The sequence below is a fragment of the Corvus moneduloides genome, chromosome Z (assembly GCF_009650955.1).
Source record: "Corvus moneduloides isolate bCorMon1 chromosome Z, bCorMon1.pri, whole genome shotgun sequence".
In the NCBI taxonomy this organism is placed as follows: domain Eukaryota; kingdom Metazoa; phylum Chordata; class Aves; order Passeriformes; family Corvidae; genus Corvus; species Corvus moneduloides.
In genome coordinates, this window is record NC_045511.1 from 76498423 (window position 1) to 76630287 (window position 131865).

The 131865-nt window shown below is 42.6% G+C and overlaps 1 protein-coding gene and 1 long non-coding RNA gene across 4 annotated transcripts; one reads left to right on the forward strand and one right to left on the reverse strand.

Moving 5' to 3' along the window:
* Positions 1–326: 326 nt before the first annotated feature.
* HAPLN1 (hyaluronan and proteoglycan link protein 1) lies at positions 327–60568 on the reverse strand. 3 transcript variants are annotated; one of them, XM_032097286.1, is made up of 5 exons: positions 60375–60568; positions 33314–33439; positions 21049–21420; positions 11596–11898; positions 327–4632 (listed from the first exon to the last, which is right to left on the reverse strand). In XM_032097286.1, exons 2-5 carry the CDS (start codon positions 33411–33413, stop codon positions 4343–4345), a joined length of 1065 nt encoding a protein of 354 aa, XP_031953177.1. In that variant the 5' UTR covers positions 33414–33439; positions 60375–60568; the 3' UTR covers positions 327–4342. The 3 variants fall into 3 exon arrangements, with proteins under 3 accessions (XP_031953177.1, XP_031953176.1, XP_031953178.1); XM_032097285.1 differs by having other exon boundaries at positions 60276–60568; XM_032097287.1 differs by lacking the exon at positions 60375–60568 and adding an exon at positions 44803–44981.
* Positions 60569–63045: 2477 nt separating this feature from the next.
* On the forward strand, positions 63046–75562 carry LOC116438475. Its single transcript, XR_004237766.1, has 3 exons — positions 63046–65330; positions 66310–71656; positions 72344–75562. It is a non-coding gene; the product is annotated as an uncharacterized LOC116438475 (long non-coding RNA).
* Positions 75563–131865: the final 56303 nt, after the last annotated feature.

A 131865-nucleotide genomic window follows, 5' to 3' on the forward strand; every position in this document is an offset into this window, starting at 1 on the left:
GAATAATTAATTCTTGCTTGATGCTGGAAATTTTTCTTGTTTCGATTTACAAAGAGAGATTTTTGTTGGGTTTTAATTTCTAAAGCTGGAGGATTGTATAAATAATTTAATAAATGTCCTCCTACATGAAACACTGTTCTACATCCAGTTTCTGGAGATAGATGTGCAGTGTAACATCAGCCATATCTATAAAAATAATTTTAAAAGCACCTCCCTTACTTATGCTTTATTTTATTTTATTTTAGAAAGTGGCAGAGAACACAAAGAAGAAATTGGTACTTGCATTTCTACTTTGAAAATGCTTCAAAGAAGCATAAAACAAAGGATTTGGAGTACAGTTCTCTTTATTTTCTTTGTAAATCATATTCACAGAGTAGTCTTTCTCCTTTCACCCCTTAGTTTTGTAATCATGTTGTTTACTATGGCAAAGTAAGTATTTTCATATGTTGATCTATTCCTTTCCTTATCTGTGTTTTCTGGGACAGAAGTAGAAAAACGTCCAGTCAATAAGGAGAAGTCATCGTTTTGGAAAGAACAACATGATTTAATCGTTAATTCATGGGCCTTAAAATTCTGATACAGTGTGAAATAGATAATGACAGAGAACACGACGCTAACAATATTCTCTCATCAACAGAAAATAGCACAGGCTTTAATCCAGTTATTAAGCTGCTTTTTGAAGTTTTTATTCAAGCACCTAGCTAGCATAGTTGAAAATAAGAAAACATCCTGACATTTGACATTACAAAAGGAAATGGAGTCATTAGCTGTAAAAATAAATATAATTCGTGTCTTTTTGTCTATTTGTGCCCACTCCTCAGGTAATCATACACATTTTTTATGGTTTTTATACCTGCTTACATTAGAACTAATTGTTTTTTTACATTTTTTTTTTTCCATACAAACATATTTTCTCCAGGCTATCCAATTAGCTGTTATAATAGCACATAATGTCGTATATCAATACACAGACCTAAATCTAGCCTGATCATAAATTAGACTAACGAGCTCCTCGTGAGCAACACAGCGGGTGTGAGCCCACACCCCGTGACTCCATACATGAAATTATGATCCCTACCAAGCGACATCTCCAACGCGAACTTACAGGCGACAAAACCCAGCGGTAAAATTCGGCCATCTATGATCACACACCAGCTCGGCGTCCCTCTGGACACACTGACTCCTTGTTGCCCTCCTCGTGCTGCCAAGCTGGGGGAGTACCCTGGGTGGGTGGTGCAGAGCCTGCTCAGCCACCTTGCCGGGGTTGTGCTGGGGTTTGGGGGATGCTGGAAGCAGGGGAGGGTCAGGGGATGCTACGCCCGGGCCGTGGTGGCGGCAGCCAGCCCGGAAGAGGAGGAGGTGAGGACACAGAAGGCATAAACTAGTGCAAGCCAGAGATTGCTGAGATTTAGGACCTGACCAGCCATCTCCAGAGCATTGCAAAGTTGGTGAAAGGCTGAACTTGCCTTTCCCGCAGTGCCTTTGGTCTAGCAGTGAGGGCACTTCAGCCAGCCCCACGAGTGGGTTGGATGTGTACATCTATTTTTTTTTTTATGCAGGCAAAATATCATCCCCATTCCTGCAAAAAAAAAAAAAAAAAAAAAAAAAAAAATTAAAATAAAAAAGAAAAAAGAAAAAAAAAAGATGTGTCTGGGTGAAACCCTGTGAGGGGTTTCTTTGGAGAGGTAAAAAAAAAAAAAATTTAATGAGGGTTTCTTCACCTCTGTGCAATAAGAAAACCATGCAGCCTCCTCCAGATGTAGCAGATCTTTGGGGAGGGTAGAGCCAGCTGCATAGGGCTCCCCTCTTTACAGCAACTCTGGATCTAGCTGTGGTAATTACTTGGATATTCTCTACAGCTTTTCCTATCCCGCAACCTCCCTGTCCAAACTTCAGAAGAAAAACTGTAGAATAGTCTGCACTTTTTCAAATTTTCTGAAGTTTGGATGGAGGACTGACATGTATTCCTCCTGATCATGGTCCACTCTTGCATACCCCAATCCTTATCCTGCTTGGATATTTAACATTTCTATTTCCATTTCCATTTTTTTTCTCCAAAGGTTTCAGAGAAGGTTCTGAACAGCCTGAGAAAATGTGTGAAATGGGCACCTATGTAAAAAATGGCTGTTCAAAAAAAGGTTGCATGATTTTAGGGACTTGACCTAGAGTAAGTCTCTACTTATAGCTAAGGGTTACCATTTCAAGAAAATCCAATTCCTAGTGGATTAAAAAAAGAGGGGTTTGGCACTGAGATTGCTCCATCTGTAAAGTATGAACAGATATCCACAGAGGATGCAAATATCCCCAGAAGGATGGAAATTTGCTTCTGAGTTCAATGGGAATGAACTCCAATAAAATACTCTATGGCCCCTTTCCACGTATTGTTCCTGGTTTGCTCACAGAGTCTTAAAACAGGACCACAACCACTCCAGGAAAGATATTTATTTACTCATGTCCATGGAAAAATAGCTACACCAAACCGTTCATGAAAGCATACAGGTTGTATCCTAGCTGGATAAATACCACTACACCTCATTTAAGTTATGGAAACAGTGGGCAGCTATAAAATTTTGTGTAAATGCAAACGTTGGTCCTCTGAGTTCTTCGTAGTCAGCAAGCGTAGAGTAGGAAAAAGAGTTCTCCATTTTTAAGTGTTAGAACCAATACTGAATAGAGAACATCAAAAACCACTTAAGAGATTACCCGAGACCAAGATATTTTTAATCCGTGGCCTCTCTGCCTTTTTTTTGGATATCCAGCTTTGAGACACCATAAGTGGAGTAAATTTTCAGAAAGCCTTGAGCACCTGCTCTCTGAAAAACTGGTTGCATTAAGGTATCTGAAGATGAGCACCAAGAATTGCTGCATCCAAAGTGAGTTTGCATTAGAAATCCCAAATTCCCTCGAACTGGTACTTAGGGAGGACCTAGTGCTTTAGGCAGCTCTGAAAATCCTAGGCACCATGCACAGTGTGTGTTTTTCTCTGACACTGGCAGATTTAGGTAAACATCTTCCACCTAGACCACTGCAGATTTAGTGAAAAGAAGTATTTCAATAGCTTTATTTTCTAAAGGAGGACTAACTAAATAATTCAGGGCTAGCAATATGTATTATTCCTTTGATAGTTTAAAAAACAGATGTACTTTTTAGATACAAATAAAATGCAAGGAAACGAAGAGTTGTTTTTCTTTTTCTCTTCTAAAACTTAATGGCTGGTTTCAAATTTTGTCTAATAGTCTTGGTTTAAGACTTCATTATTTCGAATTTTCTTTTTCCTAATTTTTATTTCTTGTGATGTGTAAGTAGCTAAGAAATATTAAATATTGTAATGTTCTTTAATTAAGACAATAACATTTCAAAGGCTAATGTAAAATCAAGCTGCTAAAGTTTACAATTTCTCTGTCCAGCAGTTCATTTATACAACTGCCCTGAGTAGATGCTATTATGCTGCTTAGCAAACGGCCTTTAAGGGTTTAAAAATAGCTCAGTAAAGCTACTCAAAGGTAATACAACACTTCTCAGGCATCTCTAATTGGAGTTATGAAGAAAACAGAGTTTTCTCACTACTTAATTATTCACTCAATGACTTATACACAACAAAAATACAATTGAAATGTCCAGGAGAACTAATTGTGCTTCTTCCTATGTCTGGGACCATGAGCTTATTTTTCAGAAAGGCAAGATTTGAGATTGTAAAACTAGTCCTATTTTTGTGGACTGTTTCAGCTGCTTTTATTAAACTCTCTGTTGTTCCCATGTGAACCAGTGAAAACAGTTATTTGCTAACATATATTGTTGTGAGGTTTCTTTGCGAAACCCCACTGATCCCCTTTAACAAAAAGATTGCTTTATTGTAAAATTCCTGATATCATCAATTTGCAATGTTTCTCAAACTGGTGCAAATATGTAAAATCTGTGCTTTTAAAAGCTTCTGCTTTGAGTAGCCTTACACTCCATAATTGTGCCCTAGCAATTGTCAAGCTCTATTGCATGCCTCATTCATGAAAATTATAAGTTTTTTGGGATGACATAGCTTAAAGAATTTGAATCTAAAAGTTCCTTACCTAGAGCTCCCATTAAATTATATTAATTTAAAATATCTATGGAATGATATTTTCACAAAAAAACCACTAAAACAAAACAAAACCAAAAAAACAAACCAATGGGTTGGGGGGGGGGGGGGGTCTACGAAAATGACTCTTTACAGTAAGTAAAAGAGGTTTATCACAGTTTTGGTAGATTGCATGAGTTCATACCGAGAAAAAAAAAAAAAAAAAAGAAATCTTTCACACGTTCTCAATGACTTTTTAAAGGAAAACTTTCATGCTGTAGGTACACTCTCTCAGTTGTAGGCTCTGAAGCAGTAGACACCATACAGCTTGTGCTTCTTGTCAGGGAAGCCAACGAAGCGCACGGCGGCCTCGCTGGGGCTGCAGCGCTTCCGCGGCCGGGAGATGGGGTAGCGCACGCTGCCGTCCGCCAGCCAGCCCGCGTCGCAGCGGTCGTAGCCCAGCAGCTTCCAGGCGGCGAAGATCTGCCCCACCTTGGCGATCTGGGACCCGTCCTTCAGGCACGCCTGCACGGCCTCGTCGTAGGTCAGCTTGGTGGGGTGGATCAGGTAGTAGAAGCGACCTGGAGGGAAGAAGGCAGGAAGGACGAGCCGTTAGCGGCGCGGAGGTTGAACTCGATGATGCTGGAGGTCTTTCCCAACCTTAAATCCTGTGATTCTATGACCTCAATGGTGTTGCCTAAAGATTTTTAGTTTTTATGTACTTTTCATCTATTCACAGCTCTGTATACTAGTTGTGTAGCTCCTACCCTTTCTCCTTTTCCTACCCTCTCTCTTAGACTTTAGAGTAATAAGCTGACCTTCTAACACGCTCCTGAAATTCTGTTTAGTCTTATTTTCAATTAGAGGACCTACAAGAAGGCATAACAGGAATTGGGGCATAGAAGCCCTTGGACCAACCCAGGGGTGGGTTGCTGGGGCAACTGAATCTCCAATGGGATGTACCTGTTAGATAGCCTAATTAATTAACCTTATAAAAATTGTAGAAATTCGACATCCAGTGTGCCCATAGTCCATGACTATGGATGCACCTGGAAGCTTCTAACAAAGTACTGCTTTTTCATCTTACCATTTTAGTACTGTGACAAGGCTTTTTTCTCTTTTGATTTCAGATAACAATACTGTAACGCTGACTTTTGAGGAGAAATGGAGACATCCCACTGAAGGATCACATCAAACCATGGTTCTTTTAGGGCTCTGGCAGCTGGAGTTTGTGTTGTTAAAAATATTGTGATTTTTTAATAAACTGAGTTGATAAATATCAGGAGGAAAGAAAAAACTAACCCAAAAAAACCCCAGCCATAAAATAGACTATTTGAACAAACAAATAAGAAAAAGGTAATGCTATATTTATTTCTGTTAATATCAAAGTATGGCATCCCCACCTGAATTTATACTCAGTGATAGCATTTAGGGGAGGGCAGCTGGAGGTAACACACGGTCCTTTGCTCTCTGACAGGGTGGTGACCTTGTGTCTGATTAAATACAAACAAAATAATTTTATTTTTTTTGGTGAGAGAGCCAAGGTGCCGAACAGCATCTCGGGAGGAGAGTTTGAGCCTGTGGTAGACCAAAATTATTTCTGTTTTAAGTCTTCACCAGCAGTTCTGCTGCTCTGTTTCTCTTTAGGCATCAAAGGGTATATCCTCAAGGCAACATGGGGCTGAACTGATAGTGCTGCTAAGAAAAATGTGCCCTGTCTCAAGGTAATGAAAATATATGCCAGAAAATAAAGCCCCAAAAGCGAAGTCTCCCCTCCTAATCCATACACAGCAATGATATTAGCATTGATTCCATCTATCAAGGCAATAAACGTTCATTGTAAGCATTTCAGTCATTATACTTGGGGTTATTTATCATCACTGGTTTGACAGCCAAGTGGACTGCAGAGCAAGCACGTTTCTTTGAAGGCATAAGAGTTTCCAAACAAATTCACAACTTTCCATTGTGCTTGCTCCTGAAGAGGAAAGTTAGCTGAAGAAAAGGAAGGCCTTTATTCTTGTGGGCACCTTTTAATTCCAAAGCACGCACTTTACTGCTTAATTAAGAATGTACTCCAGGACAATATCCATTTTCTGACTCATAAAAACCAGGTAAATATGCAGAACTCTGCTCAGTTTGAGATTACTTTCTTGGTGGAAAAAAAGTGGTGAGCAAGCTAAGAGTTATGTCAGCTTCAGATTCCTGAAAAAATCAAACAGGGTTTTTTTTCTAAATGAAGGGAAGTCAGGTCAGATGAAACTATAAAGGTAATTGAATTAACCCTGCCTTAAGGGTTGGAAATTGTATATCAAGACAATTGATATCAAGACAAGAACAGTTAAAAAAAAAGGCATTTACATTGCAGCTGTGGTGGAGAAGAAACTTTTTAAAAATTTCATTGCTGTCAGAGACAATATCTACAGAATTTCCACAGGAAAGTATTAAGAACAGATAATCATCCCTTTGTAGAACACTTTCTTTAACTCCATTTCAGCAAGTTGAGACTATGTACAATTACTATTGACACTAAAGAGAATGCTTATTAAGTGTAAACCTGTTACTGATACACTATTAAGAGGTTTCCCCAAAGCAAACAGGATTTCTGATTTAGGGGAACAGGGGTTTGGACTGATAGTGTGTAAACTTCACCTCGTTTATGAGTTCCTCTTCAAACCATATGTCAATGGAATGTAATTTCCTAGGGATTTGAAGCAAGGTCAGGCTTTTGACATATGACATCAATAATGAAAACTCCCCTATTCTGCTCCTTCCTCAAATAAGAGAAATTTAACAACAAACCCCACAGGGGTGCAATGTGTATCCAGAACGTCTGATTACATAAAATTCCATTAATAAGCTCCCTACAGATTTTCAGTTTTTCAGCTGATAATAGGTGGGAAGGGTTCCTAGCTGTTCAATCTCTGTATTTATTAATTGGTGTAGAAGGAGAGGGAGGCATTTACTGTCTCTCTCTCATTAATGTAGTTGGGTCACTTCTGCAGAGGATGAGCCTGCATGATTTGACTCCTCACACCCAAATCATGGGGCAGACGGTTTGTGCAAACCTGCTCAAACACCATCTATAACAGCTATTTTAAGATTTTTCATGTAACAGAACAGCTTAAAGAGGAAAACTCCAGCCATTGACCTGAATACCCCACACCCTTGTGACTGTGGGTGTTTGAGGGATGAATCACACTTGGAGATTTCTTGAAGCTCAGTGCTAAATAGAGAGGTTTATTAGTAAGTTTTCTTATTTAAAAAAGAAAAAAAAAAAAAAAAAAAAGAAGTTTAAGACCTGGAGACCTGGTAAATATTTTGTTATCCAGTGATCCTCTCAAACAACTCATTTTGAACTAAATATGTGGGAAAAATTTTTTTAAACACACCAATACCAGTAATGATTCTGGTGAGTCAGAAGGAACCACTCCTAATAAAGGGTGTGTAATTTTATTTTGGGTTTATTTCTCTTTTTGGAACAGTAGCTACATGTTCCCAGTGATAAAATACCCTGAAATGGTCAAATGAGCAGTCAGCATTATTCAGACAGGGCTGTCCACACCTTTCTCCCATTTAAATGGCAGGGGTGGTTGGCTTATCACATGTATTGCTGTAATAAACAGGTGGCTCACATCTGTGCTTTTAACATGAATCTCTAAAATTTGTTGTGTTCTTAACTTTGTTAACACGAGATTTTTGCTTGATTCTCCTAGAGCTGATGAAAGATCAATTATGCACTATGGTTCTGTGGACAAAGTATATAACAAAATGAACGTTAATGAGCAGAAAGTGTGATGCAAGCTGTATTTGTACCTAGTTTTATTTTCTTTGGGAATGCTTAATTATAGAGGAGCTGATACATGTATTTACATTTAGCTCTTTTAGCACTTTTCAGTGTGAAAGTTTCTCATGGATTTTCCTTCAAAGTAAGTACAGCTCTCCTTCAGAAGACCTTTGAAAATAGATAAAGAATAACCACTCAGCTCTTCCATTATATATTCCTTGGTCTATAGCTATTAGGCTCTGTGGGGAAGACTGTAATAAAAGGATTCATCTGCATTTATTTGCTCAAATTGAACATCTGGAGGGATTGCATCCTATTCCTTGGGACGAGTCAAGGAGAGAAATTGGGGTGATCTGCAGCCCTGAAAAAACTTTGGATCATGTTGGGTTTTTCCACCACACAGGGCAGGAACCCTCAGCTTTTCTAAAGATGACATGGACTAAAGTGGCTTCTACTGGGCAGGACAAGTGAAGGAGAAGTTGGCTGTGAGAGAGCAAAGCTGAGCCCTCAGACATCAGGAAATTCCAGTGTGGAATTTCCAAGCTTAAGTTAGATACTCCCCACTTGGGTGCATTCATTTTCAACAGCCTTGATCAGCACAAGGAATGCAAAAACAGATTGGGAAACATATTGCCATCCAGTGTAGGCAGACAATATTTTGTTTTTTCGCAATATTTTGATGGATTTCACAGACAGCATTAGGTGTTACTCTTTGCTTTGTTTTATGGAACAGGTCACTGTATAACATTATAAACTGGTAGCTTGCTGGTACTACTAGATATAAAGTGTATGAAATGATTTCATGTTCTTGGACACAATACATGAACAAGCCTTGTATGAACCAACAGAAAGATTTGAGTATAAATCAGCTTCACAGGCGGAACAAAATGTGGAAGTATTACATTTGACTTACTCTAAGAAAAGGGATAATAGAGGGCAATTTCGTAAAGTAACAAGATTATTTGATATTGCAGTTTTGCTCAAACTATTTCCTTGTGCAGGTAACAGAAAAGCATGTAAAATTTTTTACTAATGGCATAACCCCTTCATTTTTACCCATTATCTTTTTGTGTATCCAGGTAATCACAGATGGGATCCAATAATTCCAGAGTAAAAACACTGAACTTGGATTTGAATTCACTGCATTAATGATTGCAGTCTCATTTCTTTTTCGTAATGGCTTAAATGCCATGGGTTTTACCCTTCTTATTCTGGTAAAAATCACAATTTACATGTATTTCAAACCAAGACTTTTTGGTTTGACTGCTGAATTTTTTGAAATTGAGCACCCCTTTTTTTTTTTAATGATGCCTGAGATCATAATATATTTGGGGATTTTCTTTCCCTATAGAGAACCCAGTTAGCAAGTATCTAAACCTCACTCAACCTCTTTTTTCTAGAAGCTCCCACAACTGATATATTTTTTGAGCTGTCCTTATCCTTCCCTGGTCCTGTGGCCATTGGCATTTTCCCATCTCCCCTACACAAAGTTGAAGGCTCTGCTGTTTCCTATCAGGAGACTCCAGCAGCCACTGGGAATGCACGATGTCCTAACCACCTCAGATTTTCCTTGGCTGCTCCTGAGCTGAGAGAATCAATATTGGGTGTTGCAGAAATAGCTTTTTTTTTTTTTTTTGCCTGCAGCCACTATCTTTGGCAGCTGGCAATCCCAGCCTGGTGGCAAAATAGGTCATTATAACCTTTTCCCTCTGCAGCGAGAGAGTTGACATATGCCATTAAACACGCCTATCCAAAATGCTGTGCTGGAAACAGGGAGCTGGCAGAGTGGCTGGGTTAATTGTGGATATGAAGGTGAGCTCGGGACAGGAATAGTGGAGAGCAGAGCAGGGACAGGTGAGGATAACATAATCTGGTGAGTTGAGGAAATGGAAGCTGAGAGAAGCAGAAATCTGGATTTTCAGCTGATGTCTTGAGAGACATTTGACACTGAGTCATGGAGAATATATATCCTATATCTATATATCGATATAAATATACCTCTCTCTCTCTTTCTCTCTCTCTCTCCCCCTCTCCCCCCCACTGCTGTGTAATGTTCTGTCTGCAGACCAGTTTCAAGACTCAAGGCTGAGATTCGTCTGTGTCTTTTCTTTGATTGCTCTCCTACCTGTGCACCTTATCCTCACCTTACCTTTCTCCTTCTCTCTCTTTCTTTCTCCTTGTATTAGTGCACAGACAATATTTATCTGTCAGTAGTTATTATTCTCTCTTTTTCCCTGAAATTATGTTTCTTGTTCCTTAAGAGATGCTATTCAGCTTCTGGTGTGTAAAAGGGTGGTGATCAGTGAGCAGTAGTCACAAGGTTTCACCCTGCAAGCATCACAAAAAGTGCGGCTATCACATTGTAATTATTTTTGTTTGATTATTTAATTCCTTGGTACCCTTCCTATAGTACAGGGTTAAATCTGTACAGAAGAGATGACTACATACAGGATTCCACCTTTGATAAATGAAGCAAGAAAAAATTGAGCCAGCATTTACTGGGATGAAGCAGTATGATAAAAAAATCAGCCAAACTTTTGTTTCAGATCACTTTGAACCTAAAGTAATGTTGTTGGCTCGAGGATTTGTTTGGGTTTTTTTGTTGAGGCTTTTGTGGTGGTTTTCTTTTGTTTGTTTGTTTTGGGTTTTTTGTTAGTTTGTTTTTTTTGTTTTAGTTTTTTCTTTTTCTAGTGTGTATTTTTTTGTTTTGTGGTTGGGGTTTTTTTGTTTTTTTGGGGGGTTTGGTTTTTTTTGTTTGGCTGTTTTTATTTTTTTCTAGGGAGGGTGGTGGAGACTTAGCACTGGAGCACATTTTCTGAAGCCAAGGCTTATGTTTATTTTTTGCTGTGCTGTAGGACGAAACTGCTTCACTGTGGATAAACAATCTGTGCATGAATAAAAAAAGGCCGTGCTCCATGGTCTGAGTGGTCTGCAAGGCAAACATGTGCAAAGTTGTGTAGGAATTATGCACAACTAGGGTGCTGTAGAGGATTGGGCATTCACAGCAATGCTTTCTAAATATCTTCCAGCCTCTAGATAAACCCTGAAATGATAGCAAGCTGAGACTGGGTCATTTAATTTAATTTCACACCTAAAGAAACATCAACTAATAGCAAAAAAAAAACCAGCTTGCAGTTGCTAAAGTAAGGTTTGCATCGGTCCATCCTCAGAGCAAAACTGATGGGAGGCTTGGCAGCATACTAAAATTGGAAATCTAAATTATTAAGGAATAAAGCTAGAAATAGGTTTGCTGATAAGGAGCTATTAGTCATATTAGACCTGGTACATAAGCAGGAGCTGCTTGACACTGCAGAGTAGGTGAAATGATGATCAGAATTTTGTTTTGGTGACATATTTAAGCAATATTAACAGAATTATAATTGAATTCAACAGGAAACCTCAATTAATGAACTTCAGGTATCTTCATCGCTTTAACCGAATTAAACTAGTTACACACCAACATTAAAAGGGTATGTATAAATTTTAGTGGGGTTAAAGGGGAAATATTAGAAAGTACTGCCACTATAAGTCCTGAGTTTTAAAAGCTACCTACATAAGCATATGAGAAAGACGACTTTATTCTGCATGTGTGTCCTTGCAAATTCCACAAAGATTTTAAGTCATTTTTTTCGACTGTTTAATTCCTGGCATTTTCCAGGCCCGACACAAGCTTTTACAAACCCAACATAACTTTCTGCCCTTGGAGTTCCTTGCCTAAGCGCAGTCATTTACGAGGGAGGGGTGAAGAAAACGATCTCACCGTTGAAGTTGGAAGTGAAGCAGAAGACGTCGTATCGGCTCTTGTCCTTGTCCCAGAACCCATAATTCCTGACGCCAGGCACGGTGTTCTTGCCCCCGCAGGGCTCCCTGGGCTTGGTGATGGGGTACTGCACGGAGCCATCGCTGAGCCAGCCGGCGTTGCACCAGTCCAGCCCCGACCTCCAGGCATCGTAGAGCTGGTCAAAGGACGCGATCACCGAGTCCTGCTCCACGCACGCCCGCTGCGCCTCGTGGAAGTTCAGGTTGTACCGCCCCAGCCGCGGGGAGTAGGGGAACACCACACCTGGAGCAGGGGAAGAGGGAGAGTTACGGGGCACTGAAAGAGCAGAGCGAAGGCAAACAGCTTTTTCAGACACCAGAAGGGGAAATAAATGGGAAGTAGAGGTTGGCTCCATGGCGTGTGTCGGACTGTTGGTTTATTTCTGGTGCAACTACATGTTTTTCATGGAAAATTCCCCTTTATCGATTGTAAGATCAATTTCTCATTTAAAAAAAAAGTCAGTTAAACCCCATCTAGCTCTATTTTTGGATTTTTTTTTGTTTGGGGTTATTTTTGTTTGTTTATTTTAATTTTGTTTATTTGGATTTTTTGTTCGTTTGGGGTTTTTTGTGGTGTGTTCGCTTGCTGCTTGGTTGGTTGATTGGTCGGTTTGGTGGGCTGTTTTTAGTGTGGAGTGGGAGTAGGGGAGTTCCTGGCAGTTATTTAGAATGAACAAATTGTTGAATGAATTGCTGAATTTTCTATGAATTATTTTTTTTTACTTGTAGACATTAAGATGAAATGTTTCAATCGACATAATAGACCATTGTGTTCTTTGCATGAACCCTTGCCAAGATTTTCTGAGAGGTTCAAAACAGTTGCTTTTTGTTTGCTTCTTTGCTTTTTTAAAATTTTTTTTAAATTTTTAAATTTTTTTTGTATTTCAAATTATTCCAGGAATGGGAGTGTCTACCTTAACAACAGCATGTCAAGACTAATCTGGTAACAGGCACAATTTTACCATCCTGAGGTCTTAAAGTAGGAACACTGTGGGGAAATGAAATCAGTGATGTTGTGTGGGAGACTTTTCTGCTGCTTTCCACCTGGTTTTGGGCAGTTTGCCACCACTCAGGGAGGGAGAACTCCTCACAGAGGACAGGTTTCCCCCAGTGCAGATGGTGGCACAGCCCTGGTAGGAAACCATGCGTGACACCACCTTCCCTGTCTGCCCCTAGAGCACTGATGGCTTACCCTAAGAGAGGGACACTGTGCAAGGAGCGTGGACCTGCCAAATGCTTCCTTCCCCCCCAGAGGACAAGACACAGCCTGTCCCCAGTCCCTGTCTGGTGCTCATCGCTGCCAAGACGTTGCAGACAGGTACAGCAGAGAGACCTCATGACAAAGGACGTCCAAGTGGGGCTGGGAAACATGGGGGCACCTCCAGAATTGCTTCCAAAGTGATGTCTAATCACAGTCACTGCCCTTATCTGACAGGCTTTATTTTCTCCTGCTTGTTTTATGAAAAAGAACTGAAGTTAAACTTTGTTTCTTGGAGCATGAAAGACGTTTCAGAAAACACTGAAGAACCACCTCCCCATGTGGCTTTGATAAAAGAGAAAAGAGAGACTTGAAACAAAAGTTTGGATCAGACCACCCTAATCTTTGGCAGGGCTTAGAAACTTAACCCAGACGTAAATTTTTTAGGCTTTAGCCTACTCTCATAATAAACTGAAATAAAATGGTATTAGAGAACATCCAGCTCGGAATGTTTATCCTCAGACATCTCTGTAGAACTAAGTGCTGTGGGACACAGGGGACACAGGATAACACATGAGGTGAGCCAAAAACTTTTCACTGGTATAAACATCCATCTTTGTTTTACATTTTTCCTGCTGATGGATCCTCTTGCCTATAACAATTTCATTGTCCTCAGGGCAATGCAGCATAGGATAGAGAAATTACCTGGTGGTCAAGCAAGGCAGTCACCATGTGATGAAGCCATTCTTCCTTGAGAACAATCTAACCCATTTCTGTATCTATTCCACCAGTTTCTTAAAATCCTTTTCCTTCCTCTTGTCTCCCTCACCCTTCTGTCATCCAAGTGTTATTTTTGTTAAACAAAATCTTTGCTATTACCAAATCTCAGTGACTTGGTCCAAGAAAATAAAGCATACAAATGTAAACTTGGCAGGGTAGTAATAAACAATATTTTGCTCTCCTTCATCATTTAACTAGAGAGTCTGCTTCAGTTCTTTCCTTTTGTAAATCCTTTGTTACAGGGCTTTTCTGTTATGTGATGTTCTGAACCGCAGAGTATGAACGTAATTTAACAACATGTGTTAAATTTAACTTCATAAACAAGACGCTGAAGATGTTTCCTATTTTGCTGGATCTCTGCTGTTCCTTCATCATATCTTTGTTATGAAAATACCCATTTTTTGTCAGTGCTAATGGAGAGAAGTATTGCCTGGTATAATAAAAATTTAGCAAATGTTATAGGAGTCCAAGCTTTATTACTTTATTTGAAATCTAACACTTACTATTTTTTCAAAACTACATTTCCCCAGACAAGACTCCTTTTGCAGTACATGTGTCTGATTTGCATATACATTAAAAAAAACCCCTACGATGAGGAAAGATCAAGATATAAACTTACATACTTCTAAAAACTGAGCAACAACTAACTGAGAACTATTTAAACAGATTTGATTCCTTAAGGTTTCCAAAATCACTTTTAAAAGGGGCTAACTATGTATGTAAATGTGTTACAAATCTGAGTTTGACAGTTTGGGACATAATGTTTTTATAACATAAATATGCACTAAACTGTAATATTAGCTTTGGGCTATACTCGAGCAGACTGCATAGAAGCCGATTTTTTGTTGGAGTTCATCTGCAGTACAAGCCTGCAACTGAGTAGCATTAATTTCACCCTGAGGCTGGGGGGGGGCCGGGGGTGGTTTTGCTGAGGAAAACTGACTGGGTATGTGTTTTGTGCACCTTTGCATTACCGTGCAATTTTTTAAACTTTTTTTCCTTCATTTCCTGATCAAACCTTGCTAAAATTCATAGTAAGATGTCACTATTCATATCCACATTCTTAAAATTTAGTGGTGCTGAGATTTAGTTCATTACAGGGTGTCTTCCTCAGTCCTGGATCTTACAAACCCGTCAAAGTCTAATCCATCCCATCTGTTCCTGAATGGACAAAAGCTGTCCTGAGGCTCGTTGCTGTTCCCAAAGCACAGACTGAGCCTCAACTTCTGACTCCAGGCCTGTGTTCTGCCACTAGACAAAACACCCTCTCCCAAACGTTAACAAATTCAGCTTAAAAAAAGGAGGGAGATCAAAACTTCCAGCCTCAGAAGGTTAAAATCCGGTTACTTTGTGTGAAGACAGAGCTAAGGAGCCTTAGCTTGACCTCAGTGATTCCATTCCCTACCCTGAGGAAGCAGCTGAGCCCCGTGTGGTTCCTCAGTGGGGATATTAATTTCCAATATAAGGAATCATGGTGTGGCTGCTCTCTCAAACCCATGGTTCTCTGGAATAGGTTCTGCCCCCAGGGAAGCACCCCCTTGCCCCCCAAAAGAGAGAGGAACAACCTGAGACACATCAGCTTGGCAGAGAATGAATCTTTTAGTGAGAGAGGAGGGGATGTACGCACCTGTGACCAAGCAACTGCAGTCTAGAGAATGAATCCTGTAACGGAAATTGGGATTTCTACCAAATCAGAAGTGGATGTGTTATATAGCCTCCTCACAGGAACACCAGTGTTTCTATGGATTTCTCATTCACGTGTGCAAATGTACAAGTCTTCTCCTGTTACTGTGTTTTTGGGGAATTTATTTGTGTTATTTGTATTTCAGAGTTTTATCTGCAGATAACCCCTAAAATTCAGTGCAGTTACTCAGCGGCTTCATACACACTGTCAGTGCAAGGAGTTGTAGCATTTACCCAACAAGGTGAGGAAACAACTTCAAAAAGCTCAACTCCTGTAATGATTTATGGCTGTTAATTAAGCCAGCACCACCCACAATTAGCAGTTGCAAGAGTATTGACATGTAGGAACAAAATAACATGAGTTTCTGTTGATCCGTATGGGGGGAAAAAAAAAAAGATCTTTTCACAGACAGAGTAAAGAAATAGGCTTCTTCAGTTTTAGCCAAAACTGCAAAGTAAGTTTTCTTGCCACCAGTGTAAACACAGGGCAACAGTAGGGTTTGCTATTTACTGTTCTGTAGGGTACAGTTTTCTGCTGGCATACACTCGATGGCAAAATTTTCCATGCTGGATTCCTAAAATTCCATAAAAACCAGTAAGCCCCTCATTTTCACAGAGTCTCCATCCCCATTTTCCTGCCTGTCAGGACTGCCAGCTGTCTGATCATTCAGCCACTGCCAGCCAGCAGGTATCAAACTCCCCAAAAATGAAACTGAACCTTGAAGTAGCGTTCCTCGACCCCACAGCATCCCATAACCACGTTGTCAGTGGGGTTGCTTACTTCCAACAAATAGAAACACACAAACTAGACTGATCTGGGCTAGGGCAGATTATTCCCTTGTATTTCTACAGCCTTTATAAAAAATTTGGAGACTGTTGTCTTTCTTTGCTCTTCTTAGCCTGACTGCCTCTAAATTTTTTAGCACTTTCCTTTTGGGTTGTCAGTTTCAGATATTTTTTTAAACTTTTTATTTCACCTGCATCTTTCAAGGACCATTCCTCAGAGCATGTACAAACACAGCTCTGTCTGCAATGACCTGTCACAGAAGGAATCGCACTGGTCTGTCATGACTTACTCTTGACAACCCTCTCTTGGGTCTTACAAGACTTTTTGCTCTGTTCTAGGGGCCCACAAAAACTGTATCCTATAAAATGGGTTTTTCACCACAGAGCAGAACAGATTATCACACAAAGAATATTTGAAACAGCTTTTTTTTTTTTGTGTGTGTGTGTGCATGAATGTAACAGCAACACTCAGAGGAAAGAAAAATGACATTTTTAGGCTAAATCTGATTTCTCCTGCTCTTGAGAGCATGGAGTTGACTTCCTATTGGTTTCGTTGCTTATATCCTGCTGAAGACCAAATGAACAGATTAAAAAATGATTGTTTTGACAGTTTGGAAAAATTTGTTTATATGAGGCTGATGGATCTGTTTGAGCTATTTTAAAGTAAAGAGTCTGGTTTTGAAAGGGAGGCCTGGGTTTTTATTTCTGTCTTGGACTTAAAGGCCAACATACCTTGAAGCAAGAACACGAATGCTGGTGGTTTTTGGTTCTTGGGGAGCCACACAAAGAATTAGCTTCTATCTAGAAGCTGCTTTCTACAGAGGTTTTTAATGACTTTAAGCAGATCTTCAAATTCCCACTAGCGTTGGAAGTAAAAAGTAATTATTTTATAGCCTGTATTGCAAACTTTGCATGTTCAGCTCTCACCTCCCTTTGAAGAGAGAAACCATTAAAAAAAAACTCTAATAGTAAAAATCTGCCTTTGGCTGTTTAGCATTGTCCCACTTTCTCTGTCACCTCTCCCACGGTTCTCCTGAAATAAAGGCACACAAAACCTGTGCCTGAGCAGTAGCTGAGGGCTGGAACCTTCACGTGCCTGAGAGGTCAAGCTCACAAACCCGGTGCAGTGAGATTCATTACAGGGCCAGGTATTCATGAGAAAATAAACTAGTAAGGCACAAACATAAAGAAAATTTAGTGTAGGACTGTAAAAAGCTGCCCTAAAGAAAATTTAATGTAAGCTAACAATTCATTCTTTGCTTATGACTAGGACAACAGTATCTGCCTGCTGTTGGAGACCTTTTAATATGTCAGGCTTTTGACTTTCAGAACACTGAACAAAGAGTGTAAAACCCATGATCCATATTTTATGTGCAGGAGGAGAGTAAGGCCAGTTCAGAGAGAGAAAATGGCTTTGGCAATGAGGTTGATTCTCCATAAAGAATGTCCTGCTTTCCTCAGTACTTGACACTTCTTGCAGCTGCTGTGCCCTGCACAACCCTCCCGAGCCCTTAGACTGGTTCTTGTATTTCAGGCTACAAATGGGATGAAAATGAATAGCCTGAACAGATCCTAAGCTGGTGGTTGTGGAAAACCACAAATGAGTTCCAGTTCCGAGCTTTAGCTGGTGCTCAGCACAATCTCTCTAGTCTAGGGCAAAAATATTGTGGTTCTGAATTAAAGAAAAATGAAGAAAACATATCACAAAAATGTAAAGTGTGTAACAAACTCAGACTGAATCTAATTTCAGTGTTTCTTTCAAAGCTAAAAGTGCCCAGCTATTATGAATGCTTTATTTAATGGCAATCCCAGAAGGCCTTTAAGGCTAGTAAGAATAGAATGCTATCACAGTGGGAGAAGAAAAAGGGTCCATCCAGGTGGAGGTCAACAATTTTGATATTGATACACAGCCATGGGTTTTGCACGGGGAGCTCACACGGGAGCCATCAGCTGCTTTGCACCGCTCCTGGGCACTCCTGGGTGTAAATGGCTTTGATGCCAATTAACATCCTTAAGGCCACCACCTCAGGACATCAGGCTACTGATGCAAGTCATTCCCACTGTGAGATTAACCTGATTATTTACACCACATGTAGAATGTTAAAATGGGTTGATGTATTTTAATTTTTGTCTAAACATTGTGGGGGTTTTTTCCCCCCCAATCTGTTCTGCTTTGCTCAAATACATTAAATGGCAATTAATGCCAGAACCACAAAAAGCTGCAGGTGAGCTGAACAAATAAGCACAGGGCCATGCAAGCAGAGGAATGTATTCTATCTGTTCTATACCTCCATTGTAATGTTAGTGTATTTTAATACTTATCTTTTTATTAGGAAACTTCAGTGTGCCATAGACCCAAAATAACTGGATTTGGTTGACACAAGCAGGACTGACACAGACACTCTCACCACTCCTATCTCACTTGGAAGGTTACATTTTACCATGAGGTTTTGAAAGGAAATGTGCCTGCCAGTTTAAGAAACACCACTCCATGTTGTCAGAAATGAACAGTCTTACACCTGTCCCCTGTGTGACAAAAATAATTGAAAAGACATTGTTCCTTATGTCAGCCAGGCACTGATTAAAATATATAAACTTTCCTTCGAGCACAGGTTGGAACACACTTGGCTGAAGAAATATGATTCCTTCTCTACTTATGAATTTCCTTATTTTGGAGGAGAGACCCTGGCCTTGTAGCCAAGGCTGGTGCTATATTACAAAACAGTAACAGTAAAAAAGGTAGAAAATCTCCTTTATTTTAGTCGTGTTACTGCATGCAGTAAAGAAAAGATTTCTCACTGCTTTCTCACTGTAGTATCAATCAAATAATGCCTTTCAAGTGTGGATTTCTGCATGTGCACAAGCATTTGTACCAAGCTTCAGGCAAACCTCTTCTGCCTCCATGTTCATCAGCATCTCCCCTTCCCAGGCACAGCAGGAAACACTCACAGCAGAACCCCCTCGCTTTTAACAGCAGAAAAATAATGAACTTCTGCTGCAGAGGAAGCAAGAGGCTGGGCAGGTGAGGAGAGCCCTGTGTCACTCAGGCAAAGCTGAGCCTGCCAAGAGGAGCTGTTCTCCCTTCAGTGGCTGAGCAGCCCCAGTGGAGGGAAGGCTGATCACACAAGAGCTTTTGGCCAGCAGAGAAGAATAGAGAGTTTTCTCCTCCAGCTCAATTCTGTCTTCACTCATAACTGCTTTACAGAATTTAAATTGAACTTGTAAATGCCCATTTTTCTTTATCTCATAAGTTCGAAAAGAACAGGGTATGTTCTTGCTGAAGACGAGTTCTGTGGGATGGAGCAACCTAAATGCACCACCCTGCTGGCATGGAAACTGGGCAGGGTCTTTCTGCACTTAGAAATAGGAAGTTTCTGTGGCCTCCAGCCAGGAATGGAAGAATAGATAAAGAAGTAAACTAAGCCCATGACATCTGTTTGGTTCCAAGAACCACTCAGACAGTCTTATTGTGCAGGGTAACTGTATATAAATAGCCTTCCCTTCCCTTCCCTTCCCTTCCCTTCCCTTCCCTTCCCTTCCCTTCCCTTCCCTTCCCTTCCCTTCTCTTCCCTTCCCTTCCCTTCCCTTCCCTTCCCTTCCCTTCCCTTCCCTTCCCTTCCCTTCCCTTCCCTTCCCTTCCCTTCCCTTCCCTTCCCTTCCCTTCCCTTCCCTTCCCTTCCCTTCCCTTCCCTTCCCTTCCCTTCCCTTCCCTTCCCTTCCCTTCCCTTCCCTTCCCTTCCCTTCCCTTCCCTTCCCTTCCCTTCCCTTCCCTTCCCTTCCCTTCCCTTCCCTTCCCTTCCCTTCCCTTCCCTTCCCTTCCCTTCCCTTCCCTTCCCTTCCCTTCCCTTCCCTTCCCTTCCCTTCCCTTCCCTTCCCTTCCCTTCCCTTCCCTTCCCTTCCCTTTCCTTCCCTTCTCTTTTTTCTTTCCCCCTTCTTTTCCTTTTCCCCTTTTCCTTTCCCCTTTTTCCTTTTCCTTTCCTTTCTTTCCTTTTCCTTTTCTCTTTTTCCTTTTCTTTTTCTTCTTTTCCTCTTTTCTTCTTTTCCTCCTTTCCTCCTTTCCTTTCCTCCTTTCCTCTACTCTCCCTCTCTCAGGATCCCTCTGGCACACACTTGCTGGTAAGTGTGAGAGTATGTGATAGGTCATCATGAAACTTTTAATTACCTCTGTGTTCAGTGCAGTGCTTTGGGGAAACAAAAAGGGCCAAACACTCTTTTACATGCATGGAAACTCATAAAATGCATCTGAATTGCTCAAGAAGTAAGGAAAGCTGAAATTTTGTCCTCTTTAAATCCGTTTCACTACTTTTCCAATGCTTTTTACTCTGCTGTTTTCAAGAACAATGCTCAAGAAAATGAGTAGACAATACATGTACAAGTTGTCTTGGCAGGCAATATAAAGATCTAATTTATGTAATTATAAGGCTGGAAAAACCCAAACCCACTGTCTCTGGACAACTACTGTAACATTTTTCATCTTTGCAAGAAGATTTGTATTTTCTGGATAATGTAAAATATCCTGAAGTTTTGTAAAGTTACTATTAGGGAGGAATTTAATATAATTTCACCTAGGCAAAAAGATGCAGTGGCTTCCGCAAGACAACAGGAGCAAATTAAAAACATGTGGACCTCTTGATACTGTGTTTGTTCATCCTTTCTTGGCTCCTCTCACACCAGGTCTGGCTGGAACCTGAATATTCCTTAGGCTAGCATAAGTTATAGTAGTCCTAATGCTCTTCCAATTTATGGTTGTTCTCATGGGCTGTCAGGCCAAGATTCCCCAGAGCACAACGAATTCTGCTTCTCAGCTTGCTGTTATCACTGATAACATCAGTGACAATACAATATCACTGATAACACAATAGCAGCAGCTCTAGGAGGTAAAAACAAAGCACATGTTCCTCAACACCACATAAATCTGACTCAAAGTGTAGCTCAGGTGTCACCTACCTTCCAAATTGAGGGTCACCACTGCCGTGTCATCCTCCAGCCCTTCGATCACCTCGCACTTGTACCTCCCGTAGTCCTCCAGCATGATGTTGGTGATGACGAGTGAGGCATCGTTCTCGCTGCTCTCCCTCAGGGACACCCTGCCGTGGTAGCTCCCGTAGCTCTTCCTGTGGTGTCCCATGGCCACAAACACGTCCACTTCCTTGAGGTAATCGTAGGTGAGTTTGGTCCACTTGACGCGGATTTTGTGTGTTCCTGAGCCGGCCGTGGACGTGTGCTCGTGGTAGAATTTGCATGGCAGTGTGACGTTGCCGCCGCGGTGGGAGAAGATTTTAGCTTGCTCTGCTACCACGAGGAGACGGGGCCCGTTTTCTGTAGCATTTAAGGAGAAAAAACATAGGAAAAAACCCCCAAGAATTAGTTTGCAGTCTTCTTTTTAATAAACGGATGTGGTCAATGCTGTAACAACCACAACTACATCTGCAGGATCACTTCCCTGCAGTCATTTTGGACCTGTGCAGTAATAAGGTTTATAAACCAGTTATAAATAATTATTTGCTCAGCTGAAAGTACCTCTGTGCCCCCCACAAAGGCAGAGGCCATCACATATACCCCGTAGTCATGAAGAGGGAGTTGTGTAAATAGATTTACAGAGTTGTACAGCTGGTGAGTGAATGTCATCACCCATAAAAGGCCCCCAAACACATCCCATATTTTTCTGTGGGTTGTTCAAGAGTTGTCTACCAATGCTTTCTTTTTTATTTTCATAATTCAATTTTTCTCGAGGGATTTAGCTTATTCAGGCAGCAGGACACAAAGCTCCTCGAAGTCTGGGATGCAGAGAATCCCACTCACAAAGCAGAAAAACCATTAATGTATCAAACAGCATTACTCATACTGATATTAAAAGTGTCAGCACAGTTCTCAAATAGACATTTCAGGCCTTTTCTATTTGTATTTTATTCTAACTTTTGAGTACGAGTTCCTCTTCTGACCAGAGTAAGGAAGTCCAGTTATCACCAAACAGAAAATCTGATCTTCTGCTGCCCACTCTCTTCATCATCCCAATGTGGTTTTTCCTCATCTCTTCTTCTGATTTCCTTAAAACTTGTCACTATTTTGTCTCTTATGTGTTGGGGAAGATGAAATAGGAAAGCCTTATAAATATGATTGCCTGACAAAAGATTTTGGGAATATGAAAACTACAGGCAACATCGAAATGAAAGCCACTTTTGAAATACCAAGTCTTAGTTACTGAACAACTGGAAAACAATGGTATGGCCGACTGAAGTAATCCCCTCTTGATTGAACAATACCCTCTGCTTGCAGGCAGGTCCAAGGGTCAGAGCAGACCCTACTAGCTCAGCAGAAAGGGTCCAAAGAGTAGTTTTTAGAAGTTAAGATGTAACACTCTATGGTAATATAAGAACTCTTATAGGCTGTATGTAAATGCTATAGGATTTGTATCTTGTATTAGATTGGTTAGTGACAATTAGAATATTCAGTACAGAAGATGATTTATTGTATTGTAACCAGGACTTCAGACACTTCCACTCCTGCTCTTACTTCCACTCTTGCTCTTACACTCTCTCTCTCTCTCTCTCCCGTTTACTCTCTTGCTCTCTTGGGCCTGCTCAGAGCTGAGTCTGGCAGCTCTGAGCAGTGCCCCTATACCCACGCCCTTTGCAATAAACCTCATGTGTCCCAAGACCTGCCTATAGAGATCTCTCGTCCCCGTCACCGACCCGTCTCCGAACTCGTCCGTCTACACTTATGTTCTGATCTCACTTTTCAAGCAAACCTGTATGTGCTGTCTGTCTCCTCTCCTCCTCACCCCAGATTCCTGCTAGCAGGTGAAATCATTTTGCTTAGGACAGTCGGCTGGAGCAGGTGCTTGCTTCCGACCCTGAGTCTCTGGGGCTTTTATGGACCGTGCTGCCTTGGGAAAACCCCGGAAAATGCAGATTTCATGTGGTAGTCAGCAGATGTATCCAAAAGTGAGAATTTTCCCTCCTTTCAGTATCTCTTGCTGGGCATCTCATGTGAAGTTTGCAAAACTGATTGAGCAAGCTCAGCGCTCCTGTTGCGTTTGGTGTCCTTGACCACTGAGACAATAAAACCAAAACCCCCAGTAAATCACCAGCTCTCTGGGAAAGCACCACCAGCCTCACTCTGCACTCACAAGCTGTGAGGAAGGACTTTGCAATCCCCCATGCATGCTCAGCAAGTCGATGTAGCTGCCTAGAAATGTGATTCCCAACTCCGTGGCTCGGTCTGGCTCTCTCTAAATCCAGCAGAAGCTATGGATAAGCTCCCAAAAAGAGAGGCTGTGAGAGGGTGACCCTGTGAAGACAAGCAGCAGTTTTCTGCTGGGGATGAATCTGGGTTGGTTCAGACAAAACTGATGCAAAAATGCCACCAGCCAGGGAGATGTGGATGGCTGAGGCAGGGAAGGACTGGGATGGATGTGGGCTGACAGACAAGGTTTAGGTGATGAGCTCTCCATGCAATGTCTATCCCACCCCTCCAGCTGTCTCTCCACTGCAGGAATCGGTGGTGTGTCCACGCCCATGAGGGGTGTGCAGGAGAGTTTTAGATCATAGGTGTCTCCAGAGAGTCCCAGGCTTCTGAGTCCTGTTGACAGGTCTGTGGTTAAATGAAATATCTGCCTAAACTGCAGCCTCAGCTGGATTTCCCTCTCTGACCACCACTGCACTGAGCTGCACCCCAGGGAATGCAGCATTTTGTGATTATGCAAACACGTCTGGGGCTGGTAATTGCAAAGACAAGCTTGCTGACTGCAAATGTACATCTGCTTGAGGAAAACAGCTGTCTCAAAGGTGCAGTTCTTTGTCAGGAGCTGATGTGTCCAGAGCATAGCTGTTACCTGCACAAGTCAGGGCTCCAGTTTCCTCAGGAATGAACAAATGTGAGCGCTGTGAGGCGTTTCACCTTCCTGCCCAGTGCAAAATCAGTGCTGCAGAGCAGATCACCTGCAGCCCCTTTTAACTGATGTTCTTTTTCACTGCCCTCCTTTCCAGAGGCTCAGGGATGCTCCAATAATCCATCTTCCCCCTTTCAGAGGAGAGCATCCAAGGAAAGAGGTGATCTGAGGCAAGGCACCTTGGAAAGCGTTACCAGCAGTTTCCACCGGGGGAGGAGGAGGAGAAGGAAGAAAGTGAAGACAGCCAGCACAGTTTGTCTGCAAATTTTCCTGTTTCCTTCAGGGACAAAGATGTTCCACAGCCTTCTGTCCACCTTGGGAGGAGAAATGTTATGCTTTGGGGTGGTTATTACCAAGAAATCTGACTCAGAGCTCAGCTATGCTGGGTCTTTAGTACTGAAATAGTCAAGTTAATAAATATTAGCAGAAAGGACTGGGGCAGGAGGGAGAGTCTGACTCAGGCTGTTAATGCTCACTCTTTCTAACAACTGTGCCTGTGCCAGCAAGGCCTGGAGGCTTGCCCAGAGCACTATCACCTCTGACTCCAGCGTCAGCATCCTAATTTGAGGATGTTCCTCCCTGCTGTGTGCCTCCCACCTCCTCCGGCCCTTTGCAGCAGCCATTACCTGAGTCTCTGTAGGTGTAAAGAGCAGAGGGGATGGTTACCTGGGTAAAGGAAAGGGAAACATGGCTTTTCTCATCCTGGAATGTCTCCTTTTTCTCTGGGGGGTCCAAGGGAGACGTGACACTTGAAATGTGCCTCCACCCTCAAGCTTTGTAAAAGGCAGTTCTTTTTTGTAGAAAATGGGATGATGTGCCCTTCTCACTGGAAGGACAGCGAGGCAGAAAATTACATCTCTGCTGGTGCTTCTCCCAGATCTGGGAGAGGTGGAAGGATCTCTGGCTTTCGAGGAAAACCAGATGTCAGATTGGGGAATGAGGCACAATTTGGGCTAGAAGACATGAAGGCAGAAGGGACTTGGGATTAAAAATGAGATGACAGAGGTTTGGCAAGAGGCCTAGAGGTCTTTATTATCCAGTAGCCAGTGAGAGCCAGGGCCAAATCTACCTAAGCTGCACATTTTTGGGAGCGTGGCAAAATGAATGCCCTTGGTCTTCCTGGAGCTGATGAATTAAAAAAAACCCAAACCCACAAGAAACCAAACACAGCGCAGGCCAGAATCTCTTCCTTTACAATATGTAATTGTCTCTGGCTGACTGCTGTGAAACTGAGCTCAAATAAGCAATGAAGTCTGCTTCCTGGGTTGTCTTAGTGAAACAAGGACCGATCTGTTGTGAAACAGTGATCAGGAGATGGGGGAGACACTGATTTAAAGAGTGGTCAGAGTAGCTCCCTCTGGGCATTCTGACAAGGCCAATCCTTCTGAATAAAATTATTTTTGTCTCTAAATGGCAGGAATATCTGAAAGGTGACTGCAAGAAGGAAAAGGATGGGACCCCCAGGTGTGGTCACAGAGCGCAGCGTGTCACTTGAGGAGGATAACACTTCTTCCTCAGAATTGCTTACTTCGGAAGCACCACCAGAGAATTTGTGAGGTGAACAGCCAAACAACTGTAAACTCTGAAACCCCCAGATTAAAGAGGGTTTAACCCTCATTAAGGAGCTGCCCTTACAAAAAGGACAGTTTCGATCCTTGCAGGGGACAAGGCAGCTCACATGTGTCACTCCCGAGCCTCAGATGGTGGATGGGCAGTGCTGGGCATTTTCCAGCTGCTCCTTCTGCTGGGGATAGAGGTGGCAACACCCTTGTGGCTCTGGCTTCAGCTCCAAGGGAAGAATTGGGATAAGAAACATTTCCCAGGTGAGGCTTTTCAGCCTTCCAGGCATATTTTGCATGGTCTCAAAGACAGTAGCTAAAAACAGTCCCTGCTGGTGACTAATTTGCTGTATTTTTTCCACTCTTGCTTCCCTACTATTGATTCTGACAGATTGTGGCCTTTTGTTAATCCTCTTGGTGCACTTAGAGGGATGACAAAATCAGCACAGCGCAGAAGCAGCCAAGCTAGCTGAAGCAGAGCTTGCCCAGGGTGTAGAAGATGCCCAGCTGGGCAGGATGACACACGACTCTGGGAGCTGCTTTCCCCAAGCTGTAGGGAAAGGCTGCCTGACAAAAATGAAAACTCACTTAAAAACTTGTTTTTCAGGCTGGCTTTGCTGTATCTCAGTGCTGCCAAGTCTGGTATGAGCTGCAGGGGAAAGGATATTTTGCTACCTTAAGTAGTAAGACACAGGTGACAGCAGGCTCAGCACCTGTTCTGTCCTCCTCCTGCTCTCTGCCTGCACAGCCTGAAAGCTGCACAGTGAGCACTCCTGTGCTCCTGGTGGTCGTTGGTGTGCTCATCTCTAGTCTTGGTGTAGGTCAGTGTGGTGCCCATTTCAAGGACAGTAAGGAAGACTTGCTCTATTGGAGCTCTCACTTCAGTCTCACCTGCTGCCTTGTTGGTTTAGTTCCAAATTTTACTGCTGGACATGTTTTAAGGTTTGTTTGTCTTTTTAGTCATGGGCTGATTTTTGGTTTGCAGTCTGTTTTGTTGGTTTTTTGTTGGTTTTTATTTTTTTTTCTTTTATTTTTGCTGTGGGGTTTTCTTCTGGGCTCCTTTTTAAATTTTTCTCCCTTAACTGGCGTCTGCACTCCAGAATGATGGCAAGGTTTGGAGGGCCAAGAACACAGTGTGGGGCAGAGAGGATGAGTCACACCACAACCCTCAGCAAACAGCTTTATCTGCTTTCTCCACCAGGAGTATCCACAATCTTATGCTGAGCTGGCCACAAAACTTGATTATTCCAGCATTTTCATGGAATGCCTTGCAAAGCGACAGTGGAGGAAAAGATGTGCATTTTTACAGGCAGAAAAAAAATATCATAATCCAGGGATGACAACACAGAAGTGTTTTGTCAGATAAATTCATGTATTGCCTGAATGTTCCACACTGTTAGCAAGCCCTTAGCTTAATAACACCCTGTGCCATCCTGCTTTAAATAAACAGAATTGTTTCTGGCTTTCCTGCAGTGCTACCAGGGACTTGAGCTCATGATAAGATATCCTCGCTTTTCATACAGCAGTGGCAAGTTTTGTTATCCTCAAATTTTTATTTTTGTTATCGAAAATGTTTACTTAAAAATCATAACTATTTTGTGACAACAACAGTTCCCATTTGCTGTAATATGTAGAGAAGTGAGTTATTTTTGCACTGATCTATGGGGATATTACTCAAAGAATCCTGAGGAAAAACATGAGGGAACATTAGACACGTTTTTTGCACATAATGCAGATTTTTTTTTATCTGTATTTTAACTAAGTAACTTTTTACTTCTCCTTTTGGGAAAAAAAAAATCTGAAATCTTTTATGTATCATCTGCTAAAAGATGCTCTTTTTTGGCTGAAGCACTGAGGCAGTTTTGCTGTGTCATGAGAAAGAGAAGGCAAGGATCCAATTCTGGTGTTCCTGCCTCCAAACAGGCAGGGTAGAACACCCCCAACACATTCCTTCTAAGTTTTGATATAAAATCGGTAGGAGAAATGCTAGATAAATCTCACTTAAAAGCTTCAGCTTCCAAATAATAGTACAGCTAAAAATACCTGTTTTATGTATGGCAGGGAAGAAATCTGTCTTTGTAACGAAGACATTACAAGGCTGAGGAAAAACATTTTTCAGCTGATTCCATCTCCTCAGCTTGAGTAACGTGTTGGAGAGGAATTGTTAAAGAGGACATATTAAGTCAGGTTTAGGTTTCTAGGAGACCTAAGAGCACATAAAACCATCAGGGAAATAACAAACTTCAGCTTTTTCTAAATTATTGCCTTAAATAACTTTTAAGTGTGGTTTGCTTGGGTATAGATAAATCTCATGGAGATCAGAACAGAGCAGAAATCAAGGCAACCTCTCGGCACTCGTTCCTCACAGAAGTAAATCTCCATGGGTGGCATTAGGACTGTTTGACAAAACCAAACTGTTGCACAGAAACATCGAGGAACTCTTCCAGTTCCTTAATCGCCCTTAAATGCTACATATAAAAATGTGGAGTTTCACTGATGTAACCAGCAAAGGCAAATTAATGATTTAAATTTATGTTTCATGTGAATCCTTGTGTTTCTGTAACAATTTTTTTTTTCTTTCCCCAACCCAAATATCCTGGCACCTACCACTTAAGGTCTGCACCAGAACATGCAGCCCAGGGTGCCTTCGATGACAGCACCATCCAACAGGAGATGGGGTTGCTGCTCTCTGCTGACATTTCTACCCCCTGCTGGTGCAAGAGGCCACGATCTGAAGAGGAAAGGAGGTGGTATGGAAATCAAAGAAACAGCTCGATTGCAAGAAGAGACAGCACAGTGCATCGTGGCAGCATCGAAATCGTCCTGAGTGTCAAAACATAAAGGCAAGGAAAAAAACCCGGACATAAAGTAGAGAACAGAAAGGCAAGAAAATGGAGAGAAATGCCAGGCAGCATCATGGAAAATGGAAAGATGCAGAAAGGTGGTAAGAATGAGGGAAGTCAAAAGTAAAGTGGAGTGGCATGAAGATACTCAGGATAAGATTAACTTGAGAAGATAAGATTTAGTGTAAGAGGTCAGAGGAGAAGTTTTTGGCTGGTCCATAAACTCTGTGCAGCTTCTTGTTGGTGCTGGCTTGTTTTGAAGGAAAAGAAGTGTAGATAAAACTCATTATGCAGGAGAATAAGTTGGTCAAAGATTCCCTCTGCTTTTGTTATTGGTTATTTGCTTTAACTTATTTGTGTGTGCTTAGGGGGTTTTTGTTATTATTGTTTGCTTGTTTCAATTGGGCAGCATTAAAAAGTTTTCAGTTCATTCCATGTTGAGATATTTTTTGGTATGCATAAATAAACCTGTGCAGAGATCCTGACAGGCAAAGGGGTGCATTCTTGCACCTCAAACATAATGAAATACTCTACAATATAAATTTCTTACATTCAGAGGAAAGCCAAAATGTGAACTTTGATCCTCCAGGAACCAACCTTTGTGTTCCCATCACTGCCTTTCCTTGTATTTCTACAACCTGAACAAACTGGAATCGTGTTAAAGGCTCTGGGTCCCCTTAGGTAATTAACTCAGCAATTACTGTGGTGGCTTAGCCAACTCTGCTTACTTTGCAGGGCAGCTATGCCCAGGGGAATGCCCTTATCTCTGAGGGGTGCTCTGCCTTTCTTTGGATAATTGGTCAGCGAGCAGCACCACGAGCAGATCAGAGAGATGGGCAAAGTCAGCACTGCAAGGAGTCCTCCTCTCTCGTGAGGGGTCAGAGAGACTTTGCAAATCTTCAGGAAGAAGTGTGAGTCTCTGATTACATGGATATGCTGGGAGCAGTGTTGTTTTCTTGCTGTGGGCCTCGATGTGGAGTGGGTACACTTTAGTCCCATTTTCACCCGCAGCAGATTATTTCATTTATGTATGTGGCTTTTTCTGAAGAGTGAAACTGGTACCCCCTAAGGCACATGGAGTTTCTCTGGGGTGTGGGGCGAGGGGGATGACACGTTTTATTGAAATACAGTTGTCCCTTTTTATTTTTTGTTATCCTAAAAGTGAGACTGGAATGACAAACTACCAGGGGAAGGGGATAGGGTCAAGCAGCCTGGGATAACAAAGCACCCTGACCAAAACCATGAAATCCACCACAGGCTTCAGCAAAGAAAATAAAGCCACAGAAGACATATAATACAGCTTTAGATATTTTATAAATTTTGTGCATTGATATTGGAATAAACCCAAAAGGAAAAAAAATATATAAACAAAGCAATAGGGCTGGAGGAAATAAGATGAAAATACTGTGAAAAGTAGGGAGGTGAAACTGTCTCACAGATGAGAAATTTTGCTCAAGTCCAAATTGAGTGTATTAGCCAGCAAGGAGAGAACCAGGAGCTAGAAGTGACACTGTCAACAGGAACAGGGCTGTTGATGAAAGCAGCAAATAATTTCTGAGAAAAATTGAGGTATTTAAAAGAGAATATAGACACAGAACTGTGTCTACTGCAGTTTTAGAGACTGGAAAAGTGTTTAGCAAAAATAAAGAAAAACGGTTTTCCAGAGAGTGGACATTTGAAAGGCAGAGCTCTCTGTCCATGAAAGCAAAGTATAATTGCAGAACAGCAGAACCTATGAAATGTTGTTTGTTCTGGCTGAGAAATATTGAGTTTGAGAGAGGTGTCAGGAGATTTCACACTGATGGAGGGGCAGCAAACTGGGGTACCCTGACCTACAGGCACTGGGTGTGGCAAACCTGATGGTCGAGGTGCGACCTCATCTGTCACTTTAGGACAGACTACCAGGTGTTCCTGGACAGCAGCAAAATAACACATACAGAAGAAATATAGCAGAAAATAACAAATCAAGAAAGTAATTCAACCATCAACCAGCCAACTAGTCTGACCTCAGCAGCAAACAGGACTTTAGAACAAATTTTTAAGGAAAATTGTTGAGCAGGAATACAGTCAGTACTATAAAGAGGGATAAGATGAAGCAGATACTCACCAAAGAAAGTCAGAGTAATCTGATATCAGATGCATAATAAAACCAAATGTATAAGGCTGAGGAATGTGAAGTATCATTTGCTTGGAGCTTAGGGAATTGAGTGATATGGAAAAATGTATGAAAAAAGTGAACTGCCTTCATTACAATTTCTTCAATATTTCCACTAATTTTACCTTATACATTAATTGTGACTTTTGGATTAATAAAATTTTCACAACGCCTATTAAGCAGCACTGAAGGGAGGAAAGTTAGGATATTTAGAATATTTGAAGAAAGAAGGGCAGAAAAAGTTGGATAACATTTAATGCTGAATGAACAGCCCAGCTTTTTAAGGTCTAGTATTAGGAATTATTAATATGAAGCTTGTAGTTGTTAATTTCAAGTGGCAGTGAGGGAGACTGGCTGCTAAATACCATCTATCACCACAGACTATTGATCATCACTGCAGCACAGCTGGGAACAGCAAATTTGATCCAAGGCCTGAAGAACAAAGCATTGTTAACTGGAAAACAGAAATATTAAGGCCAAATGAGAACTTTATCTGGAATAAAGTCCTGGCTGGGTGCACTCAAGGAGTAAGAATTCGGATGAGAGCCAGTGGAAAGATGAATTCCTGACATTATCAGGTTACAGTACCCAGTTGGTACAGTAATCAGGAGGTTATACACTTAGAGAAGAATTTGAAAAAGTACACTCCAGTGATAGCTGTGGGGATACAGTGTTATCTTAATAATGTTTTAAAGCAAACCTCAAAGAAGAAAAAAAAGGAAGCCAAAGGACAACAGCAGGAGAAGAGTAAGACTATAAAATAAACATGGAGAAGTAGGAGGGCATTTTCCACATCAGAAAAGCAGGGTGCAGAACTCTTTTGCAGGAAGGAGATCTGAAACTCAGCTTTTTAAAAAATTAATCTCAGCCTAGAGGAGATTACATGATGTAAAGAATGGGGAATATAGCACAGTTTCCTTCTCTGCCTCGGGAAATCCCTTTCACCTCTGTGTAAGCACTTACATGCACAACATTCACACACCTTTTGTAATTCCAAGGCATTCCCAGGGATGCAACCCAGGAGGAGTTTAGCTACAGGTCACTTGGATTTCAGCTGTGGAGACGGATGCTGGATTTGTTAATGTGATAAGAAACCAGCTTTTGAATGAGGCTACAACACAGCAGTTCCACAGTGTTCCCTGATCTCCATCCCATCTCCAGGTGTGGGATTTGTATCCGCTTATGTAGCCTTGGGCAGAGAGAGATCCCAGCCCTGGTGGGATTCCACAGTGCAGAGAGTAAGGGCAAAAGTCAGGAACAAAAATGCCAAGTCCCAAGCAGTTTCAGCCTCTTTGATTTGTGGTCTGCCTGTGCATTTCAGAGCCTGAGCCAGCTGGTGTTCAGAGCTCGTGGTAGTGCTCACATTTAAATCTCTATCCAGCTTTCCTTGAGGGAACAAACTTGAGGTACAGGTGAGTTTTCATGGGAAGGCGGAATGGTTCAGCTTGAAACTTCTGCCAGCTCTGAGCCATTTGGGTTAGTAATAATTGACACTTGTGAATTACACTAAAGTGCCGACTATTCCACTAATTTAATTTTCCAAAAAGATAAGGCTCAGAGATAAACAGCTGCATTATAGAAAGAAAAGGCAGAATATATGTTTATTAGACATTGATGTCTGGCTTGAAATTTGCCCTGGGAAACAAGTGTTCATCATCTCAGAGCAGTTCATTTTGACATCACACATTCATTTGACCTTCATCCTGTGAGTCTCCTCAGAGGGAGAGCAGCTATCTGTTACTCCTTGTCTGACCTTGACAATCCATTTTTAATAGGTGCAGGGTGCCTTTAACTTGTGTGGCTTTCCTGTGAACTCCTAAATGTTCAGCCTTCCCTGGTAACCTGCTCTAGTTCGGGAATTAATATTTACACAAACACTCAAACAGCACAATTTGCTGGCTGTTGAGAGAAAGAAACCAAACTTTAAAAAGAGAGAGAGAGAGAAAGGGAGGGAAGGAGGGAGTGGGGACAGTAATTCTGCCTTTCTTAATTTTGCAAAATTAATTTTAGCTAGGCTCAAGGAAGGTAAGAGTGAAAGCAGGAAAATCCCTGTTCATTCTGCCTGTCCTTACTGCATAAACCCCCTGATTCTTCTTATGCAGGATAACCCTCAACGACTGAAGCTGGGACTGAAAAAACAGCTGCATTGTGCTGCAGACTCAAATCCTGCCACAGCTGTAATCTCTGGGACTCAAACATGAACCAAACAGGATTATGCAGAAGGCCAGGATAATATTTAGTGTGAATTAAAGGAATGAGGAAAAGCACATTTCTTTTGGGGTAAGTTACTATATATTTTTTTTCTGATTTACATTGCCCAATTATGATCTCTGATGTGCTCAGCCCTTTAAAATAATACACAGCAATAAATTTCTGTACTGTGGAGGACTATGTATGACAGACCTCTTAAAACCAAATCTATTCCACAATAAACTGAAGTATTTCAGCCCACTGCAGTTGTTTATGGCTTTAGGATGCATGCTTTTTCTCTTTGTCTTAAATCATGGTGTACTTTACTCACTAACCTTTGCAAGGTTGTGACTAAGTGCTATTAAACAGTGCAACTTTCTTTTTTTCACTTTCCTTAGGAGCAATAATAATACAACAGAACCAGAAAAGAAAACATTTGGTCCCCAGTAATACAAGTACTCAAAAACCAGTGTGACAGCATTAAAAAAGAAAAAAAATTAAGGATCATTAAGCACATTATTCTGTTTCCCACAGCAATATGAGGATATTTTTATTTTCTCACTTATTTCCTTACCTTGAATATGAACAATTCTTTCATGCTCCAGACTTGAATTGCCAGGGTGAGGTTCAGCCCAACAGACAGAGATCAGCACCAGAAAAAGTAGACTCTTCATCTTTACGGCCAAAAGAATCTTCTTCACTGTAAGGGCATCACATAGGAAGAGGACTGTGAGTTGTTGGAAACCTTGCACAGTGTTGCACTGCACAACTTGTTAGAGCAGTGATCTTAGGAGGGTTTTTTAATGTATTGAACCCACTCAGCTGAAAGAAGTTGCAACAGCTACTAATTTTTTAGGCATGAATATTGGACCTTTTTATTGTGGACTTTAAATGAAACTGGCAATCCATATTTAACTGCCTATGCAGAAATGCAACCAAAAAAAAAAAAAGAAAAAAGTGCACAGACAAATATTCCTAAACCAAACTCGTTGCAAGACCACACAGTGAGCAGTACCCATGTTTCAAAAGAGGTTCTGGTGTACTTTTGGTTTTCCGGAGGTACTCTAGATGTGGTCTGCAAATACAATTAAAACAATCAAAGCTCTATCACTGTATCTGTATCCAGTGCATGATGCAATCTGCTGGTGATAGGTTTTCAAGATTAAAACAATCTTCTTGTAGGTTTTGGCATTTCAATCAAGTCTGCAGCTTAACTTAGCAGTCAGGGTGGCAAATTTGCTCAAGCTAAGAGGTAAAAATGACAAAACATTTATTAGGCTGACTAGAAAGATCAATCTCACTTCAGATCCACTTACCATTTTAAAAGATGCCTAAACACACAATGAAATATTTGAAACCATACACAAAGTAGGTTAGAGTTGAATATGCTACCACTGCAGTTGCCCTGATTGATTTTTCATTCATTTCCACCTAGAATGCTGACGCACTGAGTGTGCCAGGTAGGGTCTCTGCAGTCAGCAGAGCTCAGCGCTGCAGGGAAAATCTCTGCCAGCCTCTGAGAAGTAATTAGGCAAATGAGGACCTGAAATAGAAAAGGAGGCATAAAATGCAAGAGGTTTTATGTGGAGGGTTTGGGCTGCTGTTGTGTTTTGTAGCTGTAATATTTATGAATCTGATTCCTTGAAATAAAAGGTAGCTGTTTCCCAACTTTGCCTTTCAAGAGACTAGGCTTTTTCCCCTCCCCATCATCAAATAGTGGTGGCATTATTAATATGATTTTTCTCAAATGCAGAGAGATAATTCTTTCCTCGTTTTTTTTCTCTTTCAGAGCTAGAAACACATAAAATTTGCAGAGCACTCAGTCAAAACCTGGGTCAAGGTGTGAGCTTTGAAAGCAGTCCCCTACCCCCAAACAGACACAAGCCCTGAAGTGCTTCAAGCCTAGATCTAAATACTGTAACCTGAACCAACCTCTGCTGCAGACTGAAATGCAGAAACGCTATTGCCGTTTTTCCTTATCAGAACATGCACGTTTACTTGCCTGCCCTTCCATTTCTTCAAAGCCAGTTTGGGTGGGAGTTCAAAGCCAACTCAGCATCCCTTAATCCTTCCTGTGGACTGCCTAGAGGTGGGACAAGTGCTGGCTGCACTCTCTTTCCCAGGTGGTCCACGCTCAGTAACTCAAGCCTCTGCGGCCACTCCCTCTTTTTCCTGGAAAGCTTGGGAAGCTGGTGACCTCCATTGGAGAGAGCAAGGACGGATGTGGCTCCCTCTAGAGCACATCAGCCCTAGCCTGGGCTCGGGGAGGGTCACCCCAGGGCAGCTGGATGCTCCTTCTTGCACGGTGGCACCGCTGGCCTGGCTGCCTGGCAGAGCAGGGCACACTCGTGTGACACCACACTGCTCTGTCCCCCACAAACCCCACGCCAGCCACACCGCGCCTTCCCCCTCAGAGAGGAAAATGTTTCAGGTTTGGGGTCTGGGGTGTGGTTTTTTTTGGCTATTGTCTAACGTGTGATGGTTCTTTTTCGTTAATGATTTTTATTGATTTAGATGCGGTTTGTTTAACAGAGAAGCTTGGATTTGGAAGGCAAGGTCTGTGGGAGTATTCCCACCTCCAACTGTAGCTTGGAGCCTACGCTGGAGGCAAAACCTCCTGGGCTTTCTGAGTGAGGGAAAAAACCCACAGGGCCTCTGCAGACCTGCCCTGGGAGTGCCTTAACAGCTCATCAGCGTTTTGCCTTTATTTATTTCCACAAATCTGCCCTTTACTGGGGCACTAGTGAAAAGAAACAGTCACAGGGCCTTACCTGGGGACAGCAGCCGTGCCTCTGCCGAGCACTATGTGCACAGGGCGTGAGGCTCTGCTGAGGAGAGAGAAAGATTCACCTCCTGGTAACATGGATGGAGAACTCCACACGTGCCTCCCTTCCTTGTCTAAGTCTCCATAAATTGGTGGGGGAGATTCCTCCGTGCAGCACCATCGGGTGATGATTTCCAGAACAAAGAATTTCAGGATGCAGGATATACCTTTTAGGGATAGTTACCTGCACCTCCAGGCAAATATGATCTTACCCTAGAGAGTTTATGTGATAGCATCACACAGGCAGGATGAGAGGCAGGCCAGTGATGATTTGGAGACCTGCTTTTCCTTTTCTTCAGTATCCACCTGAACAAGCCCACATGCCACAGACATGGCAACCTTGTGGCTGCAGACCATCACATTTTTTGGGGTGGGATTTACCCAAGATGGTGGCACTTTAGATTTGTTGATAGGCAGAGACTGTGCCATTGGTAGCAGCAGCTCAGAAAATGTGTGTGCCTGAAGTGAGGAACGAGCTGGTACCACTCTCCTCCTGGGATTCCCCACGATGGGAGAGGAGGCACCAAGCCAAAGCAATGTTACCAGGCCAAGAGTCTGACCCCTGGTACTTTGTAGGTTATCCAAAAAGCAATTAATCAGAGGAATTCACATCCTCAGCCTCTAGCCAAAGCAATAGAAGTCAGACTCCATTTCTGAAGGAGCCTGGGACGACCTCAGGGGAGACATGATAGGTGTGGATGTTTTCATATTAAAATTAATAAAATCTTGGCTGGGAGTGATTTTTTTTTTTTTTTTTTTTTTTTTTTTTTTTTTTTGTAAGAAATGGTAAAGATTAGTCATGCTGAAGAAATTTACACTGGTTTCAATTACTGCAGTTTGTGAATCTACTATCTCCCTGGACAGGGACACAAAGAGGCTGGGAAGCAGTTTTAAAGGGAGAACCTCAAGGCTCAGGGAAACATTCAAGGTCACTGTACATACAGTGTTTAAATTCTCAAGAACTGTTCATTCTCAGATACGATTTGCAGTTCTGACATTAATCACCATTTTTAAATACTTACGTAGCCTTAACTCATCTGCTGCTGGCATATCTAAAAGGTTGTGAAGTGCCAGTGTTTGTCTTTTAACATAATATTCTGACAATTTACAGAATGCTTTCAAGCAATTCGGCTGCATAAGTGGCAAGCATTTCTCTGAAGGGCAGAGCACTGAAAAACAGCATTGCCTGCCAATGTCTGCTCTGAATAGAATGACATATTTCTTATTTACTTCTGCAGCTGCTGTCTAGCCACACAACATGCAAACATCCACCGTGTGAGGACAAGGTCCTCCTACCTCAACATTCTCTCTCTGGCAGTCGTTAAAAGCCTGTGGAAATGGAAAGCTTTTTTGCTCACAGGAGTTAGTCTTTGTCTGGCGTGAAGAGGTGATGATGTCTTATATCAAATGCTTCTTTCCCTGAGATGTAAAAACCCATGGAAGCCTGAACACAAAAGGACACAAAAGAAACCCAAACTCCTTGGGCAGATCCTCCAGAGGACTTCCTAATAAAACTTTCTGCCCTTCTGTGGAGTATTCTAAATCTAGTACAGTGAGGCCCAGCAAGTAAAGGAATCTGTGCTATCTAAATCAGACAACAGAATCAATAAAATCAGTCTTGATAATTTGGGGTTGAAATAACCCCAAATCTGCGGACTAATCACACCCATGCACAAACCTACTGTACAATATCAGCCTTTACAGGCTCCTCTCTGTGGAGCTCAGATCCATCTGGGAGCTGGTGTTAAGCAGGGAGAGATATCTATGAATGGAAAAAAATATGTGTATTGTCAGGGAGACACTGCCAGCAGCAGTAATGAAGGGCCTCTCATCTTTAGACTCTTCTGGAGGGTAATAGAACAGGAGGAAGACCAGTCCAGGCAGTACTCACACATACCCCTCAGCAGCTTTTCTTAAAACTGGAGCTGGAGCTGGAGCAGAACACTTCAGCCCAGCTGATTAAACAGATTTCTGCTCTGTCCAGAGGCTCCTAAAGATCGGATCTTATCTGCCTGTGTAAGCGCCTGGGTTTTGGCAGCTGAGTCAAACCACGACAGTGGAATTCAGCTGCAGATTGTGGACACCTGAGCCCCTGTGTCTGTGGGTAGAATGTTTACATTCCACTCAGAAGCCCAGACTATTGTCACAAGGCAGTTAGTACCTGGTCAGCGTGGTCTGTGCAAGGGAGGTGTGTGCTCGACTGACCCAGGATGCCTTTTGTCCGCTCATTTCTGTTTCTGAATAACCTCCATCTCCTCCAGAAATCATCCGTTCTCCAAAGGCAAAAGTAAACCACTCGTTTCCAGCTGCAGACTTGAGACCTCAGTTCACCAAATTTAATGAAAAACCACTTCCTGCCATGTTTACCCTTACAACACCTGCTCTGGATTCTGCTATTTACTTACTTTGTTAAGAAGACAAGTTTTCTCCTTTAAAAAGTCCTCCAGGGTGATGGAACTAAGGCAGGACAGATGCAGCAGACGGATCCACAAGCTAAGTGCAAAATAGAATTGGCTGGTGCCGTGGTAAAAAGAAAGAACAATTGGTGGCATAGGAATGACAATGTTTATATTCTCTATTAGGATGACTTAAAGATTGCATTCCAAGGCCTCTTTCTTCCATGGTACTTCAGTATTTAAGGCAATTTGTGAGCCTGTGTGAGGTTTGGGGCCATCTAAGGTGGCAGACAGTTGCTGTCTGGAGAACAGGTTGGCATCGTGGCTCTCCAGCCATGGGCAGAACAGCTCAGTGCAAAAGCAGCATGACAACCCAAAGACATCTGGAATCCCCTGCAGTCCATTAATTCCTCAGGAGGAATGCTGATAAATGACTTGCAGAGAGAAAGAAAATGTCCTTACAGTCTTTGAAGTGCCTGCCTTGCGTTAAATATGGAATTTATTCCAGGAACAAGGGGTAGCAGAACTTCTGTCATTATTTATAGGGTACAGTCAAGGACATGTGATCTGGAAAATATGGTACTCTAGGTTTAATACAATCAGGGATAAAGAAAATGTGCTTTACAAAGCACAGAGATCTACCCTGGAAGGAATGCTGATCACTCAGTGCCTCCAGTAGGGTTTTTTGTTTGTTTGTTTGGTTTGTTTTGTTTTTGTTGTTGTTGTTGTTTTTAATAATGGTCTGTATAAATATATTTTTATTTCAGGAATTTGGATGGCTTTCCTTGAAGTATTTGGGGTGGGGTTTTTTTTGATAACACAGAAAGGTAAATCTGCTTTTTGCTTTTAAATTGGACACATTTTTTTGCAGTCCATTCCGTTAGAGAAGATTGCTTTTACTGCAATCTCCACCTATCAGTGGTCTTCAAAAAATTGAGAGCTGTCTCTCCAGACAGATTGTGTTTGTATTCTGACATCTTCCTCAGCAAAAAGCTCTCCTTGAGCATGCAAGCCTGGAGGTCACTGGGAGTCAGTAAGAAAACTTGATCTCTCTCCCTCATTTTATTTGATTATATGGTTATATTACTAAGAATTTTCAGTATGATTGCTGTCTCTGGGAGCTTGAACTCCCTTTCTGTACCTGAACTCCTTGTGCCAGATTTCATGTGTTAAACTGAATGGTTAATCTTGTCCACCCACCTTTTCTAATCAATCAGAACTGTTGAAGTTTTTGTGTGCAATGAAAAGGCAAAGAAGGTACTCAAAGCCCATTAAGCATAGTAGACACTTTTAAAATTTAACTAATTAGGATGAGACTGGGACAGTAGGGAAGCTCTAGGATTTTTAGTTCCCACTAGCAATTTTCAGGTTATTGAGCACCAAAGCAACACCACTCTCTAAACTCTGCCAGGCACAGCACCCAGGATGACAAGAATTAGGATTTCTAACTTGTAGTCCTATTTCATAGTTTTCTGTGGTAGTTGCCCATCCCTCCTACAACCCATGCCACATCTCCCCACAGAGATGTCCCATGCCCTCCCAGGCACTGAAATGATGATGGGGCTTTGAAGCAGACCTAGAAGGTGAATTTACACAATCTAAAGCTTCTCCAGTTCCCATCAAGTGTGTGCATATCCTTGGTGGGAGAACTGTTACTGCACGTGGAAAACAAAATGAGCCTCAAACACCAACATGCCTCAACCGCCCTACAAGGACAGAGAAAGTTTATTTTCTGGAAATATGTCAGAAAGGAATGAATTCAAAAGAAACCAGGAAAACCACCTACTGATATTCTTTGTACGAATTCCATGTCACTGCAGGCAGCTGCTTTCCAAACTTGTTCAGGTTTTTTGATCGCTCAAGGCGAGTGACCTGATCACCACTCACAGTTTGGTCTTAGACTTTTCGCTTAGGAAATACTGTAAAAGTCATGGGAATGTTAAGAAAATGTCCATGTAATGTTAATGCTGTGAGATCTGGAAACAGGCCAGATGCTCTCTGTTTTCTCCAGGGGAGGTGCAGCATCTCCTTTCTGACTGGCCCACGTTTAATTTGGTGGACTCCCCATTCCTCGTCCCCAGCCAAGCTGATGGTATGGGCAATATAAAAATTAAAATTAAAAGCATTAACAGTGCCTTCACATCCTTCAAGGATGCCACTCTGTGAGAGAACAGATGCACTGCCAGACTTCCTGAGAGGGAGCTGGTGCCAGCCTGCTGTAAGGAATTACCAGCAGTAAAACATTTTTGTCATGGATCCTGGTGCAAAGCATAAAACAGGACTCCTTGTCCAGCCAACCATGAGAACTTGGTCCTGTCCTCCTGCCTGTATTTTTTTTTTGTCTTGTGGTCTGAGAATTGCACTGTCTGCAGTCTCAATGTCATTGAGAATGACTTTAAAAAGCCACTCACATTCATAAAGAAATAATAACAGTGATGTAATGCCCTGCATTTTTTCAAATTGCTGCTCCATGTTGCCAATGCAAGTCCCCATTGAATCACTGCTTCTGAGAAGGTAAACACTTTAAGTTTATAACAGCACTGTTTTCATCAAACATCTGCTTCTTGCTGCAAAGATACGTGAGTTTTCCTGGGCTATGTGGTGGTGAAGAGCTGGCTGGCGGTGCAGCCAGATCAAAGCCAGATGGGGATCGCTTGTGAAAGCACAACCCTTTCAGCAATTTATTTAAATTGGATTAATCTGCAATCAATGGCAAAGCATACTTTCTACTGAGATCAGTTGCTCTAAAGAGGGGCGAGGTCTAGGGGTTAGGCCATGGGCTCAGGCTGTGGGGGGACTTGAGTTCAACCCTGCCCTCTCCACCCTTCATGTGGGACCTCGGGGGAAAGGTGCAAGTGATGGGGAGGGTTAATTTTCTGTTTCTGAGCTCCCTAGAGGTGACACCATGATGGTGTTTTTTGTTGCTCAAAGGGTATTGTGGAAATGAAGATTTTTAGAGTTAGAAGGGGCTGTGGCATCACTGCAATGAGATTTTATCAGCGCCTAGAATGGAACTGGATTTCTTCACGAACCCACCACTGAAAACCACCACCCATTTCCACGTTCTGACACCCTGTGTGATAGCTGGCCACATGTTTACACACAGGAAAGCATTCAGATGTCCACTTGTACCATTTCCCCTCCTCCCTGCTTTTCTTAACTATCTTTTCATTGCAGTATCTTAGGCCTGAGAATACTGGAAAAACACATGAGTCATATGATTGTTTAGTTAAAGTCTTGTTAGCTAAATTCTATTGAAAACAAATAATAAACATTTGTAAGACTGCGGATGGTTGTAGGAAAATCTTTCCAAATAAAGGCAACCCTTTCAAACTTTAATAAAAGTAAACAGTGTCACCTCAATATTATGCATACACCTTTCTTTTTTTACCTTTTTTTTTTTTTGGCTTGGTTTACAAAAGAATCAACAATAGCAAGGATACAACAAATTAAAACTATGGTCTGAAAAACCACTTTTTGTTTTGAGTCCAAAAATGCATGACTCATTTATTTAAAAAAAAAAAAAATGTTAAGAGAGGGTTACACAGTCAGCTTTGGTCAGTCAGATCTGAGAAAGATGACAGAAATTAGTATCTTTTTCAAAGGTCCAGACTCTCTATACCTGCAGTTGTAGATACTGACATAGAGAGACTGCAGTTCTGCACTTTGAACTAAGTAAGTTAAAAAGAGCACTAGAAAGAAATAGGAAAAGGATGTATTAGACTCCAGAGGAAAGGAGAATAATTTGAAAACTGAAGCTGCAAACTGGCAGTGCTGCAGAAATACATCTGTGAGGGAGTGGTTGCTCATGACACATGAACAGCAAATGTGCCAGCAGTGGAGAAGAGCTTCATGAGAGGTAGACCACACCAGAAAAGTTCTGTGCCCAGATGAGGACTGCCCACATTCCTGGTCACCTGGGAGGAGGAGGAGGTGGCTTAGAATGGGACACATTCAGGCAAGGGTTTATTGGGGCAAACAGAAGAAAGGAAAACCTGTTCATAAAAGGAGGCCAAAAGAGCTTGTCTTGGTTGGTCTGGCAAAACGCACCTCAGTAAGGATATGATTGCTCTCTATAAATATATCAGAGAGTAAATGCCAGGGAAGCTACAGAATGTTTCAGCTAAGACTTGGGAACAGAGCTAGTGGGGCCGTAAATAAGTTTGAGCTTAAGGAACTATATCCTTTAAGGAAAGGATATAGTTTTAAGCTGTAGAAAAACTTCACAGCCTTCATAAAGACATTTTAGCATGGAGGACAGAAACACAGCTAGTTTTAGATCAGAACTTGCTTGCTCTGTGAAAAACTGCCCAGGAGGAAGGGGAATGTGGATAGAAGAGGACTAGGTTATGACACAGGGGATCCCTTTTTTTTGTTTTTGTATACCTGATTTTTGGCAAAAACCTCAATATAAGTAGGCCAATCAATTCCTATTTCAAGCAGAAATCTTTTTCTTCCCCCTCATGACAGGTCCAAACTCTCCTGGCTGATGCTGTTAATGACACAATGCGGCACACTCAGATGGAGCTTCCTATTGATCCACACAGAGCCACAAACCTGTTCCCAGTAGCACTCAACATTGCCAGCAAAGCACCTTTCTCATCACTGGGACTTCTCTCACGGTATCTGACTCCAGTAATTTCTTAAGTGGACTCTTTGCTTTAAGCAGCAACTGCTGTTCCCCCTGATAAGGATCATTAAATATCTGCAAATGAAATGGAGGCACTTGTGGTTGGCTTGAATGGCTTGGCTGCTGAAGTGCTTGGTCATGCAGGAGGTTTCTCCCTGCCTGCTGCAGTGGTTATGAGCAAAATGTGAGGAAGACAGACCTTACATCCCGAAGGTGTGGCAGAAAGAGAGGAAAATGGCAGTTCCATTTCCACTCCGAACCACTAAGAGTGAGTGTTGTGAAAATAAAGATAATTTCATGACATGTTTTTAAATCAAAGGTGTGATACGGAAAAGAACGCAGGAACTCCCCTGAGCGCTCTGCGCTGGTGTGACACCCTCATCATGGAAAACCACAGTAGTCTGAGCAAATTTCAGAAAATGCAAAGGAGAGAATTAACTGGACCATTTGCAACTTGCTTGATAAAATCATGATGCAGAACGTATCATGGCAAATAAAAGCCTCTTAAGCTGTGTAAGCACAAGGGCTTGCAGAGCAGGCAGTTTAGTGCACCTTGCACAATTACAAAAGTGCATCATATTGTAGGTTCAGATATATTCAGATGCAGGAAGACACGACTGAGGAGTCTATGCCTAGGAAGCACATTCTGCTGCAGAAAAGTGGCATACATCGAGAAAAAGAGTATGTGGAAAACCACAAACAAGAGAGAACTGGGTTTGGTATACAGAGAGACTGAGAGAACCAAAGTCCAAGGATGGGTTTTCATTTGTAGAGTTGTGACAGGAAACAGAAGACATTTTAAAAAAACATTGATGTAATTGGTAAGTGAACTGGCTTGAGACTTAATTTTGTCTGCCAGCAATATCTGCTGGCTCTTGGTCAGTCTTTAAGATAAAGTAAACCTGTGCAGACTTCAGAAAAAACCTCAAGCAAGCCAAACCAAAACATTAACCCAAGAGCAGGTTTTCTTGACAATCTCTGGACTGGGAAACTCAATTAACAAGGAAATTGTATTGATTTGTTTTAAGCCAGACAAGGCCATACACATGCTTAGTCAACAAGAATACCCACGTTAGTAGGCTGAAAATGAGTTGTGTTCCAAAGATTAAATTAATGGCAAATTGATAGGATTCACTTACTTTTTTTTCCAAGTTCCTCCAAAGTTAGTTAATTTCAGGGATCAGCAGTTCTACAGCCATCCAGAATAAACGCCAGGCTTTTGTCTGGGCTTTATGTCCTCAGGACTATGCAGGCTGTTTTTCTGCTTCACAGACATTATTTCCGGCTCTCCAAAAGCACCTGCCAGGGCTTTAAACACTCCCCAGTCCACATACTCACCCCTGAGAGGAAGCTCTGCTCCTGAGGCAGGGCTTGTCACACTGTGGAGGGTGACATCCCTGTGACAGACAGGGATCTCCTACAAAAATACACAAGACAGGAGGTCTGCACTCTTCCTGGCCATTTTTTTGGAATAGATATTCTTTCCTCAAGCAATTACAGGGGATCACTGGACACAGGGCAAGGCTGACTTTTGCCTTGACACAGCCATTCTCTATTTTTTTTTTTTTTCAGTTACCAAGACTTCACTGAGCTTTTACACCAAATTCCTGCCCCAGAGAAAACGAGAGAATTTCCATAATAAGCTCCACTCACTGCAAACAGGGCTGTTAAAACTGCGGCCAGGGGTGAGGAACTGAAATACAGAGGAAACAAAGCATCTCCAAAACTGCCTGAAAGGAGAATCCCTGCCTCAAAGTGTTGCTTTTGGAAAAAGGATTGATTTCCCCTTTGGTGTGCTAATGGCAGGGGTTGTTGCTACTAGCCTGCGTTGCCCCAAAGGAAAGAGGGGAGAACAGGAGGATGTGATGAGGATTTCCCTGAAAAGCTGGTGTTTCTGCTCATTTCTTCTCGGAAAGTCAGCACTATGGAATACTTGTCATTTTTCTCCACGCCCCGTGTAGCATCACCTACCACAAGTACTTGTCAGACCATGAGGGATCTGTGCATCATCAAGGCTTACCATTTCCTTATTGCTTTTAGCAGTTAAGGTTGTGATTTTCTACCAGGACCACAAATTATCAAATAAATTAACGGAGATACCGACTTGTACTTAGGCCAGCTTTCATCTCGGTGACATGTATAAATTTCCCAAGCTACAAAAAAACTGCAGAGCACACGGGGCATGGGACCCTGCTCTAGGATCTCTCACTTACCAGGAGTTAAAATCTTGTGGGGTCAGCTCAGTTGCACTTCTTTCTCAGAGGCCAAAGGCATGGATTCCTTCACATCCAAATGTCAGGGTTTGCACTCTAAATGCTGTTCTCCAGCAGTTCTCTTTTGCTGGGGAAGGGTTTTTAAAGAGTCAAATAGCAGAGGTTAAAAAAAAGAGCCCCAAATGCCCAAACCTATCCCTGTGAAGGCCTCCAAAAACCAACCCCAGCACAGCTCCACCTCCCAGCCTGAGGGCTGCCTAACAGAGCTGGGAGCTGTGCTAATCCCTAATTAAGTTTAATCTACACTAAGAGATGGTTTGTTGATTTAGCTAGATAGGTAGGGAGATGCTGACAGGTCAGCCCTGGTGTGGGCATAGCTGCAAGATGGAACAAACGCCTCCAAGAGCATAATTGGTAGCAGCTGGTGAGCAAAGTGAACACTCATTGCAGAAAGCATGTGTTTATCTGCATGTTACATATGTATGGATGCCCATCACAGTTTTGGTTGTTGATAACACTCTGATAAAGCAAGATATGTTTCTGACTGCGCCAGTAAGAGCTGGAAAGACTGACCAGTGCTCAGGAATTTGTTCATCCTCTCTCTAGAGAAGCCTACCCGTGACAAGGAGAGAAATTATCGGACACAAAAAATAAATAAGAAGAAAATAATTTCCCTCTGTTTTTCAGTCTTCAAACACCAAGATATGTTATTATCTGCCCTGAAGAAAGAATGACTACTCATGCAGTTACTGTGGGTCCCAGGCAGAAAGTGAATACTTATTTATAAACTATTAACTTTCTCTCCTGTGGGACTGGAGTCTCACAGGGTAGGCTTGAGCAGAGCCCAGATGCAACCTCCATGCCCACCCCTCCTTCAAAGTTGTGTGGTGGTTAATCTGTTTCTAAAATGGGTTATCCATGTAGAACAGCTATTTTAACATTCTCACCGGAACAGCACTTCCAAGGGGAGACAAGCTTCTCATTTTAGGGGCCATAGGTGTTAATACAGCAAAAAGTAGTAAACAAAATGTCACTGATAACAGAAAATTAGCAAATCTAGTTCCAGTAGGTGATACATGATGGCAACCATAGCAAATATTCTCGTCTTTAGGTCAATTTGAGGAATGGGTGCTATTTAAAAAGCAGCTTCATAGCACCAAAACGAAACAATCTGAGAAGCACAAATATAATTGATGAGCTTTTTAATAATCCAGTCTCACTGGAAAGGCTGTAGACAGTAGAAATCTCTTCCCAAAAAAATCAGGTCATTGCTCAAATTAGATCTGACACAGACATAAAAGCATGCATATAAACCCTGCATTTAAGGGAGATAAATTTCTCACCTCCAACGTGCCACTAGAAGATTACACCACATAGAATTAATGCCTTTGAACCCTGCTGTTTTAATCTCAAATTTATACGACACATCCTTTGAGGTGCAGTCATGGATCTGTTTTGTATAAATGTGGAGTAAGGACCATTTTCCTTGCGCTTCCAGACTAACTTGGGGCATTTGGCTTTGATCTTTGCTGGTGTCAGGATGGAACAATCCCTGCCTTTAGATACCAGAGGCATTTTGGTCTCAGGGAGTCACAGTGTCTCAGATGTGCTGCAGGGGAAAATCAATTAAAGAAATGTGATACCTTCTCTCCCATGGGAAGGGGACGGCAATTGTGGCAAGAGAACAAGTTTTTTTTTTTTTTTTATTTCAAGATTGTGGGTGAGGAGCTGGGGGGGAGTGGAGAAGAACAATTGTTGAGCATCTGACTGGGACCTCAGTTCTCATTATGGTCCACATGGATTATCCAAGAGAAGACAGCTCCTCCTCAGCTGTCACACAGCTCCAGGTGTATAAATCCCACACTGAGTGAAGCAGACTCCAGCCTAGATTTTGGCAGTGAGGGTAGAAGCACAACTGCAGGTTCCCTGCTGAAACAAGTCAGGGAACAGGGGTGGAGGCTGAGTCAGGCCTGCATTCAAACCCACAGACCAGAATAAAGCAGAGGGTGGCTGCAACAGATCCCATCTCGTGAGAGCAGAACGAGAGCAAAAGGGGAAGCCCAAATCAGAGGAGGAGCTGAGGATGGCAGTGGCTGTGCACCTCCCATCACAGTTACTGTCTGAGTTACTGTGTGACCTCTCTCTCACAGCTGGGGCATCAAAGGCTCTAAAGTCAGATGCTATTTAAAAGCAGAAATTCCCTTCATTATTACTATAAAAGGACTGGCACACATATTTTATGAAGGGTTTCAAGCTGGTCATAAGAAAAGACAAAAATAAAAAGGCTTTTGACACTAGTCCTCCACTCCGAACACCTCTGTTTAAATGTCTCGAATTAGATTTTGTTGGAAAAAAGGTACTGGCACACTCATAACCTGACATACTTTCCATTGTAAACTCATTTCTACTATAAACTCTGAACTTAAAAGCTATAAATAGCACCTTGACTAAAACTCAGATTTTCCTTGCGCACTCTGAATTCAGAGACAATGTTTGGACTTCAGCTGATGTCTTGCTTTGCAATTCTTTGCACGTTCTAACATTTATTTACTACTTATTTACCCTTTAATAAAACTCTGCAAGAAAGTATTTTCTGCCTGGTTATTCTGGGGATAAGAGATGTGTTTGCAGGGAAAGGCCTCTCACTTGCAGCTCAGGGAGGGACACAGAGCAGTTCTCTGCTGTGACACAGCAGAGCAAGCAGTAAATTCCAGCAAGGAAAAACATCCAGGACTGTGGCCCAGCATCCAACTTCCCTGTGTTCACTTCAAACTTCTGCAGCTGTTCAGCACCTACAGTTTCTCCATCAACTGTGTTTTTTAGCCAAAATTATATTTTTTTACCTTTCCTCAGGTTTCATTCCCTTCATGAGAAGTTGTGAATATTTTGCTCTGTCTTCCCGCCTGTGTCTTCCCCTTCTGCTTCAAAATTCTCCTTTCTTGTGCTTGTATGTTAAGGATATAAGAAAGTAAAATCTAACAGCCTAGTAGAACACCTAGAAATGGTTCCTCTAGAGGTCCTGAAACATCTGGCATAATGCTACTACTACAAAAATACACAAAACCCCCCCCCCAACCCTTGCTGAAAAACGAATTAACTAAAAAACCACAAACTAAACAAAACAAACAAAAAAAACCCCACACCCAACAGAAACCCTCCAAACTAAGGAAAATATTTCTGAAGCATGCAAAGATATTTGAGGCCTCTAGGTTTTAATGTTTTACAAGGATAAAGGTGCGCAGGCCCACACTTCCTTTTGCTGGTCATCACAAAAAAAGGAAAAACAACTTAATTTTCTAGCACTGGCAAAAGAGTCCAGTGGGTGCTGTCAGAGATAAATATCTTTTGGTTTTCAGCAGGCAAAAGGAGAGGTTAAACAACACTGTCTACTCCTCTTGGTTACTGAAGAAAAGTTATTAATTTCACAGGAGACATCCAGAGCTGTAAACACAAGAAACATTTTCAGCAGTCACTGAAGGAATACCCCGACCTGAAAATGTTTTCTGGCCAAGTGTTCCTTGCTGGTCTGTTCCTTGAGTCTTGTGGTGGCTCTGTGCAACACCCCAGAGCAGTGCACAGGGTAATCATGGCACAGGCACTGCAGATAGAGCCTGAATATGTATATTTAGGATTCTCTGCATCGTGGATGCGTCCAGGAAAAATTCAGAAGATTTCTCTTTGATTTGAAACTGCTAAACGTGTTTCAGAACACCAGCTTTAATTTAAAAAAAAGAAATAATAATAATAATAATAATAATAAAATATATAATTTTAACTTAGTGTCCACTTAAATGACTTGATTCTAGTTGCCATCTCTCTGTTGGTATTTAAGATGTAGGGATGAAAGGTGATTTGCAAAAACTACGTAATATATTGTGGTTCTGAAGAAGAGCTTCTGGAGGTGAGCTATGGCAAGGTCGCTGGAGGAACCTGCAGTGTTCTGCCATCTCTCAGAGAGTGCCACAGCTCCTATTTGTTTCAAAACCTGAAAGTATAATGTCAGAAGTGTAGCAATTGCTGTTTAAAAACAACACAATTAATGCCTTCATGAGTAACATGTTTTCCAGCTCTATGTCCAAGTTTGTGTTGGCTTTCCTGAAACCCCACGGTCAGAAATGTCCTCTCCCACGTGCTAAAATCTGGAAAACCCCACATTATCTAAACTTCTCATGCAATAAACAAAGGTGAACTTTACTTTGTGACATCTTTTATCAAGCACATACCCACAGAAAAATCAGCAGAGCAAGGGGCCAGCACACGACATCATTTTACTTGCTTTGAATAAAAGTACCTAAAATCTTTCCCACTATGCCTACGAATCTATAAATTAGCAATTTCAGAGGCTATCCACACTTTAACAGGGAAATGAAGTCAGAAAATCAAAAGGAATATTATTGGCCTCCGAGTCAATGAGTCAGAAGACGTTAGCATACACAGCCCTCGCTGTAATTATTCAAGATTTTTCAGGCTGCTGTATTAACCTTTAGAAAAGTAAATAGTGGAAAGCTGCACAACTATTTTCAACAAAGCTTGAGCCAGAACTGCCTTTTTTGTCTTCTGCAGAAAGAACAATAACCTCCTTGCTCAAGGCATTTTGACCAGATTTTTATTTTCCTTTTACTTGTGTAGGCACTCACATCTTGGTAAAGTAAGTGCATGGCAGTTACACACAATATGTCTTAGACACAGTGAATAATGCGGCTTCCCTTGCATTCAAAAAGGCACATAAATTCCCATTTATAATTTCTGTATAGCTTTTTTTTTTTTTTTTTTTTTTTAGTTTTAATTTTGATCACTAATGTGTCATTTGTAAGTGACAAACTGCATGAATTGTATGTAGGTTTCCTTGTTGTTTCCACATCTTCTCTGTGCTGTTGCATTTTTTTTCTAGAAGCAAGTTGGAAAGTTTCTGGGGCAGATAATGACCTTTTTCTTGTCTTTCCTAAATGATTCCCAGTACTCCTAGGCAATCTAGATTCTTTTATTTCACTCAAATTCACTTTCCTGTAGTCTGTAACATTCAGACATCTCTCCAGTACTTGGAATAATGATTATTTGAAGTACTACAGAAGATGGCAGCCCAAATCTATATGAGTGCTGAGAACTACTCCAGCTTCTAAAGGAAGTGTTGTTTTGGGCTCAGTGGCTGTGATTCAGTGTCTCAACAAAGCTCATAAACCCTGCTGGAAGCACGAGTTTGCATAAAAAAATGTGATATGGTACCAACTGAGCAGCAATTGATGATAGAGATGTACTTTCCATTAAGTTCCTCTGGATTCCTTCATTATAATCCCTCCCAAAGCCATTGGAGATGGCCAGGATTAGATTGGCTGGCATGAAGGCCATCCTGAGACAGTGTCACAAGCAGAAATAAATATGGCCTCAAGATGAAAGCAGTAATTGGCCTTGCTTGAACTGGCTGCACAGCCACACTTTATAGGTGACTCTGTGCCACCACCAGATGAACTGCTGAGGCTGCCTGCAGGAATATCTGCATCTTCACATATCCTTGTGAATGGAGGAAGTTTTATCATCCCGTTTTGGTAGGTGGAGGAATGAAGGACTATGAGCCTCCAACTTCTTCAAAGTCACGGAGGGATTTAAGTCAGAGCAGGGGACTGAAGCAATGCTTCAGCAGCAGCAGTGAAATATCCTTACAGCAAAACGCCCTAACTGCTCAGCAATTCTCTCTCTCCTATTAAAAGCAGTATGTAATTAAAAGGCAACAATTAACATTTGCTTTCAGGTGCCTGAGTCTCAGGTGGATATTGTGCTATGTCCTCTACTGGCACGGCAAGGTCTTTCCTTGGAACAGCGAGGAGTCAGGATGGCAATAATGACCCCCTGAAAGTCCTCTGTGGGCTCTCCATTGTGCATTGACAAGTTATTGCCCTGAGTGACAGAGAGATGTAAGCAGCAAGGTGCTGGGCTCCAGCTTTTCCGTAACATTGCCTGACTTGCAGTCACCCCAGAATTCCTGCAGCAGTGGAATGATAAACTGTGCTAGAAGGACGCAGCAAGCACTTATCCATAATGGCCTGCTCTGTGCCTGTGGGCCTCTGGCTATCCTCCGCTGTGATTTTATTTCAGGAGGAGGAAAGCAAAGGTCAGCATCACAGGCGAATCTGTTGGCTCATCCCTCGCTGTCCAAGCAGCGCACTCTGTGGAATATATCCGAGGTCATTTTGGGATGAAATACAGCACTTCCCAAGGCTCTCCCAGCACTGAATCAAGCACAAAGCACCCACAGCTTCCTGAGTCAATCTGGAGATGCTCATCAGCTTAGTGCTGGAGAATTGCATTAAAGGTCAAAGCCAGGAGCAATTAAGTGCTGGATGATAGGAAATGGAAGACTCAGTCGGGAAGCCTCAATCATAAATGAGCCTCGTGTTTTCTGTGCTCTGTCCTGCTTTGTTTCCTTCTCTACATTCAGCTAAACACAGTTCTAAGAAGAATTTTCAACATTTTACAACAGTGCCTACCATGCACAGAAGAACTGAGCTTCCTCCTCACGCCCCTCTGTTCTTTGAGGAAAGGCAATACTGCAATTTTGATAGGTTTCACTCTCTCCTGCTGTTTTTGCCCTTCTTCCTTTTTCCTCAAAAGGCAATACCAAGTGCTGCTGAAATGGACCTTTGGCATCATTTTGTAATCTCTTCTCCTTTTTTATTCTTTGTTCTCCCCAGTTTACTCCAGCAGTTCATACATTCAAGCTTTCCATTGTAAGGACAAAGGCCAAAAGAGTTTTCCTACTGGGAGTCAAGAGACTTATCTGATATTATGGCTTCAAAACTAATGACCTAATAAAACAAACCCACAAAATGTTATGAGAATATTTTTTGTTTTACGCTTTCTAGGCCATTTGCCATATTTAAGCTTCCATGACAGAGGAATATGAACCAAATTTCCCTTGAGGTAAACCCACTTGTGTTTCCTGTGTGTTCTGTTGTCCTTACTAAAGTCTGGAAAGAGCTTATGTACCTGCAGAGAATCAGAATTGCCTTTTTCATGCCCATATTGCGTCCTAAAAACCTGGGAATGGAAAGTTATGGCTGTTGACTAGAAGAATGTTTAGTTCATCCTTTTGCTCATAGTTGTTTGCACATTTTAACTGGACTTGCAAACATTTAATTGCAAAAGAAGAGGAGTATTCTTGCTTCTGGTTTTCCCCCAGGTAACAAATTTCCATGTATAAATTTCCCTGATAATGGGATTGTGACTCCGTGGGCAAAAGAGCCATTCCCCATAGGTGGCACAAGCAGAAAACCAAAATATATTGAATCTAGATCCTGGATTTCTAATGACTTTGGGTCACCGTTAAGGGAACAATCAAGCTTGACACAAAAAATATGTCAAATTGGCTCTTTGGTGTCAAAGGACCTCGAGGATGGTGTGGTCCCACATTAGAGACCTCCACCTCCCTCTGTTTAGATATTTCTCAGGGTGAGCTCTTGCCCTCCACCATGTGGTCACCATTTTTACCTTTGTAAGATTTTGTTTTATTTTACGTGATAAGCTCAATATCAACTGGAAAGTTGCCACAAATATATATGTAATTTAAAGAAAAAAGCATAAGAGTTGCTCATTCACCATTTTGTGGCAGTTTCAGAAGTTATAATAATGAAGAGTTGATGGATATCATTGCATGTGGAAGGAGGTTTGTTTCCTGATATGATTATTTTGCACTCTGAAAGTCACAGGAATAAATATAGATTTGCTGGAACCCCTAACCAGCTGGAAGTAAAGCCACATTTCCCCAGTACAATACCAGGAAAAGGCTGAAGTCCAAACAAACAAATTGCAGTAATTCAGCAATGATGCAGAAATCAACCAATTCTCCTCAGATAAAATAAAAGAATCTCTATCAATCATCAGAGGCAGCAAATATAAGTCACTCTTAAAATATGGCTTGACAGGACCTGGGCGTCCTGGTCTGGAAATGAATGTCTGTGCTTTCTCTTGACACTTAGAATTTTCCCTCAGTGTGGTAGTTTAACTTTTTATAGTTTTATAATTTTATATTATAATGTTATATTATTATATTATAAAATATAATATTATAATTATAATATTCCAGTAATATAAGGACGATATTATATTATATTATATTATATTATATTATATTATTCTTAAATATTTTTTAAATCCTTGGCAAAGTCATATTTAAGGAGCATCTCATAATTCTCTGCATAATTTTTGCTGCTTGATATGTCTTCAGAAACAGTAAATGTGAAGTTTCTGTCAACTTGGTGTGTAAAATGGATCACTCAGCACAGTAATGTTCACAAGTGAGGATGCCTCTTCTGACTCAGATTTGCAGAATATGATTGATTGAAAACAAATAATTTTCAAGTTTGTGAACCCAAATGAGTTTTGAAGTCAGATTGGGCTGAACTGTTTCTGCAAAGATCTTGTATTTGAATTATTTTGTTCAAGAACAGAGTTATGATTTGGGCCACAAAGTGTGAACTCTCATTTTCCTTTTTAGATTTTGTTAAATATTTTTCTGCCTGTTTAGATGCTGAAGTGTCTTTGTATGTTTACCAGTTTACCACACTCTCTTTTGTGAAAACATTACATTCCCTTTTTCTTTTTTCTCCAGTCAGGCAAAACCACTAAAACTTCAAAGCACAGATTCCAAAATAATTCAGTCTCTCCCTACTTTGCATTTTCCGAAAACCTAAGCATATTTTCTATTTCCTTATCCAAGTCACCAATGAAAACCTTGAAGAATACCAATGCTGACCAGCCCTGGCAAAACCCCATTCGAAATGTGCTCCTGTTGTCACAGTGAGCTGTTTATTTCCTATCCAGTTTTGAAAACATGTCACACTAGTTTTGTCCAGAAAATATCTCCCCAGATAGTTTATGAAGATGTTAAACTTGCCACTGCCCTTCTGCCATCCTGCTGGGGAAATGGCCTGGTTGAAAGGTGTTCTGGTTTGATCAGAGTGGAGCTTACATTAAAATGCAGATGGAACCAGCTATGGAGGCTGCTTTGGAAAAGAATGTAGTGGCTGCATGCTTCTCTTAGCCTGCTCTTGGGGGAAAACACATCAAATGCCTGGAAACTGGGAGCAACTACCCATCCATTGGTTACATTTATTGCATCAATGACAGTAGCTGAATTGCTGTTCTCCCTGTCTGCTTTTTCAGCTGGGCAAAAGTCTAGCAAACACTTGGGAGATCGACGTCTTTGCTGTTTTTCCTTGGTTCTTGGCTCACAGAGGTGACCATGAAGTCCCCACAACACATCAAAATGACATCACATTTTAAATGTGACCAGGCACAGCAGCACAGGCACCACCAGACACACAGTCACTGCATTTACACAGCTTTTTAGAATTATCTAGGTTGGAGAAAGAACTTTAGGATCCTCAAGTTTACTTACAGTGCACCAGTGTAAATGATTTCTAATGAAACCAATCAAAGAATAAATACAGCGACTGAAAAAACTCAACCCAAACCAAAAGATCCGTCTGCCTGCCAGACTTGCTGACAAAAGCTGAATCGTGTCTTGTGTACACATTTTAGATCTATATAATGAAAGCTATTAGAAAAACAAGTTACAGAGACTCAGCAAAACGTGACATTTTGCTTCAGATATTTGAAAATCTGGAAATGTAGTTTTTTTGAAAATAAGAGTGTGCACAAAAATATTTCAGGTTAAGCACGAAATTAAAGTCCCAGACTTCCTCTGCTGTGTGTACAGCACCTTGGGTGTTAAAAAAGCTGAGCAAATCACCTCAAGCCATAAGCAGTGTGATCAGAAAATGGTGACACCATCATGGTCTGTTGTAGTTGCACCACTTGTGCATCGCTGCGATTTCAGCAGAACTACCACACAACCTGTAACGTTATTTTTCTCTGATATGGTTCTTATAAATCTCTTGGTTGGGCCCAACACTCCAGCGTTTTCACATTTTGCAGCGTGCTTTTCCTATTTCTAGGCAGCATTATTTTTATGTGGCTCAGGGGTGGTTTTCTTTTTTGCCTGAAAATATGTTTATGGAACAAAACCCCAACCAACAACCACATAAATATACTGGAGTGTAGCATGTTAATGAATAGATGGATAGTTACTCATTATTGACCGGAGATTTTGGGAAGTTATTTTAGCAATGAAAGCTTTTTTTCCCCTACATTGATCATGTCCTTCTTCCATAGGTGCAGGCTTTGATTCCTCTACTCGTTGCAAATGTGCACAGTTTCGCTTAATGCTTTCTTGACACCAACTTATACCTGCTTATATCTATAAAACTAAACAGATTTGCAGCTTGGAGCTTTATGAGCTGCTTCCTGATCAGCCATGTGTGATACTATATATGCAAATAGATGAATAGTTTTATTCACTGAGGCCTGTTTGGGTTTCTATTGATTTCGCCGAGTTACTGACATGAGTAATGTTGATTATCTCTGGTTTTTCTGGACCAGAATCTCACAGAGCAGATGCACAGAGGCTGCCACTGCTCTGTGTGTGTAGGCACCACTGCAGGAAAGGAATTCTGAACATAAGAAAGTGTTAATCGCAGTAGGTGTAGGTATTCCTCATGGCATAGTTCACTAACACTTGTTAACAATTTAGGTACCAGCTATCTTTATAAGCTGTATTAGCTTTAGGTATCAGGTACCACGACACAAAGCAGTGCTAATTAACATATTACATGCAAAAAACCCCCTTAATATACTTGCAAAAACACAGAGCAAAAGCGATCAACCCCAAATTTAAATTACCTCTAAGTGACCCCTTGGCAGAGGAGCTGGAACTGGAGCACCTTTAAGTCCTCTTCCAACCCAAATAATTCTAACTTTTCCTTCTTTTTACATCGAAACTCCTGTTCCTTACTGCTTAAGGTTTCTGTCAAACACATTTCCAATCCAACCTGCCTCCGTGGCCCACACGCTCCTTGCAGGCTGCACGTGCGTAAGGTAATTAGAAGATGTTATTAATGGAAAGATGTCTCAAGAGGATGGTCTCCTGCAGTAAGGCAAATGCCAAGATGACATTTTCTGGAGCGAGACACATACATCCAGGGACATTCTTCTGCCTCATGACTTTTTTTCCTGCTCTGCCAGGCCATTAGTGATGCAGGTTTTGCCCTGACATGCCCTGCTCCAGGAAGCGGCAGTGCCGCTGTGTGCCAGTGGAAAGCTTGGTCCCAGGAGAGGCTCAGTGGCCTTGCAAAGACTCTCATTAATAAGGTTTGTGTTTCTTTCCATTAGCAGCCCTTGTGATTCACAGCGCCGGGCTGGGTAGAGCTGAAAGGAAAGGTAAGTCACCTAGGAAGCACAGGATTGAGTCAATTAGTCCATTTGCTGCTGTGGTATTTTGCGTTCTTACTCTTTAATTCATAAACTTTTCCTGATTAATGGAACAGCAGACTTTATCCATTAACTCATGGTTGTGTTAACAACCTCCTGTGGCAACGTTTCGTGTGGGTCTTGGGAAAAGATGCCAGGATAATCAATGCACACTGCTGCTGTGTGGCTTCTCCATGCAGGCTTTAAATGCTTTTTTTTTCAGAGCTACTGGTCATGTTTGAGACACCCATCCCGTTGTCTTAATGTAAAGAAAACAAAAAGTGTGTTTCCAAAGCTGGCAGAACGAGAAGGACACAGGAACTGTTCTGCTGAGTGTGACCAGCAGGTTTGATCTCCTGCTCAGGGATGGCAACGAGGAGAAAGTGAAGCACGGCGAGCTTGACTTTGCCATGTGTTTTAATAATTCTTTGCTCCAATAGCCACTGTGGCACTTATTTTAAAAATGAGCCATGGATTCACCTTGTCTGCGGGCCTAGGGGGTGGCTGCAGTGGAAGCTGTGTTGATGGTGACATTTTTGAAAAGCTGAGGAAGTAGAAGCCTGTAAGTTGGCCACATACCATAAATCCCATCACAAAGTATATCCAGGTGCACGTTTGCCTGCTTAAAACCTCGTTGTTGGATGGGATCCTTTTCAGAGCTATGAGAACCGATAGCACCTGGATACCTACCACTGAGTAAACAATCCTTATAATTGTTAAATAAACAATTTTCCTTTCCCCAGTAAAAAAGACAACTGAAGTGGTGAGTGTGACGTCTGAGAAAGGTGGGGAAAAATGGCAGTTGGGAAAAAAAAAAGGGATTTACAACCTTTTTTCAGCTACCAGAAATAATACATTTACTTCATTTGTGCTTATCGTTGACACAATATTCAGGGAAAAAAATGGAAAGGGGGTTAAAAAAAAGCATATCCTATGTGATAGAAGACTTTTGGAAGGAGCTTTGAAACCCTTGCTGCTAGACACAGCTTCCCCTGACACAGTATTTGTACAGAAATGTCTTCACTTTTACACTAACAGCTCAGTGCATCAAACTGACTACTAAGTTGTGGCTGTTTGTTACTGAGGGGTTTAAAAAGTCTCTGCAAATAGATGCTAGCGGCAAATTACAAATAAAAGCTGAACCGATTTTTTATCAGACCTAATGAGCACTTAAAACACAGAGATAACCCCCCCTAAAAATCTAATTTAAAGAAAAACAAACAAACAAAAAAAACTAGCTGATTTTGTTTTTTAATGGTAAAGGTGAATAAAAGTGACCACTCGCAGTTAAATTGCGCCTGAATTAGTTACAGATGATGCGAATTTACGAAGACTCTGCCAAAAGGCTCGGCAATATCCACTAGGTGGCATCCAGGGATCGTGTTAGAGCTGCCTTATCGCCACAAAACCTCTCTTTCATACAGCAGATAAAGAGCTGCATTATTAATTTATACCACTGCATCCACTCTACACCTAATATTTGTTTAGCCAGCTGCTTCCTCTAATCCTCCTTAAACACCATTGATTGAAATCCTAAGTATATTCAAGACTTTCAAATTTTTTTTTAATTTCTTCTTTTTTTTTTTTTTTTTTTTACCCCAAAGAACATTTTGTTACCTGCCAGTTACAAGCTGCCTTTTCAAGTGCAGCACTGTGTGCTACAGTTCGTACCAGCGGAGACAGAATGTCTAATACTTCCTCACGAGCAACAGAAGCAAGCCTGTCTTATGAAAATAACTTTTTTTCCCCACAAAACTTTTCATTTTCCTAGAGTTTAAGCAACGAAATACACAGGTGTACAGTGAAACAGAAATGCAAAATATTTCAACTTCCAGGAATAGTTTAAGTACTGCTTCAGTGAAAAAGCAAATGAAAAGCAGAAAACATTAATTCCAGTTTTCACACTTTAATCCTTGCAGCGAATTGGAAAACTTCTAATGCATTTAAATGTAAGCAATTGCAAAGTCTCTCTTCACTTGAGGATCTCGAAACACCTTTTAAAGGGTGGTCCGTATTGCTTCCAGATTTTTTACCGAGGGGCAAGGAGGTTAAGTGACTTCAGTAAATAAATATTGATAACAGTTCTTTTGGCTCCAAGCTGTCACCAACAGTGGACAAAAACATTCCCTTTAGTCACATACCAGCATAAAATCAGAAATGTTGGGGGAACCTACAGCGGAAAATGCTCTTCTCACCAATTTTAAGAACTGTAATGCAACAGAAACCCTCCATCCTCTCCTGAAACGTCTTCTCCCCCTACCCCAAAACTTTGTACTTCTGCAGAGTTTTGTTTGTTTGGGTTTTTTGGGTTTCTTTTTATTATCTTGGGTTGTTTTAACCAGGCTCACTGGCACTGGGAGGAAACTGAGCCTGCTAGGTTTGTGCTGAGAGGATGCTCTGCTGTGAATTGTGCTGTGAGACTCTGACAGGGACACGGCCGTGGACACCACTTTTCTTCCTGATGGTTTTTCGTCTCTTTCTTATTTGAATCTGCTTATACATTCAGGAATCTTATTAGGAAGGCTTTGAAGGAATTGGCCCATTGGCAAAATTTCCATGAAGACCAGCAGTGTCTTCATTACTACATTGACATTTTTGGGGGTTTAACTTGAAAAAGCTGCTCTCTACATTTTCCCCCCACTTTACTTTAACTGTAGCATTGAAAAGCATCACAAACTGTTTGTTTCAGGTTTTGTTGTTGTTGTTGTTCCTTCCTGCATTTTTCCTTCTTCCCTTTCCCCTTGACACTAACATAGGTGGGTGTGTAGGGGTTGGAGTCTCAGGCAACGCTCTCAGAACAGCTTTGCCCAGCTGGGCTTTACAGGAGCCCTGATCAGACACAGAACCCCCAGAAAAACAGAGCTGTTTGTGCGTGGCACGAGGACTTTGCCTCCTGCCTGGCACACCTTGGCACAGTTCTGCAGACCCCTGGTTCCTTCCCCACAGGAGCTGGTGATGATTTTGCTGATTGTGATATATATTTCCACGTGCTGGAAGTAACCTGTCTCTAGAAGCTGTGTTTATTGAGAGGGTCTGTATCCATAGTTACGTGGCCTCACTTCATCTGTGGTTTCAACTACCACATCACCCATATTCCTAACAGAACAACAGGGCTCTTTCCAGGTTCCTTCTTTCCACATTTAGGCACTTAAACAATCTTGATAGCCATTAATACAAACTCAGAGCTGTTAATCACCTGCACGATTCTCTTGAGCACATTGCCAGGCCCCCAGAGTCTCCTGAAGGTGTTGTATCACTTACATGACATCAAGCAGCAACATATATGGCACCAACTTTCTTGCCCTGAAAGACCCCAGCAGCAATTAAACCCTCACTAGTTATATACAAACAGCAATAAACCTCCTTAATTCAAACACACAAAAGCTTTCCAGCCCTGGCTATCTAAACCTACCACACAAGGAGCTTTGCCATGAAAAATGTTTCGAATGGCGCCTTTATATGGGTTTGACCCCAAGCCCTGAATAAACAGGCAGTAAAATGATGCAGTTATCACTGCCCTGGACCAGCTACACTTGTCGAATGCTGAGGCATCCCAGCTTTCTCAGTGAGTGGAGATGGTACGGAGACCTGTGCCCAATGGTATTCAGGCTTCCCCTGACAATAAATAGCCAAATATGACATCAGTATGTAACATATCACATCTTATCAAAATCTTCTGGCTTCTAACTGGATGGGCAGTACTTTGTGCAGATTCTGCTTCCAGTCCTTGAAACATTTGTTCAGTCTACCATGCTCTTTTTTTTTCCTACATCCTGAAAACTTCTAAAAGCATCTGAAAGGATGGAGAAATACTTCTAAAAAAAAGACACATCTCTGTGAGAAGAATAATCCCATAGGAGGAAGCCACGGAGCACAAGTATACAACTTTTGTCTTTCAGAGGGAATCTGCAGTTGCAACATGATCCCTCCTTTGGAAACACAGAGCACTTAAAAGTCAAAGACATTGAAGTTAGCCAGTTTCAATCCGTCTTTCACCCTCGCCCCCCGCCTCAGCTGCCAAATTAGAACGCTCAAAAATCCCTCCAGCTCAGGCAGCCCTGCAGCTGATGCCACAGGCGCTGCTTACAGGGTCCCCATCCGACTCGCAGCAGCAAAGGAGTACAAAAACTTTCCCAAAAGTTTTATTTTTTTTTTTTTTTTTTTTTTTTTACCTTGCGCAGAGCTCCCTGCGAGTTGAGATGCTCTCAGACCTCTCCAGCAGTTTGAAACGGAGGGCAGCGAAGTGCAGGAGGAAGTTTTTTGGTGCTCACCTTAAGTCAGCGTGCGCGTGTGTGTGTCTATGTCCCGAGTGTCTCTCTGTGGCTCTGGGTGGCAGAGGACCTGACTCAGGGAAGAGAGAGCCACTTTCTCACCGAGAGGAAAAGAAAAGCAACACGTCATGAGTTAAGTACGCCTCCAAGATGTCTTAATTACAGCTCAACGTGCTCCCATTCAGACCCCAGGAATGGGAGGAAAAAATAAACCCACACACGCGGTTTCCCTCTCGCTCACACACCCACACACACCCACCCCGTCCCGGCACGCTGCCCTCTTCCTCCAGGTCCCTGTCCTCGCCCCTCAGGACCAGCCCGCCCAGATCCGCACCTAAAAAAGCCTCTCTCGACTCCAACAAGTCCTGAGCTAAAAACTACACGGGGCTTAAGGAAAAAAAAAAAAAAAAAAAGAAAAGGGGGAGAAAAGAAAGAATTTGGTAGTGTTCCTCATGAAGAGACCATTGAATTAGGGATTTAGGGTGTGTGGCACCCTGAGAAACATGACACTTCTGACCACTTGCCTCTGCCGGCTCCCAGCCCCCGCTCCTGATTTACCCCCCACACTCCCATTAACTCTGGGGGTGGGACCCGGGTTTCAGACGGCGAGAAAGTGATGCAGGAAAGGTCTGGGGGGGTTGTAGTGGGGTGGAAACAGCTGGACATAACAGCATCCCCTCCTGTTTTTCTTTTACCCCCAACTTCCAGTAGAATTATTAACCTAGGAAACAAACCCAGCTTCTCTTATCACACCCCAAAACCAGAACACACCTTGCTCAGGGCTCTGGCATCACCAAATCCCAGCAACTGTTGATCCCAAGACTTTCTGCAAATTCTAAACACCACCCCAGGCCAAAGTACTCCTCCAGCGTCAAAAACTTCTGTGTTGTTGTCCACTTCACATCAGGAGACACACAACCCCAAAGGAGCCTGCTAAAATCCGTGGGGTGTGTGGCTTTAACCCCCTGAATGCCACGGCAGGAAAAGCACACACATCAAACCTCACATCTTACAACTGCAGGCGAAAGGTGGGGACACTGTTGTGACTCTAAATGTGTCTTATTTAAAAGAAAGCAACCAACTAAAACCAAATAAAACAACAGCAGATGAAAGGAACAGGGGGAAAAAAGGCCCAGCCTTGTTGATGTACTACAGGTTGGCAAATTTGGGCTCAAATAATGTTGTTTTTGTAAAGCAGGTGTTACTTTCCTCCACTTGAGAAAAATGAGGTTCTTGATGTCTAAATCTCCCAACAGCAGTAGGAAATATATGTGGAATTCTTAACCTCTAAAATCTGATGGATTAAAAAGCGCAGGTGGTCCAGCCAACTTGATCTTCTGGATTAATTTTATCCTTTTCCCTCTCCCCCTCCCTCCCACCAGCTCTCTCTCCAATGCTAAACAGAAGAGTGTGACTGTGTCACACCCACTGCAAATCTCCAACATCATTTTCCAGCCTGGACCCTGCTAAGCTTTTATCATTGTGGGTGTCAAACTCTCAGCCCGCACCATCAAAAGAGGCTGCAGCCCATCAATCCTGCTTGATCAGGAAATGCCAGAGCCTGACACATCCTGGTGCAGAGGCACATCTGAGGGGACGTGGGTTTCACCAGCGTCACCGAGCAGGGGTCACCACTGCTGTGCCTCATCGGCGACTTCACAGCACATCCCACTGGAAGGAAAAATAAAACAAAAATAAAACATCCCCCAGGCAAATAAACAGGGCTCTGTCTACAGTCATGGAACATCCTGAGCTGGAAGGGACCCACAAGGATCATCGAGTCCACCTCCTGGCCCTGCACAGGACGCCCCAAAAATCCCTCCTGTGCCTGAGAGAAAGAAGTATCAGGGTATCAGTTTGTGGTTATTAATAAAAGTGGAAAAAAAAAAAAAAAAAAAGGCGTGCAATGCATTTCTCTGGTGTAAAATAACGAGGTGCAGGTGGCCACAGCGGAGATATTTAGGGACCAAGGATGCTCGGACACGGCCGGGGACTGGGTCCCCATCCCCGGGGCACCGAGGCGGCTCGGGGGTCCCCCCGTGCTGGGGCTCCCCGGGGTTCGGGCGGGGCTGCCCACCCGCCTTGGGGCCGGGGCCGAGGGGGTGCTCAGAGCCCCGTGTGGGGCGGCACCGGCCCCTCCCGGCCGAACAAAGGGACGTTTCTTCGGGGCAGCGGGAGCCCGGCCCGCCCGTCCGTCCCCGCCTCCCGCCCGCCGCCTCCGCCGCGGAGGAAGCGGCCTCAGATTTCAATAACAGAAGGGGCTTTGATGGGGCACGGCGAGAAAACACCTCCGGCGGCGGGGCGAGAGGGACGGGGGCGGGAGGAGCCGCGGGGCCCCGCGGGCGGGCGTGATGCGGGATGAGGGATGCGGGATGTGGGATGAAGGATGCGGGATGTGGGATGAGGGATGTGGGATGTGGGATGAGGGATGTGGGGTGCGGGATGCGGGATGAGGGATGAGGGATGTGGGGCGGGATGAGGGATGCGGGATGTGGGATGAGGGATGTGGGGTGCGGGATGTGGGATGAGGGGTGCGGGAAGCGGGATGTGGGGCGGGATGAGGGATGCGGGGTGCAGGATGAGGGATGAGAGATGCAGGATGAGGGGTGCGGGACGTGGGGCGGGATGCGGGATGAGGGAGGCTGGGCGGGATGCAGGGTGGGTTCTGGGGCGGTTTGTAGGCGGCGGGGCCTCGGCACAGCGCTCCGGGGACACCCGAGAGGGCGGGCCTGGGACGGCGTCCCCCTCCCGTTCCCATCCTCGGGGCCCTTCTCGCCTCACTGCTCCCACCCTGTTCCTCCCCACCGTGGCGAGATGCTGCTGGGAGAGCTGGAGCCCCCCCCCAGCACAGTGAAAGTGACCCAAAATGGGCATTTTGCCGAGTTTTTTCACTGCTGTCATGTTTCATGATGTTTATTTCCCCAGGACTCCTCTTTGGGTTGTTTACTCCTTTTATTTGCAGTGGGTTTGGGCTGAGAGACTCCAGCTCATCTACACCCTGTGCTGTGGGGTTTGGGTCAGTAAGTCTTTTAGGAGCCCTGTTTTTGGTTTAGGAGCCCTCTTTTTGGTTTATTAGACAGAGTAAACCAAAAGAAACAGCAAAACTGCCCCACAAAGTGAACCTGTGTGGTTTTTCACTGTGTTTTTTCCAGTTATAAGTCAGGTGCAGGTAATGAAGAGGATGAAACATCACAAAGTCTTAGCATAAAGCGTTCTGGTAAATCTTAAAATTAACTCTGGCACCCTTGGTGGTTTTAAGACCAGATAATATAGCGGTGTTGAGCTGCTGGATACCAAGGGGATGTGTCCAGGGAAAGCTGATTTTTTGCTAGCTTTTCCATAGTCGTCCTTCAGGCCCCCACAGCTGAATGTTGCTGAGCCAGATGTGGGGCTAGAGGAATGTCATTTTGGGGCAATATGTGTGTTTCCATGTATTAAGCACTAGAGAGATGTTATAGTTTTGTAGAGCAAAGGCATAGGTTTAAAATAAGATGAATTTTAATTTATAAGCTTTGTTTGATGAGATAGATACAATTCTGCAGGAATTTTGGGTTAAAACCGAAAGCTCTGCTCAGCATGACACGAGCTAGTGCACTGTCTCAGAGGAACTTGCCTGATTAGCACTCAACAGAGGTTAAAAAAACCCCCCCTTATTTCATACAGTTCTGACACTTTTGGGGGCCTAATCTGCATATCTTGATAGTGATGTTTCTGTATCAATCCCGTGGAGGGTTTTTTGAGTGATGTGGAGTTAACTCCAGCTGAAGAGCTGCTTCACATGCAGAGCACTGCTCCGTGCACATCCATCATCTTCGGGAGGCATTAACTAACTGTATCTATAATAGTGATCAAGGATGTTTATTGCCTTTCTTCCAAGCATAGTTTAGACTTTTTCCTTTTATTCCCCTCCCAGTATCTGACCATGAAAGGGTGCAGAGTGAAAGCTGTTTGCTTAAATCCAGCTCAGATAAGATGAACGGATATGAGGTTTGCTTTTACCTAGGAGCACTGTCACGACGGGCAACTTCACAGGCCTGCTGATTGTTATTCCTGGCAGCTCAGACCACAGCAACAACTCAAGAAATGAACATTCAGTATCATTTTATGAAAGATTTTTGAATTTTTTCTTTTTAAAATGGATGCAAAGACAGCATTCTCTGAAAAAGCAAGTGTTGTCATTCACATTGTATTGGACTACAATGAAAAAGGGTTTTGGAAACTCCCACTGGTGCCACTTAAAACTGGCTATTATTCAGGCTTTCAGGGGAAGGATACTGGGAAAACAGCAGCTAAAGCATAATCTTCCAGATAAACCTAAAGAGCAGGAGAGGAAGAGTTTCAGGGTTTTGTTTTTAACAGGTTCATCACTTGTCTGATTTTGCCTTGCTCTCCTCTTGCGTGACTTGCTTTTAAAACTCATAAAAGTCCTGCCATCATGAAATTCTTAAAAATTTTCAAATCACGCTACTTGGTGCCTGTGAGGGTTTTTTGGGGGGGGGCGGGGGGAGGAAAAGGAGATAAAACCATAAATGTACACAACTGATATAAAAATTAGAGTCCCTCAGTGACACAGCGAGACGCATTTAGGATTTGTCAGAAAAATCAGGAGTTAGCAAATACTGCCAGGCACATCTTCCTGCAGGAAGATTTCTGTCCTGTGAGAGATGTTTAGTCCATTTTCTCTCTGCAACTGCTTTTAGGTTCTCAGCCCTCTTTTGTTGCCAGTTGTCTTCAAGTTTCACCATCACTCTTCCTGTGGGGATCTTGCAGAGCAGTAATGGATCTGCTGCGTGATGCTGGTCCCCAAGGCACCCCAGACATCCCCTCCTTCACTCTGCCCGTGGCCACTCACCGTGAATTTCATTTGCAGGGAGGTGCTCACTCTGAATCCAGGAAAGGGGAAGGATTCAGGCAGCAGAAACCAAGCACACTTGATCCCACTGAGGAGTATGTCAGGTAAAAGCTAATAATATAATGAAAAATGTGAGTTATGCACTTCCTCTGCCTGGAAATTTCAGCAGGGTGGACACTGTGAGTCACTGGTAAGAAGCTACTGAAATCTACAGGAAAAAAAAGGCAGCAGAACATACTCTTTCTATTTATGTTTTTTTTTTTCTGGAAACAACCCTACACATTCATGCAAATTTTTTACTGAAATAGAATGAAAAACATAGAAGAGAAATACAAATATGGTGACAAACCAAGCAACACCCATTCAACAATTATGTAATCAAAAGAAAATATATTAAAACACTGGTTTTCCAAACTGACTGAAAATAAAGGAAATTATTTTATGCCAGCTGAACAGCAGCTTTCCATTTGAGATTATTTATAGATTCTCAGTGTACAGTGTTTTCTCTTTCTTTTTTACAAGTTGGGCTTTTTACACTATGAGGTTGTTCAGACTGGTTGTCAGGTTTCAGTGAGAGCTCGTTAATACTCCTGGCTACATAATCTTTTCCTTTTTTCACAGTATTCTCATTTCTACTGCTTAAGAAATGGAATGCCAAAAAAAAAGTTTGCAAAAAAAATTCAGATTATCTCTCTTCTACCATCACTTTCTCTGGAGACAGATGCATGGGCTCTGTGAAAGGAATTTGCATGGTCTCCATGTAGCCTGATTGTATGAGGAGAACCATTTTCATATAAACACACTTTTGACTTAGCACTTCATCACGCAATCTTTACACAGCTCTCTCCAGAATATTCATTGATTTTTGTCTTCTGATCTGTGTTATCTCTGCCTTGCCTTGGAATTTGATTTGACTTATTAGCAAGTTGGGCTGTGTCCAGGCTTTTCTGAGAATTCTTTTGCTGTTCGTGCTGCATCTCACAAGTAGTTGGGCCTCTTCCACGCGCCAGGCTAAGTGTGTTTTCTCATCTTCTGTAAGCTCAGAATGTTTTGCTCTTAATTATGTTTCTGTTTTCCTGATAGACCCTGGAGGCGAATTCGTGGGACAGAAGTGGAGTGTGATCAAGAAGCCAAGAAGGAAGAAAAGAAGGAAGATGAGGAGCAAGACTTTGTAATGAAGAGTGTTTAAGCAGAAGCAGGGAATTTTCTGTCACCCGCACTCAAATTAGCAAAATACTTTGCATTTTCACCGTACCTACTGCAGATCTCATGGGTGTCATGAGTGCTCCTGCTCTGCATACCCCAGAAATGAGCAAGTTTTATTCCATTAGGTAGCAGAAATCAGTTTTAGAAAGTGATAAAAGGAAAATATTGAAGGCAATCTTTGAACTGAACAAGTTCAGTAGTGGATAAGATACTTTTAAAGGCAAACTACCAACTTCTGCTGTGTTAAACACTGATTTTTCAGATAAGTGGAAAGAAAACCATCAGTTCCTGTAAATGACTTGATTTGCTTTTACCACTCATTTTTTAAAGTTACACATATGACTGCAATGCTGGCTGAGTCTCAGAAACCACCAGTGAATGTCCACTGTAACTGCTGGAAAGTCAGGATTTCTCTGTGTGTGGGGATTGTATCATCCCACAAAGATCACAGGTAGTCTCCCACACAGATTAGGTGACGTTTTTCAATCTGTACGAGCACGACTGAATTTTGGTATTCAATATCATGAACCATGTGATTTCAGGAAATTGTGGTGCTCTCAAAATTTGAAGAGAGTCCATGGAATGGTATTTTTATGTGGAAAACTGAGCAAGTTTTTGCTCAGTGTTGGACCATCATCAACAAAATGCTGCTAAACTGACTGTGCTGCCATCTTTCAAGCCACTCAGACAGAAAAAGACACTTTTTATCACTGAACTACCAGGCAACTCAAGCCACTAGAAATAGGTTTCTTTGCTTGCTGCTGCATGTCCTCCCAAGCAGCACCAAAACTCTGAAGGCAAGATTTTGGCCAGTTTTCAAAACAACCACTGAGCAATCTGAGTGCAGCTTCTAACCAGCTGCTTGTCCCAGTGTAAAAAGAGGCAGCTCAGCTTTCCAGTGGCACATTCCCAAGCGCCTGCTTTGCAGGCAGAGGCTGTGCCAGAGGCCTTGGGTAACTGGTGTCTGGTCCTGGCTTGTGCTGGGACCAGCTCTGTGCCTTTGGGCTGGGATGGTGCTGCAGGGCTTGCAGCATTGCAGAGCACTTCTCTTGCTCTGGGTGGTGTTTTCTGAGGCATGTGGAAGTGTGGGGAGTTGTAGGTATACTCAAACAGCAGTGCCTCCAAGGATTTTAGCTTTGGAGGAGTTTGGATCGTGGACCCCATGCAGGAGGCAGTAGCCACTTGGCTGTCAGAAAGGCAGTGGACAGCAGGGCACAAAACCAGCTGGTGTGCAGAGGCAGAGCCCTCGAGGCTCACACTCTGAGGCCAGATGTCCCAGGAGTGTGTTGGACTGACTCTGTGACACACTTTTTGGTCGCTTTCTGTTAGCGTGTGGGATTGCCTGGGTTTGCGCATGTAGTCCCAGGTTTGGATGGGTGAATATTTTTGGCATTCCCACGGCATCCAAAAGGCTCAGACATCTGCACTTACAAGTTTCTGTCAGGAGGTGACCCAGGGACTCCTTTAAGAGTTACTGGCTCACCCTACCTTATTTTACAGCTTCCATGCTCTGTAAGGAGCTCTTGTATTACACTTAGCAATGTACAAACCCCGTTCCTTCTGCATGTGACTGAAACAAGAGACAGGGTTGGTGTCCCACTCATTCTGGGGAAATTATTAACACTTGCTCAGGCCTATTGAAGCAGGATTTCCAGAGTGAGTAAAGGAGCACACTGTCTAGTCCCCATTATCACTGCTCTTTTCAGCTGAATATTCTGTGTAGGTAGAGGAGGTAACATGAACCATGATGCTGTCAGTGTGTGACTGGTACACCTCTTACATCTCTGAGCGAGGCAGTTCATTATCTTTGCTTCCCAGGGGTTGTGAACAAAATTAAAATTTCTCTAAGAACAGATTCCCTGAAGGTTTAGGGTGACCTCTTTTCTCGTTTTGCATGATAGGGCCTCAAATCAAATGCAACGGTTTTCAGTTAATATATTTCATTTGTGACATTGTTGGTATTTAGGCTTAAATTCATATTCTGTCAAATCTCATTAATTTATTTTAATAAGGATCATCTTGGTTGTAGCTCCCTGGCTTCAGTTATAGCTAGGATATCTTTTAATAACCATGAGAAGCTCTGATATCAGTTCCTTATTTGAGCACTGCTTTGTGGTTTCTTATGGGACGTGCCTCAAATGAGAGGTGTTAATATTTGAAAAATATTTTAGGAGAGATGCCTCGTGAAAGGTATCACAGATCTTTTTCCATTTGCATGGCTTAAAAGGTACTTCTGATTATTGTCTTGAAGTCTACTAAGGTTTTTGCATCCTGGATATCCAGGAATATTTTCTCCAAGGAGTTGTCATGAGCTGGTGAAAGAGAAGAATGTGACAGCCACCCATAACTGTGTTAAAGGATTGTCCTGGGGCAAAGTTTGCAGGGGCAGCAGCTCTGGGGTGGAGGTGCAGCTACGACTGGTTGAGCTGCCCTGGTGATTCCACATCTGCTGGTGGAACTTGTGCTGCTGCTGCTGCTGGAAATTCATGGATGGCGTGGCTCCCTACAAAGGAAGCAGTCACTTTGTCTTTTGAGTCTGTTAATACATTTTCTGCAGGGAGGCTTCTGTGGTAATAGAATGCTCCTTTTTTGACAGCAGTGTTTTTATCTGCAGGTGTGGCTTTCGTGGTGGGTTTTTTTTGAATTTGCTAGATTGAATGCTCATTATTTGAGTATATATATTGGCCAACAGAAATAATTTTACTCGTCCTCTATGCAGGGTTTCCATCAGTGTAGCTAAGGGAAAGCTGCATGCAATAATTCTCATTTCCTGTTTACTTGTTCTTGGAAAAATTGTCAAAAGGGATGAAAACCTTGTCTAACTTGTGACAAGATCCAGCGAATCACTTTTGATACAATCTCATGATCCCTATCTGGTGGAGTATTTTGAAGTGGAGTCTCTGTCAGTACAAATAAATTAAACATATGCACACATAAGATAGTGCTGCCAAGAACTTAATGAATTTAAATGGTTAGGAGTGCAGCATTTGTACACTGGGGTGCGTTCACACCATGATTTTAAATGCTGTAGACTGTTGGTTTTAATTTCTTGAGTGATTCAGTGTGGAAAATATTCATCAGGTTATAAAAATGTGTTGACTTTGATCCTTCTTTATTTTCTTTTTAGGAAGACTGAAAATCTTTGCCGTCACAGTAAGTGGAAAATCAATATAATAAGAAAATGATGATTTACCTTTTCATATGGAAATATGTCTTCTGAGCACAGTTAGAAAAAGAGTCTTAAAGAGACCAGATTCAGGGAATTTTTCCTTTTTAAATGAGGATGGTTATTTAAGAAAAACAATTTAAATGGGAGAAAAATCTTATTCACCAGTGTTGAAATTAACTTCACCTGCATAAATTCTGAGTTATAATCTATGAAACCATTCATATGAGGAGAACCAAATGCTGTTGGAATGCTGAAGTTTTACAGTTGTGAGCTGTGCCACATTACTAAAAATCAAGCCCTACACAGTAAAAGTCTTTCAGCTCAGCCCAGCTTTCCTCATACTTTTGCAATAAATGCAAAAGGTAAAACCTTAGCAGCAGGAGAATTTATCTGTTTTAAAAGGTACACTACTGCTCTGCAGAGGATCTAGAAGAAAGGAAGCAGAGTTAACACATGAAAAACGGTAAAATAAATAAATAAAAAAATAAAGGTGATGAAGCCTTGCTGGGCAAAACACAGAATGAATAGAGGGCTTCTGTCATTTGTAGAGGATGCAAATTAAAATAGCAGTTCAGGATATAACCCTGCAGAGCTCCAGCCACAGGGACCCTCACCCTGATCTATAAAGAGGATTGGAGTATTTAAAAAAGGGTTTCTTATCTTCAGAGCCCCTGCTCCTTTCAAGCTGTACCACAAACCATTCACCACAAGCGGTAGGCAAATAACTGGCTGAGCTGGGCATGAACTGTAAAAAAACTCTTAGATTTAAAGAAAACAACCCCAGCCAAACAAACAAAAAAAGTTGCTCTTATACTATTTTGTGTCAGTGAATAATGACAGTGATGTTTTCATAACATTCACAAATACATACCTAAATGCCTTCCTAAAATACCTAAAAAGCCATTTTTTAAATGCTTGTTTCGTTTGTACTTTTAAAAATAATTGCTATGTACATGTGTGTGCATGTCTTTTTTTGAACCTGACAGTATTTCTGTCCCCACCAATGAAGATTTCTGTGAAAGATGCCACAGTGAATAAAAAAACAACCCTTCTTTAGTTCTTTCTTGCATCATATACTAATTTTCAGGTGGATCTAATACTATCTTTTTGTCCAATTATTTGTGCATTATTGGATAATACCAAGAGAGATTAAAGAATTTGTTCTTCAGTCTTCATTTGCTGTGGGAGCCTTTGTGACAAGAGAGCACCACCAAAGCAATTGGTGAAAAGAACTATCCTTCTTTCCAGCAGTGAAAAAAACTTTATGGTCACAGTAAACTCTTAGAACAAGGATGAACAGTGAGGGCAACATTGTTGTATTTTTAAGTATTTAGTGAATAATTAAAATATTACATTATTTTCTTCATGGCAGCAGATTTTTCAGCCCTGCAGACTAAGGCAGATGAGCAGTACATGGGACAGAAACTCAGTCTGAAAGAAGTAGGTTTCGAGGTATAGAATTTTATATTCTCCACATTCCTTAAATGTAACAATAATCCAAAATTCTTCTGCCTCTGTTAGTCAGAATACTTGCTGATCTTGGTAGCAGCTGTCCAGTATTAGGGACTACAAAGGAAGAACCTTAATTAAAAAAAAAAAAAATTAAATTCTATGTTACTACGGAAGCTCTCGATTAATTTCCATTTTAGGGAACCAGAAAATTACGTTGTTTGAAAAAGAGGTGTTTATGAGGTATTGGGTGCAGCAGGATTACTGAATTTTATAGGTAGATCTGGTCCAGAGTGGTGAACGAATTCGGCGGTTTTTGCACACATAATCTTATTTGTGTGCAATTATTCTTATAATAAGAATTTCCATGTTTTCTGTAGATTTACCTAATTATTTCTTCACTAAAAACAGATTTATACTTCTGAAGCCACTTAACTCCTTGTACAGTGTGCTGGAAGAGTTATAACATCAAATATAGAGCAAAGTACATCTATTGGTGCACAATGTGATGCTGATTCACAGTAAAGTGAGAGGCAGCTGTTTCTGCTGCTAGGTGGAAAACTGAGGATCCACGACCAGTGAAATGCTCCCTGAATAGACTCAGTGGTAAGTTCTGTGATGTGATCCTTAGAGGGATAATTCAAATGCTTGAATTAGGCAACAGAAAGTCAGAATGAGGGCACTGCCTTGAGCAGGGTGGTATGAGAAGGAGACTTCGCCATCTAACAGGCATTTGACTTTGAATTTAGCTACCTACGTTTAACCTGTATTTTATTTTTGGACCTACAGCATTGACTTGGAACTTGCTTTATCACATAATCTTAAATCAAATATCCCCTGCTCGGTGGTCTTTTTCAAGGTGATGGGCAAAATGCTGTTGTCATCTTTAAGCGTGCAATGAAATAAAATGCTGTAATTTCGGTGCCACACTTTCAAGGCAGAAAGAGCAATTGGTATGGGCTGGCTACGATCAGATTAACGTTCACATTTTTTTGTGAGACCTGCCTTTCTTCCTGGCTATGTAGGTTCACTTTCTGTAAAGGGTATTGATGCCAGTTGACCTTGTATCACAAGAAAATGAACGTAGTGCTTTCGCAGAACAAGACAAATTCAGTCTGAATAAAATTTCCAAAGTATGGCCTTAAGTGCACTTCTGAAAAAAAAATCTAACAAATTCACACCTTGGTTAAAAAAACCCCATGATATCTAATATCTTTGTGTATGAGAAAAATATTCATCCTTACAGAATCAGCTGGTCTTGAGTATGTGCTAAGAGACATTTATGGTCTACAGGTGAGAAATTAAAAGCGACTTGATTTGAAAAAGGAAAAGTGAAAGAGGTCTGGATGCTACAGCTGAAAACCAACACAGGAGCGCTGTTTTCTCAATGGAATAGCAGTCAGAAGGTGACTTTTCTTAGTGAATGGTGAGAGATACTTCTGCTGAGCAGAATTGCCTGTTCCATTTCAGCTCTGTGGGTCTCTTTGAGGGACACCAGTGGAGTGAACTCGCATGGAACAACGCACTGCGAAAAATTCCAGGGGAAGCAGGAAGCAATTGTGCATCTCTGGCTGGAAGCTGGAGGTCTGTGCTTGCAGTGAGTCAGGATTTGTGAGCGCGGAAGGGTGTAAAGGTGCAGTGTGGTGGGGAGGTCACTGAGCCAAGTCCTTGCAAGGACTCATCTTTTGCCGAGCTGCTCATGCTAACCAGCAGAAAAAGCTGTGTATGCAATTGTGGAGGCAATTCTAGTTTGGAGAGAGCTCTGCAATTAAACTTCTCCCAGCACCTGGAGCATCTCATGTCTTTTGATGGTGTGGGTGTCTGTGTGGGTGGACACCACTGCCCTGCAACAAGTGCCTGGAACACTCCTGCTGGAAATTCCAAGATGCAGTTAAAGCTCCTGCTTTATGTCCAGCAGCAAACATTAGACAATGATGTTTGAAGCTTTGCCAAGTTTGGGTGCTGACTTGGGTTCACCCAGGAGGGCATGCTGGAAACTAATAATGAGCAGCATGATGCATTTCAGCATCAGTCAGAGTGATTTTCCTACCCTTGCCTTTCCTCTGCTTTGTTCCCTTGAGCAGTTACTCCCTCTCAGGTCAGATGTTCACTTCAAATATATGTGGGTCTTTCTGGATCACCAATCTTAATCTTTCCCAGTCACTTTTCTGGCTCATTTCTCTTCTGTGCTGATTTCCCTTGAAAATATCAAGTCCTATTCTGTTACAGTGCTGAAGTTACCCCTTTTCCTCCCTACCTCCCTCTTCACCAACATTTTGTGTCCCAATTGAACAGAAGGAGCACTTCTTGTATATTGCAGTTAAAAAAAATGTGTTTAACATCTGCATGTGTTGAGGCTTTTCACAGGCATCCTTCATGACCTTTTATGCAGTTCCTGGGATTCTGTTTTACAATTATTTTACAATTATTCAGAATATTTTTCACAGTGGGTCCACTTTTTTCCCCATGCTTTCACAGCTGAACTTACAACATCCACTGATTGCCTTGTGTTGTTCATCTATTTCATGGAGATAACATGGAGCTTTCAAAGTTTCCTTTTTGGCTACTCTGTATCAGTTAAAAATTATTTTTGATTGCAAATTCCATAACATATATGTCAGCAGATCTTAATTTTGATTAATAAATGTGCAGCCAGTTTTGTTAGTTTAATGGGAGAGGGTGGAAAAAGAATGAGCAGAGGCAGGGTTAAATTTGACTTCTGAGGTGGGTATTTGAGCAAAAAGTAAGTCATGGTGGATGAAGCCATAATTTGTTACATTTTTCCTGGAGGAAAAGGCTCCACTCTCCCAAAATGACTTTATTCCGTGCAAACATTGCTTACAAAAATAAGAAAGAAATGTGGGTTAAAGTCAACAGGTGGAGATGTCAAATGCTGCTGGGGTAGAGCAACTGCTCAGATGGATTTCTCTGATTTCCTGGAGGATGTGAACCTGCATTTCCCTGATAAATGTCTCTATCTTGCTCTGGAGAGCGAGGGAAGAGGCGGGAGAAGAGCCTGCTCAGGTCTCCCACTGAAGCCCTACTGCTTTGAATAAATAATTAAGCTTTCACACCTCTCAGGCGAGCGTTCTCATCACAGCTGACACAATCCCATGTCTGTTCTCACCAACTGTTTAAGTATTTTTTGGAAAAGAGAAGCATTACAGTGTCAGAGCCGTCAGAACACATTGATGAGAACAGTTATACCCATGCACGCAGCACGTACAGATGTGAATCCACCTCCATTTTCCAGTTTTACTGGTCATTATTGAAAGAGACAAAATTTTCCTGACGCTTTGGTGTCTGGGTGAAACATCTGAGTGCTGGTGTTTGTCCTGGTGGGTGTTTGATTATTTGTGAAGCATGGAATGGTTACGAGAGGAGGGGCAGAGCTCCAGTTAGGGCACAGTGGTTTTGTGCCCACAGTCACAGGAGGAAGGTGAATTGGAAGAATCTTACATGACAACTTGTGGCCCAGGCTATAATTTCCAATATTTTTCTTGGTAGCTGGACTTCAATATAGCTGTGATTTACCAGAAAATAAATACTTTGGTTTCTTTCCTTGAAACGACTTGCTGCAGCACTTTAAATGGCTCAGTTTTAGTTTTCCTCTGTAGGTAGGTACTGAAGTGACATCAGTTCAGTAATAGACCGAGCAGATCCTATGGGAGAATGACTAACCTTGAAATATTAAAAAATCAAAATATAAGCCTGTGTAATTAGACCAGGAAAGTGGAAGCCTAATGCTCTAGTGAGGGCAAATGGCATATATGAAAATATTAAACAGCTGCTGGCAGAGTGGCACCGAAATATCAGATAATGCCAGTTCTGTTCTCAGATGAATTCCAAAGGCATTTCTTCTTGGAAGCTCTCTTAACACTACTAGGAACCATCTGAATTTTTCATATACCTTGATGGGTTATAAATTAGCTGGGATCACTCTGGAGAAAGACCTCCTCACAGGGGACAAGCTCAGTGGGAACATCTGCTCGGCTGTGCCACAGTGGTCAAAGAGGCAAAGAAGGCAGTGGGTTGTATCAGGGAAAATGTGTAGAACAAAACTGAAATTTCAGTGCTGCTGTTGCATGTATAGATGCATTATCTTTACTTCTGTGCTTAATGCTTCAGGAATTCCAGAATGTCAGGGAAAATGCTGCAAGTGTACAAGCTTGGTGTCTGACTATCCTTTGTTTAGTTTTAAGGTGACAAATGACAGCTAGTTTTATTTTTATTTATAGCCTTGTTTTCATTACATAAAAATAGTGCTTAAAGCTTGAACAAGTATTAACTCTCTGAGCCGTATCATAAATAAAAGTGAGAGAAAATCTTTATATTAAGGTCATCCTGTCTTAAATAAAGATTCAAGTACAAAGCACATCATTTGAGATGTCAGAGGATTTTTCACATGAAGAGAGCTTGAAACAATGGAAAAAGTTTGAATTATTGAATGTGTAGAGGAATTGTGGCCATAGTAGAAACAAAACTGGGAAGATGGAGCAACAGAGGGAGCTGAGACCCTTTCCTTTCCTCGGAGGAGAACTGAGGGATGCTCAGTGAAATGAAAGATGGCAAAGAGCTTTCAGGAAGGCTGAAGGTGTTAATGCCACTACTCTGCAATTCCTCCCTGAGTGTCTGGTGTTCTCAGGAGATCTCAATGTCTGCCAGAGGCTACTCCAAAATGGCATCTGCTCATGAGTCACTCTCCTTTTCTTATTATTTATTATTTTTTTTTAATTTATAAGAAGAAAAAAACCCTTATAACTGGGCAGAAAAATGCATCAATGCAAACTAAGACAGCTGGTATTTTCGTAAAATCAAAGTAGAGCTTTTGGTAAATGGTACATGTCTTGGAAAATGTCCTAATTTCCTCTGAAGCAGGGAAATCAGGACGATCTGACGTTCGACTGATGACATTGTGGTCCACATGAAAAGGAGAGAGTCACCTCCCTTCATGCTAAAGCTCTCTGCTGTCTCCCATTTCCTGTTAACTCTTCAAAACCTCTTTAGATTTTCATGAAATACAGTTCCCCTCCTGCTGGGTTTTTTTACTGTGGCGTCTCAGAAAAAACAGGGGAGATTCAGCTTAACAAGGCTCTAGACACTATTAAAACTGGTGTCAGACCTAGAGACAATGATGAAGACTTATAGTGCTTTCCAGAATATTTGTGAGGATTATCCATCCTCAGCCATTACAAAGCTGAGCCTTACAGTATTTTGGGGTGTGGTGCGTGATGTTTTCCATTAATAAGCCCTTGTTTTGGGGCTATTTCTTAGTATATGCTTAAGTCTATAATTTAATATATGTTTTATTGTTAGCATGTTACCGGGAATTTTGTCAAGGTCCTGAAGGGAGTGATTCGAACAAAGACCCTGCTGCTGCTCAGGACCTTTCACATCACACTTAAAGATCTATTTCTACACACAGTTAATTCTTTGGAATATCCATACAGTAAAATCATACAATCTTTTAGGCTGGAAAAGACCTTTAAGCTCATCCAGTCCTGGCCATGTTATCAAGAATTGGTCACTGAAAGGCAATAAATATTTCAATCTGGGGCCTGTGTGGGCAAGGTGGGAAGAATAATTTTGCAGAGAACAGGTGTGGAAGAATTTTTTCCCAACATTCTGAGGACAAAAGCTAAATTTGTAAATTGTTTTTCACTACAGAGACACAGAGCGTGGATGGCTCCCTTCTGTATAATCCAGGAGCACCCCATTATGGTGGGGATGGCTGCCTGAAACCAGCTGAGTTTTTCACCTGGCGAGGGAGAACTTTGTTCTTTCCCTGAAGTCTGTGCATCTTTGCTCTTCCAGGAGGCATTGGCAAGGATGAGGGATGGAAGCTGCACACCCCATGGGCACTGAGTCCTCCTCCTCAGCTGGTTGTGGCTTTGGAGCTTCTTCGCTGCAGGAGGAATCAAGGGCCAGACATCCAGTGCTGTTTACATGTCTGGAATGCCCTATCTTACACAAATTCCTCTCCTTGCACACATCTTGGTGGGGTGGAGGGGCAGAGCAGGTTTCTTTCTGCTGCTTGCAGAAGCCTGGTGGTTTTGGTGACTGGTTGTGAAGTCAGGGTTCTTTCTTTCTGGAAGAGCTGAACAATGCTCAGCTGGAGCTCCTCCACGGCCTCAGCTTCCCCAGTGAAAATGAATTGGAAGCTGACTGAAGGCTCCCCAGTTTTGCTTTGTGCCATGATAATGTACTTGATACTGCTGGAAGCCCTCAGAGAGTAGCGGCAGTGCATCTTTTCCTGTCAGAAACCAAAGAGATCCTAGCGAAGATAACAGATAAAGACCTAGGGGCAGAGAGGAGGTCAGCAAGGGACAAGAACATGCCACTTTACAGAGACAAATGGCAAAGGCTGGAGGCAAAACGTCCCTTTGATGTTTCCAAACGACCAAAGAAATCAGCATTGAGTGATCAACGTTGAGACAAGTTTGTTATTGCCTTTTTGTGTTTTAAGCAAGCAGTTTTTCGCCCTCAACAAAGGGTGGAATTAGTGTTTATAAATGATTGTACGTGGCAGGCAATAGTGTCAAGAGTGAGAAGGGACTGCTGTAATCTGAAGATCAGAAGCTCTCTTAGGCAGATAAGGTAGTGCTGACACCTAACTCTTGCTATTTGCTGCCACAAATTCCACTATTTTGAATTTGGTCATGCCGGCGTGACGTTAAAAGTACTGCCAGACCATAAGTCTGAATAGATTTACAGCATTGAAAAATTTGTGTTCAAAAAAGTCAGCCAAGTGACCTAAAATAAAGTAACCACGCTTCATATACACATGCAGGCTGATTTTCTGTGATTAAAAAAAAAAAGAAAAAAAAAGTGGCCTTTTTTTTCCAGTTTATAGCAGGGACTTTGCAAGTTAGTAGGTTTTAAGTGTTAGAGTGGAGGAAACCTAATGAGAATAGAGACAAAAAAGGGAAAAAAATGTATTTTAAAATTGAATCAATAAGAAAAGCCACACGTGAAGTAGATGAGCTGTGCCAAACTACCATGGACTAGAAAAAGCATGATATTAATATCACCTCACTTTTGGGGTGAAAGTTAAAGCTCGCTCTTGATCCATGGATCATGAAAAAAAGGTGAAAGATTGTAAAGGGTGTGTCTGGACCTTTACAGGAAGAAAAAATGTTGAGGAAATCTAAGTAACAATTGATGAATGCTGTTGGTAGTAGCCCTGGTCCAGCTGTTCTGAAGGGAGACATTAATACAATTCTTCCAGGTGTACCTGGAGCAGTGCTCAGGCAGGTCTGCTTAGCAATAGCTCAGGAACAGCTCCCCAAATAATGCAACATACAGTAAATTAAAGATAAAAATTGTTCAGCATTTATTCAGATCTGTGTCTTCTCCATTTAATGGTTTTAGTAGGCATGTTTGTACAGTTAATGTACATCTATTTCTAATAAGAAGACTAACACCCTTCCATCCCCAAATCACTGTTTCCTTAATTAGGAAATATTTTTATTATTATTAATCTCTGTTTCTGAGGGAGAAATAAATATGCTGCAGTCGCATTTGTTCTGTAGCTAAGTTATTGATGCCGTGATTAAGATGTTAATTGATTTGGTGTGACAGCAGGCACAGAAGGAAGAGGTACTCAATCACAGAATCACAGAACCACGGAATATTAAGGGATTGGAAGGGACCTTAAAGAACATCCAGTCTCAATTCCCTCTGCCGTGGGCAGGCACACCTCCCACTAGACCAGGCTGCTCGAGGCCTGGGTGAGCATCAGTCTGGGGTGACTGGAGACAACATCAGGCTGGAGACAACCTCTCCCTGGGTCAGTAGGACAGGATGGACAGGATGGACATGATGGACATGACAGACATGATGGACATGATGGATTTTGTCCAAGAGTGCTGGGAGCTGGCCAGTGCCTGTGCAGGGTGAGACATCTGTCACCTCTGGGAGGCCCAGGGATGACCCTCGTGACCAAACGAAGGTGAATGTCGCACCCATATTCCAAAAAGTCCCAAAGGTCAGCTGAAAGGGAAGCTCCAGGCTGGTCAGCCCTGCTCGGTCCCTGGGAAAGCCACGGAGCACGTTCCTGGTATGGGATGGAGAGGGTGCCTTGGAGCTGTCAGCATGGGTTTAAATCACACCTGAGCCACCTGATGTGTTGGGGAGAGGTGACTGGAGGTGTCTGGGGGAGAGCAGTGGGTGTCCTGTGCCTGGGCTAGAGAGGGGCCTTGGCACTGCCACTGTTTCCACACCCAAGCTGGACAGTGATGTCTCAGGGGATGGACAGCGAGGCAGATAAAAATCCTGGTTGTATGATGAGACTCAGAGGGCTTTGGTCACTCATATTGGTCTGGTAGCAAGAGGGGCATCACTGGGCTGTGTCTGAGACCTCTCTGGTTGAGCATATGTCCTGGTTTAACCCTGGCCAGCCGCTCAGCCCAGTGCACCCACTCACTCAACCCATGCAGTGGGATGGGTGCAGAGTCAGAAGGGTAAAAGTGCTAAAACTGACCATGTGCAATGAGGTGATACAGATTCCCTAGAATACAAACCAAGTTTGCAACTGAGAAGTCTTTTTCTCCCTTTTTTCTAACGCTGTTGGTAGAATTGGGATATTTATTTCACTGGACTAGACGTGACATTTCCTGGGAGAAGATACTTCAGTTTATTTACAGGTCATCTACCAGTAATTCCAAATGAAAGCAGAGATGAGAAAAAGCCCTCTCTGCGTTGTTCTTCAGAAAAAGCTTAGGAAGGCAGCTTAATCCTTATTTGTACTTTGAAATTCTTAATTTAAAAAGAAATCAAAGCAAAACTGTCTTTTGTAGCTGATAATTTGTTCTTTCAGCAAGAGCTCAATGCCCCAACATGAAGGCAAATGACCCTGTGTCATTACAAGTATCTTTTTCTTATTACCAGGCCAGTTCCTATAAGAATAGAGGGAAATATTCACTTCATGCATATGTTACACTACCCATATGCCCTTTCAAGTACTTTGTTGTGGGTTTCCACTAAATGTTGAATTGTATTTTCTGGTTTAAATGGTGCTTTGTGTTTTCCAAAGATTTCCACCTTGCATTCAGGGTGTCACAATTAAGAGGCAGGTGACAGAGGCATAACCTGGAGTCTGAGCAGCCTGAGAGGAATAGACTTTTTGAACCTGGGTGCACCAGGACCAAAAGTTTAAATCTTAATCTATACTGAAGATATAAAATTTTAATTAATTTGTTGGTGTTTGCAGGATCTGGTTACCTTTTTATTCTGCCTTTTACTCTGAGATAGTTTCATTGTGAAAAACTTAATCTCTGGGAAATTTGTGGGACTCTGCATTTTCTCTTTTCTCTCCTCTTGTTTCTGCTTCGAAGATCTGTGCAGATCTTGGTATCTGAGATACCGAAGGCAAACTCAGTTTGTTAAAATGCCTGTAAAGCTGATTAAAATCCCTGTAGGTTGCAGAAAGCACCATAAATGGGGCAACCTCTTGGATGCCCTAGCACTGAAAAATCTTGGATGGGCTATTTATCTGTCAAAACCAAAACCTTGCTAATAGATGCTCATTTGGCAAAACATCCAGAGCTGGTACCAGCTCCTGAGTGGGAGCACAGATGTCATATTTCACCCTGACCTAAACACCTGTCAGACTGCACTGAGCCAGCCTCTCAGGCACCAACAAATCATGACTCTGCTACGAGCATGCTGGGACATTTTAATATACTTTTTTATAGCTGTAAAATAGATAATGACTTCAGTATATAACAGAAAAGGGTTGGGTTTGGGGTTTTGTTTCTTTTTTTTTTTTAATCCAGCTGGCAGATTGCCACCTTACCCTTTCCCCTTTGGCTCAGTGATTCTGCACTGGGAGCGAGCTGCTTTCAGAACAGATACCCTACCAGAAAGTGAGTGGGCATCTCGCTGATCACAGCACAAAGGGTCACTGTAATGAGGAGACAGGGGTTCATCTCGCATCATTGTTTGTAAAAATTTAATTTGACTGTCACAGCGCCTAACGAGGAAACTGAGAGGAACATTTTGAGGCTCACATCAGGGCAATCTTTTGTTTCAAAGACAGGGAAGTCCACTAGTTCCATCAGGGGGTTGGGATGTGGGAGGTTAATTTCAAGTCCTCTGTCTGAAATAGGCTGCACACCTCAGCTTGGGCAGTTCACTTAGGTCAGGCTTTTCTAAGGGCACAACACTACTGAAAACACTGGGAGTTGAGCTTCAGCAAAACTCTGAGGGTTTGGGTCCAAAGGCCCCAAATCACAGGTGCTCTGTCTGTAGTTTTCATTGAAGTGACCAGTAGTGCAGGGATTGAACTCACGTCTTGAGAAATTCTCTGCTTGAGAAATGTCTCGACTCTTCCCTAGGAGCTTACGCATCGTCAGCAAGGCAGGAGACAGAGGCCAGGCCTTGTGCCACCTGCCAAGGACACACCTTACCCACACCCATGCTGGCTCCACTGGCCTGTGACCACAGGGCCAGTCCCAGATAAAGCTGGGAAGTTCCAAGGGTGTGAGGCAGAAGGCTGGGCACCAGGCTGCCAGCATCCCAGCTCCAGGAAGGACCACATGAAGAGGTCTGAGCTGAAACGCAGCTCCTGTCAAGGGTGGCAGCCCCAGGTGGGCTGTCCCAGAGGGATTCCTGGCAGCACAGCTGTTTTCACAGCAGCCTGGTCCCAGGTTATGCAGCTGTGCCATATTGGAGCCATTTGAACACAGACAGCCAAGACCCCTGGAAAGGCTGTGGGTGAAGAGTTTGATCTCAGGCCCTTAATAAAACACAGGTCTTCATCTTCCTCCACCTCTAAGCCCTGAGTGGAAGATGCCGCACTTGGGTCAGGGCAGTCCCCAGTACCAGTTCAGACTGGGGAAAGAATGAACTGAGAACAGTCCTGCAAAGAAGAACTACTGTGGGCACTGGTGAAGGAAAAACCGGGCATGACCCATTTTGCCCAGCTGCAGTGGACACGGGACTTCTGTGAGTCTGAAGCCCTGCCACTCACAGACTCCACGATGCTTTCTCTGCCAGGCATGAGCAGATTCATTCAGAATAGAATTGCATTAATAGCTGGGGTATCTCTGCAGTAACTCAGAGACATTAGAGTTGAAAAAGGCCTATTTGTACATTTTTGTCCTCCTTTTCTATAAAGGCAGGGTTAAACCTTTTGTTCAGCCACTCCAGTTTTGTCTCTCCAGCTCTATTTGTCTCAGCCCATAGGTTTTCCATTATACCCGAGGGAGTGCTCCGTGGCATGATGCATTCCACTTCTAGGAGCTTATCCAGACACTTGGCTTAGATTATTCCTTGCTTAATTTTCATCTCATTAGTTTTGGTTATTCTCCTTTGTGGTACCTGAGATATATCTTTTCTCTGCTTAGTTTTCATATCCTTCAGCTATTTGTTAATGGTTATCTCGATGCCTTTAAAGCATTCCACAGCCAGACCATGTTTATTTAGATCTTTTCATCTTCCTTCATAAGTCAGTGCCTCCAGCCCACTTTAATCATATCAGTGGCTTTGCACTGACCTCTCTCAAATTTACAACTCTTCTCAATAATGAGAGTCTTAGGGCTAAACACAATTTTCTGAGAACAGCCATACACTGCAGGGAAATTATTTTACCTGTGATTTCAAGTGTGATGTATTTGCAGCTGCAAACTATATTTTCCCCCTGCAGTTTTGCATTGAAAGGTCTGTTTGCTGTCAAGATTACCAAATTTTCTATAAGATGTCCACTTTTTTTTTTTTCCCCTCCCTCAGATCCGTACAAACTATGAAGGAGAAAAATGTTTCAGAGGAATGGGGAGATCAAGGGCACATGGAGCTCTCTCCCAAATGATGTGGAAATATATGGTGGGTTTTTGTATTTTTACTCAAGAAGACAGAAAAATGGGCATAGTTGCTATATCCAAGCATCAGACTCAATGAATTGGCACTGTATATAGGAGAGTTGAGGAAGTGTAATTGCTGTGTTCTTGGGAGTTTTTAGGTTTTAGAATTTTCACCCAAAGTGGTCATCTGGATGAAAGTCCTTGTCCATGCCAGTGGAGATGGAATAATTTAGTGAACCTTATAAGTGACCCTCATGGAAGGCTTCCACAGTGAAAGTCAGCAGCTTCTATTCAATGTGACAAAGAAAAAAAGCCAGCAGAGGGTAGCAAACAATAAAACGATCGAGGAGAGAGCCACAGAAGGTTCATTTTAGGATTGCTTTTGTTAGGGCCATATACTGGGCAGGAACTCAAAAGAGTTTTGTTGTATAGGAAAATGTTTGCTGCAACTGAGAACATCAGTGATGAACATTTTCTATTTAGAAAGACACCCACACTGGCAGAGGGGTGAATGAAGTGTAGATCTAGTTTGTCACTTAATGAGTGATTTGTTGTTATTGTGAGCTCAACTTTTCTAATATTTCTGCCTTTCCTCATGGTGCAGATTTCTTGTTAAGGTACTCCCAAGTTCCTGGATAAACTATGTGGGATTTGTAATGGGAGAAAAAAAAACCCTGACTATGGCAAAAGCGGTAAGTGGAGAACAAATCATGCTCTGCAAACTTCAGGTAGGATTATAAGGAAGAAATACTGTACTTCTTTAAGATTCAAGTTAAAATCCACATTCATTGCTAACATGGCTTAGCAAGCATGCCTGATATTTTTAGCTCATTTTTTCTACAGATTAACTACCGCAATGATCACACTGTATAACTTGTCATAAGAAGTACATGTTTCTCTTGAATACAAAATACTCTCATAAAATGTAGATGACACAACATATAAATTATGGGTACTCTCACAATGTGATAAAACGCAGACTTCTTTTTTTGTGTGAAATATTAGATATTCAGTACTTCATCCAGATTGTCTGAATATTCATCTTGTATTTGTCTTCATTTTGCTGCATCCTCCAGTGGAATTTATGCGATGAATTAAATGGCAAAAACATGAGAGTCACCCCAGATTTATTTAGTGTAAAAAAGGATATGACTGAAAGGAAAAGGGGACTGGGTGTTTACTAGGTGAGTACTACCAGCACAGACCATCCTTTGATCTAGTTTTCATCTCTATTTCTAACAACATGGAGCAACTGGGTGTGACAAAAAAGGCCCTTAGAAATGCCACGTAAACTTGAACATTATAAATAGAAATAGTAACTCATATTTTTTTGGTCCTCACCTCTGTTTGGCTAATGATTCATATGAATAATCAGTATTCAGTTTAGTGGTTTTTCTGTGGCTCAATTTTTAGGCTAAGAGTGCATCCTTTCTCTGTTTAAATATATGTATGTTTATCCACGATGATTTAGCCATGGCGAGAACTCTAATGTGGAAAATACTATCACGAAACATTAAGTTCTTCATTGAATGAGCCTGGTTTTTTTGGAGGAAGTCTTCATTTTGTATGTGATTCCACTGCAATTAATAAAGCTCCAGATTCTAACCAGCATATAAATGGATGTCTGATTACTTATGTATTCAGAGCAGTTATTTCTAATTTGAAATACAGAACCTAATCACACCACTTCCCTCATTTTAGGAGCCCTTGCTCTTATGTTTCGCCATTCATCATTTTCTTTCAACTTCCTGCAGATGCACAGAGATAAAGAGATAGGGAATTTCTCTTTTATGTTTCCTTAATGCATTTTGATAGATAGGGAGTAAAAAATTGTTATCCACACCAGTGTATGTAATAGTAGAATGATATTTTCAACCTCTGCTGGTTGAAAGAAAAAAAAATCCCTGAAAATCATAAATGAGTAAAACTTAGGAGAATTGATATTTAATTGAGACAAAGCCTAAGTACCCAGAACTTTGACAGATGAAAAATTGAAGTCCCTTTGCAGAGTTAAAGAGTCAAGGAGTAACCACAAACAGTTCAGGTAGATAAGCTGGTTGGTCACTTAGTTACAGCCTTTGATCTCCTGTGATCTTCACCTGCCTCTCCTGGGGAGAAGCAGCCTCAGCATCGCTTTAAGGTGGTGATCTCTCCTGCAAAAGGTCTCCAGGCTTCTGAAGTTTTACCTCAGTGCCCAGTGGAAGCCCTTTAAATGCAGCTGAACAGCATGCAGCTCTTGTAGACACTCTTACGTGCTACTTATGGATGTTTTTAGGGATCCCAATAATTACGGATAATGGTACTCCAGAAATTACCAAAGTAAGAGGAAAATCCTGAGGGCTTTTAATAAAAGCTTGATTGTGTTGATAGAACTCTACAGATTTTATGCCAACAGAAAGTTAACCTGCATTTAACAATAATTGTGAAAAATATCTTTATGTGGTGGCTTTTTTTCCCCCTTTCCTCTTCTGGTCTAATTCTTGAACAGCCAAGTGTCAGCTCTGCTTCATCTTGCCAGCTGTGGATGGCATCAGTTCAGCATGTAGGGTCCAACGGACACAGCAGCATCCTAGCTTTTTGTTGTCATTCCATCTCAGCTCAGCCTGGAAGGAAGTGACACTGAAGCCCATGGGATCCAATCCACCACCAGCAGTGCAGAATTATGACCCGAGACAACTACACTCAGCTCGCCTTTCACACAGTCCCAGAACAAAAAGTGTAGGAAGTAAAGTAGTAAGTGGTGCTTATGGTTATTCTAGGCTAAGCCACAACAGCTTTTCATACACAGGAATCTTGGAAAAATCACACAGGAGCAAGGATACAGTTCTTGTAAGAGAGATCAGCTTGGCTACTTGTGTTTATGAGACACTAATCAAAGAGAATTGAGACCTACAGTCTTTCCAGGTATAAGCTTTCCTCTGAATTCAATAGGACTTGTCAGTGCAAAACAACAGCAGAATATGGCCATGACTGTCACAGTCTTGTGCCTAAACCGAACATGTCATAGTCAGGTACTAAATAGGATCACTGAGAAGTGAATCTGAGTCTGCTGCCAGCCCATTACAAGTCAGTGTCTGATTGTTTCAGAAAGCACAAGCTCAACTGACAGAATTACTTTGTGCTCAGATAATAAAACTGATGTCATTCCATGGCATTTATCTGGATTTACAGGAGCTCTGTGGGCAACTAAATAAAATTCAACCTTTTATTTTTAGAGAACATACAAATTGAAGCTCAGGACAAGTCTATATTGCTCATGTTTAGCAATCACTTTTTTCTCAGAATAAAACACTTTATTTACTAGTTCAGAAACTTTTCAGCATCTGCTGCAGCTTTGCTGAAGTTACAGACTTTCTACTGACACTGAAAGAACTATTTGTGCATTTAATTGTTCCTTTGCAACGCTGAAGAATAATGTTTCATGACTGCTTTCCATGAAGCTTTCAATGCAGTTGTTTCACCTTCTTTCTGTTCCTCTACTTCTTTTCCGACTTACTCCTTCTCAGTGTCACTTAATATATTCATAAAAGTAGGAAAAGTGTGAATTGTCACTGTAATTGTTTTATTCTTCTCTCTTTCAAGAACTGGTGCCTATGATCTTAGTTTAGCAGCTTATTAATCACAAAAATAATTACCTTAGCAGCATTCACAGTGTGAGAAATGATTGGCAAAGATGTGTATGTATGTTCACTGAAATATTTGTATTATCCATGTCCTAAAGGCCTGTAATGGCACATAAATCCATGGTTGTTTGTAGGAGGAGTGCAAGGAATGGCACTCACACTGGAGTAACTATTTTCTGCTGTCAAGAACAAACACTCAAATTTCCATACTCTGTAGGGTTTGAATGCTGAACTCATCCAGAATGAGCTTTGCACAGTGCAACTATCACAGTTGTCTTGCTCTTGGCCCCTCCAGCAGTAACAAGAGCTCCACTGTGCTGCCTCTGAATCTCTGACACACCTCAGGGTGAGAACGGACCTGTGGAACAAACCTCGTGTCACAGCGAGGGGAGCCAGGGGAGCGCTGCCCTCGCATCCAGGGCAGGACAACTCCCACCCAGAGGCAGGGAGAGGAGAGAGGAGTGGGGTGGGGCCTGGAAATTTACCAGCAGCTTAAATTCACTGTGCCCAACCCCAGGATAGAGGTGGGAAGAGCAGCCTCCTATAGCCCAGAAGCTGCTCTGGTTGCTACACTGGAGTCTCTGCCTGGGACTTGGAGGAGAAATACTGGAGCCCTGATTCAGTGCTGCCCTGCAGCTTTTAATCCTAATTTGTTGTTGCAGCATAGTAAATCTGCACCGTACCATATCATATCTGGATCAAATTAGGCAATTACTGGTGCCAATATACCTTCAAGCTTAGAGAAAACAAAATCGAGGTGCTGAAGGGAAGGTTGCCATGAGATATTGGGGAGGAAAAAATAATTACAGGCTGACTGCAAGTGACATTTCAATAGTGTTATGAACAGAAGTGCAAATGCATTAGGAATTCTTGGATGTGCTCCTTCTTTACCTCCTCACCTCCAGTAATCACTTTTTCCTGTACATGTGTACTCTCTCACACACACTGTTTTCAGAGAAAATTTTCAGAAAGTCCAAACATGAAACTTGAGTCATCCCTCAGTTTTGGGCTGAATTTGAACTTTTTACCTAGTAGTCAAAAAAACTGCCTGAACATACTGTCGCCTTGTTTCAACCCATCAGGTTCCACAAAGGGACCATTTTTGTTACAGGAGCATGAGCACACTGTGGTGGGATTAATCATAAACCTGGGCCTGCGAGTGTCTGTGCGTGTGAATGATGCTTTCTGTGAGCTGAGCTGTGACCAAGAACAAAGTTAAGGCCCAAGCCTCAGAAAGCAGCTTCTGTGCTCTCCTTTAAATGCCCCAATTCATCTCTGGGCAAAGGGGACTAGAACATACCAAGGAGGTCCCCTGAGGTGCCCGGTGCCGTTTGTGTCGTGACAAACACACAAGGCGAGGGCTTGTGTCAGATGTACTGTGCACTCCATTGGCAGGCTGGGAAAACTGTGACACTCTTCCAACATTTCCTGCTTTCCTTGTGGATGTAAAATATTTCACCTCAAAATGGCATGTGGCTGGGTGTGTCAGTGTGTCAAGGAGGGGAAGAACGAGGGAAAGCCCCGCAAACTCCCGTCCTTTCGCTTCCGTTCAAATCTGAGTGCGAACTGATGTTTTAAGAGCAAATGTGGCAAAAAATGTCATGTCTTGACAGTTTTCCTGAGTTTCCAGTCTGTGGGGAAAGGGCTCTGGAGTAAAACTTCCTACCCTGTGATTCAGGATCTGGCAGCCCTGCCTGCTTTAATGAGCCACTCAGCCACTGAATTGCCTGAAAGGCAGCCCCGAGAATATCAGCTCCAATGGGCTTGGCTAGGGCTAAAATATTGTGCTGCACTCAGTGTAAAGTATTAGTAGTAGTAGTAGTAGTAGTAGTAATATTAGCATTATTACTATTATTACTACTATTATTATTATTATTTCTGGCGACACCCTGAAAATGAGTGTGACACTGACGTCTTAGATCCAATAAAATTCTACTAATGTTTGGCTCCCTGGAACAAATCACCAAGCTGCTTAAGCAGTTTTTTTGAATATTAAAATTTAGAAAACATAAGAAGGGAGCACAGCCCTTGGGACATCTTTTGATATGTTATTTCTGGAAGGCTCCCTAGTGTGTCACCACTTGTTTCTCTTCTTACATGGAACAATTAAGCCAGCAGATTTAAATAGACTTTAAACCTTATCATAGGAAGTTACGTTAAAAAAAAGTTCCATAACACCTCTTGTATAAGGGGGCTCTTTGTGCCTTTCCTGGCCTGCATTGTACCTTCCTTGTGCTGAATTGCGTGAGGACAAAGCATCCTCCTTCACTAACCTCAGCTGTCAAATTTGAGTGTTTGCTCTTGACAGCTCAGGTGTGTTACTTGCTCTGGGAAGGTAAATGCAAAGCTGTTCCCCTGGTCCATCCTGCAGGCTGGAAGGAACCTAAGGCAGAAAACAGCCAGCCTCTGGCATTCTTTTTCAAGTCAAAATCTTGCTGCAGATAAAAAGGAAGAGATTTGTGTGTTTGTGATAATTTCTTTAGTGCAGAAAGTATCAACTTCTATCACCTTATAAGCATGGGTTGTTTCCCAGCACCTCAGGTTTCATTATGCTCCAGAAGGTAATGATTATGTGACACTGTTCAGTGAACTTGGCTTCCAGGAGCTCAGTAATACTATCCCAAACATTATGAATTAAATTGATAGTTGATTAAAGCTGATGAGAATAAATTCATTTAAACTGCATATAGAGGTCATCTACTTTTCCAGATAAAGTGTGATGTGATTTTTGCAGCAGTTAATGGACATTTGTCATTGTGATTGAGTCTTCTGCATCAAGATGAGAATAATGGCCTAGAATAACACTCATCTTGTTGATACTTGAATAGCCAGTCTCTTATTTCAGTTAAAGTAATAAGGAAATTAATTGGTAGCAACCACATTGCTGGATTAACTTTTTGAGTCTGAGTTTGGCTTTTTTTTTTTACGGTGAGGTCACTTTTCCCTCCATGGCTTTTTTTTTTGTCTCTTTTTTTTTGAAAAACATGACCTTCATTATCAAAGCTCTTAAAGAGTGATGAATTAATTCTCATACTATACTCCAAGACTGACCGAATCTCCTTCAGTTTCGAGGGTCTTAAAGAATATGGAGCAAAATTCAATTAATGCAGAACACCGCCCAGATTTTAGTGTGTGTTTATTCAGATTTTATATGACAAACTGTGCTCCTCAGGAACTCAGCTATACATTCCTAGTGAACAAAATTCCCCTGACACCAAATAAATACGTGCTTCAGCCATCATATTTATAAAAGGCCTCTTCATAGCAGTCAGAAAACTCACACAGTCCCCACTGAAGGCAAGAAAAGTCAATTCACTCCTGGCTTGCACCTATCCCACCGCAGTGAGAGGTAAAATAGATGAAGCTGGCATCTTACCTAAAGGATTAAGGCATCAGAGCTCTCTGACTGCAGTAGGAGACAGCCTGTAGGTATTTTAATTTGCTTTTTAATTCATATCTCCACTGATATGAATTACAGCCGGGGAGTGTGAGACTAGAGGCAGTCCTTTAGCTTGCAACATCTGAAACCATGTTTTAGAGGTTAAAATTCAACACCACAAGGCATAGCTGCTAGGGCTTAACAGTGGACCAAAATACTGGACATTTTACTCTACTTTTAGTTCTTGTAGATTTAGAATGTGTAATTTCCAGTCTATAAAGCACTGAAAAGGAGTTCAAGGAGACATACAGTCTATTTCCATGCACTGAGATTAGTTTAAGTTATTTAAGCCTCCCAAGGCAGGTATTTCTGTGCCACAATGCAGTGGTTCCCTCTCTGAGATGTGTCTAACTCTTCTTTAATGCACAATACAACAGCCAGCATCCCGTCTGAGAGTTTAGGGATCACTCTAGAGAAGAGTAATTGGGTTTTACATCCTCTGCAAAACAAGGCAGTGTTAATATAAAACATAATTTTAAAGCATAATTTTAAATTTGTGGTCTGCCTATAACGCCTGGGACCTTTTCTGCCACTAGACTCATGGTAGTTGCTTCACCCTTGTTTGGTGTTTGTGAATTTGGGGTCCTCTACCAAGCTAAATTCCTTCCTGGATTTAAAGAAAAACTTCTTTGTTGATATAATTTTGAATTCTGACTCAGTCTTTGAAAGCACTTTCACCTAGTAAGTGTAACATGGTCTAGCTTTAGACATAGCTTAAAAATCAGTCAATCAATCAATCAATCAATCACAGCGGGAGAGAGGAAAATTCCCCATGATAGTCAGGCTCACATCACTCCATTGGCAGGCTGGGAAAACTGTGACACTCTTCCAACATTTCCTGCTTTCCTTGTGGATGTAAAATATTTCACCTCGAAATGGCATGTGGCTGGGTGTGTCAGTGTGTCAAGGAGGGGAAGAATGAGGGAAAGCCCCGGAAACTCCCGTCCTTTCGAGAGGAAAGTTTGAAGCAGGTCAGCAGGGTGATTGATTATATTATTATTTGGTGATTGATAAAGCAGGAAGCAGAGCCAGAACACAGGTGGGGGCCCATGCACCCGTGAGAGGAGAGATGAGACTCCCACGTGGACATAGAAGGAAAAAAGTGTTAGAACACAAGCAGAGAAGCCAAAATAATATCCCCAAGAAAAACAAGCCCCTTGCCAAGGGTTTTGAGTAAATTTAATTCTTGAAATAATCAAGGGGATGATACGCGGTACATGCTTTATAAATAAGTGCTAGTGGGATGCCATTACTCAGTGCTACCTTTTTAACCCTCCCTGTAGGAGACAAAACTTTAAAATCCCAACTCTTTGGTTCAAAGTGGCATTACAGGACATGAATTTCTTTTGTGAGGAGGGGTAAGGTTATGGCAGTGATTGCAGCGAGTGGAAATTCACTACAGGCTGCTGCAGGAAGATCCTTTGGTACAAGACACAGACAACCAATTAAGTCAAAGTTCATCAGCCAAAAGTTACGTCCTAAAGCTCTCTGATCTTCACACACTGTATGGATACAGTTGGAGTGGATTTCCCTGGGCTTTCTGCTATTTTATATGATCTGGATTGTATTTTTGCCCTGAAAATATTACAAGATATTTAGTTTTCCTTGCATCATGGTTCATTTTTACTGCCACTGGCATTGTGACAGGTACTGCCACCTGCTGCAAACAGCAGTGTATTTTAGTCATTATCTGATTGCATATGGTGCCAGAATGAGGGAAAATGGGAACCTTCCTCATAGCAAGAATAGAATACCACCTCTGAACTGCCAGGAACTGGCTGCATCCTTTTTCTGGAGCTAAGGATATAAGACTGAACCACCCCTGCATCCTTGCAGAAGTCTTTGGGGTTACATTACCATAAGCCTTGGTGATGATAACAGAATCATGTGGGAGCAGTAAGATCTCGAGATGTTTGGGAATTTGTCTTTGAATCTTATCCTGGCAGCTTTTGCTTCCTCTTTATTCTCAGGCCTTTGTCATCACTGGGGGATTATCCTTTAAACTTTTGTGGCTTCCACGGAAGTCTCAGCTGTCGGAAATGCCAGTCTTTGCCTTTGTGAATTTTCTGTAAAAAGGCTTTGACAAAAATAGAAGCATGTTGCTGATACTAAAACCATTATTAATCTTACCTTTCTGTCTCCCTGGCTCCACAACCTCACCTGCCTTGTGAGAGTGGCTGCTCCTGCAAACAGCCCTGGGGCTCTTGAATACTCCCAGTTCCCAACCCAAATCTTCCTGCTGCTTTTATTAAAGGTGGTTACTGGTGCTGCTGCACTCAGTCTCCAGTTGTTTCCTCCACACTGGAATGAAATGAAAAAAGTATTTATTCTCTCTTAATAAGAGTTCAGCTTCTTCATTTCTTAGGCTCTGACTTGCAGCAGTAATATGTGAATAAACTTAATTTTTTTTTCTCAGGTCTTTCATTTCTGCACCTCTCCAACTCCTTGTTTCATTATGCGATCAGCTAGAACACAGAATCATCAGCCAGCAAAATTTATTTTGGGATGAATAGGAAGAAGGGCTATTTTTCAGATCAGGAATATCCCATATGCCAGACTTGCTCAGGTGCGGGAGCAGATGTACAGGTACAGCAGAGGGGACTCAAAAGGTGCAGATGGGAGACAAAGGGGCAGGCAAGAAGACTAATGCAGGATTACTGCCATGGCCTTATGACCACTCAATTAGGTCCTTTCCTTCTGCATAAGAGCTTTCAATTAGCATTTCTGCTAAACACATTAATTGCTGCATTCCTGGCTTCAGGCTGTTTCCCCCTGCTTGTAGATTCCTTAAAATATGAAATTATAATTTTATAAATGTGCAATTTAGATATTCAGTGTGCTGCCCCTTCTTAAGGTGTAGAAATTGTAAACTTGTGAGCTTTCCTTGGAGTCCATTTATGCAACTTTCAAGCACATAAAAATTGCTGATCTGAGTATGAAATGACGCTTTGTACTTCATAAGATTTAAGACCCTCAAATTATCGGTGTTGAGCTAGGCAATAGCCCAGGTAATTAGTAGCATTTAAATAACTGATTAGACAAAGGAGGGTTTAACCTATTATCACTTAAACCTTCCTTTGAAGTGCAGAATTGTTCCCTTGTGCTTATCCCGGCTTCTTGCCAGAACTGGATGCAGTCACACTCCTCTGTGGCTGCCTTTAAATGACTATGCAGTTTTCTTCTTGTGAGTGGGACAGTATGACACAAATTCTGATTATTTTTTTTCACACCCATGGTGCAACTAATCTTACTGAATCTTAATTCTGTGAATAAGTGCAAAGCTATCTTAATTTTCTGGAGAAATTTATAAGATTCTCCACTTTTCCTATGTCTTTTTAAAGGAAAATAAAATAAAGTTACTGAGCACAACAGTATTACTGCTTTCTGTTGATTCCTCTCTAATTTGGGTTTCTTTGTCTTCATCTACTTCTGTAATCCTGACTTTGAAAAATTGTACAATGATCCAGGAAATCTATTTCTCTTTTCTTCCTGACACGTTGATCCTTGTGCTTTAGGAAGGCATTAACAATGAATGAAAAAGTAGTCATTACTCATAAGTAAGAAAAATGGTTGTTACAACTGGATAGTCTCAGTTTTAAATCACTGTTTTGTATTATTGTTTATAAGTTCCCTTCTTAACACCCTGCCATCAACAAAGCAACCTAAAGAACAGTTTCAGCATTTGCAAAAACCGCTTCGTGCCCAGAAATAGAAAAAATAATCTAAAGAGTTTCTATTTACTGATAAGGCTGGAAGATGGGTTTGAATTGTAAAGAACAGATTGCTGAATATATTAAGCAGCGAAAGAGAACTTGCAGCTGACCAGGTTTGCTAATGGATACTTCTGCATCTTACGGGAATAACTGCAGGTCCAAATAGGCATAAACATTAAGAGAAAAAACCACGTCCCAGAAAGACAAAGAAGGTTGATGAAGTAGCCTTCCATTTTCTGGCTGCAAAGCAAAGTAATTAAAAGGTATCTAAGTGAATGTTATGAGCTGGTGTTCATTTCAAAGACGAAAGGATGATGTCAGCCACTGAATGGTGCATCGGTATAGATGTGACCTGCTATTCTAATCAATTATCTCTTCCCCACAAACATGGGGAAAACACATTGATTTAATCTTGTGATTTTGTTTCTATACACAGACTAAAGTGCTTTTGGCTCCTTGAGCACGAGAGTAATTTACTCTGCTAGTAGTATGTTTCGTGGTCTCGGGTGGATTTGAATACTGCCATTTCCTCTTATTAAGCTTATGCTTCCCCTCCAAAAAAAAAGTAAAAAAAAAAGAAATGAATGCTTTCGCAGGTTACACTTTTGGTGTTTGAAAAATCACCTTGTAGCTTTCAGTGTTTGTAAGTGATTAAGATTTAAAAAGAATATTAATTCCACCTCTCCACTCTCTATACTGTAATTTGTGAAGTTTATATGAAAAATCTAGCCAGTAACCAGCATAACCATCTCCTTCTTGAATATCACCCAGACTTTGTCTTACAATTTGCTCCTGAATGCAGGCCTGGACCATTGGGACTCCTTGCAGGAAAAGTATTTCCTTAAGCCTCCATTAACTTTGTTTTTACTTTTCGTATGTGTTTCCTTGTCTTTTAATCAGAGTCACACTGAAACAAATGCCTTTATTCTGACATTCTCTATCAAAATTACATCACAGTACTCTTTTTGGTTTTACCCCTTTTCCTTCCAAACATCATAACTTTATGCTGTTTTAACCTACCTTTTCCTTCCAAACATCATAACTTTATGCTGTTTTAACCTACCTTATCCTTGATAATTTTATTTAGGGATCAAAGTATTCCTTTACTCCATCTGTCCATCTAATCCACACTCATATATTGTAGTCAGAACTTGAAAAAAAATAAAGTTACTGGTATCAGAGTACTTCTTTAAGTTCTCCAATGATTTAAGCAGATCTAAGTCTGTTTCATTTCAGAAATGTTCTCTCTCTTATTGACACTCCATGTCTCACAGTCCTCAGCCACCAAACCAAATGAAATGTCAGTGATCATTTATCATCCACGGATTGGAAAGAAGTCAGTGTGCAAGGTGAGAGCACTGGGATGCATCCCTCTTCTCTGCACATTTTGAGAGGCCAACAGAGCATCAAATTGAGGCAAAATGCACACTGCCAACATGGTGTCTGTTGTGAAGCTTTGGTGGGCTACACACATCTCCAGGTGGATGGAATTAGGCAATCTTTCCCTACACCACTTGAATCATTAGAAGGGAATGTGATGAGCTTGCTTTTCTCTCTTTTTCTTTTCTTTTCTGAATTTCTCTTTCTTTTCGTTCTCTTTCTTCCTTTCTTTCTTCTTTCTCTTTTTCTTTCTTCTTTCTTTCTCTCTCTTTCTTTCTCTCTTTGTCTCTCTCTCTCGGTCTCTTTTTCTTTCTTTCTTTCTCTCATTCACTCCTTTTTCTCCTTCTTTCATTCTCTCCTGTTTTCTTTCTGCCTCTCTCTCCCCCCATCTCTCACATTAACTGTTCAGTAAAAGCCACACAAATGACTTTGGCATATGCTCTCGTTTGCACTTCATTCGGGCCCAGGCACTCCTGACCATTTTAATACCCGGCTCGGAACAAGGGGCTGGAAGCCCACGAGGCCGGGGGCTGCCCCGTGCCACGTGCAGTCCTTGGGCTGTGCAAGGGGTGCCGCGGGTGGCCCTTTGTGACACGGGCGCCTCGTGTCAGGGCCCTCGGCGATGCGGGACATCGTGGTGCCCAGAGGCCTTTGTGACACGGGAGCGCCGCGCCCGGCTGAGGCCATACACGGGACCTTGCAGGGCCCTGCGGTGGCCAGTCCCAGGAGCCGCTGTGTCCCGGGAGCTGTCTGTGCTCCAGGCTGCCACAGATGGAGGAGGACAAGGCCCACCCCAACTCCCAGCCCCCCAGCCCCTTGCCCGGCTGGCCGGAAGATCAGGCCCTCAGCGGGCAGTGGCTGGGGGCAGGGGGCAGCTCAGTCCTGCCGCTGTCACAGACTGAGGAGGAGGACGAGGGGGCCTGTGTCACCACTGAGCAAGAGTGGGAACACGCCGTGGACGAAGAGCTTTCCCCACGGGCAGGCGTCAGCGGCCGACAGCTTTGCCTGTGGGAAGAAGTGACGGTGCGCCAGTTTCGCCGGTGGCAAGAAGAGGTGCCCCGTCAGGAGGTTTGTCCCTGGGCAGCTGTGAGACCCCAGGAGCTGCAGCGCTGGCAGGTACGTGGGAGACCGCAGCGGGCAGATGGGAGACAACAAGAGCTGTCCCAGTGGGCAGAAAGGGTGCCAGCGCAGGAAGCGTACCAAGGGGATGAAGATGAGGAGGTGCCACGGGCAGAGACACAGAGCCCCGTCCCTGCCCCACAGAGCCCCGCAGGCCGCAGCCAGGCCCTGCTGGACTCAGCGTGCCGCAGCAGCCGTGAGCCTGGCAGCAAGGCTGGGCTCCGGGTGCCGGGCTCTGGCCAGCAGCCAGAGGAGCAGAGGCACCCGGAGCCCAGCGTGGCTGCACGAGACCAAGCAGCAGCTGCAGGAGAAAGGGGAGAGAGCCCCATCTCTGCCCCGCACAGCCCCTGCTGCCCCCCTAGCCCCTCGCCCAGCCCGCGGGGGGCCCAGGGCTGGAGTGAGCAGCAGGAGGAGGCCAAGAGGGGCTCAGTCGGGGCGGAGCGAGAGAGCGAGGAGGGGGCCTTGACTGGGGACCTTGAATTTTCCCAGCGTGACGGTGAGGAGGAGCCAGAGCTCTCCCGAGGAGAAACCCAGCAGTACCAGCAAGTGACTCCAGGGCAAGCCTGCGCTGAGCCAGAGCTGTCCCCAGGAGATGCTGCTATCTGCCAAGAGCTCTCTGATTGGGATGAAGGCCTTAAGCAGGAGCTGGCCCAAGGAGAATCCGGGAGCTACTGGGATTTCTCTGACTCGGAAGAGCACAGCGAGCAAGAGCCCTCCCAAGCAGAGGTCAAGCCTTCCCGAGCAGTCTCGGATGAGTGCATGGAGCAAGAGCTGGCCCAAGAAGACATTGAGAGCTGCCAAGAATTTTCGGACTCGGGAGAGTATCTTGAGAAGCAGGTGTCCCCACTAGAAGTTGGTAGCTACGACGAACTCTCTGACTGGGATGTGTGCAGCGAGCAAGAGCTGTCCCAGGAAGAAGCCAGGAGCTACCAAGAGCTTTCTGACTGGGAAGAAGACACAAAGCAAGGGCTTTTGCAAGGAGGATTTGCTGGCTCCTCAAAGCTCTCAGACTGGCAAGAACAAAGCCAGCAAGAGCTGTCCCCCAGAGAGGTCGGGAGCTGCCGAGAGCACGTGCACTGGGAAGAGCGCAGTGGCCAAGCGCTTCCTGAAGAGCAAGACTCCAGTGGCCAGGAGGCGGCCAAAGGCAATGCTGAGAGAAGAGCCTCCGTGCAGTCCAGCTGGGAAGACGACAGCGACCGAGAGCCGGCGCACGACAGCGGGGAACACGCCGGCGTCCGGAGCACGGCGCTCGTGGCCTTGCCGCGGGAGGACGACGAGTGGGACGACGTGAGCGTCCTGGAGCTGCACGAGGAAGAAGAAGAAGACAGGGAGCAAAGACTGGCAGGCTTGGCACGAGATGGGCTCTCCGTGCCTGTCCCTCGGGAGGCTTGGGTGGAGTCGTGGGTGCAGGCATTGGAGTCGTGCCCCCCAGAGCCGCTCTATGCCACGTCTGACCCTCTGGAAGCCCAAACCCCCGTGGAATACCTGTCTTCTCCTGCCTCGGCCGAGCAGGTGCCAGCGGCAGGGCCACAGAGGCCGGGGCCTGCCCCGCACGGGCCCCCCGGCCCCTCACCCGCCCAGCCGGGCGCCCAGGCCCCACGTGGGCAGCTGGCTCCCCACAGGAAACGCCCCTCGCGCTTCAGGCGGGTGCTGCGGGCGCTGCGGGGGCTGTTCCGCTGCCCCTGCCTGGCGGCGCAGCCGGAGGATTAGCGGCCGCTGCCAGCAGCAGCAGGCCGGGCCTGGAGACGGCGGCCGGCCTGCAGCCTGCCGGGCGGCCTGAGGGAGCCGCAGCCGCTGATCCATATTGAATCTGCACCTCCCCTGCTGGGATCTCAGGCCACTTCCGCTCATCCAGAAAGGATTCCATGCTCATCCTTTGCCATTTCATCCACGACGAATGGGCACACACAGGAGCTGTTGCTCCCAGGACACGACCGCACGCTGCCGGACGCGACACACACCATTCTTGCAAAACAAAAAGAAGGTTAGGGTTAAGAAATAGAAGTAGTAAGGAAAAAAAAACAAAAATCCCACACCAAAAAAACCACAAAACTCCTCCAAAAACCACAAAAAGAATAAGAGTAGGAATAATTATATTGTATTATCTAATATTATAATATTATATAAATAGGAATAAAATAGAGAAGAAGAAGAAGAAGGATAAGAAGAAGGATAAGAAGAAAATGAAGTTGATGAAGAAGTAATAGTACTAAAACAGAATAAGAATAGGAGTAACAATAGGAACAAAAATAAGAAAATAAGAATAAGAATAAGAATAAATAAAAATAGAAATAAGAATAAAACTAAGAAAAAGAGTAAGAATCAGAATAAGAGTAGAAATAAGGAAAAACAAAACATAAGAGTAAGAAAAAGAAAGAAGGACAAGAACAAGAAGAAATAAAAGACCAAGACCAAGAAAAAGACCAAGAATATGAACAAGAAGAAGAAGAAAAAAACAAGAAGAAGAACAAGAAGAAGGAGAACAAGAAGAAGAAGGAGAACAAGGAGAACAAGAAGAAGAACAAAAAGGAGAACAAGAAGAAGGAGAACAAGAAGGAGAAGAAGAAGGAGAAGAACAAGAACAAGAAGGAGAGGCAGGGAGGAGCCATTATCCCTCCGAGAGCCCCAAAGCGCTCCCCAGGCTCACTGCTGAGGCCTTGCAGCACAGCACTGCACAGGAAGCAAAGTGATGCAACAGATGCAGAGGCTGTTGCAAGAGATTGTGCCAAACTTCTCCCCCGCCAGGGGAGGTACCTGGCCATTCCCCCAGCCCAGGGGTCTGCCCATGTGCTGAACTCAATGTTTTTGTGGCACCCTCAGCACCAAGGAGACCTGATGGAGAGCGTCAACGGGAGCGCTGGCATGCACGGAGGGGTGAAGTTTTCAGCCTAATCTGCCTCTGGCACTCCTTCTCTCCCGCCACCTGATACCTGTTTTCTTTCTTTCTTTCTCTCTCTTTCTTTCTTTTTCTTTCTTTCTTTCTTTCTTTCGTTCTTTCTTTTTCGTTCTTTCTTTCTTTCTTTCTTTCTCTCTCTCTCTCTGTCTCTTTTTCTTTCTTTCTCTCATTCACTCCTTTTTCTCCTTCTTTCATTCTCTCCTGTTTTCTTTCTGCCTCTCTCTCCCCCCATCTCTCACATTAACTGTTCAGTAAAAGCCACACAAATGACTTTGGCATATGCTCTCGTTTGCACTTCATTCGGGCCCAGGCACTCCTGACCATTTTAATACCCGGCTCGGAACAAGGGGCTGGAAGCCCACGAGGCCGGGGGCTGCCCCGTGCCACGTGCAGTCCTTGGGCTGTGCAAGGGGTGCCGCGGGTGGCCCTTTGTGACACGGGCGCCTCGTGTCAGGGCCCTCGGCGATGCGGGACATCGTGGTGCCCAGAGGCCTTTGTGACACGGGAGCGCCGCGCCCGGCTGAGGCCATACACGGGACCTTGCAGGGCCCTGCGGTGGCCAGTCCCAGGAGCCGCTGTGTCCCGGGAGCTGTCTGTGCTCCAGGCTGCCACAGATGGAGGAGGACAAGGCCCACCCCAACTCCCAGCCCCCCAGCCCCTTGCCCGGCTGGCCGGAAGATCAGGCCCTCAGCGGGCAGTGGCTGGGGACAGTGGGCAGCTCAGTCCTGCCCCTGTCACAGACTGAGGAGGAGGAGGAGGGGACCTGTGTCACCACTGAGCAAGAGTGGGAACACGCCGTGGACGAAGAGCTTTCCCCACGGGCAGGCGTCAGCGGCCGACAGCTTTGCCTGTGGGAAGAAGTGACGGTGCGCCAGTTTCGCCGGTGGCAAGAAGAGGTACCCCGTCAGGAGGTTTGTCCCTGGGCAGCTGTGAGACCCCAGGAGCTGCAGCGCTGGCAGGTACGTGGGAGACCGCAGCGGGCAGATGGGAGACAACAAGAGCTGTCCCAGTGGGCAGAACGGGTGCCAGCGCAGGAAGCGTACCAAGGGGATGAAGATGAGGAGGTGCCACGGGCAGAGACACAGAGCCCCGTCCCTGCCCCACAGAGCCCCGCAGGCCGCAGCCAGGCCCTGCTGGACTCAGCGTGCCGCAGCAGCCGTGAGCCTGGCAGCAAGGCTGGGCTCCGGGTGCCGGGCTCTGGCCAGCAGCCAGAAGAGCAGAGGCACCTGGAGCCCAGCGTGGCTGCACGAGACCAAGCAGCAGCTGCAGGAGAAAGGGGAGAGAGCCCCATCTCTGCCCCGCACAGCCCCTGCTGCCCCCCCAGCCCCTCGCCCAGCCCGCGGGGGGCCCAGGGCTGGAGTGAGCAGCAGGAGGAGGCCAAGAGGGGCTCAGTCGGGGCGGAGCGAGAGAGCGAGGAGGGGGCCTTGACTGGGGACCTTGAATTTTCCCAGCGTGACGGTGAGGAGGAGCCAGAGCTCTCCCGAGGAGAAACCCAGCAGTACCAGCGAGTGACTCCAGGGCAAGCCTGCGCTGAGCCAGAGCTGTCCCCAGGAGATGCTGCTATCTGCCAAGAGCTCTCTGATTGGGATGAAGGCCTTAAGCAGGAGCTGGCCCAAGGAGAATCCGGGAGCTACTGGGATTTCTCTGACTCGGAAGAGCACAGCGAGCAAGAGCCCTCCCAAGCAGAGGTCAAGCCTTCCCCAGCAGTCTCGGATGAGTGCATGGAGCAAGAGCTGGCCCAAGAAGACACTGAGAGCTGCCAAGAATTTTCGGACTCGGGAGAGTATCTTGAGAAGCAGGTGTCCCCACTAGAAGTTGGTAGCTACGACGAACTCTCTGACTGGGATGTGTGCAGCGAGCAAGAGCTGTCCCAGGAAGAAGCCAGGAGCTACCAAGAGCTTTCTGACTGGGAAGAAGACACAAAGCAAGGGCTTTTGCAAGGAGGATTTGCTGGCTCCTCAAAGCTCTCAGACTGGCAAGAACAAAGCCAGCAAGAGCTGTCCCCCAGAGAGGTCGGGAGCTGCCGAGAGCACGTGCACTGGGAAGAGCGCAGTGGCCAAGCGCTTCCTGAAGAGCAAGACTCCAGTGGCCAGGAGGCGGCCAAAGGCAATGCTGAGAGAAGAGCCTCCGTGCAGTCCAGCTGGGAAGACGACAGCGACCGAGAGCCGGCGCACGACAGCGGGGAACACGCCGGCGTCCGGAGCACGGCGCTCGTGGCCTTGCCGCGGGAGGACGACGAGTGGGACGACGTGAGCGTCCTGGAGCTGCACGAGGAAGAAGAAGAAGACAGGGAGCAAAGACTGGCAGGCTTGGCACGAGATGGGCTCTCCGTGCCTGTCCCTCGGGAGGCTTGGGTGGAGTCGTGGGTGCAGGCATTGGAGTCGTGCCCCCCAGAGCCGCTCTATGCCACGTCTGACCCTCTGGAAGCCCAAACCCCCGTGGAATACCTGTCTTCTCCTGCCTCGGCCGAGCAGGTGCCAGCAGCAGGGCCACAGAGGCCGGGGCCTGCCCCGCACGGGCCCCCCGGCCCCTCACCCGCCCAGCCGGGCGCCCAGGCCCCACGTGGGCAGCTGGCTCCCCACAGGAAACGCCCCTCGCGCTTCAGGCGGGTGCTGCGGGCGCTGCGGGGGCTGTTCCGCTGCCCCTGCCTGGCGGCGCAGCCGGAGGATTAGCGGCCGCTGCCAGCAGCAGCAGGCCGGGCCTGGAGACGGCGGCCGGCCTGCAGCCTGCCGGGCGGCCTGAGGGAGCCGCACCTGCTGATCCATATTGAATCTGCACCTCCCCTGCTGGGATCTCAGGCCACTTCCGCTCATCCAGAAAGGATTCCATGCTCATCCTTTGCCATTTCATCCACGACGAATGGGCACACACAGGAGCTGTTGCTCCCAGGACACGACCGCACGCTGCCGGACTTGACACACACCATTCTTGCAAAACAGAAGAAAGTTAGGGTTAAGAAATAGAAGTAGTAAGAAAAAAACCCCAAAAATCCCACACCAAAAAAACCACAAAACTCCTCCAAAAAAACTCAAAAATAATAAGAGTAGGAATAATAAGAAGAATAAGAAGAAAATTAAGTCAGTGAAGAAGTAATAGTACTAAAACAGAATAATAGGAGTAACAATAGGAACAAAAATAATAAGAATAAGAATATAACAATAACAATAAATAAGAATAGAAATGAGTAACAAAAAGAATTTGAATAAGAATACAGAATAAGAATAAATAAGAATAGAAATAAGAGTAAGAAAAAGAATAAGAATAAGAATAAGAATAAGAATAAGAATAAGAATAAGAATAAGAATAAATAAGACTAGAAATAAGAATAAGAGTAAGAAAATGAATAAGAATCAGAATAAGAGTCAAAATAAGGAAAAGAATAAGTGTAAGAAAAAGAAGAACAAGAAGAAGAAAAAAAAGACCCAAGAAAAAGAGCAAGAACACAAATGTAGAGGAATTCCTTGTGGAACAGGGGCATGAGATACCCCAGGAGAGCTTGGGCATCCCAGGGCTGTTGCAGAAGTACCCCTGACGGGGCCCCAGGCTGAAGATAGGCTTGCAAGGCACCTGCTAGCCAGCAGCCTTTAACAGCCTTGGGAAAAGGTATACACTGGTCAGCTCCCGCGCTGCTTAGAGGCTTTCTCATGGGAAAGGGGCGTGAACTTGGCAAAGTATAACTTGGTGAAGGTAAGCACGATGCTCAAATTGTATCAGTGTTTGTATCATGACTCCGGGTGGCTCTCCTGCACCCGGGACCCCCCCTGCCCCCCCCACTAAACACAAAGAAAAAAGCAAAGATGAAAAAGAAGAATAAGAACAAGACCAAGAAAAAGAACAAGAATACAAAACATGAAGAACAAGAAGAAGACAACGTAAAAGGAGAACAAGAACAAGACCAAGAACATGAACGAGAAGAACAAGGACAAGAACAAGGACCAGAAGAAGAAGAAGAACAAGGAGAAATACAAGAAGGAGAGGCAGGGAGGAGCCATTATCCCTCCGAGAATCCCCAAAGCGCTCCCCAGGCTCACTGCTGAGGCCTTGCAGCACAGCACTGCACAGGAAGCAAAGTGATGCAACAGATGCAGAGGCTGTTGCAAGAGATTGTGCCAAACTTCTCCCCCGCCAGGGGAGGTACCTGGCCATTCCCCCAGCCCAGGGGTCTGCCCATGTGCTGAACTCAATGTTTTTGTGGCACCCTCAGCACCAAGGAGACCTGATGGAGAGCGTCAACGGGAGCGCTGGCATGCACGGAGGGGTGAAGTTTTCAGCCTAATCTGCCTCTGGCACTCCTTCTCTCCCCCCACCTGTTGCCCCTTCCCTTCCCTTGCCGTCCCGTCCCTTGCCGTCCCGTGCCATCCCGTGCCGTCCCGTCCCGTCCCTTCCCTTCCTTTCCCTTCCCTTCCTGTCCCGTCCCCGTCCCGTCCCCTTCCCCTCCCCTCCCCTCTGCTCCCCTCCCCTCCTCTCCCGTCCCCTTCCCGTCCCCGTCCCGTCCCCGTCCTGTCCCCTTCCCCTCCCTTCCTGTCCCCTTCCTGTCCCCTTCCCTTCCCTTCCCTTCCCTTCCCTTCCCTTCCCTTCCCTTCCCTTCCCTTCCCTTCCCTTCCCTTCCCTTCCCTTCCCTTCCCTTCCCTTCCCTTCCCTTCCCTTCCCTTCCCTTCCCTTCCCTTCCCTTCCCTTCCCTTCCCTTCCCTGTCCCAGGTTTGATTACAATCACCTGTTTTTCACTTTGGCAGTGGCACCACTGCCCATCTAAGTGTATTTCTTTGGTGTACTTCCACATGTTTTTACCAAAGCAATGTTTTGGTAAGCCTGGAGAGTAATTTACAATAAAGTGTAGTCAAAATAGTCCAGTGGCTGAAGTGCTTCAGTGGGCTTGGGTTAAAAGCTTGTCATGGTTGCAGGACTGAGCTACAGGAATCAGCACAGATTCCTGTGATCTCTAAAATGACAGCTCTGTGATTCTCAAGAGTGAGGAAAACTTAACAGAAAATAATGGGAAGTCTTGGTTCCAAGTGCCTTTTTGAACATCTGAGTGTCTCATGGAGCAAATTTATCTACGTGTATGTACCAGGAATGCTATTTTTTTGCTCTACACAATTAGACTTTGCTAACATATATTTAAATTATCAAACTTCTTCTTTTGTCTCATATATAAAACATATTAATAACCATTGGAAAAATGATTTGTCTACCACATATCCCTTTTCTTGACACTGGTCTGTAGCAGCTTCTCAAGTCAGAGAATCCAATAGGAGAAGGAATAGGAGATGATGAATATTCCCTTTTTTGCTGGATGTAATCTGAGTTTTAGAAACTCTCCTGGAGCATTTTTTTTTTTTTTTTAATCACTACTGTTATCTTACGTTTCACATTTCAGGAAATCCTTTTGCTCATTTATTTGTTTCCTTGGTCTGGGAAATCTACACAGTGACCCTCCTTGATGGAAAGTTTTTTTCTGGGGTTTCCTTGCTGCACTGGGACCTCATCTAAGAGAACTTCAGAGCTCCTTATTATTTTTCACTGTCCAGACACAGTTTCATTTCACTCACCCACACACACAGGGACACACATCAATACATTTATGAAGCCTAGGTATTTCTGTGCGTTTTTAAGAAAAATGATGTTCAAAAACCTCCCATTGATTTTTTGATAAATGGTTCATGCAGAAACTTGCTCGACAGCCAACAGGAATGAATAAGCTTATTCCAATAAAATCACCACCATGTCTGATTACAATATTTTTCAATGGCGAGTTTTGTGCAGAGAAAGAGATCCCTATGGGGAGGTCATTTGTCAGCCTAAGTCAGAGCTTTAATGTTACTCTGAAATAGCTTAGTTGAAGTTGTGTGTGAGTTTCTCTTTCTCCTTTCAGAGGAATAAAAAAAAAAGGTATAAAGAAAGTAGAAAAAAACCCACAGAGAATCGCAGCACTTGTATAAATCAGGACACGGCGGCCAAAGAGATTTCATGTAAGCTCCTGGTGCCAGTGCATTCATTTTGTGTTCTAATGGGGCACTTATTTGAGAAAAGCCTCTTTTACTTGTACATTTTTCTACATCTACATTTTCTTTAAATCTATTGCATCTTATTTTACCAGGGTCTGCTCCAGCACATTTTAATCATAAGATTATCAGATTCATGTTTATGAGTGCAGTGGCTACAATAGTAAATACTCTGTCTCTAGGAATTAGTTTTGCTCTCAGCTCTTCCCGCAATTATTTTAACTAGACTATAATAATCCCTGTGTCTGAAGCAGTTTCTGCACTAAATAGTTTTTTCAGTGGGATATGAAATTTAAATGGCAATAATTCTACTTGCTTTGCTCCACAGTTGCCAGCCAAATCAGATTTTTTTTTGTGTGTGTAAAGTATGCATTTTTCTGGTCACATTAACCATTTCAACACTAGCTTGAACCTGCTGTCCTCAGTTAACAAGACCTGATTTTGGTGGAGTGACTGGATGAAGAGTAAAGGAAAGTTTTTTCTTTAGAGTGTTTAGCAAATTCTAGCTGGGACTGTGAAAAGTGCAAAGAACAATTTTTGTAGGTTGAGAGTAAAGCTCGAAGAGAGAAGGATTTCTCTTAGCTTTTCCCATGTAGTCTGATGTGCACCTGGAACTAAAAATCTCATTGTTCTTTGAGGAAAAGATCAAACCAGATTGGATGTGCATGTGTGTTCTTCAACCTGTCCAGTTCTGGCAAGGCAATGATGTTTGGTGTCCCTTTGCTTCCAAATCACAATGAAAATTTAATTCCTAGCAGTCCCCACCCTTCACCTTTCTGTTTCTGAGAAGGGTAGATATCACACATTAAATTTTATAAAAAATATTCCAAAAAACTATTCAGTTGTTGGGTGTTGCCACATGTAATTTTTAGGTGGCTTCTTCCCACAGCAGAGGGGTGGGAACGAGGTGGTCTTTAGGGTCCCTTCCAACACAAACTATTCTAAGATTTTATGATTCTGCCCAGAGGGAAATCCCAGTGATTGAGGCACTTCATGGGGACATGTCAGGAAAGAATTCAAGCTGGTCAGGCTGCTGAGCAGGGAACTTGGGTGGAGGTGACCAAGGGAGTGTGGGGCCAGGTCAGACCTGAAACCTTGCCCTTCCTCAGATGTAGGCACTACTCTGAACAAAACCATCAGGTGGTGCTCAGCACAGCCCATCTTCATCAGGGCTGGGAGGCTGGACCTCTCCTTCAGTGCTGAGCAGAGAGGTTGCTGCCAGTGAGAGTTTTAGGGCGGCTGAAAGACTCAAAATCGTTGGCAAAAGTAGGTTTAGTATAAAAGCGAAAGTGCAGCAAAGTTTGCTGGAAAGGTTCACTCAGCTCCTTACTAGATGGTTAAAGCACATGGAGAAAAAGCAAACAAAAATCTAAAATAAATCAGTCAAAGCCCAAAATCAACCTAAAAATAATCTCTGTGAGGGCTGGGTGGTAAGCAGAGGGGAGAAAAGGGTAACGGTAGGAAAGGGCAAGGATGAAAAGGAGTAAGGAAACCCCTCCCAATGAGTCATGAGGTTCAGAGTGGACCCCCTGGCTAAACTGAGCTGAGGGCTTGAACATTTTAGGCCTAAAGGTTTAACAGCACTTAACAGTACTTAATTGATAAGTTAAGCTATGTTTAGGTTAAGTAAAATTAAAAGATTTATATAGTATAGCACAACATCATTTTGAGGCCTAGCGTGCTTAAAAATCTAAGTTACTTAAGGATCTAGGAGAGGGACATTCCTGGTACATTTGCTGTGGCATATTCATCCTCACACACACACAGAGACCTAAAGAGTCCATACAAGGTTTAGAATAGTGAAAAAGTGCCCTTGAATTCGGTGACTGACTCGTGCAGGATGCCTTTGTGTCCTCTCAGTGGACGAAGGTTGAGGATTGGGAGATCAGCTCAGGATCCAGTGTCACTGTTTGCCAGTGCTCCAGGTGTAGCAAGCTGGAGAGTTCATTGGTCTGAGAAGGGTCCCACTCCCCTGAAGACGCTGCTCACAGCCAGCCTGCTGCTGTCCAAGAGAGCTCAAAAGTCTCTTGACCGCTGCTTGTAGGGGCTGCAAGAAGGTGGTTTAATCATCATAATTTTTCACCCTGGTCATAATTCAGGTCAGTAACTTTCTTTGAAAGTTTGACAACAAAAACATTATTTCACTTGGATTCAGGCAAGAAAAATAAATTTCCAAGGCTATTGGTTAAAAAGCAGGAGCTTCTTAGACAGCACAAATTCCTGGGAGCAGAAAATATTTCTAATGAGCTGGAGAGAGGCTCAGCCCACATGCTGCTCATCAAAGCCAAGGCCTAAAGAGCAGTTCTGAGATCATAGGGCAGCTCAAGAGCCTGGGGGAGGAGCTAAATGCACCACCACATCCTCTCCTTAACCAGATGTGCTTGAGAAGAAACAGGGAAGTTGGGACTATGTCATGCTTTAACCCAGAAGGCAACCAAGCACCTCGCAGCCGCTTGCTCACTCCCTGCGGTGGGGTGGGGGAGAGATTTGGAAGAGTAAAGCTGGTAAAATTCATGGGTTGAGATAGAGATTAATTGAGTTTAAAAAGCAAATCAAAAAATGTGTTAACAAGCGAGCAAAATAAGGAATCCATTCCCCACTTCCCATGGTCAGGCAGGTGTTCAGATACCCCCAGGAAAGCCAGACCCATGTGTAACAGTGACTTGGGAAGACAAACACCATCACTCCAAACATCTCCTTCCCCTTCCTCCTACTTCCCCAGCTCTACAGGCTGAACAGGGCACCACCACATGGAATATCCATGTGGTCAGCTGGGATCAGCTGTCCTGGCTGCATCCCCTCCTCATGCACCTGCAGCCCACTAGGTGCTGCGGTGGGTGAGGTGAAGAGCAGCCACCAGCAGAACCAAAAACATCCCTGTGCTATCAACACCATTTCCAGCACAAATCCAAAACACAGCCCCAAACCAGCTTTTGTGATGAAAATTAACTCCGCCCCAGCCCAAACCCAGCACTACCTAGATGATCTTGAAGGTCGCTTCCAGTCCAAACCTTTTTGTGATTATGCGGAATGGGTGACTCTTAGAAGAGGGAAGACTGGGTGAATGCTGTAGATTGATTTTGAAAATGAAAACTCATTGTCCTTTGCTGCTGCTGTCCTGTAGGCCACACATTTCATGCAGAGGGTTTCCTTTACTGTTTGAAGGCTCGTGGGCAACACCTTATATCAGGGTCTTGGAGCTTGTAGAGAGATGCCCTGACCCTGGGCACCAGAGCCTGCCAGAGGCACTCTGCCCATGGGCTGTGTTTTGCCTTCAGCTCTGTCACCCTCAGCTAAACACAAGATTTTTAATGTGAAACAGAATGAATTTTAAGCTACTAAAGGGCAAAGTCAACAACGTGGTTGCTAGGTTTGGATAGTGAATGCAAAGAAAGAAGGCAATTACAGTACCTTATCGGCTGGGGCTCCTGCGTCCGCTCTGCTTGTTTCTTCAAGGGCTGACGGGATGGATTCGAGCTTGTTAGGGCTAGGGCCAAGCTCCTGTAATGAGCCACATCCATCTGGCCTCATCTGTACCTTGCAGGAGCCTCCCACCTAGGACAGAGTCTGTCTTTAATGAACTGCTTTGCTTACCAAGGCTGCTGCTAGGTGTAAACACACCACAAGGGGATTGTCAATAACCTCTGATCTTTATAGTTAATTTGATTACTGTTTGAATTTATGAGCTGTTCTGCTTAATTAAATCTGTCTGATGTAGTATCAGCTGCTGATACATAGACATATTTCCAAAATAAAACTTCATACTGGGTTGCTCAGGTAGTGTTGTCACTCTCTCCATCAGCAGATGATGCATTAATACCATATAAATGCCATATAAATGCTGGTCTCAATGCCTGGTTGGTGAATGTACAGGGAATCAACTGAGCTTGTAAGGCTTTAAGTAATTAACCCTGCTAGCACATCAGATTTATTTATAACCATACCACTTCAGGGATAACAAAAATTATAGCTAAAACACTGGGGAATGAAGGGAAACAGCAAGTACAACATGGATTTTTACATGAGAAAATCTCAAAAAAGCAAATACTCAGTTGTTCAGATTTTGTGAATGGATTGAAAACCTTATACAACTTTCATATTGGAAAAGTAAAGCAGGCATTTTTCAGCTTCTTGTGAAATAAGTACCAAAAAAAAAAAAAGCAAACAAAAAAAGTCAGCTGAAACACTTTCTTGAATGGAAAAAGGCATGCAGTTTTCTTTCTGGGTTATATAACCTTTTAAAGCACCCCACATTTTTGTCAATTTTCAGTGAAAATAGCGGTTTCAAAATGAAAAACCATGAATGATGAAATTTATAGAAGTGTTGACTGCAAAATTTTGGGAAGCTCAAAATCATTATTTTATGTCCTTGTTATGCTGACCTCCTCCAGGTAACTTTGATATTAAAATTCATCTTAGTTGTGTTGGGAAAGTCCTCTTCATTGGGAGGGTTTTCTCCTGCATCAGATCTGGGAGGACATGTTGCCCTGAGTGACAGGCGAGACTGAAAAAGTCTCAGCATCTGCAACCTAAGTAAGGGTAGCTGTCTGTTGCATCTTAATGATGTCCAGTGTCACCAACATTAGGTCTCTTCGGGATAATTAGAGATGATCTGTGTTTTCAGGATTTGGGCTTTACAGCTCAAATTCTGAACAAATTCTGTTTTGGTGTCATTTGTGTTGATCTTGCCCAGGGCAACAGGGAATCTCCCATTACTCTGTTTGTAATCTTTCAGACTTGGAATAAGTGGGAGCTTTGTTTTCCCTTTGCTTTTGTAGCAGTACCTGATGATATGTGAAGTTTTTATAAAACAAAGAGCTAAGACCAGTTTTATTGAAAGATTCTTACTTTGATGAGGAACCCCAAATTCACCAAGATGCCTGTTTACAGCACATTTGTGTCTCATGGAATCAGAGAATATCCTGATTTGGAAGGGACCTAAAAAGATTATCGAGTTCAACTCCTGGCCCTGCACAGGACAACTCTCAGAATCCCACCACGTGCCTGAGTGTGTTGTACAAATACTGTTCGAGCTCTGGCAAGGGTGATTCATTAATTCCTGGTTGTGACTGTGTCTTACCCCTTGTTCTTCACTCCCAGTCAAAATGTTGAGGTGTTTCTTGGCAGTGCAATAAACTAACAACTTTTTCCAAGTGAGTGTTGCTTCTTTCAGTGTATGTTTTCCCTGCTAATGCAAAAATTCACAAGATTAGCTGTCCTTATTTACACATTCACAAACCTCGCAGTGGTGTGCTCATTTTGCAGAGGAATTGATGCAGTGCTGGAGCAGTGCAAGGCTGGCAGCCCTGAAAAATGAAGCGCTTCAACCACTGCAAGGCCTCAAGACTGAGGCTTCTCAGGCTAATTTTGCCTCTCTTGGACTGCCTGGAGCTCTGTTTTTTCATGGTGTAATCACATCAGTAATTTTTCTAAAGACCAGATGGCTGTACCTGATTTATTTTACTTTAGATTGTCTTTCTGTGGTACAAGCAGAGTTTTTGTGTAGATAAGTGTAACAAGCCATTATTCTTCTGTAGAATGAAATATTTTTTGAGTGAGACAGTGGCGTTGTGTAGAGGAAGGGAGTCCTGGTGTGGTAGCAGGGCTCTTGAGAAATAGGGGTGTGGGATGTGAAGAAGAGGAGAAGCCATGGGGTGATAAGGCACAGGCAGCACTGGAGAGCTTATGGCTATCAGCAATTCATCACTGACCACTTAAACAAGTGAAAACTGGGTAAAGTCAGCTTTTTCAGGTAAAAAGGAGAACAAAGAACAAGTATATTATGCGAGAAGTTCCCAAAGTATACTGTGAATTTGGGTGGAGCGTGACTTACAAACCGATGAAGAAAGACCAAAGTGTAAAGCACATTAATAAACGTAAAATAACCCACAAGCAGGTACTGGAATAATGAAGGAGAAGCTCCTACCATCATCAAGCAAAGGACTTGGGGTGCTGACAACTTGCTGTGCTCCTTGCCAGACTGAAGACCTAACCTTCACGACCCAAGGAAGTGGTGAAAACATGAGAAAAGAGCTGGGAAAAATATTAGATTCTAGAAGTGTATTTACGGTTTTAACTATATTGTGATGAGGGTTTTTTTGGTGTTTTTGCTGGTTGTTTGTTTTGTTTTGAGTTTTGGTTGGTTATTTTTCTTTTGTTGTTGTTGTTATTGTTTTTTTTTTTTTTGGTAACACTTTTTATTCTTTTCTTTTAAATCACAGATCTTTGATTAGGCTGTTATGATTTTACTTATCCTGATGCTAAATTCTTGATTTTGCATATAATTGAGTTCCTGTTCTTGGCCATTACAAAATTTTGAGTGTAACTCAGGCAGATCTGTAATCAGGGATATAATCTTGATTAGATTCTCACATAACAATTGGGGTGTTTTCACAGGGAGGGTAAGTAAATCCTGCCCCATGTGACTTTAGATTTCTATGCATTTATAGTTTCCACTAATTTTATAATAATTGAAACATGAATGGAAATAGAATAGAAATAGTCAATTTTTGTGTTGTGGAGGTTCTATTTCTCTTATCTGTTTCCAGTTCTACAGAGCTGTAGCAGCCAAGGCTGTTATGCGTGAGGGCACCGTTGCAAAGAGAAGGAGGAACACTTGGATTGCTCTGAGAAAAAACCAGGAAACTTGGGAATTCTGGGAATAACCTAAATGATATCATTTTTTATCACCTACACTTTGCTCATGTCCTGGATTCTTTGTTTCCTTACCCCTCCCATTTAATTAGCAACACAAAAAGGGATAATTTCACTTCAAGACTGGGAGATAGGCAGTGAAGAGTTATGGGATGGTGTAAAACAGGGGTGTGGTTCATGCTATGACAAAGGCAAGGCCCTGCAGAAACAAATTGTTTTTGGGAAAGAAGTTAGAGAGTCAACAGAAACCCATTTTTCTTGGATTTCCCCATGCCAAAGACATTAAAATATAATCTGATGCTCACAACTTTAAAATTTGGGACAGCAAGCTCAATGGAAGGAAAAGCTGAGAACAAACAAGGTGGGAACGGAAAAATGGAAAACCATGGAAAATTTTGAGGAACCCACCCTGAAAGCACATCAGAAAAAAACCCCAACCAACCAACCAGCCAACAGGATGTGGCTGTATTCTATGGCATGGGATCTTATTAACTAGAAGGACTTGCAATTTTTGCTTAATAGAATAAGGAAATGGGGGGAAAAAGAGGAGATCTCATGGAGGTGGTGAAGAAAGGAAAAGAGATGGAGGTGAAAGGAGTTGAAAAGCTCCCCAGAAGTTAAAAAGTTATAAAACTCAACTGTTGGTTGTTTGCAGTAGTTTGCTTTTCGCTTGTAATTTATTTAACCTCTTTGTTCATAAATATTTGTGAAATTAATTAATTAGGGCTTTGGTAAGCACCATCAATTTTGGGTTTGGGTTAGTGGGACAGAAATTATTGTTCCTCCTGCATAAAAAATTATCTTTACCAAAGATATGAGGTGTCTGAGAATGACTTTACAACTCTCAGCACAGACATGACCTGGACTTTTGCATTTATATCTGGGGAAATTTCATTTTCCTTTTTTTTTTTTTTTTGAAAGCTCTACATGCCAAAGTGAGATGCAGTTGGGGTTTGGAGGTGAATTTGTTGAATGGAAGGGAAATGTTCTACATGTGGTGGAGATTTATGGCTGAATGGTATCAAATGAACTGTAACTTCTTCAAATTTTTGCTGATATTCACAGATGAACAGAAGTTAATGATAAAACTCTAGATATGAAGTTATAGTAATTTCTCTTTTACAGGCTGCATTTTTTATGTGGGGCTTGGTTAGCACCAACTGGATTGTGTCCAGTGGGAAGTGGTGTCCTAAGAAATGAGGGTGGCAACTGGGACAGAATGTTGGTGCCATAGAAAACTTATATTTGATTATGGCCTCTTCCCACGAGGAATTTAATGTAATGGCACGAAGTCCCTGCCCTTCATTACTGCAGGGTATAAGTCATTGGTAACAAAGTAAAAAATAAAATTTCAGTGCTTTCAAAGAACATCTTTTCTGCCACAAACATCCTCAAGCCACTACACTGTTTAAAGTCAGAAATTTAGGAAGTCTGATGGACTCAAAAATTTCAAGGAAACACTAGGAGGGAGACAGAGAGGAAGCCAAGTGGAGAACAAGAAAAAAATGTTGAAAAAAAAATGTTTGGTTTATTCTAATATCAGGAAATTCTTCCAGATCCCAGAGGCTGCTGAACAGCATAATCCTGGGTGCAAAAATGAGGCACAGGCGTGAAGGTGCGAGAAAATTTTCCAAGTTGGTGATTTGCAGCAGCCCAGCAAAAGATGTACCCAAAGCCTAGGTAAGGTCTTGGCAGTGAAAAGTACCTAGAATTTTTCAGTGGAAAGGGAAAATTGTTCCATAATCCTAAAGTCAGTTGTCAGAAGCTTGAAAGGCTGAATGTTTCATGGTGAATAGCTTATGAGTAATATTATGAGTATATTTAAATGTGCAGAATGTCTTTACTGCTGTCACTTCAGCAAATGAAAATATGAAACCATTTTGCTAGAGTGGAGGTTTCTTGCTCTCAAATGCCCTTTCTAATATCTGTATACATTTTTTTTGTATTTTTTTTCTGTTTGTTGTGGTTTAACCCTGGAAGGCAACTCGGCCCCACAAATCCACTTGCTGGGGAGAGAACTGGAAGGGCAAAAGTGAGAAAAGTTTAGGGTTGAGGTAAAGACATGTCAATAGAGAAAGCCAAGATCAACAAGCCTTTGGTTAGGATATCTGTTCTCAGTTGATATCTACTTTCTGCAAGTATTCAGTGATTAATCATGTTCTCTTTAACTCTTGTTTTCCAGGCTTCAAATGCACTTTTTTTTATCCCCATAGGGATAGTTACAGTCTCCTAGTAGTCCTCTTTACAGGCCCAACTAAATTGACCTTATTTTTGACTAAATTGACTTATTTTTGACTAAATTGACTTTTTTTTGAACTAACTTGAATTTTATTTCAAGGATGCATATGAATGGTCTGTAAAAAAAAGAAGAACCTGCTTCATAAGTTTCAAGGAGAACAATCTTGATGTGGGCCAGGCATGAAAATACACATTGAACAGCAGCATCCCCAGCATTTCCTGGGGTATTTGGTCTTCATAGAAGCAGTAACCCATTTGTGCAAGGATTATTATATGGACATGTTTGTTTCATGAGGACTTTCTCAAGGAAGGTTCAAAACTCACTCTTATCATCAGGCCTGATTTATCTGAGCAGGTTCCAGAAAGTTTTGTTTTGTGACACCTTTTTTTTTTTTTTTTTTGGATATGTGTATTTCTCTCACAACCTTAAGTTCTTCTTGTATTGGTTTAAACACTGTTTGCCAAGAAAAAACTGATAAAAAGTGGACTGTCGCATTCAATGGCATTTTTTATTACATGAGGTACTAAAAAGTTATTATATTCAATATGTGTTAGCAGTAAAAGTAAGAGAAAAACATTATCACTCAAGAAAGTTCTCTTCTTTGGGAATTCTTCTCTTTATGAAAAGAAGTTGTAATGCTGTGGTGAGCCTATATTGTGCAGTCCAATAGCCACTTTAGCATCTTCAGGATGACTGCATCCTCTGTGGCACAGTGCCATCCTGTGAGCCCCGAGGTGATCCAGAGCAGCCACAGGGAGATAACAGTGCAACCTCTGGCCAGAGCTTTTGTTAAAAAAACCAGTCTGGTCTGACTTGTCCCAAAAGCCCAGTTTTGATGGCCAAGTGTACTTTTGGTGGTATTTGTTCAAAATTGCTATGGGTGGTTACATGCCCGTGGTCAGGACACAGGTCACACACGTGGGAGAGCTTTGCTGTGGTTCACGCCGAGTTTTTCCTCACAACTCATGCTAAAACAAGAGAGACACATCCTAAGGCAGATTCAGGAGGTTTCCCACCTCCCTGAAGCTGTTCCTCCTTACTCATATGCTTGAGAAGTGACTTTGTTGTGTTGAAAGCTTCCTTGTGTTGAAAATACTTCAACTGCCACCGAGAAAATTATCTTGCCTTTTAGAAAGGACGTATTTCCTGGCGAGGAGCTGCAACCTTTTCCCCCAGAGGTGGAATCTACATCCTTGCTTTTAATTTTTTGATGGGCCTGGAACAAGGGATCCAGCAGGTCTTGGGGAGCTTTTAAAACAGCTCTAGGAAAGGCAGAAAAAGCCTCTTCTGTCACCCTGAGAGTTCATTCAAGGGTCTGGCTGGTATCAGGCATGTGAGCTGAGCACTCTGTGACACCAGGTGGATAAAGGCAGTTCATCTGATTTATATACATGCAAATATAATGCTGCTCAATGCAACGGTGTTGAGTGAATGCTCTCTGGTGACCATTTACGAAGGCAGAGTGTTAGAAGTGTTAATGTGATCAATAAAAAGGGAAAGGGCCTGGGAGTAGGACTCAATCTAAGCTGTCGAAGCTTTACAGAACATTGCCACTGAAATAAATATTTAGTAACTCTAGACTAAAGGTGCTATTCTTTTGACAGGATGAGTTTCATGCCTCACAGCACAAAAGTTATGAGATTTCAGTCAGTAATCAAATAAGTATATTTTTTCGCAGGAAAAAATACATTGCTTCTCTTCCCCTGACATATCAGTGATTAAAAGAAACAGCCCCGTCTTCTACCCCCTCTGCATGCCATGCTGTCCAATTTCGGGCAAAAAAAAGTGAAGTGGGGGGGCGGGGAGTACAGAGAAAGAATAGGAAGAGATGAAACACTAGGAGAAAATGTATGTTAACCACACTGGCAAACTTGAACTTGGTGTAGGTGTGCAATAGATGCCACCACAGGGCACTATTACATAGTTTGAGTTGGAGGTTGAGTTGTAGCTGCCTGAGTTTAAAAATTCTCCAGAGCTCTTGATTAAGATCACAGAGAATGCACTGAGACTTAGACATGAAAGGTATTTGGATATAATATCAGTTTCAGCAGGAAAATAGGTCACTTTTTTCACTACCACAAGATTACTGCGTCACTTATGACACAATGTTGTTTTGTAGATATTTTTTGTTATTAACTCATTTTACAAATTTATTTTTAGGCTAAATTCAGACCACCTTACATAGAGCTTCCAGCTATGACAGTGAGGTGGTGCAGAAGTGTGTGTCAGTAACACATAAATAATAAAATTGCAGCAGGTTTCGGTTGGGAAGATGAGATTTTCAGACAGCTGAGCACTTTGGCAGGTAGGAGAACACTGGAGAAGGTACATCCTTGGCAAGGTGCTCCTGCTGTGATGCAGCAATGAAATACCTTAATAATGTTGCCTCTTAAAATGCTTTCTGGCTGCTGGAATCCTCCAGGTGAGTAGCGCTGCACATGGACCTTGAAATGATATTTCCATGGGTGTTTCCAACTCATCAGCGTCCGGGGCCTACACTGCACCCACCAAAGGGCATTTTTCTTTAAGTCATAAAACTTTCTTAACTGTGAAGGGCAAAACTGCAAGGGCATGTTTACCTGATAAAGGAATTACCTGTGTCAGATGAATGGTTGGGATAATGCTGCTGGAAACCAGCGGGAGAGAGGGGGCAGGGATAGGGAAACGTGTACTGCTGTGGAATAAATTGTTTGAGGCCAAGTAGCTCAGAACTGGAACATGTTCTGGGAGAGAGGAGGAGCGATAAATTGGCATCTGAGTGTCCTTGAATTCCCGCAGTGTGACAAGTCATCTTCCTGGAGATGGTGAGGGAATGCCTCAGAGCACAGCACAGCAGAGTCTCCTAAATAAATAACAGGACTAACTATATTTTTAATAATACATGGGTGGCAACCGTTAGCAAATTACTTTGTTTCTCTTCTAAACTCAGCGTATTTCAGATATTTAAAGGTCAGAATTAGCTTAAAATGCCTTGAATTATATTACTGTTTGGTGCCTAGGAAAAGCAGGGAGGATGGCTAAATACAGGGAGAATTTTGGTAACGAGGTTTTTTTTTCTTTTCAAAATTGAAACACTATTATTAAAAAGACAACCAAAACACAAATTTTTAAAGTAATTTCTGAAAACACTTCTATCAGTGTGATTCTGGAGTCATCCCCCCACTGGCAGCCAGAACTGGGTTCTAACATCACGTTCAGCTGGTTTTGTGCTTTTTAGAGGCACTTTTGATGCTCTCCAATCAGGGTAATTAGATTGAGGCCAGCCTCAGGTGTGCTGTGCTGTTATCTTTTCCTGTAAGCAAATATGCCCAGGAAAATGAAAACATTGAAGTGTACCTGTTCTCAGATGAGGTCCCTCATGTACTCTGTGGTGCAATGAGGTGTTTGTCTAGCTGATGAATTTCAGCACATCTGCTTAACAAATCTTCACTGATTTTATGTTTTATGGCTTATATCCAAAAAACTCCAAGGAAGAAAAAAAATCATAGCTCTGAGAAATCCTTGGTGAGGTTTCATGCGTGTTCAACAAATCTTTCTTTTTTCTGTGTATTTTTTTCTCAGTCACTAAGAGAAACCCTTCAAGATTATTTCAATATTTGTTTGCTGAAGATAGATATTGCCTTAGTTCCCAGGAGAAGAATTTCTAGTGAAACATCCCAGTAGTGAAAATTGCTGTCTTGGTATTTAATAAAAGTGTTGATTTATTCATTTTTACTTTTTAGCTTCTTGAATACTCAGATGAGTCCTACTTTTGAATGTACTGGACATGCTGGACTGGGGAGTGGAATCCACACAATCTGTCATCCTCTGAAGTAATTTATATCACTGTTGGCTAACTAATGATATTTTCGCTGCTTCGTTCAAGTGCTGGGTTTCGTTCTTTTGCGTGTGTTTCGGTTTTGGTTTTTTGGGGGGGTGGTGGGGATTGTAAGAAGTAAATTCCCCTTTAATAAAGGAACACATTATTGCCTTCATGCCATTCAATATATTCCTTGCAATTTTTTTCTAATTATTCATGTGGCTGTTGTGAGCATGAGGTTTTTTAATTGCAAATGTGGAGAAATACCCCAAGATACTGTATTTACATAAAATACATCAAAACATCTCATTTAAATGAATGGTCTATTGTAGGATGAGTTATATATTAAGGTTGTTTTCTAGTAGCTTAAATTATTTTTTTGTAGAGTTTATTTATTTCATAAAAATGATAGTTGCAGGGAAAAGGTCTTCTCCTTTCTTGACTTTTCTTTTTTTGGCTAAGCTTAAAAATCCCAGCTGTCATGGTAAGGTAAACACTACCAAATATATTTTAGAACACAGAGCATTTTTCTCTGTCCCCTTACTGTATTGACTTCTGTAAAGAAAAAAAAAAAAACAAACAACAAACCTGCACAGGACATGGCTAAATATCTGGTAATTTAAAAACAAACAAACAAAAAATAAAAGGGAAAAGACATATAGTCAAGAAGAAAGCTTTTGAGAACACAAAGTACTGGCCTCAGATTGCTCCCACTGAAAGTGCAATTATTGACTTTGGTGGATGCTGAGTGATGTCAGCACTCAGCTCATATATTTTTATTTTTCAAGTCTATTTTCCATTTTTTTAGAACTATAGTCACCTGCTGTAATAAAGAAACACGAAATTGAATTTGAAAATCAAGTAGATGAGGTGAACTGTGAGATGCTGCAGCTAAAACCTGACGTGTACCTCAGGTCCTGTGAGCTCCAAATTCTGCTACACCTACCTGATGGGGAGACAACCTGGCCAAAAAAGTGGTTATTTACAAGCCAAGTGTATTTCTTTTTGGTTGACTGCACCAAAACCTTTCTGTAAGGATCTCTTCAGCTTTATCACAGAAGTCACACAGGGCAAATTTTGTCTCAGTCAAATAAATTTGGTGTTTTGCAACTGTCAAACAGAGCTCAAGTAGAGCCCTTTGGAATAATTTAAGAGAAAGCAGAATTCCTGTGTCCTGGTTTTAAAGTGATGTATATTTCAAAGATTAAATCTCACGGAGGTCAGAGGAGCTTCTAACTTATTCATGGCTACAAAAAAATTTCATTCATGGCTACAAAGAACTTTCAGCTCTCCAAGGGTTTAACGTGGTGGTTTGTTTTTCAAAAATGGTGTAGCAAACCCCACATTTGGAACCCTTATTCCAGGTTATGTTGAGTTATTGCCTTGCCAAATGGCCATCCTTAATGGCTCGTGTGTTTCTTTGCAGAGCTGAGAGCAGGCTGGACACTCTTAATAACACACATTTGTTATTTACACTCCACTCAGCATTTCAGAAGTCCACAGAAACATCCTGAATATGCATACTTGTAAAAGAGTGGTAACATTTCTGTATTTTCTAGCAGTTAGATGCTGTAAATTCACCGCTGTCCCTTTCTCCTTCTTATATCTGTATATTGTCCCCTTTCACCAATATAACATTATTTTACAGAAGGCTTATGGGCTCCAAAAAACGCTTTTCACTTGTTTCATGTACAAACCATGACTGAACTCCTTTTGAGCCCTCATTGAAACTTCATTTCACAGCAAACCCATTCAAACCACGCTTTCCAGACTTTGCATTTCATTTGTCTGAATCTTTTCCAAACTATTCAATCTTTTTTTTCCCCAATCATATCTTTCACTTGCAGTGGGGCTGATCTCAACGCACAGTCACACACAGAGCTAAAAATTTTTCTTTTTTTCCTTCTTGTACGATTTTTTTGTCCTTTCTTATTCCTCAGACCGGGCACTGTTTGCCCGTCTGGGCTCGGAAGATAATGGCTGTAGCTGAGCTCTGCAGGCAGCACAATCCACAGGTCTGCTGCGGGGTCATTTTGCTGCTGGAGACAGTTTCCTGCCTTTGGAGGAGACATAATGCACATTGTGTAAAACACCAGGTGATCCAAATTCGTTGGAATATTATTTGCTGCTTCACAGTTGCTCCTGCTTGTTTCGATATTGGCGTTACTATCTTTTTTTTTCTTTTTTTTTTCTTATTTTTTCCTTTTCCTTTTTTTTTTTTTTTTTGGGTTCCTTTCATAATCACCGCTGAAGAGGCTGGGTGCATTTTACCAGTGTCAGGTTTCCTTGGTGCTTCTTTCTATAGCCCTTATTGATCAGGCAGATGCATGACCTGCGCTGACAGATGGCTGCCAGAGAGCCAATACGCACCTCTGTTGAGCCACATTTTATTCTTTTGGGGGAAAAAATCAACAATTTTGTTTTAAAAGTGATTGCTGAGCTCTGTCATTAGTCCTTAAAACTATCTTAATACTGGACTGATTTTTTTTATCATATTATTGCCCATTACTACACAGGAAATTCCTTAGAGGGATTGAAGGATATTTTGATTTTCCATATAGAAACCAGATTTTACAAAATCTACTTGCTATCAAAAAAAAAAAAAAAGTTGGTTCTCATTATCTACCCTACTATTATTTCAGTTTCTCCTCATGATTCTATGAGCTGTCAGTCTTTCCTGTTTTTTTTCTCTTGGAATGTTCGGTTCCAAGATCTCCTCAGAGCATAATTATGCCTGTTCACCAAACGCGTGGTTTTTTGGTGTAAATTCACACAGACCTTCATAAAGAAATAAAGAACAGGTCATATTCTTAATTTTTATAATATCTGATTTTTAAAATCTAAAATTAATGCAATATTAATGCCTGCTTAATGTACTATTCATTAATACAAATGAATTTTCATTATGCATTACTTTAATTATTGCCTCAGGAAGTCGTAGCTGATACTTCTATGCCTAGAGGGGCACAATTCTATTCAATTCAAACTTTACCCCTCCTGCTGGACTTACAGAATTTTCTGCACAACTTCTCTAAGATGCATCCTGTGCACAGGTTCTGAACCCCCAGACCTGCTGAGGCGACTGCAGCAACGGGCTCAAAAACCACACTTGTGATTCCTAAACCAGGGAAAAATGCCCCATAATGCAAAATTGTCTCCTTTATTTCTGTAGAAGAATGGAAAGAGGTGGTAAAAATCTAGCAGCCTTGTTCTTTATAGAATCATGCAATCACAGAGTGGTTTGGGTTGGAAGGGGCTGTAAAGAACATCTCATTCCAACCCCCTTACTGTATTTTCTGTTTTTCTTTCATTAAAAAAAAAAAAAAGAAATTTGTTTTTGCTATGATTGGCTGCAAAATGCAAAATACTTATGCCTTCAAGCAACTTTTCAGTGTCATGCTCTGTACTGTGTTATCAGGTCCTAATAATAATCTTTGTTAACAACTCAAAATTGCTACTGCAAATTTTGATTATTGTAAATTTTATAACGTAAGTCATATATGTTTTTATCTAGTGACCCCATGACAGGGATATTTTGCTCCACATTCTTCCTTGAGGAAAAAGATTAAATATATTTTATAAGGGGCAGCTTTTCTTCCTAAGGATTATGAGTGCTCCAAGGAGCATCTGAAAATGAAGGATATTCTGCACATGTGAGTTGAGTGGAGTTCATTCCCTTGCCATTGACCACCCAAAAACTGAGGCACTTGGCAGCCCTGAAATTTGTTTTCAGAGGATGGATGTTGTGAGTACAGCATTAGCTATTCCAAGTGCTTATAAATAATTGCATCTTGTGTTTCTTACTGTGTTTCAGTGGAAAATAGACTGAAATCCGTATCCACTGGCTTGGGCTTAGGCATTCAAAATTATATCCTATATCCCTTCAGCCTGAAAACTTTATATTTCCAGCCAAAGAGAAACAGATAATGCAGAAGGTCGGGGCTGGAGAAAGTAGCAGCGGAAAATATCTATTAATATTTAAAATTCCTTGTTACCAAAGGTAGGCTTTTTTTCCTAGTGTTTTATCAGAACCCAAATACAGCAGGACAAATGTTTATTCCTAAGTGAAACACTGCAATTGAAATATTCCACGATACATTCACTTTTTAATACATATTCTATAGTTTATATATATATACACACACATATCCTATAGTTTAAAATTTCAGTAATGGCTTCTGTCAAGGCTTTTTGGTTTTATTTTGCCACAGTTGATGTTAACAATTTAGCAATATTTAACATGGGTGGTACAATTGCTGGCTGTGCAGGAGGCAGAGTGTTGTATACAAAAATGGTAAAACCTGGGATAAACAAGGGGTGTCATGGATTGTGTCCCAGGCAACTTTCTGTATTAGACAAATCTGCAAAGGACAAAATATCTGGGAAAAGTGTGATTTCAAAAGAAGAGCGTTGTTAATCACATTTGTGTGCACAGGTCAATCCTTGTGTTGTTCTAAATTCTGGCGTGTCAAGAAGGGGAAGCCTCATGGGGCTGGAAAAGGACAAGAAGGATGTCACAGAGAACCACTGGAAACAGAAATTTATGTGTTTACCCCTCTGGAGGCTTCCCTGTCCTCTTTGTGCTCCTTTTGCCGTGTCCTTCCGCATGGGCATCGCGCCGGTGCCACGGGTACCACTTTCCCTGTCCTCCATGCGTGTCCTCTCCCACAAGAGTCTCAGCAGCTGTCTGATCAGTAATTATTCTCCAGGAAAATGGGATTCGCTGCCAGCACAGCAGCTTGAATGACCTGAGCTTCTGCGTTTTGAAGGTTTCCACGCCGCACTTTGCGGGTGCTCCATGCCCTGCCAGCGTCCCTGCGAGGTTGTGTAAAACTCTCCTTCATTAACATTTATTATTTCTGCTGGTGGCTCACATGCTGGGTGAACAGAATAATGATCTCTGCACATGGGAGGCTCCAGGCTGGTGCTATTAGCAGTGTTTCCATTATGGTTTACAGCTATGCACCCTCAGAGTTCACCAGGATAACAAAAGTGTTGCTTTTCACAACTACTGTGTTACTAAAGGAAAAAGAAAAGGAAAGCTGATATTCTGCACTGCTCCAAATTGTCAAGACGTCACAGTTATCTGAGAAATGACCAGTAATAATAGCAACTTGCCATCCTTTTACTGTTGGCTGTCATGAGAATAAATAGTGATCATGTTGGTTTTGGAGGAGAATGCAAACAAGGGAAATCATGTTTAAAATGACGCACTACAATTATCCTTCTCTTTCCATTTTCTTTGCACTGGCATTGGGAGATATTTTTAAAGTCATCTTTTAACTACTATTATTTTGGTCCATTTCATAATACATTTTGAAGCATAAATCTCATCATTTTATTCTTTCTATTCTGTCATCCCCTTTGAAGCTATGTAGTATAAATTACAGACTAATGTGAAATTAACTAATAAATTGGTACGTAATAGGCAATCTCTTTGTATCTGCTGAAGTATTCCACCAGCGCTAATAAATACATTATACTGAATATTTGTGAGTGGCTTTTGAAGAATGCAAATTCAGAATGTGTACTTCTGGAGAAGTTTAAACTCTTGACATTCAGTGCTCTGAGAAGACGCAGGAGTTCCGGCCTGGATCATTTTGTTTGTTTTGTATTTGTTTTTCTGGTGATAAAAACACAGTTACCTGTAGCCATGGAACTCATTTGGGGAAAAAAACTCCAGCTAAGCACCGCAGAAAATAATCTCTTTATGATGACCTTGTGTCACTGCAAGTACAAAACTGTCTTCACAGCTGAATGCTCTAGCCCTGGGGATTACTAATGAAGGAAAGTAACAGCTTTTAAACTTCTAGTCACCTGAGCTGTGTGTCACATACATTTATTCCCGTCGGAATTTTAAAAATGCATTTATGCAGCATCTTTGGGGATGTTCTCAGAACAGCAATATCACCTTGGTGATAAATTCACATGAATTTTGGGCCCACTGCAGTAAGACACAGTTAGTGATGAATTACCTCCAGGGAGCCCAGGAGCTCAGAGCTGCACATGGCAATCCAGGAAACATTGGTCACTCTCTGTTGTGTGGATGTTCAGTACATCCAGTAAAACACTCTCTGGAAATGCTCAGGGAAACAAATCAGAAAAATACCTCTAAGAATTTCTCCTTTGTTTCTGTTCAGAGCTACGGATAAGAAACAATCACTTGGATAATGAGAAAATCCCCCACAGACTTACAGGCTTAAAAAACTAGGCAGGTGTCTTGTGACCTTCCATTCATTCCTCTCTTCCTGCACATCTGTTCCCTACTGACCACTGCCCTGTGCCCTGGCCAGCCCAGGTTTGTGGTAACAAGCTCTGAAGATGCCAGGTGTTATTTCCTTTGAAAAGTTCTTCATCACCTTAGTCCGCATGCAGGAACTTAGTAATGATTTTATGGATTTCTCTGATTTGTTTTGAAATTAAATGCTCAGTATTAATGCCAGGACCCTAGAAAACCAGCAGCAGAGAAACAGTGCTTTGCCAGAGCTGCTTATATAGCCACAGAAAGGTTTGGGTTGGAAGGAACCTTAAAAATCATCTTGTTCCACCCCCTGCCATGGGCAGGGACACCTCCCACTGTCCCAGGCTGCTCCCAGCCCCAGTGTCCAGCCTGGCCTTGGGCACTGCCAGGGATCCAGGGGCAGCCCCAGCTGCTCTGGGCACCCTGTGCCAGGGCCTGCTCGCCCTGCCAGGGAACAATTCCTGCCCAAGATCCCATCTAAATTTACCTTCTTTCAGGTTATGATGTAACACTTCTGCAGCTGCACTATGGGTGAGCCTGAGGTGGAGTGTACAGCCAAGTGGCTGCACTGCAAGATAGCTACTTGATGTTAATTGAGAATTACTTCATGTATTCAGTCTTTAAGGAAAGGAAATTATCTACTTTCACTTGACTTATTTTGTTCTCCTTAGCTATTTTTGAAATTTATTGAGACAGTGGGTTTTTTTAATCTCTAGCTAGAAGTAGATGATTAGTCACAGATGAAAAATTGGCATGGAAAAAGAACCCCAGAAAACATGTGCATTAGCAAGTACGGATTTCGATAACGTGAAGAAGTGTATGATATGATTGTATGTAAAGATTTTAGTGAAGGATTTCATATAATGGCTCATAAAACTTGCCCCGGAATGTATAATTCAGGTCAATTGGGAAAACCATGATGAGAAAATGACCAGAACATCATTAAAAAGTGCCATGATAAACAGTATTGTGCCGGGGTGTTGGAAGGTTGCTGTTGAGATATCAAAAGGATTAACACCCGCTGTCAAACACACAACAGCATGAGCTGTGCTCCCTTAAAAGCTTGTAGGCAAATTTTTTTTCTCCCGTCTTCATACAGCAAATATTTCTGTGATAAAAAACATTGAAAGCCCTCCCAGTGGCTGGAGGGTGCTGTCCAAACAAAGTAAACCTTTGGGCTTATCAGGAATTTATCAATAAACCTGGCTCCACGCTTATTTTCTCTCTCAAGCTACTTCTGTCTGTCAAGAACCAGATTTTGACAGCAATTAGCACAGTGCCATCACTGAAGACTACCCTCTCCTCCGTAATATTGAAATCTTGTCTTTGGCTCTGACAATAAAGCTAAAAATAATCATCTGCTTCCAACAAAACCCATCTCATGGGATTATGTGTGAAAACAGAGCAGGTACACTCTGCTGGTTCCTTCGTGAGTAAAACGAGAAGTCACCACAGTTGGCAAGCGACAATTTTTTGAAAGTTTTAAAATGTCCCCATGGTTGCTTCTGTCTGAAAGGACTGATTATTCACTGCTGCAGATTTCATAATTTTTCTCAGGCTGAGACAGTTTAATTTTATCTGTTGGGAAAAGTGATGAAAAGAAAAACAACCCACCTACTGGAACCAGCAGAAGCACTCAGAGGATGATGGAACATAAAACAGCACAGTATATATGGTCAGGTGGTTTAATGATACAGTTTTGTTATTTCTTGATAATTAGTGTCACTTGCATGAAAGCTCATCCCTAAAATATATTGATTTACTCAGCCATGATCTGCTCCAGTGGTACCCTCAGGGACAGCTGTGAGAAATAACAAAGGGAGGAGAGGTTGGAGCTGGATGGATATTCAGACAGATGGACAGACAGGTGATTTACATCAGTGTGTGGTATATAGGTACAGTCCTTCTAATTAAAGAAGGAATTGCCAAAAAAATATGGATAGTGAATCATTTCTAATGTTGTGTGACTGACATCAAAACTCTCTCCCCTCTGCACTCGTTGTGCTGCTTGTGAGATCATTACCTTTACGACTCAATGTTCACTTCTCTTTCCATCTCAGATTTCTTATGTAACCAGATTTGTTAATCTCAGTTTTTATTCTGCCCTCATTGGCAGGAATTAGACAGGTACCTGCACACCCAAGAACAATTTTAGTGAGGTAGGGTAGTTTCTCATCATCTGAGGAGCTGTCAGAACCTTTCCTTGGATTTGTTGCACCCAGATATTTGAGTTGAAGAAAATAATCATGGACAGCAGCCTTTTTATTGTCACGCTACAACAGGATGACAGGGGAGCTGTACACCAGATTCTGTGCTGACCTGGTACTGATGCTATGAGCAAAGTGTGCAGTAGAAAATAGTTTTAATTTTAAGCAGCTGGGCGAGGGGCAAGGGGGATGGTTCACTGCCATCAAGAGCAGGCACAGGGTGCTGTTTGTAGAGGAGTGCTGTTAAAAAGTGCCCAGGTTTTCAGTTTGTTCTTCATCACCATAAGATGAGAAGGGTTTTAGAGCAAAGCACACAAATTTTACAGCGTTGTTATTGATGCAGTCAAATATTGCAGGAGTTTTGCAGGAGTTTGACAGCAAGGCACAGGCACAAGGTTTCACTGGGAGGTAGAACTGTGGGCAAACACCCATGAGGTCTTTCACCTCCTCCAGTCCTCCTCTGCACCTGAAAAAAAGTGATGCCACTTGCTATGATGAGCCCCAGCAGGAAACAGAAGCCATCGTGCTCATCCTTCCCAGCCTTGAAAGACGTCAAATCGAAGTAAATTCAGTTTGTAATGGCAGTTGCTTTGTGCATGCAGGACCCTTTCTCTTTTTATTGCTCTGGTTAAATGCACACTGGCATTTTTGTGTCTCATCCAGAATGCAGGAAAAAAAAACTGCTGAAAGATCCTGCCTTTGATGCTGGAAAATAAAAAGCATGTGAAAGAGAATAAAAAGATGTAAATGATACGTAAACTAAGGAAATAAATGAACTGGAGAGCCATATCTTTTACTCCTCCTAGACTTCCTGATCATCTTTATAACAACTTAGGTGTAAAACCCTATATCTCCTGAATCCATATAATTGCTATCATAGCCATATAATTAGTACTGTTCAAAATCCCACTTTACTGGAATTCCAGCATTCCACTCATCCCCTTTATTTTTCTCTGCCTCTACTTGCCTATAGCTCTAAATTGCATGCTTATCTCCCAAAAAAAGGTTTTAAAAGCATAATATATTCATGTAAAAAGATATCACAGTGACAATTGAAAGGATCTCTTGAATTGCATCTCTTCCAGTAGTCTTGCTCAAGCTGTGCTACGTTATTTCTTTGTCAAAGAATAAGAAATGCATAGCGTGCCCTCTGAGTTCCTTGTCTTTAGGGACTGGGGAGTATAGAGCAGAGTGAACTCTGATACCATAAAGATTTCAAGACAAACATATTTAGCAATTATCCTCAGCGCTATGTTTGGGAAAGATCAAGCAAAACTAATCAATTTTCCAAATCAGAGATTCAATCTCACTGAAACAAAAAGCAAACAAACAGCAGCCTGCCTTTATTCTTCCCATTACCATCCGCCGGCCATTTTCCATCTAGATGTTCCTGTCAAGAAAAGGGAAATATCAGTTTCTCATGTCAGCACAACATCAAAGTAGTGAAATTGAAGGCAGTCCAGGTGACCCTGATGTAAAACTGGTCCAAATTAAGGTACTATATAAATCAATACTTTGCAAACTGTGGAAGAAGCTCCATTTTCCCCACCCTGACTCCAGTGGCACTTCGACAGGTACACACCAGCCCCAGCCTCCCTCAGCTCTCTCAGCAGCTCAGTCACAGCACCACATCTCTTCTGAGCCTGCAGAGGTTCCTACAGCTGATATTTCCAGAACTCCACACATCCAGCCTTGCAGACAGCAGAGGTGTGTCAGGACCCTGCACTATGCATGAAGGTCCCTGGTTTTCACCCGTGCTGGAGAAGTGTTGCTGTACTTGGGTGGGGGTTTCCCCCCCTAAGTGTTGTCAGTGTTGTCAGCAGCCTGACAATTTGCCTCCCAGACTTGTCCTTTCGAGGGATCAGCGCTAACCCAAGGCGTGCAGGAAGGCAGAGGGGGAAAATTTAGATGTTGATATGGATATTTTTGAAGGAAGGTCTTGTAAAGAACAAGCACAGTTGTTTTGCAGGGCTAACCTTGAGCTGCTTGGCTTTTTACACAGCCTGTTTGAGCAAGATTTATGGTCTCACTGTTTATGGGTGGCTATATTCGGGCAATGTTATGTGTGTAAAGTGCGTTTAAGTGATGTATTTTAAAAACTACCATTACTTAGGAAAAGTCTGAAGGTGGGAATACATTGTCTAAAGCAGGTGTGTTGGCCAGAGCCATCAGTTAAAACTTTGCCTGCTTAACACTTTATTATAAAAGGATTTTATGGTTGAGCATCAAAGGTGACACGCATCTATCAGTCCAAGCTGTTTGCAAATTTAGAATGCACAGATCTCTCAGCCAGCTGTGATATTCAGTGAACTTGTATCTGTTTGGATTGGCCTTTTGACTTCACAGCCTATTCACTCCCTTTCCTTGATGAAATTTGATTTTGTGCTAAACTTTTTTTAAGAAACTCGTTTTCACAAGGGATTGCAGGTGTTTGAAATGGCCTGGCTCAAGTCTCTCTATTATTAGCTAAACCATATTATAAAACCCACTGAATTAACGTTCTCCTACACATTTCTTTGATGACTTGAGGTTTTGAGGAAGCAGTCGTCCATCGTTGCACTTCCAGAATCAAGGCTGTTCAGAAGGAGCCACTGAGTTAATTTATGCTTTTAATCCCGTGGTGCTTTTTCAGTCTGGCAGCTGTGGAGAAGGTCAGGGGAGGTAAAGCTGCATTTCTGGAGCTGCTGTAGTTCTGAGAAAGCTTGGGTCACTCTTAATTACTGCCAGTCCAGGCTAAGCATGATGGCATTCTTCCTTGTTCTTCAGAGATCCCGGCAGCGCCGTACGCCTGGGGAGAATGAAACACACACTTTCTGTGCCATGCACTCGCAGGGATGGAGTGGCAGCCACCTGGAATGTGGCTGGATTTGCCTCTGAATGAAATCCTCTGAAGTGAAGCAGCTTAGCAGCCTTTTATCAATAATTACACCTGCTGCATAAACGAATCACCCAACAGGCCCGTCGATGCATGGCACAGCCGTGACATCTTCCTTGCCAAACAGAGCCCTTGGCAGAACAAAGGAGCTCTGTGCCCTGCCTGGGTCGAGTTTCTGCCTTCCTCTTGTAGTGGTATCTGTGTTCTGCCCAAAGCCAACTCAACAGGTGGGTGCCACAGCTGATAAAATCTTCAGTTTGGGTTACATGCACTGACCTCTGCACCTGTAACTTGTCATGCCCACGTGGCCCCAACCAGTGTGGGTGCTGAGAACATTTTCCTAATGATCAGCCTGCAGTTTAGTTTTCTAAATAGCTCCCTCTTTTCTATTTCTGAGTGTCCCACGGCCTTCACAAATTGTCCATTTTGTAACAGCTGAGTTTATGGCCCTGCCTCCCCTCGAGTGCATGCCTGTATTTGTGAAATGCATGAAAGCATTAAGCAAACGGTGGTACACATTTTCTACACTTTGAAGGGAAGTGTTTCCATCCAGGCATGTGGGGATTCTTCAATATTTAATAAAAAAGAAAAAAAAAAGAGTACAGTATTTGAAATAATGAAGATTAACACATGCTGACAGTTTATGGGTTAAGCTTCTCCTCTGAGGAGGTTTGTTCCTTATGACTTCAGAACAGTAAATTGTGTAAAGATGGTAAGTAGTCAAAAATAAAATACACACTCCATTATTATTTAGGTAGAGCTTGAATTTACTGAAACAGAGTAGCACTTGGTTATATTAAAAGCATATCTGAAACAAGGGGAAATATTTCCATGTTGAACATATACTTCTTCAAAGGAATCTTCAATATTTTTACATGAAATATCCAGAACCAGACACTTCTGAAAATGTATGTGATGAAGAATTATAATTAGAAGCAGAAAATAATAATCTGAATTCACTTCTCCACCCCAGTTTCTATTATTAATGACCTACAGAAATAAACCTCAAGGATACCCTAGCTCTTAAGTGCTTTTCATCATGTACAGGCTATTTCTTTCTTTTCTTTTTCAAATAGTGAGCATAATTTTATGAGATGCATTTCACATATCTTATAAAGAACGAAATACTGCCTCAATTAGAGAGAGGCTTGAGCTGCAAAAAGGCTTAAGTGTTCAGCATTCATTGTCTTCCTTCAGGCTGTGAGGATACGGCATAACCTCTCTCCTGATGGTAATTGTTTGCTGCATTTATCACATTCATTTTCCCTCACTCTCAAAATATGTCTGCAGAAGGATGGAAGAGTAGGAATGGCTTCAGTAAGACGGATTGGGCAAGCCTTATCCTCAAATATTACGTAGCATTCCACAAAACTGTGAGAGTCATCCTCTGCATTAATAGCGTTGGTTGTCTGCCTAATATTTGACTAGAAAATGCTACACTTTATTAATTTAAAACTGCATCACTGAAAGTAAAAGGAAAACCTGAATTAGATGCACATTTAATTTTTTATTAGTACATTTGCATGATGCATCCGTTCTAGGCAATATTCTCAGAAAAATATCGTTATAGACTCACAGAAAGGTTTGGGTTGGAAAGGATCTTCAAGATTATCTCCTTCCACCCTCTGCCATGGGCAGGGACACCTCCCACTGTCCCAGGCTGCTCCAAGCCCCAATGTCCAGCCTGGCCTTGGACACTCCAGGGATCCAGGGGCAGCCCCAGCTGCTCTGGGCACCCTGTGCCAGGGACTGCCCACCCTCCCCGGGAAGGATTTCTTCCTAATACCTAATTAAATCTACTCACCTTCATTTTAAGGCAAATTCCCCCTTGTCCAGTCACTGCATGTCCTTGTGAAAAATCCCTCCCCAGAAACCCTTTAGGTACAGGAAGGCTGCTATAAGGTGATATCCAGTAGTTCCACTTCCTTACTTCCAACTCTATTTGGATTAAGATCAACAAACACTTTTCAGGGGCCACAATACATAAAATCTTCCAGTACATGCTGACTTTGAGATACAAGCTGATGGAACCAGAACAAAAAACAAAGGTGCGTGACACAAACCACTGTACCCAGAGGTGAACACAGAGCTGATGGCGCTGCCGAGGCTGGAGTAAAAAAACCTGTGTGTCTCTGGGGCCTCCTAGATCTGGCAAAAAATCCTGACCTATACAATGAACAAGTACAGGAAAGCTGGATATAGTTGTCTTTGATTTTGGTGGTGAACTCCAAGCGTAAGGGACACCTACAGATGTGCAAAACACTCATTTGGCTATATTTCAGAGTCAGATGGGCTTCAGATGGTGAATTGCACTCTTCACCCATACACCTGTGTCAGAACAAGGCAGGTACCACAGTGCAACTGAGGAATGATCCTCGTCTGATGGGCTGGGTGCTGCTCACAGCCGCAGTGACACCAGCACACCAGTTCTGCAGTGCCACTGAGGTTTCCCTTTGGGTCTCCCCAGGGTGGCTGGGGTGCTCATCTTGCAGAGAGAAGGGGCAGATTCCTCTCCTCCCTCTGCCATGGCTGTCCAGGAGGGCTGGGATGGGAGTTGTGAGGGTACCTCCATCCTCCCTGCTGTCTGTCAGGTCAGTCACACTCCTGCATGTCCTGTGCCACTTATTTTGGTGGCCACTACAAGGATACGCCAGAGTGGAAAAGGCACCATCAAAGCTGCAGGGAAGTGGGATAAAAACCCCTACAAAGTTTGTGCTCGGTTGCTACCTTCCCTGAGAAGCTGCTTGTGGCAAATAAATCTGATGTTTTTCTTTGTGTCTCACGTTCTCACCTTTTACTTGGTGCCTGTTTTTCAAGTGTTCACTTT

What these genes read in the sequence shown, in the direction of transcription:
- HAPLN1 (XM_032097286.1), bottom strand. Translation starts at nt 33,413, where the DNA reads ATGAAGAGTCTACTTTTTCTGGTGCTGATCTCTGTCTGTTGGGCTGAA. An exon ending in GGTGACCCTCAATTTGGAAG is followed by an intron (nt 11,899 to 21,048) that starts GTAGGTGACACC and finishes CCCCTGCTCCAG; the next exon opens with GTGTGGTGTTCCCCTACTCC. An exon ending in CTTCACTTCCAACTTCAACG is followed by an intron (nt 4,633 to 11,595) that starts GTGAGATCGTTT and finishes TCTTCCCTCCAG; the next exon opens with GTCGCTTCTACTACCTGATC.